Source organism: Humulus lupulus, chromosome 2 (assembly GCF_963169125.1).
Source record: "Humulus lupulus chromosome 2, drHumLupu1.1, whole genome shotgun sequence".
In the NCBI taxonomy this organism is placed as follows: domain Eukaryota; kingdom Viridiplantae; phylum Streptophyta; class Magnoliopsida; order Rosales; family Cannabaceae; genus Humulus; species Humulus lupulus.
The window spans coordinates 136,959,200-137,103,378 of NC_084794.1; the positions used below are offsets into that span (position 1 = coordinate 136,959,200).

A 144,179-nucleotide genomic window follows, 5' to 3' on the forward strand; every position below is an offset into this window, starting at 1 on the left:
TTTCGTCACCATAGGCTAACAAAATCGTTCTATTCATTTCATGTATATAAACATAGTCGAACAAGCTATGATATGCGAACAGGTCACTAAAAGTTATTCCTCAAACTTGCAGGCTACCAGTATTGGAGGTTGTCCTTTAATTGTGATCGATCATGGTTTAAAAGTTGTCCTCTTTCCTAACAATGGTTAGGTTCTGAGGTTATCTTCTAAACTAGTAGAATTTGAAGTTATCCTTGATCAATGTTCAAGGTTATCGTCTTTTTGGAGAATGCTTTCAAGTTAGTGAATCAATCGGTTCGATCCTGGTTCAACTAGGTTTAAATGTTTGCTTAATAGCTACCTGTTAGTATCTAGGCCTTATTCCTGGCTAGGACCAGGATTTTATAACTTTGATTTTTTCATGTTAGTTTATTAATTTTTATTTGGAATCATCTTTGATAATCTGTGTTATTGCTCTAGCTTAGGTTTTTATTTCCAAATTTCACTTTTATACTTACTTGAATTTTTTAGAGCTTGATTGCGTTATTTAAACTTTCAAGTATGTCTACTTGTTTCGTTTATTGTCACAATCACTGTGTATACTTATTTAAACATATAAGTATGATGAGCTTATAGCTGCTCGAAACTCATACTCCTTTATTCATAGAACATGATAGGTTAGAATATTACTCAAAATTTTATTGCAGAAAAAATTTGTAATATTTTTCCTTTTATGCTCGGTTATCTCCATACTTTAACCTTTTTCCAAAAGTTTGAGACAACTTTTTTTTATTTAAAGGATGTATATATTTTTTTCGAGCTCATGGTATGGTTATATCCAACACCCGTATGCCCCCAAGTAACCAAGTTATAAGTCTTGGATTATTTTCTCCTCGGGTTCCGGCTGGTCTTATAGTGCGAAATTTGAAGTTACCCTCTTTTGATAATCAGGATTCGAGGTTATCTTCTTTTTCGATAATGATCGAAATTCAAAGTTGTCCTCTTTCATTATTATAATCAAGATATGAGGTTATCTACTTTTATAATAATGATCAAAATTTGAAGTTTTCCTCTTTCATGATAAATCAGAATTCGAGGTTATCTTCTTTCTTGATCGTGGTTACTTTATAAAGGAATCTTTAACAGTGATCCCCCTAAGAATGGATCTTTGTTCATACCCCGAGCAGGTTTGGTTAGACCGGGTATGCGACCAGAATACCCCCTTAAGGCTTGTATTCAGGATTCAACTTGTAAGTTGATCTCTGAGGAACATCTCCATTTATTCTCCTAACATCTTGAGGCCAACTCTTCTCTTGTCTCCTTAATAAGAGATTATCTCGGTAAACCCCGAGCTAGAGAAAAGTGTCGTATTGGAGATGAAACGATATTGAGATGATGCCAACAGAGTTTTTAAAGTGAGTTTACATGCTTTGCCATTTTTTATCCTTGTTTGTATCCTAGAAGTAATCTAGGGCGAACATATTCCTTATTGCCCTTACTCCATTGGTCTGTTAGTATCTGTTTGTAAAGGTAGACAAACAGAGTTGGACTATCAGTTGGTCCCTTGTTAATGCACACGAGTGAATAGACTTTGTTTGTGGCTGTCGAACATAATATGTCTCCATAGCATAAGCGAGTAGGATTATTCTTTATTCCTATTCATTTTTTATGTATATCATAAAGGAACATAAATGGAATATACATAGGTAGGCGAACAGACTCGTCTTTGGGTTGGTGTGGTTATGACTTTCTTTCTCCTTGCTTTCTGTATGCAGATGTGTAAATAGGTGAAAAAGTGCTCCAACCTACTTGTGTGTGAATAGTTAGTGTTCTGTTCGTGTGTTCTCTATAATCTAGTTATTTTTTTCTTAGTGATAGTAACTTTTCCTCATCCTCGAGTATGGTCTCAAGGTTGCGAGGTTGAAACTATTTTGCAAAAAAATCCAACTGTATCGATTTATGAATATCGTTGGTTAATCTAGAATTCCAACTTTATCCTTATATTGATTTATTTGTGTTGGCTAACCCAAACTCATTACATAGTTAAGCTTGTGCTAACAGGCTCTTTTGATATCTGAGGACTCTGTTCGTTCCACGTGTTAGCATCATGTACAAGTTATTTCAAAGACATCTTGTTCAAGTCAGCTCAGAAGTTATCTTGACAATGCGTGGTGATAAGATCAAAATCTCATCAGCAAAGATCACATGCTTTTCCTTGGATTGCCTTCAATATATCCTATTCACCCCATGTGTGGATGCATGGGCAAACAAGTTTCATTCAAGGATCAAACAAACAGGCAAAACTTCGAGATGTCTCCAACTTTTTTTTGACCTCAAAATTGTTCGAGCATAATCTTCTGAGATGTGCTCCCTTATTCATGAGTGAAAAGGTTTCATTGAAGGGTTAAGTCAACCTTTCCCTTGTGTGTGCGAACAGAGTTTTGTGGCAACCTTGAAATGGTCTTGAGCATAATCCATGTCATCACGTAGCATGAGCTTTTAATGAGCGGATAGGACCTCGAAATCCAAGTCATCTCGAATAGGTGTTCATGTCATCTCAAAAACCACTAAATTGCTTATCTGATAACTGTCTCGAAATAAGTATGGTTGACAACATAAATTTATGTTGCAGTTTCAGCTCGGGTGATTACTGCCTTGAAGATGAACTTTGTCCCCATCTCAAATGTAAACTGTGGTTTAGTTTGGAGATGGACTCTGTTTATGGCTCGAATGAACTTTGTCCCCATCTCAAATGTAAACTGTGATGAATGACTCCCCAGATTTTGCTCGGATAACTTGTACAAAGGGGTGATCAGCTCAGACAACTTATATGAGTTGGCTCAAAGGGTACATATAGGCCAGCTCGAAGATAAATTCCATCTATGGCTCGATTGTCTCCAACCTCAGAATTTTTACTAATGATTTCAAGCTGTTATTTTCATAAGATCCCTTTGTTTTTGAAGCTCCATTCACTAATAGTTTTAAAGGCTTATAAATGAACAAACAGACCCTCTTTTCCATGAGAGCTCGAATTTGATCTCGGGTGTTACGAAGCTTGCAAGTTGATGTCCTTGATAGCTCATACACATCATCTCAGAGTTTCATGTGATATAAGGTGAACATGATTCTTATATATAGGCGTGATAAGAGGATTATCATAGGCGCGAGAACAAGATTCTTTTAGGAGCGAGAACAAGGCTCTCTAAGGCAAGAGAACAGGATTCTCTTAGGCGCAAGAACATGGCACTCTTAGGTGCGAGAACAAGATTCTCTTAGGCGCGAGAACATGGCTCTCTTAGGCGCGAGAACAAGATTCTCTTAGGTGCGAGAATAAGATTCTCTTAAGCGTGAGAACAGGAATCTCCTAAAAGCTTTGAAGAATTGTAAACATATTTTCACTTTCCTGTTCTCCTAGTATAGGATACAATGGGCGAACAGGTTCCCTTTCCGTGTGGAAACATAAAAACGAACAGGTTCTTTAAATGCTTTTGGCATGTTATTCCAGTCCTTCCTTGGTCGCTCTTGCCCCTAATAAAGACATAGAAGCAAGTAACATTCCATACATTAGCTTTGTAGGGTTTCTGAGCCCTCCTAATTTTTTGTTCGCCTAGTATAGGCCATTATGGGAGAACAAGTTTCCTTTTTTGGATAGGTGGGGTTGCCTAGTCCATGTTTGCCATTGGAGTGTATGCATGAGCACACAACTATTTTTTGAGGATTTATAGTTTATACTCATAGGCGAACAAATTGCATCTTCACATAGGCGAACAATTTCTGTTCTCATGTGTTGTATATGAGTGAACAAACATGAGATCTTTTCTAGGTTTACAAGCTTTGTTGTGATATCCCTAGATTCCATAAAAGCATAAATGCAAATTGGGTTCCAAGCAATGGCTTTATCGCTATTAACAACTTGAAAAAGCTGCTGTCATAAGTGGATCTTTCCTTGAACCGTCGTGATTGCTCCACCTTGTAACTCAGAATCGCTGGATTTTTAATTTCAGCACTATGCCCCAATTTGGACACAATTAAATGAAATTATTTTTCACATAGATCTGTGACTTGTTTTGATGAATGTGGTGTTTGCTTACAACTTGCAATTGCTCTGCAGATGGCCTAGATAAAAACGAACAGGTGACTGATCTGGCCCTTGATGACATTGGGAGTCTTTTAAAGATGATTTCATCGAAGTCTTTGTTCATAGACTTCGTTAGAATGAACCTCTTTATCTTGAATATGCTCTCTCAACAAAAGCACCAAACTGTTGACACCATTTTTCGTCAACTTGAGAACATAAGAGCATGGTATCAAGAATAAAGATATAATAAAATAAATAACACCATAATTTATAGTGGTTCGGCCCCAAAAAGATGACCTACATCAACTTAGTAACTTTTATTAATATTTCAGCTTAAAGAACCATAGTTTCTGGCGAACTTGCGTTGCCGATTGTTCTATAGTCTTCCTTCGCTTTTACATTACATAAGGACTTGTTTCTACAATAATAGAGTTTCAACATTATGAATTGCCTCCCCTATTTCTATCCCATCTCCTATTATTTATAGTGAGGAGTTTAGGATTACAATTAGATCATGAGCCTAAGTTATTGGGCTTGACAAGCAAATAATACATCACAACACAAATGCAATTATATTTTGATAAATGACGACTCTGTATTCCTATGCTAATTCTCTGTTAGCGCATATGCTGCGTGTTGAACGAACATGATCCTCTTGTTAGCGTGTAATGGTTTGCCTTGTGCAAACAGAGATTGCAGAATTCGGCTACACGACCTAATCCCTTCTGTTAGCGCTTGGTAGTTTGCTTCGTACTTCGTGAGAACAGGAAGTACTTTGTGCTTTGTGAGAACAGGAAGTACTTTGTACTTTGTGAGAACAAGAACTCCTTTATACTCTGTGAGAATAGGAAGTACTTTGTACTTTGTGAGAATAGGAGCTCCTTTGTACTTTGTGAGAACAAGAAGGTTATAGGTCCTGTTCATAATTCCTTTATAACTACTATTTTTTTTTTTTGAAATGTCATAAATGCCCAAAAATGGGTATAACACAACTCTTACCTTGAATAGTGTTGATAGAGCCATCTCGGGGACCTATGGACCTATAATTTCAAGCTCCCATAAATTTAGATTATTAATTAAAACTCTTTTAATATAATAACCTCATTTTATTAATCTCAGTATTATTCCACTTAAAATATGAGATTGCACTCTTGTAATTATAGAAATTTATTTATTAATTTCTTTTAAATATAAAAAGTGTCCATCGATTTAATCACTACATACAATTCAATCATCTATTAATGATTCATAATTAAAGTAGCAATTAATTACCATTTAACCTCTTTAATTATATATTGTTGCCTTAAGTACCATTAACTTTACTAGTGAAGGTTAATTCATAAACTAATTTATGAATTTGAGCTCAATAATCTTTCAGTTCCAAAAACCAAACCTTAAGAGAACCATTATTCAATTCCTCTTGGAAAGATATAGATTCCATATTTGTATATTATGTCCCCAGCCATTTACATCAATGAGTTCCCAAAATAAAAGTTTTCATCCTGATCATTTTGATAAACCATAACGAGTGAATTAAAGAACTCTTATGACATAAACAGGAGTTCATAATAACTTCAGGATTAAGATCAATTTGTAAATGATTATCTTATTGATATGTTTAATTAATACTTATAAAGTAAATTGTATTATTAAGTATTAATAACATATCAGGTCTTGTTCATGTATAACCACTTTATACAAAGTACCTCCACTAAGATGTCCTGCTACACTAGTAATCCTCATCTAGATTACATGTATTCATAATACTAGTGAATCATAGTTACAGTATTTAATCCAAAGATTCCATATAACTTTGTTTTACTGCAAACTATTTAAATTCATTCCCTACAATCTTAATCATCTTGTACAAATACAAGATTATAGTCACAATAACGAATTTGAGAATTTTCTAATATTCATATAATATTGTTATAATAATAATAATAATAAACAATAAATATATGCAAAAAATTCATTTTAATTATTTATTTCATTAAACATTGTTCAACATATATACTTTAAAGGACACTAATCCCAACAATCTCCCACTTGTCCTAAAGCAAATGAGGCATCTTCCTCAAACCCATATTGCTAGCATGATCTTTAAAAGACTTGGTAGACAAAGTCTTAGTAAAAGGATCGACAAGGTTATGTTCTGAAGTTATCTTCATAACTACTACATCTCCTCTATGACCAATGTCCCTGATCAGGTGGTAATTCCTCTCGATATGCTTTCCTCTCTTGTGAATCCTTGGTTCCTTCAAGTTAGCTACCGCCCCGATGTTATCACAGTATATGACCAGTGATTTATCCATGTCTGAAACAACTTCTAGACCAGAATATAACTTTTTGAGCCACACAGCCTCTTTAGCTACTTCACAAGTCGCTATGTATTTGACTTCCATGGTAGAATTTGCAATACTGGTTTGTTTGATACTTTACCAGACCACAACTCATCCACCAAGTGTGAACACTGATCCAGAAGTTGATTTTGAACTATCTCTGTCTGATTGAAAATTAGAATCGGTGTGACCTGTGCGGTTCAGGTCACAACCTGAATATACAAGCATATATTCTTTAGTTTTCCTAAGATACTTGAGAATATTATTTACTGCAACCCAATGAATCAATCTAGGATTTGATCGATAACGACGGACTATCCCTACTGCATAACAAATGTTAGGTCTTGTACACAACATGGCGTACATCAGACTACCTACCACAGAGGCATAGGGATACTGTCTCATATCTTCTTCTTCTTGAGGTGTCTTAGGATACTGCTCTTTAGAAAGGACAATTCCATGACGAGTTGACATATCACCCTTCATGGAATTTTGCATATCGAATCACTATAGTACCTTATCTATATAAGTAGCTTGAGACAGAGCCAAAACTTTATGTTGTCAATCCCGAAGGATCTGGATGCCCATAACATAGTTTGCATCTCCCAAATCTTTCATTTGGAATTTCTCGACTAGCCATTTCTTTACTTTTGTCAATGTTCCTACGTCATTTCCACTTAGTAGAATATCATCAATGTAAATAATTAGGAATACCACAAGGTCATCTTTGATTTGTTTATAGACACAAGGCTCACCAACGTTTTGTTCAAAACCATAAATTTTGATTGTGTCATCAAATCTCAAATTGCAAGATCTAGAAACTTGTTTGAGTCCATAAATGGACCTAAGAAGCTTGCAAACCTTTTGCTCTTGACCTTTTATTTTGAACCCTTCTGGTTGAGACATATAAATGGTCTCGTCAAGATAGTCATTTAGAAATGTTGTCTTAACTTCCATTTTCCATATCTCATAATCCATGCAAGCAATTATGGACAAAAGTATGCGAATGGATTTAAGCATGGCCACAGGAGAAAAAGTTTCTTCATAATCAACCCCTTCTCGTTGAGTATAACCCTTGGCTACAAGCCTAGCTTTGAAAGTTTCCATTTTCTCATCCGCTTCTATTTTCTTCTTGAATATCCAGTTGCAACCAATAGGTTTAACATTTTCAGAAAGATCTTCAAGAATCCAGACAGAATTGGAATACATCGATTCCATTTCCAGGTTCATGGCACTTGCCATTTTTCTATGTCAGAATATTTCATTGCATCTCTATATGTCAATGGATCATCTTTGTTTCTGTCAGACACAAGCATTTGAATTTCGTGTTCATAGTGAATTGGGTGCCTGACAACCCTCCCACTATGACGAAGCTCTCTATTGTTCTAACTAGAACTTGTGGCTTCTTCTGGTCATTATTCATTGCGAATTTTTGGTGATCTATTTACTTGATTTGAGACCATCTCCTCCTGTACAACCTTGATGTGAGGCTTGTGGTTGTTAATATAGTCATATTCAAGAAAAGTAGCATTTTTCTATATAAATGTTTTAATTTCTTTAGGACTATAGAATATACCACCTCTAGTCTCTTTAAAATATCCCACAAACATGCACCGTTCAGTGCGAGATTTCAGCTTTCCAGTCTTTTCTTTCAACACGTGTGTTGGACACCCCCAAATATGAAAATGGTGTAAACAAGGTTTAGTACCATTCCATAATTCTAACAATGTCTTCTTGATAGACTTGGATGGAACAACATTCAATATGTACATTGCACATTGAATGACATAGCCCCAGAATGACAGTGGCAATGATGAACAGCTCATCATTGTTCTAACCATGTCTAATAACGTCCTGTTCCTTCTTTCTGAAACAGTATTTTGCTGCGGCATTATAGGTGTAGTGAGTTGGTATTGAATTCCATGCTCACGCAAGTGGTCCTCAAATTCATAATCCAAGTATTCTCCTCCTCAATCAGATTGAAGAACTTTCAGTGATTTACTTAATTGCTTTTCACCTTCAACTTGGAATTCTTTAAACTTTCCAAAAGTTTTAGATTTCTTTTGCATCAAATATAGGTAACAATATCTTGAATAAACGTCAATGAAGGTGACAAAATATTCAAACCCTCATCTCGCTTGCACATTAAGTGGTCCACACATATCAGTGTGTACAAGATGGAGTGGTTATATGGCTCTTGAACCTTTTGCAGAGAAAGGTCTTTTGGTCACCTTGCCTTCCAGACAGGATTCACAGACTGGAAGAGAACCAGCAGTTAATTCTCTTAAAGGTCCCTCCTTTACTAGTATGTTAATTCTACCCAAACCAATATGCCCCAATCTCAAATGCCATAGATATGTTTCACTATCAGAATCAGTCTTTTGACGTGTAATAGACTTTGGGTTTGCAACTTTAAACATTTCCGAGTTGTATACAAATCGCTCTTTTGCCTTAAGTTTATACAACCCATCATCAAATTTTGCATTACATATTTCAATACTAGATCTTGAGATACAGTTGGATTATTATTAAAATAAATATCAAAATCTTGTTCATACAACATAGAAACTGAAATTAAGTTTCTAGTAAATCCAGGAATAAAATAAACATTGTCCAACTGCTTTGGCAGAGATGACCTGACCACTGCGAACCCTCATAGTCACCTCCTCATCAGCAAGCTCCCTTGAAGAACTAAGAATCTATAAAGAAAAGAAAACATGGTTAGTGGCACCAGAATCTAAAATCCATGATGATGTATCATCTTTCACTAAGCAATCTTCTAAAATAAGTAAATCATATTTATCTTTCTTCTCCTCTTTTAGTTCTGAGAGATACTTAGGACAACTTCTATTCCAATGACCCTCAACTCCACAATGAAAGCATGTCCATTTGGGTTGCTTTTTCTTGGAAGTTTTGTTATCCTTATTCTCTTTGTTCTTCTTGCCTTTAGATGACTTTTTAGGCTTCTTTTTGTGTTTGTCATTGTCATTTCTATTGGATTTATCTCTCTTCTTATTTTTCCCTTTTGAAGAGGAAGGTTTAGAATTAGCAACATTTGCTTCTTCTACTTTTGAATCACTCTTATTGAGTGATTTGAAAGTCTGCAACTCATTTAACAGCTGAGTCATATTATACACCAACTTGTTCATAACATAGTTGGTAGTAAATGTGGAAAAAGCTAGTGTGAGTGATTCAAGAATCATGCTAACTTGAATCCTCTCATCAATTGTTGCTCCATGAACTTCCGCATCATGCATTGTATTGATCATGTTAAGAACATATTCTCTGACAGAAACTCCTTTCTTCATTTTCATGTTCATATAGGCTCTAGTAGTGTAACGCCCTGCTAATTAGGGTCTGTTACCACATGTGTTTAAATTAGCGCAAGACTCGCTAAACCAGTCATTTCGACTAAAACATGTGACTAAGCCACTAAGAGTTCAGGTATTAAAAATCTTGGTCAAGGAATAAACATTTCCATTAAAAGAAAACTTTAGTCTTTACCTGGGATCCCAAAATACAAGTTTAAAAATTGTTTACAACTCAGGGTTTACAAAATGAGCCGTCCTTAGCGGCAAAACAAGGTCCAACCCTAGTTCCCCTGCGATACCTCGATCGTGGTGGTCAAGTGAACTGCATATGTACACATCGCCTCTAACACTCTCCAACTCATGGCTGGCTAAGCTTCTCCTTACCCTTACCTACACCACAAAGCATCTGCGAGCCAAAAGACTCAGCAAGAAAACATATTAACAAATTTAGATAGTTCAGAGAACATAGCAACATGCTTAACAGTAATAACTGGAACCAAGCATACACACTGTACAAGTAAGTGACCATAGGGTCACACAAGTGCGTGTCCCACTCCCATTTATTCATATGGCATTCGAGCCAGTCAAGTGCATAATGCACTCTCAGGGTGGCCTAGCCATAACGGCCTACGCTCGATGCACATAATGCTGATCATGACTTATAAGCCGAGCCTTGCAGATCCTCGACTTATAAGTCGAGCTTTGTAAACTCTCGACTTATAAGCCGAGCCCTTTTTAAACAAAATAAACCCTCAACTAGCAGGTTGGGCTTTAATCAGATGCAACAGATAGATTCTCGACTTATAAGCTGAGCTACCCAGTCTGATTAAACATCCATATAATACATCATCATACACACAGACACGATGCATTACAATATACTAAGATAGATATACATAGGCATAATTATAATCATGCTCATTAACTGGGCCCGAGCCCTAATTATGTTTATATTTAACAGTTAGGCCAAGCCCCTATCATATTACATTAATAGCGGGGACAAGCCCTAATCATGCATCTCACGCATCAGGTTCAGCTTTCTTACCTCGATCCTTGTGTGAATAATGTAATGACCCCGAGCGCTAATCCTGACCCGAGCCTAGCGGAAACCCTAGTCACAACACAACTATATGTTCATCAGGACTTAACCCTAGAATCTTAGTTCCAAATTGAACTCTAACTCTAAAAATCAAGGTTCCCAGTCAATGGGGTGCTAAAAATGTCCCCCGAATCCCCAAGCAGGCTCCCAATTTAGATTCCCCGAGCCCCCGGACCTAGCCCTAAAAACCAGCATTTCAGCATATCAGCTCCTCTGGCGTGGTCACGCCCACAGAAATATTGGGACTTTTGGGCCATTGGCGCGGTCGTGCCAACCTCTGGCGCGGTCGTGCCAACCTCTGGCGCGGTCACAGCCTACAACTCGATACCTCAAATTGGATTCCCAATTTCCCATTTCTGGGACACTAGCGTGGTCGCGCTAGGTCACCAGAAATAAAAAATCTGTCTAGAACTTAGTTGCTCTTCCCCAAATCACAAACTCTGTGATTTCCCTACAATTTGAGACCCAAAATCAACCAACATAATTTTTCCAGTAGGTTTCTAGCCTCAAATAATTAACACTAAGCCTAGCCAACAAAACCCAATACAAAACTCCTCCCAAAACACAACATATCACTCAAACTAGGAATCAAGTCTTGGAACCCAAAAGCACCATTGGAGAGTAAAAAATTCAGAGGGTTACTTGAATTCCTCTACCCCAATTCGAACCCTTGTTGAACCTCTAGCTTGGAAACTATAAGCCTCCTAGAAAGCTTCAATTCTCCTTTCAATTTTCCCTTCAAACTCCAATTCAGCCTAGCTTGGATATGCCTTGTGTGTTTTCCCAAAGAGAAGTGCTCCCAAGTTCAAAGAAATGCCTTGTATGTGAATGAGCCTAAGCTCAGCTGCTGGCTTAGTTAATTGACTCATGTGGTCAAATGACCACAATGCCCCTTGCCCCTTTTTACCTTAATGGTTACTCCTAAGGGAAAAATTGTCATTTGGCATAATTCTCGCAAACCACAAATTATCTCATACAATACCAAATAATCTAATAAACAAATAATCATCAATTAATTCTCGTTACTCTATAATTCTCAATAATTTGCACAATCATGTATCACACATATTTACAATTATATCCTCAACGGGTCAAAATTACGAAAATATCATTCTAATAAGAAACGAGCCCACATGCATATTTAATACACTTAAACATGCAAGAATAATCATATCATAATATAATTCACATAATAATATAATCATAACACATAATTAATTCAATTATTGCCTCCCAGCCCCCTAATCCAGGCACTAAGCCATATTAGGGAAATTGAGGCGTTACAAGTAGCCTCGTGTCTCCATTGATCGGACTTCTGTCCAAACATGGCTTGAAGAGACTCCCATATTTCATGTGCAGTCTCCCTGTCTTCATGCTTCTTTCTAAGTACATCACTTATACTAGCAAGCTTGTAGCATTTAGCCTTGTTGTTGGATAAAATCCAAGCATCATACTTCTCCCTAGCAGTTTTGGGAGCAGTGGCAGTAGGGACCTCGGGACATTCCTCAGTAAAGTCAAACTTGTGGTTCTCACAAATCAACATAATGTTCATGTTTGATTTCAATTTCATCAAATTATCACCAGTGAGTTTTTCATTTGCAAGTAAAGTAGTAACAAGGTTTGAGTTATTTCTCATTGCTGAAATATATAAATAAAACAGAAAATGAATTCAGCATATATTATGAATATTAGCAAGTTTTTGGAATAGTAAATATGATGCATGAATGCAACAAATTTAAATAACACATAAAAACAATTATTACTAATTCCACGATAAATTAATTTGAAAATTAATAGAGCAGCCTTACGTTAGGTCAGACTAATCCAAATTAATTTTGAGACACTTCTGAAATCTATAAGTGAAAACTTAAAATCAACTATTTTCTCTTTTGACTTACGAACAATCGCTAGTTTGGTCAAGATTAACTAGTCCACTCGAAAGCCTACTTAACCTTTGTGAGTGTAACCCATTATTTTAGATTAATGACTTAACTCAAGAGTGTGCCTTAGGGTCAGTCAAACTTGAAATACCTCATTCATTCCTATTCATTAAAGAAGTTAATCTTGAATAATAACACAGTTAGAAACCTTCCTTAGGGGGATGCAAACAAAGGCGTTTTGAGGCCCATTTAATGAAACATCAGTGTTAACTAATAATGGAGACCATAAGAATTATTGTTATGACTCCTGCTCCCACTCACTATTTTTAGAATATGTGTTTTTCTTAAAACTTGTTATTCTTTTTAATTAATTAAATTAATCAAATTAGTTTACCAAATGATATTCTAATAATTACTAATCTCATTAAGCACGTAAACATTAAACAAGGTTTATTCTAACTACTAAATAGACCCTCAAACTATCTAGTCAATAAAAGCTCTAATTATTAAGAATATCATTTTCCTATCTAATAAAATTAATTATAAAATAGGTCTAGAAATTAACACTTAAAATCAATTTACCGCTTTGTTCTAGATTAATTATATGATTCATTAAATGCGTATAGCAAATAGGACGTTTCTAATCAAAACATGTTTCTACTCAATATGAGATGCATGCTTTAATTAGATATTGTGTAGGTAATATTTATGGCATGTTATAATGCATGAAAATATTATTAAACACATTGCATTCAAACATTTAAGTAAATAAATGTGAGCCAGGTGTTTTGGGTATTTCTAGAAAAATTGCAAAGCTTGCAATAAAGTACAAAATAAAATAAAAATAAAACCAATGCTTTAGGTAGAATCTCTATCTCCATCTTTTGGGCCTTCTATTAATTTTATGTCATCAAGCCCAATTTTGAATTATAAATGACTTCAATAATTTTTAATCAATCTTTTAAAAATACTGAACTTGACTAATTAAAGCCCAATAGGTCATTTAGGTCCATTTTGAACTTGGGCCATTTAATTCAAAATTTAATTAGAATTGTAAAATTCCAATTAACAATATTGGGCCAAGCCCAAAAATTCAAGGAAAACATCAACCACCCTAGGGCTCAGATGAGGAGCAATGTGATTAGGGTTTCCAATTTGGAGTTCAACTTGGTGGGGCAGCTCAAAGAGCCACAAACTCACCAAGTCGCAAAGACAATGTGCGGCTGGTAGGTGTGCGAGGCACGACAGTGGTGTGAGGGGCACAAAAAAGGCGCGCTGGAGCCAGGGTGTAGAGGCATGAGGATCAGGTGCCCAAAGGGCGTGAGGCTAGGTGTGCATGGCGAGGGAGCCAAGCGCGGCAAGGCTCAAGGAGCCAGGTGTGCTGAAGCCAAGGCACTGGGTGAGGCTGGTGTATTGGGCAGTCGCAGGGCTTGGGCGCCTGGTGTGCAGGTGGCAAGTGTTGAGGAGGCACCTAGGGGCTCGGGGCTGGATTTACACTTTTGCAAATAATTTTAAATGCAGAAAATAAAATTATAAAAAATCCTATGCCCCATATGACTTACAATTTTGTAGATCTAGAAAAAATAAGAACAATTCCTAAACACAAAACACCATATAATTAAGGACTCTTAAGAGCACACACTCATCAAAACAAACATCCATCCATTCATCACATATTACAATAATATAAGAATGCATATTATACCCACACAAAAAATAATGTATGTAGAGATTAATGACATCTCTGGTACCAATTGTTGGACACTGGTTTACTATGTGCGCTCCAGAAATCACGGGGTGGTAGGCCCAGAGATTTCAAATATTTTTATTTAAACAATCTTTAAATAACTGGATCCATTAATATGTAAAACATTAATCATAGAGAAAGAAAAGATGAGGATTTACCAGCTGTAGAACAATCAAGAATCCTCGCTATCTTTTAGTACTATAACGAACATCTAATCCAAAGCAACCTTGTGAGTACTCAGACCAAGATCTTCCAAGATGTATCTCTAAACTTCAAGATGTGTGTGGGCACGTAGAGTAATGGTGAGGAAATTTTTGATTCACAAGATGTACTTAACTCATGAGACCTTGGAATATTACGTTTGATATAGTTTTCAAGGATAGGACAAATATTACGTTATATTTTTCTCTCTCTGTAAAGCTTATAATTTTCTCTCTAGAATCTTCTCTCTCTTAAGCGTATTTTAAAACTATTTACAACTGATTGATTTATATAAGAATTAATTAAATTAAAAAATCAAATTATTAAATAAATAAAAGAAATATCAAGATCTATTCTTGGACCTTGTAACACATCCCTGATTTCAGGGATGTGTTCCAACCACTTTTATTTGATTATTATTTATTAATAAATATCTAAACTTGATAACTTATCTTATAAGATTAATTAAAGAATAAATATCATTTCAAATTCAAATCCCATTTGAATTATGAAAAATATCTTTTCAAATTATTTAAATAAATAAAACTAATTAATTTAAAATTAATTATCTCAATTATTTAAATGCCATTTTTGAAATTGCCGATTAATTTAATAATATAATTTCAAAAAATCCTTTTTAATTAAAATACCAATTTACAAAATAACTATATTAATTAAATAATTTGTCTCAATTACATATTTGACAAAGAACAAATTTCTTCCAGATATGTCCTTTCCCTGATTTTTCCCAATTTCAATTCTTACCATGAATAATGTTGATAGAGCCATCTCGGGGACCTATGTTGTTACACCAAAAATTTGAGAATAAATAAATAGCCTCGAAGTGTAGGCTCGAAAAGAGTGAGCTCGAAAATAACAAATGTTAGCAGTACCCTTATACGAATTGTTAAGTGGTTCCAGATCTGTTATTAGCACTCAAGCACGAGTCGCATTGTTCGAGCCTGAGTTGCAAGCTCGAAGATACCAACCTTCTCCGGGGGAAAAGTTCGACAAAATTACTGGATGAGGAGGAGGCTATAACTGGAACGATAAGCTCGAAGCCAGTTCAGTCTCAAAAGCGCATCAGCATAATGATCGAGCTCAGTGATGCGTTTGGCACGCAGAAAGACTGTTAGGAAATCCCTATTTCATAGGGATTCGTTATTATCATATATTAAATCCCTATTGTCACCTGATATTATGTAATTAATGCATTTATTGTATTTATTTCAAATTTATTTGATTGATTGTAACTTCCCTGAATTGGAGGAAGATATTTTCACAACTAGGTCTATAAATAGCCTGAACTAATTCATTTGGGGACACGCATGAATTGTACTAGAGAATACTTTGTCAAATTACTTTCCTTCAAAGCTTTGAGAGAGTAGTGAGAATAATAGTGACTCGTGGATTAGGCATATTTTAACTGTTGAACCATGTAAAAAACCTCTGAATCCTTCTACTTTTTCTATATTCTTGTTTAGTGCTCTTCATATTTAAGTTGACGAAAAACGACGTCAACTTATGGACTTATAATTTTAAGCTCCAATAAATTTATATTATTAATTAAAACTCTTTAATATAATAACCTTAATTTATTAATCTGAATATTATTCCACTAAAAATATGAGATTGCACTCTTGTAATTATAAACATTTATTTATTGAGTACTTTTAAATATAAAAAGTGTCCTTCGATTTAATCACTAGATACAATTCAATCGTCAATTAATAATTCATAATTAAGGTAGGAATTAATTACCGTTTAACATCTTTATTATATCTTGTTTCCTTAAGTACCATTAACATTACTAGTGAAGGTTAATTCATAAATTGATTTATGAATTTGATCTCAATAATCTTTCATTTCAAAAAAAGTCAACCCTTAAGAGAATCATTACTTAATTCCTCTCGGAAAGGTATAGATTCCATATCTGTATATTATGTCCCCTACCATTTACATCAATGAGTTCCCAAAATAAAAGTTTTCAGCTTGATCATATTAACAAACCATAACAAGTGAACCAATGAACTCATATGACATAAACAAGAGTTCATAATAACTTCAGGATTAAGATCAATTTATATATGATCATCTTATTGATATGTTTACTTAATACTTATAAAGTAAAATATATTATTAAGTATTTTTTTTTTGGTAAATAAGATCATTGTATTGCTCAAAAACCAACTCATGTACAATCTCCAATTCATGTACAGCCATGTATGGTATATGACTATATATTCCCAATCTACAATTCCCCAATATGTGTCCCCACTAATACCATCATTAATACATCATTATCTTTGTACATTCTCATTAACTACTTTTGACAAATTGTCTGAAACCAATCTTTATCTAAGGACTTTGTTTTGCTTGTAATTAAAGGATATATCCTCAATCTGATATCCCTTTGTATTGCCTGGATGGTATGATCTATGGTCCACATCTTTTGAGACCACAGAAGGTCATTTCTCACTCTCCAAATATGGTAGATCAGAGAAGCAAGAACTGCTGTGAAAGTGCTTTTCTGAAATCTGCTCCATCTTCTAGTTTTCCCAATCCAATGCAGAAGGCACCCATATTCCTCTGCTTTAACTTTCCAGCCCAGCCATTCTTTCACTTGTATTAGACATGTTCTACTATATTTGCATTGAAAGAAAAGGTGATGAACATCTTCACTAAAATCTCCACAGAATAAGCATGATGAATCAATGGAGGGATCATACTTGTGAATGAACATTCTGGTGCGTAATCTCTGCATCATGGCTAACCAGAAGACAAATCTGTGTTTTGGTACAGAGAACCTCTCCCAAACATACTTTGCCCAGTTTACTTTGATAGGGGAATCAAACAACAAATCATGGCTGACTTTGATACTGAACTTCAGTGCTGCAAAAGATGCCTTATCGATTTTAGCTTTAAACATGTCCTTAACAGCCACCATTTTCCTCCAATACCAGCTGCTATTCAATGGAGCTTTGTAATCCCACCAATCCATTTGCTTCAAATAGATGTTATGTATCCATTTAACCCATAGATTGTCCTTTTTTGAAGCAATAGCCCATATGTATTTTCCTATGGCTGCAATATTCCAATCCACAACTCTCTTAAACCCCAGCCCTCCACCTGTTTTAGCATTGCAGATATGATGCCAAGCTACTAGTCCAGGCCCTGCATTGTCACTCATTCCTCTCCAGAGGAAAGCTCTACAAATGGCATCAATGTCCTTCAACACTTTCTTTGGCAATATCAGAATTTGGGCCCAATATGAATGTATAGACAGTAAAACTGAGTTTATTAGAGTAACTCTGCCCATATAAGATAAGTTTCTTGTGCTCCATTGCCTAATTCGATGAACCATTTTTTCTAAAATAAGGCCACATTCTACTGATGAGAGTCTCTTAGAACAGATTGGAAGACCAAGGTATCTGAACGGCAACTGACTCCTGGAAAATCCTGAAGCGGCTGTGATTCGATTAACCTCAGACTCTGCCATACCACTACAGTAGAATGCAGATGTGTTTTGGTTTGGTACTAGGCCAGAAGTCCCCGAAAAGAGCTTGAGCCCTCTAAGCATCCATAAAATCGAAACAAAGTCTCCATGGCAAAACATTAGTAGATCATCCGCAAAGCATAAATGATTCAATTTCAAAGATTTACACTTAACATGATATTTATAATCTGAGCAAGATCCTACTTTAATCATGATCCGAGAGAGGTATTCCATACCTAAGACAAACAGTAATGGAGACAAAGGATCTCCTTGCCTTATGCCTCTTTTTGCTGCAAAAAAACCACATAAAGATCCATTGATCATTAAGGAAAATTTAGGAGTTCGAACACATATCATGATAAGATTGATAATCTTCTTTGGAAATTTGAAAGCCTCTAGCATTTCCTCTATGAAATCCCACTCTATTGTATCATATGCCTTCTGCAGATCCACTTTAAGTAAACAACTTGGCTGACTGATTTTCCTTCCATAATGTTGTACAAAGTATTAATAACATATCTGGTCCCGTTCATTTATAACCACTTTATACAAAGTACATCCACTAAGATGTCCTACTACACCAGTAATCCGGATCTAGATTACATGTATTCATAATACTAGTGAATCGTAGTTACAGTATTTAATCCAAAGATTCCATATAACTTTGTTTTACTGCGAACTATTTAAATTCGTTCGCTACAATCTTAATCCTCTCGTACCAATACAAGATTGTAGTCACAATAGCGAATTTGAGAATTTATGATATTCATATAATATTATTCTAATAATAATAATAATAAACAATAAATTTATGCAAAAAATTCATTTCAATTATTTATTTTATAAAATATTTTTCGACATATATGCTTTAAAGGGCATTAATCCCAACATGATATTTATGCTTCAACTTGAGGGGTAGTGTAGAAAACTGTAATTTAGAATTAGAAATAGTCTACTGAGTAATTAGATGTACAACTAGATTATTGGTATTAGGTTAGGATAAGTTGTTAGTCAGTTCCTATTTTTTTTGTATTTATTTGTTATTATCTGGACCTATTTAATTAGCCTTTTGGCTATGATTAATAAAATAACGATTAATCAAACTTACAAAATTCATTTTCTTTTTCAACATTTGGAAAATCCCCCAAATTACATGGGAAATAAGTGTTAGGATTGGGTAAAATACAAGCTAGGTGTAAAACCCTAATGATTTCACATAATGAAGACGTGAAATTTGACTTTTTGTTGTAGGCATTTAAAAATTGTATGTTTAGGTCTAAAGTGATACATTAAGGTATCTAAGGATGCCCAAAAAGTTTGGGAGCATTTGGAGGTGTTTAAGGTCATTTTTGAGAAGTTAGACCTGCATATATGTCGTTGCATCACCTCCTTGTAGGCGATGCATTGCCTAAAGTTTGAAATTCTCTATGAGGCGCAGTAGGCGATGCATTGCCTTGCATCACCTGAGGTCTCCGTACAAATACGTATTTCAAGCTCCAAATGATGTGTTCAACAGTTCTAATTCTATTGGTTAGACTTAATGATAGTGCCTACACTATAAAATGGGTCTTTTAGAGTTTTGATAGAATTGATTACACTTTCAAATCTCTCTATAGCTTCCAAGATCATAAGTTTTCTCCAAGAAATTCATAAAGAAAGTGTAAAAGAAAGTAGGGCATATTCTTAAGTTTAACTAGGGCATATTCTTTGAATAAATATTTTAAATGCAAAAGAAAGTAGTCTTTATAAATGATTTGGATCTGAGTTTCATAAAATATAATGCCAAAACATGCAATTACATAAAATATGTCCCAATATAAAATAAATGTATTTCATAAACTAATAATAAACTATGGTGTTCTTAGGATCTCCGTCGTCCATGCAGTCCCCTCATAGAGCACATACACTTTCTTGGAATGATCCCCACTCATCATGCCATTACTGTAATGCCCTGGATAGCCAAGACCGTTACACTGTGTGTTTATAAAGTGCAAGACTTGCTAATCAAGTCATTTAATCAAGAACGTGTTACTGAAACTGTAATGGAACTAGGGTTAAAATGCTTTGGTCTCAAAAGTCACGTTTCTTATAAGTAACATTTTCTGTTTACATGGGATCCCAAAAATATTAAGATTTAAACCATTTACAAAAGATTTACAATTTAAGTACAAGTTAGCCATACTAAGGAAAAATAAACAGTTTAGCGATCCCTGTCCTGATCCACTCCTCGGCCAAAGTGACCGAACAACTGGCTATGTACATTCATCCCCGCAGCTCTCCCTCTCAGGACTGGTCTAACTTGCTTTTGCCTTTACCTGCACCACGTAGCACCCGTGAGCCAAGGCCCAGCAAGAAAACACAACAATAGTGCATAAGCAATCAACAGCCAATTCAACATCTCATATAGCATAAACATGTTCACAACCACATAAATATTAAGAATAACCAAGTATTCAGCATACTAAGCATATCAACACGTATCATATATCGATTTACAAATGATAACTAGGGTTAGCGCCCTCAGGCCGCACCCTCCGTTATCCCACTGACTTCGGCCCGCTTAAACCGAGCTCAGTGAATAATAAGCTGTCCTCAGCTACCAGTTGTCAAGCCGCGCCCTGTGCGCAAATATTGTGTACGGCACCCTTAGGCCGCTATCACATGTCCCATGGCGTGATACCATCATTGACATAATAAAAATATCGGGAGCACTTAGTCCCATCACAAACATATAACCGGGTGCAATTTTCTTACCTTTCGATTCGCTAGCTTTGATCACTTGACTCCTTGAGCACGATCCCTCCCAAGCCCTAGCGCTCACCTAATCACAACCGTAGATCAAAGTCATCACCAAACCTCAAGTCCAAAACCTAGCCTCAGGACCAATCCCGAGCCCCCGGGAAGTCCTAGTTCCACCAAACAAGGTGGTGGAATCGAACCCCGAACCCTTGGTAAAAAACCCTTGAAAATAACCCTAAAATCCCTTTCTGGAAGCAGGGTAGCGCTACATCGCTCATTGGAGGGCGCTACAGCACTACAAATAGAAGAAAAATCCCCTCAGCATGCATGGCCTAGCGCTACAGCGCCCAAAGGCTAGCGCTGTAGCGCTAGTTACAGACAAGCAACACCCTATTCCCTTCCTGCGATTTCCTCGAGCCAAACTTAACCAAAACTTCTCCAAACCTTCACCAAACTAAAAAACAAGCTTATTAACACACTCCACTCATCCCAAGCACCCCAAATACTCAAAACCCAATCACATGCATCCCTAATCTCAAAATTCACCATTGTTGCTCATAGACCTCAGAATTCAGCAGGGCACAGTCAAATATCAAAGTTTAAGGTTCAGAACTTCATACCTTTAATGGGATTTCGATTTCAAAACAACCTCTACACCTCCTTAGCTTGCTCTTCCTCACCTTTTGTCTTGAATTCCCTAAAGTTCCCATCAAACTCAGTTTATACACCATAGTTCAAAAACCAAAACCAGAAACTGAAGAAACTACAAAGCCTTACCTCAAGTGTTAGGATGTTCTTGCTAAACCTTTGCCAATTATCCAAGCCTAGCTTAGGATTCTTGATGCTAAGCCTAACCTAGCTCCTCTATGAGTTTTGCTCCAAAAAATACTCAAGAAACTGATGAAGAAAGCATAAACCGACCCTTGGAAAATGCCCTGTTTTTCTCCCCTTTCTTTTTCTTTCTTTTCCTTATTTTCTTTCTTTCTCAGCCTTCTACCCTTTTCTACAATTCCCACTAAGTATAAAGCCTCAGCATATCTATCCCTTGCAAGCCAAATGACCTTAATGCCTTCCCCTTTAATCTCAAGTACTTTAATCCACTTAAGGGCATTTTGGTCATTTCACCCTATTCCCGCTAGTTCCTCGAGTGTCTCTAATATTTTCCCGCTTACTTCCCTATGCCTAATTAACCACCAATAATATTCCTCGATGTCAACATAGACTCCAATATACTCACTAAATTCCCATTTATACCCCCAACTCACCCAGAGCCGGGTATAAATCCCCGCCATGACTTTTTCAATAAACCACTCACTAGGATCATCTCGAGTCACAGATCACAGATATATCCATATAATAATGTGGTCTCAACAATTATCGCACATATATACAGTTATGCCCGCAACGGCCAAAATTACGATTATGCCCTTCTAACCTAATTAGGGCCTACATGCATACTAATACACATAGTCATGCATCTCAAATATTCAAATAGTCATATAACATGCTTTAAATCATAATCATGCATTTTACTCATTAAAGTCACACACAATTCCCATTATGCCCTCCATGCACACTAATCAAGGCCCTTAAGCCTTATTAGCGAATTTGGGTCATTACAATTACATAATCAAATCTTGCCCGATGAAAAAGGGGGTGAGCTAAAGCCCAGTATGGAAAATCAAACCAAACATCAACATAAAGCAAACCTCATATAGCCAACCATAATCTCATATCATAACAAGACATAGAAACATCATACAGAAAAGTGATGCGCGCACTACGCATGTAAATAGGATAGATACTATGAGGAAGTACTTGTGGTCCTCTATACGACCACTATGGTCAAAATTGTGGCTACCTTTCTCCACCTTTTACCTTCTCAAGTACATACCCTAAAACATTTAGCATACAACATGCATTCCATAATCATTAACATTCAAGCAAACATGTTTAACCTCCTTACCTTGGCGTGTGTGTGGCGTCTTTGAAAAAGGAGAAAGTGATCTCATTTAATGATCAAAGCCTATCCACAAAATAACAATAACCTTATTTGGACCATAACATGCTTAAATAGCTAAGTTATATGCCCAAGAACCCATTTGCATAAGCCATGCAACAAGTAGCCTTATTTCATTAATCATAAATATTCCATTCCCATAAATCAAACTTACCCTAATACCAACACCAAACATCCTTAAAAAATAACCAATAATACCTTAAGTAGATGTGTAGGCCGAACCACTATGAAACACCACCACCTTAGAGATTATGAACCCTAACCAAGAATCATATCTCCCAAATAACCATCAAAAGAACAAGAAGAGAATGAACTTAAAGACTAAACCATAAAGCAATATTTTACCTACAACCTTTATTCCTTTTTTTCACGAAAATTTGATAACTCCATTTTAGTGTCATTATAAGATGTGCTTTTGTGGTAATCTTGAGTGTTTTTGTTTGTTTTGTGCAAGATTACGCTTGTGTTTGTCTTTATTGTAGGTAGGTGCTATGAATCATGAGATAAATGTGAAAAGAAGAGGAAATGGTGAAAAAGGGAGCTTTCAGTGGTTGCTTGACTCAAAGTGGCGCTAAGGATGAGTTATAATAAGTTTTCGATGAAGGAAGGATGTTGAAAGGTTAAAATCTGAAAAAAAAAATAGAATTAGAGTCGCAGCATGGTCTTAAGGGTCGTGACTCTAGCAAAGTCAGAGGTTGAAGGTTTGTTGAAAGGAATTAGAGCCACGACTTGGTCAATAGAGTCGCAACGCTAGAAGAAACAGAGGCAAAACCCAGGAGACGCATCAACACGTGGGCCACGACCTGGGTTTAGAGGGCCGCTGCACCTAGAGGGCCTAACCAGATGCTGAAGGGCTTAAAGAAGACACGGGCCACGACCTAGGAAAGGCCAAGTCGCGGCCCGCCTTTGAAAAAAAGAGGAAATTGATTTTTTTTTTTCAGTATAAATTCATACTTTATGTTTTAATTAGGGTTAGGTCAGATTTTAATTACGAATTTAGAGAGTAAATTTGATTCTGAGTCAATTTTTTCTGCACTTTCATTTTTTTATTTTTTCTTCAAGCTATGGGTGATGCGTCTTATGTCATTGGTATTAAGATCCATCGAGATAGATTCAAAGGTATCTTAGGTCTATCTCAAGAAACCTACATTAACAAAGTTTTAGAGTGATTTCAGATGAAAGATTGTTCACCGAGTGTTGCTCCTATCGTTAAGGGTGATAAATTAAATTTGAGCCAGTGTCTAAAGAATGATTTTGAAAAGGAAGAAATGAAGAACATCCCATATGCTTCTGCTGTTGGAAGCTTAATGTATGCTCAGGTGTGTACAAGACTCGGCATTGCCTTTGCTGTCAGAATGCTAGGAAGATTTCAGAGTAACCCAGGATTAGACCACTGGAAAGCTGCAAAGAAAGTTATGAGGTATCTTCAGGGTACTAAGGATTACAAACTCATGTTCAGACGAACCGATAACCTAGAAGTAGTTGGCTACTCAGATTCAGACTTTGCTGGTTGTTGACTGTGTTTTTAGCCAACGACGTGAGAACGTCAAAAACGATAAACCTTCAAGAGAATTTAAACGACACAGACAGTTTTATCAAAGAAAGTAAATAACACACAAGATTTTTATAGTGGTTCAGCCCCGATCAGTCGGTAATAGCCTAATCCACTTAGAGATTTGATTACTTTATCTACACTCAAGATCAGATGAACCAGTGTCAACTGAGTTTCTTCAGTGTAAATTCTTAGAATACAAAAAGGGGTTCTCTCTCAAGGAAAACACACTTTCTCTCTCTAGAAACTCAGACCAAATTTCAAATTGCCAAAAAATCCTTTTCTGATCCCATCAACCCTCTATTTATAGGCTTGGGATCCTAAACTGATATCCCCCTAGGATCGGGATATTCTATTACTCATATTATATTTAAATTACACAAAATATTCAAAAATGCAACATAGTCCTCAATTTGAGTGAGGAGTGAGAGATTCCCGCGATGCCCAGACCGATTCTTGCTGAAGCCGTTTCTGGGAATTTGACGCAGTCTAGTCTATTTGGTTGATGAATATCGTCTTCTGGTCAAACACGTGCATGTTGGACACACACAAGTGCTGGTCGGACATATGCATGTTGGACACCTGCATACGGACCATACCCCTTAGACTCTCCTCGGACCAAAGTCCGACTAGTCACCTTGGACTGCTCCTCGGACCAAAGTCCGACCAGTCACTTTTTGGGCTCACCTCGGACCACAGCCTTGGGGTCTCCTTGGACCAAGGTCCGACCACACCTCTAGGCTCTCCTCAGACCAAGGTCCGAACACACCTCTTGGCTCTCCTCGGATCAAGGTCCGACCGGACCTCTTGGAGTGCTCCTCGGACCAAAGTCCGACCGGGCATACCCTAGCCCAAGTACTCTCCTCAGGTGCACTTGGCTTGGTCATGACATCTCTCAAGCAGTCCAAACTCTTCACTGATGTATTGGGCTACTGCTAAGCCAGATCACCCAACTATTCCATGCCACTTGTCATTTCTATTGCCACATCATCATTTTCAAATTTTGGGATAACACTGGTTATACTGATTCATGTAAATCAACCTCGGGTTACATGTTTATGTTTGCCGGTGGAGCTATATCATGGAGGAGTAACAAACAGACCTTGACTGCTACTTCTACTATGGAAGCCGAGTTCATTTTGTGTTTTGAGGCTACATCGCATGGTGTATGGCTAAAGAGTTTCATTTCAGGCCTTAGAGTTGTAAATTCCATATCTAGGCCATTGAGAATGTTCTGTGACAATTCAGCTGCTGTATTCATGGCTAAGAACAACAAGAGTGGTAGTCGAAGCAAGCACATCGACATCAAGTACTTAGCCGTGAGAGAATGTGTTAAAGAAAATAAAGTGGTCATTCAACACATTAGCATTGAATTGATGATTGCTGATCCTATGACGAAAGGCTTGCCACCTCATAAATTCAAGGATCATGTAGTGAACAGTGGACTTGGTTTCCTTATGTAAATTTATTGTACAAACTGAAGTTATTATCAATGAAACTCTTATTTTGATGTTTTCTCATATTTATGCGCATTTTAATTTTTTTTGAGAAAATTTTATAGGACCTGAATAAACATATGGTTTATTCGTTTAAGTACATAGTCACATAAAGTACATTGTTATATAATAAATATATTGTAATACATGGAAGATAATGCTCGTCATAAAAAGAGGACCTATCGCCATGATTCATGTGTTTATTATCTAACATGGATGATCGTCAAGCTTAAGTAATACATTAATTTAAATGCTGACCAAGTGAGAGAATGTTAGAATATTTATTTATTTGGTATACAAAATCAATTTGTTACAACTAATTGATTTAATATATTAAAGTCAATATTTAATTTATTGACAAAATATTCTAATTAATGGTCAACATTATTTGTTACCTAATTTTGTTGTTACCCGATTTTTCATATCCCAACTGATTGAGAGAATATCTCAATATGTGGCAGAGACTCTGATGGTATGTCTCACTCTATAAATATAGAGTACCGGTCCCCAAGCTCGCTGCTCGTTCTGACTTTCAGTAACTCCATCTAAATGAGTTAGTGAGAGCTTGGAAGCCTGAGTACTCGTTCTAATTCTTTTCTTTTTCTTTTGTAGATCTAAAGCTAGATCGAGGTTATCAATTGCAATGGCTGGAGGTATATAATATTCGATCCTCTCTTCGTATATGTTCAATATATATATATATCAATTTCGCCTACATGTATATAATTGTTCATATACCTATATTTCATTTTAATCTAACATTCCAACCAAGTGTGGTAAGTTTCAATTCTTATATTTAATGACCTTATTTGTTTTCTGTTTTCTCTCAATGTAAAATCTATCTTTTTTTAATAGATTTATATATTTCTTTATGGAAAGACTTTTGGTAAATAGTCAAGAATGACTTTGTGAGCATTCCCTGAGCATAAGACATATGGAAGTGTTTAAAGACTTAATAGATTTGATCTTTAAAAGAATTCCTTAAGGTTCTTTGTTCATCTCAATTTTTTTTTCTTCATGTTTATTTCTATTCATGTTGATTTGAGGATATTTTTAGGTGGTAATATATTTTTTTTTTCAGAAAGTAGTAGTAACGTTGGTAATATTTTTTCTCTCTCGTCTTCTTTTCATTTTAATTTTATACCCATCTTGATTTTGGTATACTACCTATTGTGATTTCTGGAATCACTTGAATGTTCAAAATGTAAGAATAAAATAAAAGAAAAAAACACTTTGAAGAAGTAATTAGTTTACTATTCACACAGGGAGATATTATATATATATATAAATCAATTGTGGGTGATGTCTCTTCATTTAATTATTTATGATGTTGTGAAATTTTTAATTGTCTTTTTTTAAATTTTAATTTGTAATAGAAAGATGATATTTCCTACAATAGAACTTTCATAATAATAGTTATATAAAAATTTGTAGGACCATGTTTGATCTTGAATGTCATGTTTACAAATTGCCACTTATGATAACTTTACAAGCTAGGCTCTATTTATGTAATGTAGTTTAGAATTATAGATGTTTTCTGTAGGAAAGCCTAAAAGATTGAAGAGTATTCTAGTATTTCTTGAGACTATATGTATAGATAGAGATATCCAAGTAGGTTTGATTCATTTCTTTTAATCTCAAAGTTGTTGCAACCCCAAATTAGTTCAAATTAAATGATGGCTTCTACAAAAGATCAAGTTCTACAAGCTAGCAAATATTGTCAGAAATTGCACTAAATGATTAGGTACTGAGTTTATAATTCAAATGAATTTCCTTTTGTTTTCACATTTTATTTAATAGTATTGAAACTTGAAAGAGCTCAGTTAGATATATATAGTAATTGGAATAGTAATTCATAGTGTTGACTGCGTTTTTAGCCAACGACGTGAGAACGTCAAATACGACGAACCTTCAAGAGAATGTAAACGACAACAGACGGTATAAACAAGAAAAGTAAATAACACAGAATTTTTATAGTGGTTCAGCCCCGATTGTCGGTAATAGCCTAATCCACTTAGAGTTGTGATTTATAAATCTATACTCAAGATCAGATGGACTATGCCAACTGAGTTTCTTCAGTATAAATTGTGAAAATACAAGAATTCTCTCTAATTTCAGCACTTTCTCTCTCTAGAATAGACAGACCCAATTTTATCTCTCTAGAAAGAATAAGCAGAAGGGGTCCTCTCATCTCATAAGCTCTCTATTTATAGAGATGGGATCCTCAACTGATATCCCCTCATAATAGGGATATTTTACTATATTTATTATATTTATATTACAAATAAACATTCAACATTCAAAATGTAACAAACTCCCCATTTGTGGGAAGAATGAGAGATTCCCGCGCATGTTGTTGAAGTTGTATCTGACTTAGTCTCCTCTAGCTAGTTGGTCCACCTCCTACTCGCTACCCATGCAAGGGCTGGTTGAACGTGCATGGTGGTAGGTTGAACGTGCATGGTGGTAGGTTGAACGTGCATGGTGGTAGGTTGAACGTGCATGGTGGTGGGTTGAACGTGCATGGTGGTAGGAGATGCACTTCTCTCCTCTAACATGCACTCTCCTCTAACATGCACTCTCCTCTAGCATGCCATGTTCCTCCTTGAACCAATCTCCTTGGCTTCTCCTCGGACTAAGGTGGTCCGAGGCAACTTCCTTGGCACCTCACCTTGAACAACATTGAGGGAACCTCACCTTGGACAATATTGAGGGAACCTTCTTTAGCATCTCCCAAACATGTCCGATCGAACATTGTATAGACTTTCCTTATGAAAGTCTAAGTCTCCATTCTCTTGCATGAGACTCCTCCTCCTTAGCTATTTACCTTGGACACGTTCGAGCCAACACTTAGAAAATCTTGGGAGGCTTGCCTCCTACACACCCTTGGGGTCTCCTAGGACCACACCCTCCTTGGGGTCTCCTAGGACCACCCTCTTAGCCCTCCTAGGAGGCACTCTCCTAGATGCATTCTCCTTAGCCTCCTAGGGTGCATTCTCCAATTTTTGGGTATAACACATAGTTATACCATTAAGAAAAAATAGAAAAACACAGATTTTGGTGGAGCATGAACCTATACATATAATATAATCTAATTCAAACAAATGAGGTACACACCAACCGTTTGTTAAATGGCCTCTCAAAACCCTGTTATTGTCATTTGTATTAATTCTATTTTGGATGCAATAAGTTAAAATGGTTGGTCCTGCCATTTCTTTCATTTTATTTAGCAGCTATTGCTGTTACATAAAACTTAAATTAGTTATCAGTTGTGTTAGTTCTGAATTTATTATTCAATGCATTTATGAGCTTATATGCCTATGGTTGTGCATTATGCAGGGTGATTATTCTCAATTTAATTGAGTCTATGTATAGTATTAATTTTCTTCATGTCCTAATGCAATTTATGCTATTTGGTAAATGCCTTGTTCTAATTACAATTCATTTATCAACAAATTTATACCTACGGTTCAATATTAGACTATTTAATTATTGAAAAGATTATCTGGTCTAAACTTACTAGACTAAAATAATTTTTTTAGTTTCGTTTGGTTGATATTGTTATAAGGACAATTTTTTTTAGTAATAATTTATGGTAAGATTTATCATTGTATTTATGTGAATGAACATATATTATAGATTTGTTCTCTGTTTTTGTTATGCCTTTAACTTTAACTCTGTTTTTTGTTGAGTTGAAGTGTTTTGATCACAATAATGAATATATCATTATTTTTACCTAAACTAACATTTACTTTTTAATGAATTTTATATCTTACTAATTGCTAAGATGATATATGGTGCCGAGCAATAATTTTTTAAACTATTTGAGTCTAGTTTGTAGAGCAGATTTGATATATATATATATATATATAAAAGAAGAAATAAAACTATATTTATTTTATGAGCAAGTGGTCATTATTCGTTTTCTTTTGAATTAGTGAGGCGAACAAATTACATGAAAATTTGCACATGAAATTATTTATATGGATTTATATGCTATTTGTTGCCATTTCTTTATTAGTGTATATATATATATATATTATTTAGTATTGATTAGACATGATGCATATTATTTTCTCTTTATATAAGGAAAGAAACCACACCTAATGATAAATTAAATAATATATTTTTTGTTTATACTAATCTTGATATTACTATATATGATATTTACATATGTGTATATAATAAGTGGTTCATTTAATCAAGACCACATGTGTATCACGTTAATTGTCATATTATTTAACCCAAACATTAATTTATTTTACTACATTAGAAAAAAAATAGAAGACAATCAAACTTTTAGTGTAGTCTTTTTATTTTTAATCTTTTAAGGTCTTTTAGTAGTCTCATCAAGTCGAATTATTATTATTTTGTCATTATTATATCTTCTATCAATGAATTTGTACTTTGACAAGACCTATACCAAATTTTTGTTACATATTGGAGTGGTCACAAGAGTACAATAATATATATATTCTGAAAAGGGGATAATAATATATTTAATTTTGAGCACTATATATATACATTATATCATGATATGAGTTAGTGTGATTGCCTCTTTTATTTGGAAAAATATATGTTTTTAAATTAAGTATTATTTTGCCTTTTATTTTTGTGTCATTATATTAATAGACTTTTGTATGTGTATCACTGATAACTTGTTTGAATTGGAAGGATATGACATGTGTTAATATAAGTTCAAAATTGGATCTTTGCCAACTAATCTAATGTACATATTTTATGTTTTTAGATGCCTTATTTGACATACACAAATACTACCTCGGAATTTTTTGGCTTGAAAAACTTTGGAGATTTGCACAACTTTCTCACAATGGAAAACCTTGCATGAAGACTAGTCTTCTGGAGTGTAATTATAGGCTTTTATATAGCTGCAAGGCAAAGAAGCAAGCTCATGGACAACACCTCTAGCAGTAGTTTATAGGATAAATCTTCTCAGGCTTTATAAGCGTGGACAACCCAAAAGCAAGTATAGGCTTGGGAGCTGTTTACTCACATTTTATATACATGGATTTGTCTTAAGAATGATTCTTGTTCATTGAAGTATGACTGTATACGAGATTCTACAGCAAGATGCAAAAGAAGAATTGATAGTGTTGAATTGAACGCTTAGTCTTGCTGATAGTTCGTAGATCATAACTTGTGACTTTCACTTTTGAATATTTTAAATGTTTTAAGACTGGGACTCTTTTGTTGTTTGTACATTAAGTTGATTTAAGACAACAAAATAAGTATTATTATTTAATGAATTTGTGCTACGAGCCTAATTACTAGTATGTTTAAATAAATTGTTTTCATTTTAAGTGCTTTATATATTTAATTAAGATTATTTGAAAAAAGTATAATAAAATGAAATAAATGTAAAAATGTGCTAAAAAACTATTACACATAACACAAAGTAGCACATACAAATTCAAATCCAATACAAAAACAATGTTATTGTAAGTTATACTACAATACTTTGTTATAAGCAGTTTAAAGTGTTATGTAAACTATAATTAACGACAAAATGTAACACTTGTCTTTATATTGAAATAATGCTATAAAAGTGTTATGATAGACTATACAATAATATTTCGTTATAACTAGAAAAAAGCATTATGAAAGTCCTCTAACCTATGATAGCACCGCTTTCCTTAAGACATTGAAAAGTATTATGGTAGACATTTGATAATACTTTTTTTGTCTTATTGAAGACACTTTCTCTTGTAGTGATATTTACATATTCTTCATCAGACTCGGTTATACTCAGGGTTGGTAGAAATTCTACTGGGACCACATTGAGTGTATCAACTTTGTTAGTCGTGGCAAGCTTGGCCAATGTGTCTGCATTTGAATTTTGCTCTCGGGGGACTTGTTCTATAGCGTAGAACTCAAACCCTCTGGATGCTGCTTTTACTTTTTCCAGGTAAGCTGCCATTTTTATACCACGAGCCTAATATTCATCCAGGACTTGGTTCACAACCAATTGTGAGTCGCTATAGCAATGAATGGCTTTTTATTTGAGCTTGGTGGCTATCTGAAGTCCTGCTAACTACTCCTCATATCCAGCCTCATTGTTTGCTGCCTCGAAGCCAAACCTTAGTGTCGAGTGGAAGCGATTTTCTGTTGGGGTGATTAGAATGATCCCTGCCCCCGATCCATTTTCATTGGAGGATCCATCGACATAAAGTCTCCACAGCTCGGGGGCTGGGGTTATGACTTCCTCGTTGGAGATCCCTGTGCATTCGATAATGAAATCTGCCAAAGCCTATTCTTTGATCATTATTCTAGGATGATAGATAATCTCGAACTATCCAAGCCGTGGGCCCGGGACCGCGTTCCAGGCCCACTAACTGCCCAATTAAGGTTGGGCCCGGTCCAGGCCCGTTTGGCAAGGAGCAGGATGGATATCGACAGCCTAATTCTGGGCGAGGCTCGAAAGGCGTCCAGGAAGTATTGTCCGGGACGGTCTTCCGGGAGACGGTTCAACTGGCTGGGGGTAACAGTCGGGATCAGTACGAATGGTCCCAAAGCCTGGTAAACGATCCGAGCTCCTGGTGGATGATCCGGGCTTATGGTAAACGGAGAGGGACAAAGGTAAACAGACCCAGGTCGAGTCCCCAAGGTTGGCAGGATTAAGCATCCATGACCCTGACTCCGCCCTATGAAGCGTGGGAGTTGTCCCCACATTTCACCTACGGAAAAGGTCACCTCGGGATTGTACGCCCCTGGTTTAGACCTGTGCCGCCACTGATCTGATCGATCTTGTCCCCTGAATCTGTCTCGTAATTCGAGATGCCCAAACCAAAAGCTCCAATTTGTCGGATGATAGTTACGGTTTGGGCTGGCCCAATGGGCTCAAGTTAGCATTTTTCTTTGATGTTTTAATTCTTCTGTTTTGGGCTTCCGATAGAGAGGCCAACAATATTTATACCCTTATTGGGCCCGGGTCAGCCCGGCCCACGCACAGTGCTCCTGTGAACCTATAAATACATGTAACAGAGCACTGGAGAAAAGGGGGTTGGGAGCATGCATATTGTTACTCTGCTAAAACTAAGAGAAAACTCCATTTTTGTAGACACTCTAAGTTATAATACAACTGTCTCGTGGACTAAGGCTTGTTAGCGCCCCAACCACGTAAAAATCTTGCTTATAACCTCTAAACCCTTTCTCTTAATCTCTATTTTCTTTTATTATTATAGTTTCCGAAAATCTTGGTAAACATTTTGGTGCTTTCATTGAGAGCTTGAGAAAGCTAGTGTTGACATCAAACTTCCACAACAATGGCGAATACAAGACACACCACTTTGGACCCTACTAACCCAGAACAGGGCAATGGAGAGCCACTGCCCACCCAACCTCTTCCTCAAAATCCACCTGAGGACACTCCTCTTCAGACGTCCCACCCTGACGAGTCACAAGACTACGAAGGTGGAACGGAGTACGAGGAGGACTATTACGAGGAAGATGAGGGGAATGAGGGGGAATACCATGACGAGGCTGAGGATCCTGAGATCCCAAGAGTGGACCCCAACCAGGAGGATCTAGAGGTGACTAGACTGAGGCAGCAAGTCCTGGACCAGGAAGCCAGGATTGCTGAGCAGGCGGAGGCATCTCGGCGGATGCAACAGTCCCTCCAAGCCCTATAGGCATTCATAACCGCGCAGGGTCCGGTGACCAATCTCCCAGCTGGCTCGCCTCTGGGAGCGCAACAACTCGCTCCACAGGCCAGAACCGGAACCCCCAAAGATGTGAGGCCGACCCCTCCCCCGGAGCAGTTTCTTGAGCTAGGCCTAGGAAACCCGGACCAGGAGATAAAGAAGGCCGAGGGAAAAACCCAAGGGAAAAATCCCCTCGTCCCGAAAGCCAGGACCCATCCCCGGCCGCTCCCTAGGAAAGAGAAGGTGCGACCCGTCCCAGGACAGGGCCACTCGACTAATTCGCAAAGGACGCGGTCGCGGGATGCTAGGCCCTGATATGCCCCAGGGAAAGTCGGACGAGAAAGGTCTTTGCACCCCAGTGCTTCGGTGAACAAAAATCGCCGGGAACGCCTGCATAGCGGGGAACATCACGCCCTTAGGTCTGGGGACGAATTGTCCCGGATGGACCTGCGCGATGGGCTGAACGCTCGGAAAGAACGGGCCCATAAGGAAAAGATCCGCCCCCAAGGTGGCGACCTTAGGAACAACATCAACGACAGGAGGAACGAGAGAGTTCCCCTAGAGGATGGCGTGGCTAGGCAGCTCATGGAGCAACTGGCCACTTTGAAAAAAGTCGCGGACTGCTTGGTCCGCAAGCAGGAAGGAGCGGACACCGACTCCGATGAGGAGGACAAAGATCCCTGTGCGAGGCACATCCTAGACGTTGTGCTCCCCAAGGGGTTCAAGATGCCGAGTCTCACTGCCTATACCGAGAACACCGACCCCAGGGATCATTTGTCCTGGTACAACCGACTTATGACCGTGGCCCACGTTAGTGATGATGGCAAGTGTCTCTGTTTTCGATCACTCTAGGAGGTCCCGCCGAGGAATGGTGGAAGAGGCTCAAGCCAGGATCCATCCAATCCTGGTCAGGGCTACAATCGGCGTTTCGCAAACAGTTCATAGCCGCCATGAGGATGGACATGTAGATCAGTGCCCTCGCCAATCTTAAACAACTCCTCGCGGAGACACTGAGGGCCTACATCCAATGTTTCACTGAGGAGGCCTCCAAAACCAAGGTGGACGATGGGCAACGCCTGGTGGCATTGCAATCCAGAATCAGGGCCGAGTCCCCCCTCTAGGATGACATGCAGCGTAGTAAGGCTGCTACCTTAGATGAATTCATAAAGAGGGCCCATGGGTTCATCAACTGGGAGGAGGCTCAGATCCAGGCGTTCGGATGGCCGCCGGTGCCTCAGTCCAATGCCCCGGCATTCCCGGGATACGGGGTGCAGTTCCCGGCACAACCCTACATCACTCCCCCGATCGCCCTAGGTTCGGCGGCTACGCCTGGGGTTACTTACACCAAGCCTACAGTGTACGGTCCTGCCTATTCAGGATATACCCCCGTCCAGTCTGCCCCCTTTTTCGAATATGGAGCCGCACCAATGGGTTACAGCGTTGCCCCCGTCGGGGCCCAGTAGTCCCAAGTGGGGGGACCTGAGGCAAGTGCAACCTCCTCCCTGGGGAAGAGGTCCGGCAAGGGCCAAAATCAGTCTGAGCCTGCTAAGAAAGGAAAGAGGGGCTACGAGCCCCAGTATTCGGAATACACCAATTTGGTGGACACTAGGGAGAACATATTCCTGGCCACAGAAAGGGCGGTTTACTACCGGAAGCCTACCCCCATGTTCAAAGGAGGGAGAAATCCGAGAGATACCAACAAACGGTGCGCCTACCATAAGGACGTGGGCCACATGACTGAAGAGTGCCTCCAGCTCAAGGATGAGATCGAGAATCTGATCAACCTGGGGCATCTCCACCAGTGGGTCAGGATGCCCATGGGAGTCACGGGCCTGTCAGCAGGTCCCGGACAACCCGCGGTCCCGGGTGCGCCCAGAGCATATCTGCCTCAGGGAGGATATGCACAGGGCCCGGTGGCGTAGACCCCTCAAGGGATCCCCATCGCACAAACACCCAGCCTTGGAATGCCTTATCCATCGGGACGGCACCCCCTCACGTGGACGGACATGTGGCCACCATTTCGGGCAGGCCTCACCTGGGAGGGCCGTCCAGGAATGATTAGAAACGCTACCTAAGCGAGCTCGACCACGATCAGGAGGAGTGCGCTCTGGTCCAAGCCCTGGCTTAGCACCCAAAACTGATGAACCTCCCTATCACCTTCACGGAGGACGACGCCTGTAACATCCATTTCCCGAACCATGACTCGCTGGTCATAGACTCCCAGATCGCCAACATGCAGGTGTCCCGGCTGCTGGTGGATGACGGAAGCTCCGTCAGCATCTTGTTCAAGCCTGCCTTTGCCGCGATTGGCTTAACCAAAGCGGATCTGGCATCGTGCCTAACCCAGATCTACGGCTTCAATGGAGACACGTTACTCCCCATGGGAAAGATCCAGTTGCCCGTAACATTGGGGAGAGAGTTGCAGCGCTCGTTCAAGTTCTGCACATTCGTGGTGGTGGATTGCCCCACTGCTTACAATGTCATATTCGGTCGGCTCGCACTAGTTGAGTTCGGGGCAATCGCCTCCATCCATCATCTTTGCATGAAGTTCCCTTGCGACAACGGAGGGATGGGGACAGTCCGGGGAGATCAGAAGAGCTCCCAGAAGTGCTACCACGTGTCCGCCCAACCAATCTACATGTTACGGGAGGAACCCTTCGAGGAAGTCATCGACCCGGTTCCTCCTCCCCCCGCTGGAAGAGTGGTCCGGGAGGAAGATGAGCTGGACCCGAGGATAGGAGACAACCGCGTCCTGGAGCCCATGGACGAGATTGAGGAGGTATGCATTAGTGACACCGATCTGACCAGGATAATCCAAGTCGGGAAAAATCTGTCAGCAGAGGTCCGAGCCGCCATAATCACCCAAGTAAAGGAGAACCAGGATATCCTGCCCTGGTCTCATTCATATATGACGAGGATCGACCGTAACATCATCTGCCATGCATTGAATATTGACCCGAACGCGACCTCAATCCGACAAAAATGAAGGCCCTTCGGAACAGAGAGGGCTGAGGCCCTCAAGCTGGAGGTAGAGAAGCTGTCATCGATCAACTCCATCCGCGAGGCTGTGTACCCCGTCTGGCTGGCCAACCCCATTCTGGTGCCAAAGCTGAACAGGACATGGAGGACATGCATTGATTTCACGAATCTCAACAAGGCTTGCCCGAAGGATTGCTTCCCGCTTCCTTGGATCGACCAGATGGTGGATGCGACATCCGGGTACGAGATCTTAAGCTTCATGGATGCCTACTCCGGCTACAATCAGATTTCCATGCATGTAGCAGACCAGGAGCACACCAGTTTCCAAACCGACAAGGGAATATACTGCTACATTGTCATGCCCTTTGAGCTCAAAAACGCCGGTGCCACCATCAGAGGCTCGTCAACCGAATGTTTTGGGCCCAGCTGGGGCGAAACATGGAAGTCTACATCGATGATATGCTGGTCAAGTATAAGACATCCGGGAAACATTCGGACGACCTGGCCGAGGCTTTTGTGGTCATTCAGAAGTATGGGATGAAGCTGAATCCCAAGAAATGCACTTTCGCGCGTGGCCTCCGAGAAGTTCTTGGGGTTCATAGTGAGCTTATGAGGAATAGAAGTTAATCCGGACAAGATCAAGGCATAAAGATGTGCAAAGTCTAACCGGGCAGATAGCCGCCCTAAGCTGTTTCGTCTCTAAGGCCACAGACAAGTTCATCCCATTTTTCAATATTCTTCAGGGAAGCCAACGCTTTGAATGGTCAGCCGAGTACGAAGGGGCTTTTCAAAAGCTGAAAGAGCACCTAGCCCGAGCGCCGATCCTGGCGAAACAGGTTGACGGAGAACCTCTATATCTCTATCTGGCAGTGATCGAGCATGCGATCAGTGCCGCACTAGTGCGGGAGGAAGAAAAAGCCCAGCTCCCGGTCTACTACATGAGTACAAGGTTGTTGGGGGCTGAGTCACGGTATCCGCTGATTGAAAAATTGACATTTTGTCTACTGATGGCATCCCGGAAACTCCGGCCTTACTTCCAGGCCTACACCATAAAAGTTCTGACTAATCACCCTTTGCGGCAAGTGCTGCAGAAGCTCGAGTTGTCAGGGAGACTCTTAAAGTGGGCAATGGAGCTAAGTCAGTTCAATATAGCCTATGTTCCTAGAGTTTCAATGAAGGGGCAAGCCCTAGCCGACTTCATCGTGGAATGTTCCGGGATCACCCAGGCGGACGACCTCGCAGATCCTGCGGCGACCCTGTGGGAGGTGTTCGTGGACGGGGCCTCGAACGAGAATGAATCATGGGCCAGAATCATCCTAGTGTCGCCACAGGGACACCAGTTGGAAAATGCCCTGCGTTTCCATTTCAAAGCGTTGAACAATGAGGCTGAGCACGAGGCATTGCTGGCCGGGTTGCGGTTGGCCCAGGAAGTAGGGGCCACAAACTTGGAGATCTATAGCGATTCCCAGCTGGTTGTTAGGCAGGTCTCGGGAGAATATCAAACCAAAGGGGAGAGAATGGAGGCTTATGTGACTCAGACGAGAGAAATGCTGCAAGCATTCAAGAGACACACCATCCGCCAGATCCCCAGAAAGCAAAACATGTTCACAGACACGCTAGCAAAATTAGCCACCGATGTCGAAGCGGAGCTGTCTCGACTGGTCCCCGTTAACCATCTCCCCATGCCAAGCATTCAAGTCTCCGCGATCAACGCCATTGACCACTCAGCGTCCTGGTTGGGACCCCTTATCCACTATCTGACAACTGGTGGGTTGCCAGCAGACAGGGCCGCAGCCAGGAAGCTTCAGTATCAGGTCCACAGGTATGTCATGATGGACGGGAAACTCTACCGCAGGGGGTTGTCCATTAATTATTTATGATGTTGTGAAATTTTTAATTGTCTTTTTTTATATTTTAATTTGTAATAGAAAGATGATATTTCCTACAATAGAACTTTAATAATAATAGTTATATAAAAATTTGTAGGACCGTGTTTGATGTGTTGCTTATGGACTTCTTGAATGTCATGTTTACAAATTGCCACTTATGATAACTTTACAAGCTTGGCTCTATTTATGTAATGTAGTATAGAATTATAGATGTTTCCTATACGAAAGCCTAAAAGATTGAAGAGTATTCTAGTATTTCTTGAGACTATATATATAGATAGAGGTATCCAAGTAGGTCTGATTAATTTCTTTTAATCTCAAAGTTGTTGCAACCCCAAATTAGTAGAAATTAAATGATGGCTTCTACTAAAGATCAAGTTCTACAAGCTAGCAAATATTGTCGGAAATTGCACTAAATGATTAGGCACTGAGTTTATAATTCAAACGAATTTCCTTTTGTTTTCACATTTTATTTAATAGTATTGAAACTTGAAAGAGCTCGGTTAGATATATATAGTAATTGGAATAGTAATTCATAGTTATACCATTAAGAAAAAATAGAAAAACACAGATTTTGGTGGAGCATGAACCTATACATATAATATAATCTAATCCAAACAAATGAGGTACACAATAACCGTTTGTTAAATGGCCTCTCGAAACTCTCTTATTGTCATTTGTATTAGTTCTATTTTGGATGCAATAAGTTAAAATGGTTGGTCTTGCCATTTCTTTAATTTTATTTAGCAGCTATTGCTGTCACATAAAACTTAAATTAGTTATCAGTTGTGTTAGTGCTGAATTTATTATTCAATGTATTTATGAGCTTATATGCCTATGGTTGTGCATTATGCGGGGTGATCATTCTCAATTTATTTGAGTCTATGTATAGTATTAATTTTCTTCATGTCCTAATGCAATTTATGCTATTTGGTAAATGCCTTGTTCTAATTACAATTCATTTATCAACAAATTTATACCTACGGTTCAAGACTAGACTATTTAATTATTGAAAAGATTATCTGGTCTAAACTTACTAGACTAAAATAATTTTTTTAGTTTCGTTTGGTTGATATTGTTATAAGGACAATTTTTTTATAAATAATTTATGGTAAGATTAATTATTGTATTTATGTGAATGAACATATATTATAGATTTGTTCTTTGTTTTTGTTATGCCTTTAACTTTAACTCTGTTTTTTTGTTGAGTTGAAGTGTTTTGATCACAATAATAAATATATCATTATTTTTACCTAAACCAACATTTACTTATTAATGAATTTTATATCTTTCGAATTGCTAAGATGATATATGAGTGCCGAGCAATAATTTTTTTAACTATTTGAGTCTAGTTTGTAGAGAAGATTTGATATATATATATATATATATATATAAATAAAGGAAGAAATAAAACTATCTCTATTTTATGAGCAAGTGGTCATTATTCGTTTTCTTTTGAATTAGTGAGGTGAACAAATTACATGAAAATTTGCACATGAAATTATTTATATGGATTTATATGCTATTTGTTGCCATTTGTTTATTTGTGTATGTAGATATATTATTTAGTATTGATTAGACATGATGCATATTATTTTCTCTTTATATAAGGAAAGAAACCACACCTAATGATAAATTAAATAATATATTTTTTGTTTATACTAATCTTGATATTACTATATATGATATTTACATATGTGTATATACTAAGTGGTTCATTTAATCAAGACCACATGTGTATCACGTTAATATTAATTTAATTTACTACATTAGAAAAAGAATAGAAGACATTTGTGGAAGTTTTGCTTTTCTAAATCAAACTTTTAGTGTAGTCTTTTATTTTTAATCTTTTAAGGTCTTTTAGTGTAGTCTCATCAAGTCGAATTATTATTATTTTGTCATTATTATTTATTCTATCAATGAATTTGTACTTTAACAAGACCTATACCAAATTTTTGTTACATATTGGAGTGGTCACAAGAGTACAATAATATATATATATGTTGAAAAGGGGATAATAATATATTTAATTTTGAGCACTATATATATACATTATATCATGATATGAGTTAGTGTGATTGCCTCTTTTATTTGGAAAAATATATGTTTTTAAATTAAGTATTATTTTTTCTTTTATTTTTGTGTCATTATATTAATAGACTTTTGTATGTGTGTCACTGATAACTTGTTTGAATTGGAAGGATATGACATGTGTTAATATAAGTTCAAAATTGGATCTTTGCCAACTGATCTAATGTACATATTTTAAGTTTTTAGACGCCTTATTTTACATACACGAATACTACCTCGGAATTTTTTGGCTTGAAAAACTTTGGAGATTTGCACAACTTTCTCACAATGGCAAACCTTGCACGAAGTCTAGTCTTCTGGAGTGTAATTATAGGCTTTTATATAGCTGCAAGGCAAAGAAGCAAGCTCATGGACAACACCTCTAGCAGTAGTTTGTAGGATAAATCTTCTCAGGCTTTATAAGCGTGGTCAAACCAAAAGCAAGTATAGGCTTGGGAGCTGTTTACTCACATTTTATATACATGGATTTGTCTTAAGAATGATTCTTGTTCATTGAAGTATGACTGTATACGAGATTCTACAGCAAGATGCAAAAGAAGAATTGATAGTGTTGAATTGAACGTTTAGTCTTGCTGATAGTTCGTAGATCATAACTTGTGACTTTCACTTTTGAATATTTTAAATGTTTTAAGATTGGGACTCTTTTGTTGTTTGTACATTAAGTTGATTTAAGACAACAAAATAAGTATTATTATTTAATGAATTTGTGCTACGAGCCTAATTACTAGTATGTTTAAATAAATTGTTTTCATTTTAAGTGCTTTATATATTTAATTAAGATTATTTGAAAAAAGTATAATAAAATGAAATAAATGTAAAAATGTGCTAAAAAACTATTACACATAACACAAAGTAGCACATACAAATTCAAATCCAATACAAAAACAATGTTATTGTAAGTTATACTACAATACTTTGTTATAAGCAGTTTAAAGTGTTATGTAAACTATAATTAACGACAAAATGTAACACTTGTCTTTATATTGAAATAATGCTATAAAAGTGTTATGATAGACTATACAATAATATTTCGTTATAACTAGAAAAAAGCATTATGAAAGTCCTCTAACCTATGATAGCACCGCTTTCCTTAACACATTGAAAAGTATTATGGTAGACATTTGATAATACTTTTTTTGTCTTATTGAAGACACTTTCTCTTGTAGTGATATTTACATATTCTTCATCAGACTCGGTTATACTCAGGGTTGGTAGAAATTCTACTGGGACCACATTGAGTGTATCAACTTTGTTAGTCGTGGCAAGCTTGGCCAATGTGTCTGCATTTGAATTTTGCTCTCGGGGGACTTGTTCTATAGCGTAGAACTCAAACCCTCTGGATGCTGCTTTTACTTTTTCCAGGTAAGCTGCCATTTTTATACCACGAGCCTAATATTCACCCAGGACTTGGTTCACAACCAATTGTGAGTCGCTATAGCAATGAATGGCTTTTGCTTTGAGCTTGGTGGCTATCTGAAGTCCTGCAAACAATGCCTCATATCCAGCCTCGCTGTTTGCTGCCTCGAAGCCAAACCTTAGTGTCGAGTGGAAGCGATTTCCCATTGGGGTGATTAGAATGATCCCTGCCCCCGATCCATTTTCATTGGAGGATCCATCGACATAAAGTCTCCACAGCTCGGGGGCTGGGGTTATGACTTCCTCGTTGGAGATCCCTGTGCATTCGATAATGAAATCTGCCAAAGCCTATTCTTTGATCATTATTCTAGGATGATAGATAATCTCGAACTATCCGAGCTCAACAACCCATTTCAACAGTCTTCCGGATGCCTCAGGCTTAGATAACACCTGCCTCAATGACTGGTCAGTTAACACATGAATAAGTCGTGCTTAGAAATAGGGTCGAAGCTTTCGAGATGCGTGCATCAAGCATAATGCCAGTTTCTTCATTAATGGGTATCTCGACTCTGCCCCCAGTAACCTTTTGCTGACTTAGCATACAGGTTTTTGTACTTTCTTATCCTCCCGTACTAGTAGTGCACTAATGGCGTGATCAGTTGTGCCGAGGTGTAAGTACAAAACTTCTCCTATGATAGCTTTATACAAGATTGGTAGTTCGGCGAGGAGTTTTTTAAGATTCTAAAACGCGAGTTCACACTCATCCGACCAGTAAATTTTTCCCCCTCTTAAAAGATTAAAGAATAAAAGGTGTCAATCTGTAGATTTGGAGATAAACCTACTTAAGGCCACCATTTGTCTAGTTATGATCTGGACATCTTTATCTTTTCGAGGTGAGGGCATGTCTATCAAAGCTTTGATCTTGTCGGGATTAGCCTCTATACCCAAGACATTCACTATGAACCCAAGGAACTTACTCGAAAATACTCCGAATAAGCTTTTTTGTGGGTTAAGTTTCATATTGTATTTTCGAAGTACGACAAAACATTCACCGAGATCATCTACATGGTTATTGTTATGTTTGGATTTGACTAACATATCGTCCACATAAACTTCCATTTTATTCCCTATCTGCTCAGCAAACATCCTATTTACCAATCTTTGGTATGTGGCTCCAGCATTTTTGAGCATAAAATGCATGACGTTGTAGTAGTACAATCCCTATTCAGTTACAAAGCTCGTATGTTCTTGGTCAAGTGCATGCATGGAAATATGGTTATATCCAGAATAAGCATCCATGAATGACATGATGTTGTGGCCTGCAGTGGCATCTACGAGTTGGTCGATTTGAGGCAAGGGAAATCAGTCCTTGGGGCATGCCTTGTTGAGGTTAGAATAGTCGATGCAGGTTCGCCATTTGCCATTGGGCTTCAGGACCAGCATAGGATTGGCTATCCAATCAGGATAAAAAGCATCTCAAATAAACTGATTTTCTTTTCACCTTTTGACCTCCTCTTTTAGGGATTTCTTTCTGTCGTTGTCTAGGAGCCTCCATTTTTTTTGCTTCGAGGGGAAGCTTTTATCAATATTGAGTGCATGGCTTATAACATTTAGACTAATCCCTTCCATATCTGAGTGAGACCATGCAAATACATCCTGGTTCTCTTTCAAAAAGCAAGTTAATTGCAGTCTTGCACTTTCAAAAAGATTTTTTCCTATTTTTACCACCCTCGTGGTATCTTTCTCATCGAGCTCTACTTCTTCAAGCTCCTCCAACGGTTTGAGGTCAGCCCTTTCTTCAACTCCAGGGCCGATCTCTTCTTCTATCTCGAAGATGGATCCGTCCATTTCCCTAATAACCACAAGCGTTTGTGCACTTGTTTGGCTTTTTCCTCTAATGGAAATGCTATAGCATTCCCTTGCTGCGAGCTGGTCTCCCTTCAGCATCCCGATGCCACTAGACGTCGGGAACTTGATGGACAAATGCCAAGCAGACGATATTGCTGATAAAAAAGTTTTAGACTCATTTATCTATGTGTTTTCAGGTAAAGTATTAGGTGTTTTGTTTTGTTTTTGTTCTATTTTACGCTTGTTTGTGTATGTTTTTAGGTGTAGAAGGGCTTAGGTGACTTAGGTGTGGAAACATGGTGGAAAAACCAACAAAAGGACAAAAATTGGTGGAAAATAGTTTTTCGGAGCACTTTCTGCGACCGCAGGATTATGATTCTGCGGTCGTAATTCCATAAAAGTTGGGCATTTCGAGGGTATTCCTACGACCGCAGGAACGACATTTTGCGACCATAGGATATGTCTAGAAATGTGGAAAACGCATATTTTTAATGAAGGGTGTTTTGGTCATTTCATGTTTAGGAGAAACGCTAATAAGGTTTAAATCATGATTTTGGAGAGGAAAAGAGGATATATATTTTTTTTTTTTGCAGACCTAGACTAGAAGAAGAGGATTGGGATCACTTTGGAGAGGAGCATGGATCAGCTTAGAGTTCTTTTCTTTTCTTTTTATCTTTACTTTATATTAATTTGTTGTTTATGGATTTCTTAATGATGAACATGAATTAATTTTATTTTTCATGGTTTTTAATGTAATCACTTGGATCTTTGTTATTTTCTATGAGGATTTCATGATTCTTTCTTCACTTCTATTCTAAATTATTTAATCTGTTCTTAATGCTTGTGAATGTTTGATCACCATTTGCATGATTTATAATTTTGATTCGAGATTTGAAATGTGAGAATTGATTATGCTATGATTGAATAATCACAATTTTCATATTGGATGAAAATACCTATATGAATTGTGTAGTTTTAGGATTATTGTGTTCAATGCCTTTTATGTGTTGGAATTTATCACAGGAATGTAGAAAATTCACATGTAAATTGAGTTCTTTGTTTCTTAAAAAAAAGTAAGAATCGTTTTTGTTAATCCACTATTAGTTTAGGAAGAAGAATTGTGAAATCTGATTAGCAAAATAATAAAGTGAAAAGTTGATGTAATTAAAATACCTAGTTCTTTATTTTTGAAGTTTTTACAATTGTTTGCTTTTTTCATAGTGTAATTTTCTGTTTATTTCTTTTGTTATTTTAATATTTTTGAAATCAATTTATTGTAGCCCAAATAAAAATGGAAAATTAATTTACTGGTAATTAGTAATTCAATCTCCGTGGGAACGATCTGTATTTATCATTATATTATTTGTGTTGATTACATATACTTTTGTATCAATTTTACACAACAAGTTTTTGGCGCCGTTGCCGGGGATTGATTTTTATTAATATCAATACAATTAATTTTTATTCTAACTTAGTTTTTCTGTGTTAATTTTCTCTAATTGTTGTGTTTGAGAATCTTAATTTCATGTGCCAATTGGTATATGCGACGTAGAGGGACTGCCAATCTTTTGCCCATTAATACTGAAATTGAGAGGACTTGCAGACAGAATAGAAAGCAGAAAAGGTTAGCAGAGATGGCCCAACATCAGGGCAATGTGTTGAATGCGGACACTGCTGAGCCAGTAATTTGCTCAGAGACTATGTACTTCGCGCTGTTACTGGAGTACAAGCATGCATCCAATCGCAGATAGTTGCAGCCAATAATTTTAAAATTAAGCCCGCGATTCTGCAAATGGTCCAGTCTACTTTCCAGTTTGGTGGACTCCCTACTGAGGATCCCAATACACACATAGCCAATTTCCAGAAGCTGTGTGGAGTTTTTAAATATAATAGGGTCACCGATGATGCTATTAGATTGAGATTGTTCCCGTTCTCACTGAGGGATAGAGATAAAATTTCGTTGAGCTCTCTTCAAGCCAACTCAATCACTTCATGGGAGGCATTAGCTCTGAAATTTCTAACTAAATTTTTTCCTCCATCCAAGGCTGCAAAGTTAAGAGGATAAATTAATAACTTCTCTCAATTTGATTATGATGCATGGGTGAGGGTTTAAGGAGCTTTCAAGGAACTGTCCTCATCATAGGATTGAAAAATGGATGCTAGTCCATAATTTTTACAACGGTTTGTGTGGGACAACTCGAGCCATTATTGACGCTGCAGCAGGTGGTGCTTTCGGGCGGGCCTCACCTAGGAGGGCAGTCCAGGAATGATCAGAAACGCTACCTAAGCGAGCTCGACCACGATCAGGAGGAGTGCACTCTGGTCCAGGCCCCAGCTTAGCACCTGAAATTGATGAACCTCCCTATCACCTTCACGGAGGACGATGCCTGTAACATCCATTTCCCGCACCATGACCCGCTGGTCATAGATGCCCAGATCACCAACAAGCTGGTGTCCTGGGTGCTGGTGGACGACGGAAGCTCCGTCAACATCTTGTTCAAGCCCGCCTTTGCCGCGATTGGCTTGACCGAAGCGGATCTGGCATCGGGCCCAACCCAGATCTACGGCTTCAATGGAGACACGTTACTCCCCATGGGAATGAATTATAGCTCTTTAATATATATTTATATATATTATATTAGAATGAATTATAGCTCTATAATATATATAAATATTTATATCAATAATCTCTACATATATGATATCAAAACACAACATTGACATAAATATATATTTACATAGCTACATGACATATATATATAATACAATAATATTTAAAAAGAAATTAATAATAGAAATAAAATAAGAATAGAAAAAGTCATAGTGTAGACAGTAGTATATATACATAAATTATTTTTAGTTTCTAATATATCTCCCAATGTCCTTTGGTGATTTTGATGAAAAAAAGAGCTTAAACCACTTGATAAAAAAATAAACTATCACACAAATTTATAAGATAAAAGTTGATATGTATATCTTTATTATATTTTAAATAAATATGATTTAATTATTTAAATTATCATAAAATATATTTAAAATGTCATATTTTAATTAATTAATTAATTAATTTTTGTTTAAGTATATGTTTGTTATAGTTTTTGAATTGTGTAGTGACAACAAAAGATTATATATTATAGGGTAAATACTATTTTGGACCATGTGTTTTGCAAAAGTTACCGATCAGATCCCGTGTTTTGTTAAATGACAATTTGGACTCTGCGTTTTGCAATATGGAACAAAAGAGTACCCTGGACCAGATTTTAGTCAATTTTTTTAAATATGACCAAAATGCCCTCATATTTTATTAATTAATAATTTAAATAAATAATAAAAATATATTTTAAAATAAAAAAATAGTTTAGTTATTATTATTTAAAATAGATGTTTTAATTATATTTTATTTAAAAACAATTTAATTTAATTTTTATTTGAAAATATAATTTTCATTATTTATTTAATTCATTAATTAATAAAATATGTGGGCATTTTGGTCATATTTAAAATAAGTTTGACAAAAATTTCTTACAGGGTATTCTATTGCTCCATTTTGTAAAACGAATGGTCTAAATTATCATTTAGCAAAACAAAGGGTGCGGTCAGTAACTTTTACAAAACACATGGTTCAAAATAGTATTTACCATATATATTATATGTTTAATTAAATTTTATTTAAGTTATAAAATGTATGGTTTTATTATTTTATAATAATTATCATTGTAACATATCTCAAAAATATATTATATTAATTTTTTTAATTATTTATTCATTTAATTTTATTTAAGTTTAAGTCAGGCCTAAAATCTACTGTTAAATATAAAAATATTATGTTAAATAAAAGAATATCCTGTTAAAGTTAACGAAAAAAATAAAAAACCATTAAAACTAAGAATTTCTGTTATCTACACATTTTATATATAGAAAAGATATAATGTAGAAAAAAAACTAATCCAATTGAATTAATAAATTAGTATAATGAAAACAAAAGTTGAATAAAATTATTTACACAAAAAAATTAAAAGATATTATAGATGACTTGAAAATATCAAATGAATTTAATATAAGTATTTATGTGTTTCTCAAAAAATTTAAGAGTGAAGTAGAAGCATCGAGGGGTCAGTAGAATTTCCTCTCTACGATTATACGAGAGTTCTACAATAAATTGTAATTGAGAATAAGTTGTAGAAATAATTTTAATTATTTTTTAAATCTTTTTCTTTTTATTTATATTATGAGCGAATATTAATATATATGTTGACGCCGTTTTTCGTCAACTTAAAATGTAGAGCACGCAAACAATAAAACTATAGCAAAGATGAATAATACAATAGAACAACATGGATTTTTTACGTGGTTCAACAGTTAACTCTGCCTAGTCCACGAGTCTTTTTTATTAGGACTTTAGAGTTTTCTGGAAATCCTTCAGGGAAGAAATCTCCAGAGATCCTCTCAAGATTACAAAAATCTGGTCCTTTTCAAAGGTACTTGACATCTCTATTTATAGAGGAGATCTCAGAATCCAATCCCACACGTTTCGGGAAGTTATTATGGAAATTAATAAATTTAATTACTTAAGTTTGTAACTCCTATATACAAGGAAACGTCCCTGAAGACCAGGAGACATATAACAGATTATTTAATATCCCTTTAATATAGGGAAGTTACAACAATAAATATCTTTTGAATGCACGGACTACGTCTCATCAGATGACTCACTATATTGTTCGAGGTCAGCAATTAGCATCATGTCAGTTTAGGCCTTTAAACAAATTACGGGCTGTATAACTTTCCCCAGGACCAGCTTGGAGTAGGCAAATACCACCGAGGTCATTACATTTCGAGCTTACACCCTTGCCAAGCTCGGGCTACTTAATCCAAAGACACCCGACGACAGACATATTCTGATACTATGTCTTTCGAGCTTAGAAATAACTTCGAGGTTACATATCTTCGAGATTACCACCTTGCTTCGAGGTTTGGCACCTGGACCACGACCCATGCAGTTTAGGTATTGCGAGCTCACACCTGACGAATCCAGCTTTCGAGGTCACAACCTCAAGTCTAGAAATCTGGGTGTAACATTTTGCCCCCTCAAAAGTATTAGTTCGAATCCTATGAGAAGGAAACTTTTGAACTACCTTTTTCGGGAACTACACCATCACACATACTCGAGTATGGACACGCGTCAGTTGGGTATTGCTCACTCAATGCATTTGAGTACCTTGGAAACCTGCCCACGATCGTTCGCCTACCACCTTTACAATACCATCATGTCACTTATCCCTGGCCGTCGGATTGGATACGGAATCTGGCCAATGGCCCAGATTAATCCAGCCTTTCATATTCTCATGTGTTTATAAATTGGACCCCGTCGTCTTCTTCCTTAACTCACGTTCGTTTAAAAAAAAAGGATGAAAGGAAAACCAGAACCTTCCTTGCCCATTTTATGCATGTTCTTGAAGCCGAGAAGACAAAGCCACGCTGGAATTTTTGACTCTGTGAGATCGCACTTGCAGCCGCTTATACAATCATCCATTTCTCTGTTTCCGCCGATCGCATTGTGTAAGTTTTCCATTCATGGCTTCTTTGCATTTTTTTTCCATGTGTGTTTATGCTTCTGTTGCACCTTGGGAACTAGAATTTTGTTGGTCCATTCACTAGTTTAATGCACTAGGATGCGTCGGCTGATAGATATTACATTTAGGTTCCAACATTATCGGTTCTAAATCCAGTTCATATGTAGGAAGACCTAAATATGGTATTTTTTCTGGGATTTCAAATTTCAGAAGACGTTTCTTGCACACCAAGATATTGGGTTCAAAATCTGGGTTTTAAAGAATGCACGATTCCCAAAAATACCACTTTTGAATAACCGCCACCTTTTTCCCAGATATTTAGGGATTTTCAAAGATTAAATCCCCTTTCCTCTCCTTTTCGTGAAATACACGTCATGACACTAATCGGGTCCCCTTGGACGAGCTCATTTCGTATCCACATAAATTCGATCTTGAACCATCGAGATCGTTATTCTTGATTCCTTGCATGCATGGCCCTCACCATTTTTTCTTTCTTACTAGATGTCACAGAATCTAGAAAGACGGTGGGGGTCGTTGCTTGCAATCCCGTATTCGCCAAAAACTCTGAGCCTGGAGTCGTTGTTTACCCGGAACCAACGTCTAATTCGCGAACACGAGCTAGCTTGTGAGCAAGAAGAAACCTGAGCTCACTACCGACGCCAAATTATCGAGGTCATAGAGAAGAAAAGAAAAATCCTCCGAGTGGCTCTTTACCCAGACTTGGACTCCGAGCCTAGAACGATTCCACTCGACCCCAGGTTGAAAGTGATAGTTGCGTATAAACTGGGAGATCTTCGATTCTTACTGATGGGAGAACCCTCTACCTCGCAGCCGAGGAGGGAATTCTTCGAGGCCGAACATTACTGGAGTTTGGTTACGTTGCTAGGACAAATATCTGAAATTCTTGCCCTGCACGGATTAGGACTATCAGGCTCGCTTAGGTGCCGAGCCCCGACATCTTACGAGCGAAGCTGCCGCGCTCCAGGAGATGGAAATCCTGGCAGCAAGCTGAGATATGCAGCTTGGAGCCAGGAGCATATGAAGGCAGGGGCGATACTGCCCTTGAAGTCTTTTTTCAAGGACTTCACAGATTTTGTTGGGCTGGCTCCCTTCCAGCTCAACACCAACTCTTACAGGGTTCTGTCTGCCCTGAGGTCGCTGTACCATGAGCTAAAGTGGGAAGGACCACCGCTAAAGGAGATCATGTATCTCTTTTGTTTGAAAAGCAATCCCTCCCGAGCTCGGGGAGGAGATGGCTTTTACTATCTTTCGAGCTATCCCAAGGAGAAGAAGATGTTCGAGGATCTTCCCAATCATCCTCCTGACTTCAAGAAGGCCTTCTTCTGGACAAATGGCCTAGCCCCGTCTCGATACTACTCGTTCAGACAGATTCGTAAGTATCTCAACCTCCTTCTTTTTTGTGCTCGAACTTTGTTTTTAGGCCCGTACTTAGTCGAAATGCGTTTGATTTTCCAGCCAACTATCATCGCCCTGCTCCCACTGATGAGATGAAGGAGCATAGAAAGACTCTGCTCCAACTCCCTTACGGCAGGAGATCCCTTTCCTATCTCCTGCACGAAGACAAGCTCCGGGCATGTGGGCTCTTAGGGGAAGATCAGTCTACATCGGACTGGTCCAATAAGAAATACGCCTGATGGGAGCTCGTTCCTCTGCCAACCGGCAACCTCCCCCCGAGGAGAGATGTGAGGCCCCCATCTCTAGCCCACCATAGGAGTCCACAATTGGGGAATGAGGCCAACGATGAGGCCTCGAGCTCGGGCTCCGACGAGCAAGGTACAGTCATCCTTAGCTCGAATATGTGGTCTCCCTCACTTCTAAAACATAAACTTGATAGGGTAGTATTATGTAAGGATGATAGGAACCATTTTTATGTGTGGTCTTGGGTAGATGATAAGGTACATAGGTTTGATAGCTGGCTTGGGAAATACGACACCATGTATAGCCTGAACGAAGTGTGGGATGGAGTAGTCGTTCAGTATGGAACTAATGACTATAGGGAACTCCCCCAGCCTCCTCTCAAGATAGAGGGATTTCTTGGTCGCCGAGCTTGGTCGCCGAGCACGAGCTCGAGGGAGAGTTCCAGTTAGGTTTTTTCTTTACTTGTCTTTTATTTTTTGGCTATTAGCACCATGCTAAATCTTCATTGTAATTGTGCAGGTGCCATGGATTCCGACCTTGATACCGTGCTCTCTAGTGGCGAGGGGGCTCAAAAAAGTAAGCGCCCGAGAGGCTCGCGGAGGTAAACCCGACCCTCCAAAGTCCTCAAGCGCACTGAGAAAACTCCTCCACCAGCTTCGACTACTGCGAGCACAGCTGAGGACCCGACTGCCCAGGTCGAAGCATCCATCTCGGCCACTTCTTCCATGTTTCCCTCGGTCACAGTCCACCCAGCACTCGGTCCACCCCTGAAGAAGCCCTCAACTTCCAAGTCACACATGCTGTCTATTCGTACTCATGTTGATGAGTTCATGATTGACAATGCTGCGGGGGCCCACGGAGCTATACTTGGCTCAGATATCCTGTCTCGGGTAGGTCAGAGCCTTGGTGGTTTCGACGCTGAGCGTTGGGAGTTTTTGAATAAAGCCCGGGACTGCAATACTCTTTATGATAAGAGTATTGAGCTTACTGCCGTAGTAACTTTTCACAACTTACTTTTAATTGTTTATGTACCTTAGCATATGTTCTAATTCAATCTCTTCGTGTGCCAGGCTCTTGTTGTCTCGGCTCAGCTTAATTATAAGCTGACCAACGAGGTGCACTCGAGCATGTCTTTAGCCCAAGAGTTGAAGGATCTTCAGCTTAAGATGGCTGATGAGCTCAAGGCTGCGAAGACAGAGATCGAGGCTAAGACAACCGAGCTTGAAAAGGCAAATGCTCGGCTTGCTGAGCTGGAGAAGGCCAATGCCAAGCTTGAGGAAGAGAAGGCCACCACTTTCGAGATAATAGAGAATGAAAAGGCTCGTCTCCTCGCCGAGTTTAAAGAGAAGAAGGACAAGGCGGTTGACCTAGCCATGTATAGGATGTGGGCCATCAATGCCGACCTCGACACCAGCTTCCTAGGCTCTTTCGAGGCAGGATTCGTGGCCAAATGGAATGCTCGGCTTGAAGCGGAGGAGGCTGCTCAGGAGGCTCAGAAGGATAGTCATGTTGTTCGTCCTAGTGAGTCTAGCGTTGCTGTTGCTGAGAAGGCTAAGGAGACTGCTGAGAAGGCCAAGGATAATGTTCCTCCTTCTTAATTCTTGCCTCGGGGCTGTGTCCCTTAGAATCTTTTGTAATAAGCCTTTTATGTAGTATTTTTTATACCCATTGGGCTGATACAATTTTTTTTTATTGTATTATTTTTTTACTTCATTTTAATATATATGCTTCACATTTCTTGAGTTGAAATATTTTGCACATTTTATATTAAAGTGTCATATATGCATGTTTAACCATACAAACATAACTTGGATTTAAGCTCGAGGTTCAATGCATTGATGCACAGTTGCCGAATTATTCGCTTCCAACCTTGTTATTTCTCAAGGTCGAATATTACTTTTACCATGCACCCAAAGGTACTTATATGGCGTGTAATGCAGATGGTTTAGTTGAATCTTACTTTTTAGTTACTTTTTTCAGTTAGATTTAACACTTTTTTTTATTGTTTTCTAACACCTTAGTTTTAAAATCATCTAAATAAGATAATTAAATTAAAAATTAAAAAATAATAAATATGTCATAATAATTTATGATCACATATTTTAAATTACGTTTTACATAAAAATAAAAAATAAAAAATATGTCATAATAATTTATGATCCGATAATAGAGTATTTATTTTACTCTATCAATTATATTTTAAAAACTATAACAAACAAATATTTATGTGTTTGAATTTATTTTTTTATTAATTATTTATTTTATCACTTAATATATTTTGCTCATCCAAACATATATGTAACAATGACATAAGACATAAATATACGTATTTCTTATTTTGTCTTTTAGTTTTTTAACGAGAAATTACTTATTTTTTTGTTCACTTAAATTTTTTTTAATTAAATAATTAAAATTTGATCAAATAAACTTTTTAAATTCATATTTTTATTTCTTAATATTTTATTATATTGAATATTTTTTCTAAAAGAAAGTTAGAAAAACAAGTAATTGAATTTAAAATTAAAATTACCATATATAATATATAATTGAAAACATAAAAAATACAAAAATTTAAACTATTATGAACACTATATTCAAAACTAATAAACAACATCAAATAATTTACTTTAAGACTATAATGCATCATATTTTTATATGTAAAAAGTGTGTATCTAACGAATTCTTGGTTATTAACGATAATTTTAAATAAAAATCATGAAATTATTTATTTCTTGTAAGACTATAGACAATGTTTTGGCTTAATTTATTTATATTGTATGTGTTATTCTTTTATAATATTTAAATTTATATTAATATAAGTATTAAATGTCTAATTTTATATTAAATATTATTATAATAATATTTGAATTTATATTAATATAATTAGTAAAAATAATAGGATTATATTATTATAATAATGACATTTTATAACATTATTTGAATGTGAATTTATATTAATGTAACTAATAAATATCTACTTTTAATTAGTTTTAAAGCTATATTGGCTTTAATATTTAGAATATTTTGTTAAATTTAACAAAACAAAAGGTGAAAATCAGCAATTTTCTTTATGTACATATTTTTTATATATAATAAATATATATTTATAGGGGAATTTTCCTATACGGGTTTCATTTTAAGCCCTACCAGTAGGGCTCTCAGTGTTCTCAACCCTTGAATAGTTTTCGGCGCGATTTTTTTTTTATGACCGTGTATATTGTAGCTATTTAGAGCATTCTACAAATTTTCAAAAAATTCTGAATAGTTTACAATACCGAAAACTAGGTTCAAACATGTTGTTGCACGCGTGACTAATTTTTTTTATGTGCGTGCAAAATAACATGTTTAAACCTAGTTTTCGATACCGCAAACTATTCGGAATTTTCTAAAAATTTGCAGGATGCTCTAAACAACTACAATATACACGGCGATAAAAAAAATCGCGCCAAAAACTGTTCACGAGTCCAAAAAAGTGAAGAGCCTCACCGGTAGGGTTTAAAGTGAAGCCCCTGTAGAAAAATTGTCTTAAATATATGACAATTCTTCTATAGGGGCTTCACTTTAAGCCCTACCAGTGAGGCTCTCAGTGTTTCTCGACCCGTGAACAGTTTTCGGCGCGATTTTTTTTATCGCCGTGTATATTGTAGTTGTTTAGAGGATCGTGCAAATTTTTAGAAAATTTCGAATAGTTTGCGGTATCGAAAACTAGGTGTAAACATGTTGTTTTCCATGCCCATAAAAAAGATTAGTCACGCGTGCAACAACATGTTTGAACCTAGTTTTCGGTACTATAAACTATTCAGAATTTTCTAAATATCGCGCCAAAGTTCTAAATGACATAAAATTTAATTTGACATAAAATATTAAAATTTATTAGTATATTAAAATAGTATTTCTTCAATATTAATTTTTATTTAAATATATTGTTGTTTTTTTTAAGTGGGTATAAAATGATAAAACTGGAAATTTGGGAACGATTCACTTTCTTTAAATGACATATACTTTTAATTTTATAAAATAATATATAGAAGCTTTTATAATATATGTCAATAATATATGCTCAAACTATTTTATAAAAGAGTAATGATATGTGCATCCAAAATATGCACCCCAACATTACACACAGTGATGTGTAACTACTTTTTAAAACAGTGGGTCCCAGTTTTAATAAATGTGATTGGCTAAGTTAAACTACCACATCACTGTGTGTAATATTTGTGTGTATATTTTGGGTGCACCTATCATTACTCTTTATAAAAAATCTATCTATTTATATAAGACATATCTATTTATATATGTCAATAATATATGCTCAAACTATTTTATAAAAGAGTAATGATATGTGCACCCAAAATATGCACCCCAACATTACACACAGTGATGTGTAACTATTTTTTAAAACAGTGGGTCCCAGTTTTAATAAATGTGATTGGCTAAGTTAAACTACCACATCACTGTGTGTAATATTTGTGTGTATATTTTGGGTGCACCTATCATTACTCTTTATAAAAAATCTATCTATTTATATAAGACATATCTATTTATATATGTCAATAATATATGCTCAAACTATTTTATAAAAGAGTAATGATATGTGCACCCAAAATATGCACCCCAACATTACACACAGTGATGTGTAACTACTTTTTAAAACAGTGGGTCCCAGTTTTAATAAATATGATTGGCTAAGTTAAACTACCACATCACTGTGTGTAATATTTGTGTGTATATTTTGGGTGCACCTATCATTACTCTTTATAAAAAATCTATCTATTTATATAAGAGATGTGATGGATAGAGAATTACATCGACCCAATTGATTTCTCTGTTTCATTTTTTTAAGATGAAATGTAATATTTTCTATTAAAAATGTAATTTTTTTTTTATTAAATCTCTACTTTTTAAAATTTTAATTGTTATATATATATTATTTTATTATCATATAATTATATAAAAAGAGTAGTAAGAAATAATTAATTAATTAATGAGGTTCAAATTTTGAGGAGATAAATATGAGGAATTAATCAGGGTAAACAAAATTAGTTGGGATAAAAAGAAAAAAGAAACATATGTCAACTATTCATTGGAGGGGCAGGAATGAGATAGGCAAATGGGGACAGGTGATTTTTTTCCCCTTGGGAAGCCTTTAGATTTCCACAATTTTCATGCCCAATACTACCCCAAATATCTCAGATAGAAGTAGTAAGTGTTAAAATTAATGCCCTAATAGTATGTAAAAACATTTTATTGATTTAAATAAAAGTGTAATTTTATTATATTTGAATATTATAATTAATGTTTGAATTAATTATATAATAATATCAAGAAAATTCCTTATTCATTTATGAGAATATTATATTGTGTTAGTACAAGAGAATTTAGATCATATATAATAAATAAAATAGTCAGTAACATATTAAAGTAAGAGAATCTTTAATAAATAATTACTAGTGCGGTTAACTAAGCATACAGGATTCGAGTGACCTAGATTTGAATTACTGTCGTAGATAGACATCTTAGCAAAGGAGTTGTATATAATGGAGATTATATATGACATGACTGGTGAGAATTAATTATCTTTATAAATTTGTCGTTTGACATAAAGATTTAATTCTTATCATAAAAGATGATCATTTGTAGATCAGTCTAAATCATTAGTATTATTGTACTCATGTTTGTGTTTATTGGATCTTTTGATTCACTCGTTAATGTTTCATAGTATAATGAGGATAATGATTTTTGTTTTGGAGATTCAATTTCATGAATGGTTGGTAACATGATTTACAATAATGGAATTCATACTTTCCTAACTGATCGAATATTAGTTCCCTTAAGGGTTAATTTTGGAATTGAATTGTAATGTTATGAATTTGTTATTAAGGCTGAGTGCCTTGATTACAGTGCCTTGAGGGCCTAATTGGGATTATATGAGCGAGTAATGGTTATATGTGTGATTATGTGATATAAATGACTTGCGTGGTAATGTGATTAGACATGCATGTTTATGTGTATTGAATATGCATGTGGGCCCATTTCTGTAAATTGGGGCATGTTTCTAATTTTGGCCCGTTGAGGACATAAATGTAATTATGTATGTGTTATGAGTGATACCCTAGTGTTTATGGGGATATATTTGAGATGTGTGGTTTGAGGCAATCTTAGTGAGCGAATTAGTGGAATAGTCACAACGGGGTCTAACACCTGGCTCGGGGTGAGCCAAGTGGTATTTTGGGAATGTAGTATGCATTCGAGGTTGAACGGGTAACAGGTAATTATTTAGTAATTATTTGGGAATGTCGGGATTAATTGGGAATTTATAGGGCTACTCGAGGTTTAGTGAGAAAATGGTGGCAAAAGACGGTACTGCCCTTGGGGGCGTTAAAGGGTAAGTTTTGGACCTAGGGACATCTTGGTCTTTTGGCCAAGGGATAGACCCAACCTAGGAGTGACTTAGCCACTTAGAGACTTAGGAAACTGGGAGAAGGTGGCAGAACAAAAGGAATACTCAGCAACTATCTTTCTCTTTCTCTGTTCGATTCTTTCTCTCTTCCTTGGTGTGGAAAGAGGTCAAGAGAACTCATGGAGAATCGGTGCAGAAATGGAGGATTTGAAGCTTGGGGACTGGGAAATCAAGCTAGGAATACTTGAGGATCAGCTCAAAGCGGAGTGAAATTGACTTCCTGCTGGGGTGATTCGAATTACACCTGCCCCCGATCCATTTTCATTGGAAGACCTGTCAACATAAAGTTTCCACAGCTCGCGGGCCGGGGTTATAACTTCATCGTTAGTCACTCCAGTGCATTCCACTATGAAGTCTGCCAGGGCCTGTCCTCTTATGGTCGTCCTCGGGTGATAAGTGATCTCGAATTGTCCGAGTTCGACGGCCCATTTTAGCAGCCGACCCAAGGCTTCCGGCTTGGATAAGACTTGTCTTAGTGGGTTATCGGTTAATACATGGATGGGGTGCGCCTGGAAGTAAGGTCGGAGCTTTCGAGATGAGTGGATTAGGCTGAGAGCCAACTTCTCCATTATGGGGTATCTCGATTCTGCCCCCAGCAACCTTTTCCTGACATAGTACACAGGCCTTTGCACTTTCTGTTCTTCTCGGACGAGTACGACGCTGATGGCGTGCTCAGTCGTAGCAAGGTATAGGTATAGAACTTCTCTCGTGATGGGTTTCGACAAGATAGGGGGTTCCACGAGGTGCTTCTTGAGCTACTGAAAAGCTAACTCACATTCTTCTGTCCACTCGAACTTCTTGCCCCCCCTCAGAAGGTTGAAAAATTGAAGACAACGGTCTGTAGATTTTGAGATAAACCTACTCAGTGCCGCCATCCTTCCAGTCAAACTTTGGACATCCTTATGCTTTCAAGGTTAGGGCATATCAATCAAAGCCTGGATCTTGTCTGGATTTGCTTCTATTCCCCGGGCATTTACAATGAAGCCTAGGAATTTTCCCGAAGATACTCCAAAAGAGCACTTCTGAGGGTTGAGCTTCATGTTATACCTTCGTAACACGGCGAAGCATTCTTCGAGGTTGTTGACATGGTTATTGTTATGTTGAGATTTAATTAACATATCGTCAACATAAACTTCCATGTCATTGCCTATTTGTTCGGAGAACATCATGTTTAAAAGTCGCTGGTAAGTGACTCCAGGATTCTTGAATCCGAACGACATGACATTGTAGCAATACAACCCTTTGTCCGTCACGAAACTCGTATGCTCTTGGTCAGGGGCATACATGGAAATCTAATTATATCCAGAATAGGCATCCATGAATGACATAAGTCCATGTCTTGTCGTGGCATCTACGAGCTGGTCGATATGAGGTAAGGGGAAGCAGTCCTTAGGACAGGCCTTATTGAGGTCCGAGTAATTGATACAAGTCCTCCATGTCTCGTTAGGCTTCGAAACTAGCATCGGGTTGGCTACCCAATCAAGGTAGAAAGCATCCCGAATGAATCAGTTTGCTTTCAACCTATCAACTTCCTCTTTTAGGGCCTTCTTCCTGTCGTCATCCAGTAGTCTTCGCTTTTGCTGCTTCGGGGGGAAGCTTTTGTCAATATTCAAAGCGTGGCTCGCTGCATTCGGACTTATCCCTACCATGTCCGAATGCGACCACGCGAAAACATCCTGATTCTTTTTCAAAAAGCAATTTAATTGCTATTTCGTTTCTTCGAGAAGGTTTTTCGCTACCTTTACTGTCTTCGAGGGGTCTGCTTCCTCGAGTCTGACCTCTTCGAGCTCTTCCAGTGGTTCGAGGTCAGCTCTTTCCTCTATTCTTGGATCGATTTCTTTGTCTATTTCGAGGATTGACCCATCCTTATTCTGAATTATGACGAGCGTTTGTGCACTCGTCTGCTTCTTTCCTCTAATGGAAATTCTATAGCATTCCCTCCCTGCTAGCTGGTCTCCATTCAGTGTCCTGATGCCACTAGAAGTCGAGAACTTGATGGCCAATTGCCTCATAGATGAAACTGCCCCAGCCCTACTAGGGCGAGTCTCCCGAGAAGCACGTTGTAGGTTGATGGTAGGTCCACTACTACGAATTCCATCATCTTCGTTGTTGAGACTGAGAAGTCTCCCAAGGTCACAGGGAGCTCGATGGACCCCATGCAGGCAACCCCTTCTCCTGAAAAGCCGTACAACATTGTTCCACAGGCCTTTAGGTCACGAAGTGCGAGTCCCATCTTTTCTAAGGTGGATTTATAGACGATGTTCATCGAGCTCCCGTTATCAATCAGGACTCGATGAACCCTCTTGTTCGCGAGATGAAGGGTGATGACTAGTGGGTCATTGTGAGGAAATTGGACATGGGACGCATCGTCCTCCGTAAAGGTTATAGGTTGAGATTCAGCCTTTTGGTATTTCAGAGCTCTAGGTTCGGGTTCATAAGGGGACCCGTCGCTAGTTTTTAGCTCATTTACGTATCGCTTTTGGGCATTCCTGTCCGATCCTACGAGATGAGGCCTGCCTGAGATGGTTACGATGTCTTCTCCATCAATCGGAGGGGGTCTCTCATCTTCCCTTGCTCGGGAGTTACTGGTTTGGGCAGGCGGTGGTGCAGATGTCTTCTGGCTGGTAGAAGCCTGGTTATTGTTCTGGTTCATTACATACTTCCTGAAGTATCCTCTCGAGATCAGACCTTCAATCTCGTCCTTTAGCTGCCTACATTCATCAGTTGTGTGTCTGGTATCTCTATAAAATCTGCAGTATTTGCTGGAGTCTCTTTTGGATTTCTGGTTTCTCATGGGGTCTGGACGTCTGAAAGGGACCTGGTTTTCATTAGCTAGGTCAATATTCTCCCGAGAGTCATTGATCTCGGTGTACACCTTGTACACGGAGAAATACCTTTCTCCTTTCTTCTTCTTTCCCCCTTCCGCATCGGGGTTACTTCCTTCATTCTTCTTTCTTTTGGAAGGGTTTTCTGCAGGGGGTTTCGAGGCTGATGGGTCCGCGGAGGTCAAGGCAGAGTTCAAGTTTGAAATTAAATGATGGCTTCTACTAAAGATCAAGTTCTACAAGCTAGCAAATATTGTCAGAAATTGCACTAAATGATTAGGTACTGAGTTTATAATTCAAATGAATTTCCTTTTGTTTTCACATTTTATTTAATAGTATTGAAACTTGAAAGAGCTCAGTTAGATATATATATAGTAATTGGAATAGTAATTCATAGTTATACCATTAAGAAAAAATAGAAAAACACAGATTTTGGTGGAGCATGAACCTATACATATAATATAATCTAATTCAAACAAATGAGGTACACACCAACCGTTTGTTAAATGGCCTCTCAAAACCCTGTTATTGTCATTTGTATTAGTTCTATTTTGGATGCAATAAGTTAAAATGGTTGGTCCTGCCATTTCTTTCATTTTATTTAGCAGCTATTGCTGTTACATAAAACTTAAATTAGTTATCAGTTGTGTTAGTTCTGAATTTATTATTCAATGCATTTATGAGCTTATATGCCTATGGTTGTGCATTATGCAGGGTGATCATTCTCAATTTAATTGAGTCTATGTATAGTATTAATTTTCTTCATGTCCTAATGCAATTTATGCTATTTGGTAAATGCCTTGTTCTAATTACAATTCATTTATCAACAAATTTATACTTACGGTTCAATATTAGACTATTTAATTATTGAAAAGATTATCTGGTCTAAACTTACTAGACTAAAATAATTTTTTTAGTTTCGTTTGGTTGATATTGTTGTAAGGATAATTTTTTTAGTAATAATTTATGGTAAGATTTATCATTGTATTTATGTGAATGAACATATATTATAGATTTGTTCTCTGTTTTTGTTATGCCTTTAACTTTAACTCTGTTTTTTGTTGAGTTGAAGTGTTTTGATCACAATAATGAATATATCATTATTTTTACCTAAATCAACGTTTACTTATTAATGAATTTTATATCTTTATAATTGCTAAGATGATATATGGGTGCCAAGCAATAATTTTTTAAACTATTTGAGTCTAGTTTGTAGAGCAGATTTGATATATATATATATATATATATATAGAAAGGAAGAAATAAAACTATCTCTTTTTTATGAGCAAGTGGTCATTATTCGTTTTCTTTTGAATTAGTGAGGCCAATAAATTACATGAAAATTTGCACATGAAATTATTTATATGGATTTATATGCTATTTGTTGCCATTTCTTTATTTGTGTATATATATATATTATTTAGTATTGATTAGACATGATGCATATTATTTTCTCTTTATATAAGGAAAGAAACCACACCTAATGATAAATTAAATAATATATTTTTTCGTTTATACTAATCTTGATATTACTATATATGATATTTACATATGTGTATATAATAAGTGGTTCATTTAATCAAGACCACATGTGTATCACGTTAATATTAATTTATTTTACTACATTAGAAAAAGAATAGAAGACATTTGTGGACGTTTTGCTTTTCTAAATCAAACTTTTAGTGTAGTCTCATCACGTCTAATTATTATTATTTTGTCATTATTATTTCTTCTATCAATGAATTTGTACTTTGACAAGACCTATACCAAATTTTTGTTACCTATTGGAGTGCTCACAAGAGTACAATAATATATATATTTTGAAAAGGGGATAATAATATATTTAATTTTGAGCACTATATATATACATTATATCATGATATGAGTTAGTGTGATTGCCTCTTTTATTTGGAAAAATATATGTTTTTAAATTAAGTATTATTTTGCCTTTTATTTTTGTGTCATTATATTAAAAGACTTTTGTATGTGTATCACTGATAACTTGTTTGAATTGGAAGGATATGACATGTGTTAATATAAGTTCAAAATTGGATCTTTGCCAACTGATCTAATGTACATATTTTATGTTTTTAGATGCCTTATTTTACATACACGAATACTACCTTGGAATTTTTTGGCTTGAAAAACTTTGGAGATTTGCACAACTTTCTCACAATGGCAAACCTTGCACGAAGTTTAGTCTTCTGGAGTGTAATTATTGGCTTTTATATAGCTGCAAGGCAGAGAAGCAAGCTCATGGACAACACCTCTAGCAGTAGTTTGTAGGATAAATCTTCTCAGGCTTTATAAGCGTGGACAAACCAAAAGCAAGTATAGGCTTGGGAGCTGTTTACTGACATTTTATGTACATGGATTTGTCTTAAGCATGATTCTAGTTCATTGAAGTATGACTGTATACCAGATTCTACAGCATGATGCAAAAGAAGAATTGATAATGATGAATTGAACGTTTAGTCTTGCTGATAGTTCGTAGATCATAACTTGTGGCTTTCACTTTTGAATATGTTAAATTTTTTAAGACTAGGACTCTTTTGTTGTTTGTACATTAAGTTGATTTTATACAACAAAATAAGTATTATTATTTAATGAATTTGTGCTACGAGACTAATTACTAGTATGTTTAAATAAATTGTTTTCATTTTAAGTGCTTTATATATTTAATTAAGATTATTTGAATAAAGTATAATAAAAAGAAATAATTGTAAAAATGTGCTACAAAACTATTACACATTACACAAAGTAGCACATACAAATTCAAATCCAATACAAAAACAATGTTATTGTAAGTTATACTATAATACTTTGTTATAAGCAGTTTAAAGTGTTATGTAAACTATAATTAACGACAAAATGTAACACTTGTCTTTATATTGAAATAATGCTATAAAAGTGTTATGATAGACTATACAATAATATTTCGTTATAACTAGAAAAAAGCATTATGAAAGTCCTCTAACCTATGATAGCACCGCTTTCCTTAACACATTGAAAAGTATTATGGTAGACATTTGATAATACTTTTTTTGTCTTATTGAAGACACTTTCTCTTGTAGTGATATTTACATATTCTTCATCAGACTCGGTTATACTCAGGGTTGGTAGAAATTCTACTGGGACCACATTGAGTGTATCAACTTTGTTAGTCGTGGCAAGCTTGGCCAATGTGTCTGCATTTGAATTTTGCTCTCGGGGGACTTGTTCTATAGCGTAGAACTCAAACCCTCTGGATGCTGCTTTTACTTTTTCCAGGTAAGCTGCCATTTTTATACCACGAGCCTAATATTCACCCAGGACTTGGTTCACAACCAATTGTGAGTCGCTATAGCAATGAATGGCTTTTGGTTTGAGCTTGGTGGCTATCTGAAGTCCTGCTAACAACGCCTCATATCCAGCCTCGTTGTTTGCTGCCTCGAAGCCAAACCTTAGTGTCGAGTGGAAGCGATTTCCCGTTGGGGTGATTAAAATGATCCCTGCCCCTGATCCATTTTCATTGTAGGATCCATCGACATAAAGTCTCCACAGCTCGGGGGCTGGGGTTATGACTTCCTCGTTGGAGATCCCTGTGCATTCGATAATGAAATCTGCTAGAGCCTGTTCTTTGATCGTTGTTCTAGGATGATAGACAATCTCGAACTATCCGAGCTCGACAACCCATTTCAATAGTCTTCCGGATGCCTCAGGCTTAGATAACACCTGCCTCAATGACTAGTTAGTTAACACATGAATAAGACATGCTTGGAAATATGGTCGAAGCTTTCGAGATGCGTGCATCAAGCACAATGCCATTTTCTCCATTAATGGGTATCTCGACTCTGCCCCCAGTAACCTTTTGCTGACTTAGCATACATGTTTTTGTACTTTCTTATCCTCCCGTACTAGTAGTGCACTAATGGTGTGATCAGTTGTGCCGAGGTGTAAGTACAAAACTTCTCCTATGATAGCTTTATACAAGATCGGTGGTTCGGCAAGGTGTTTTTTAAGATTCTAAAACGTGAGTTCACACTCATCCGACCAGTCAAACTTTTTCCCCCTCTTAAAAGATTAAAGAATGAAAGACATTGGTTTGTAGATTTGGAGATAAACCTACTTAAGGCCACCATTTGTCCAGTTAAGATCTGGACATCTTTATGTTTTCGAGGTGAGGGCATGTCTATTAAAGCTTTGATCTTGTCGGGATTAGCCTCTATACCCCAGGCATTCACTATGAACCCAAGGAGCTTACCCGAAAATACTTTTAATAAGCTTTTTTGTGGGTTAAGTTTCATATTGTATTTCCGAAGTACGACAAAACATTCACCGAGATCATCTAGATGGTTATTGTTATGTTTGGATTTGACTAACATATCGTCCACATAATCTTCCATTTTATTCCCTATCTGCTCAGCAGACATCCTATTTACCAATCTTTGGTGTGTGGCTCCAGCATTTTTTAGCCTAAAAGGCATGACGTTGTAGTAGTACAATCTCTTTTCAGTTACAAAGCTCGTATGTTCTTGGTCAAGTGCATGCATGGAAATATGGTTATATCCAGAATAAGCATCCATGAATGACATGATGTTGTGACCTGCAGTGGCATCTACGAGTTGGTCAATTCGAGGCAAGGGAAAGCAGTCCTTGGGGCATGCCTTGTTGAGGTTAAAATAGTCGATGCAGGTTCGCCATTTGCCATTGGGCTTCTGTTAGGCTAATTTTAGCCTCCCTTTTTAAGTGTCTTTATCAATGTCTTTTTAATGGTTTTTGTGTTTTTGGAGCGGATTTGTGCTTGTTTTTGCTTGATTTCAGGTTAAGCATATGTTTTGAGCATTTGGAGTGGATTGTGGAGAAAATATGCTAAACTAAAGGGTTATTCAAGTTTTTGCTGAAATTGTATTAGGGCCGCAGCGCCATAATTAGCGCTGCGACGTTAATGCGTATTAGAGCCGCGGTGAGCCCTTTTCCAGAAACCCGATATTTTGCAATTTCCAAGTAGAGCTGCGGCGCAGGAATTGGCGCCACGGTGCTGACGTCCGTACGCCTCAGAATTTTAAGGGCAATTTTGTCATTTTGGGAAAAAAAGAGAATGAGGTCTTCATTTTTAATTGGGGATCGCGATTTTTGAAGGAGAGGCAGAAAGAAGGTCGATTTCGGCAAGGGAAAGTAGTCCTTGGGGCATGCCTTGTTGAGGTTAAAATAGTTGATGCAGGTTCGCCATTTGCCATTGGGCTTCAGGGCCAGCATAAGATTGGCAATCCAATTAGGATAAAAAACATCTCAAATAAACTGATTTTCTTTTCACCTTTTGACCTCCTCTTTTAGGGCTTTCTTTCTGTCGTTGTCTAGGAGCCTCCATTTTTGTTGCTTCGAGGGGAAGCTTTTATCAATATTGAGTGCATGGCTTATAACATTTAGACTAATCCCTACCATATTCGAGTGCGACCATGCAAATACATCCTGATTCTCTTTCAAAAAGCAAGTTAATTGCTGTCTTGCACTTTCAAAAGATTTTTTTTCCTATTTTTACCACCCTCGTGGTATCTTTCTCATCGAGCTCTACTTCTTCAAGCTCCTCCAACGGTTCGAGGTCAGTCCTTTCTTCAATTCTAGGGCCGATCTCTTCTTCTATCTCGAAGATGGATCCATCCATTTCCCTAATAACCACGAGCGTTTGTGCACTTGTTTGGCTTTTTCCTCTCATGGAAATGCTATGGCATTCCCTTGCTGCGAGCTGGTCTCCCTTTAGCATCCCGATGCCACTAGACGTCGGGAACTTGATGGCCAAATGCCTAGCATACGATACTGCTGATAAAAAAGTTTTAGACTCATTTATCTATGTGTTTTCAGGTAAAGTATTAGGTGTTTTGTTTTGTTTTTGTTCTATTTTACGCTTGTTTTTGTATGTTTTTAGGTGTAGAAGGGCTTAGGTGACTTAGGTGTGGAAACATGGTAGAAAAACCGACAAAAGGACAAAAATTGGTGGAAAAATGTTTTTTGGAGCACTTTTTGTGACTGTAGGAATATGATTCTGCAGCCGTAATTCCAGAAAAGTTGGGCATTTCGAGGGTATTCCAACGACCACTGGAATGACATTTTGCGACCGTAGGATATGACTAGAAATGTGAAAAACGCATATTTTTAATGAAGGATGTTTTGGTCATTTCATGTTTAGGAGAAACACTAATAAGGTTTAAATCACGATTTTGGAGAGGAAAAGAGGATTTTTTTTTTGCAGACCTAGACTTGAAGAAGAGGATTGGGATCACTTTGAAGAAGAGCATGGATCGGCATAGAGTTCTTTTATTTTCTTTTTATCTTTACTTTATATTAATTTGTTGTTTATGGATTTCTTAATGATGAACATGAATTAATTTTATTTTTCATGGTTTTTAATGTAATCACTTGGATCTTTGTTATTTTCTATGAGGATTTCATAATTCTTTCTTCACTTCTATTCTAAATTATTTGATCTGTCCTTAATGCTTGTGAATGTTTGATCACCATTTGCATGATTTATGATTTTGATTCGAAATCTAAAAAGTGAGAATTGATTATGCTATGATTGAATAATCACAATTTTCATATTGGATGAAAATACCTATATGAATTGTGTATTTTTAGGATTATTGTGTTCAATGACTTTATGTGTTGGAATTTATCACATGAATGTAGAAAATTCACATGTAAATTGAGTTCTTTGTTTCTTGAAAAAAAGTAAGAATCGTTTTTCTTAATCCGCTATTAGTATGGGAAGAAGAATTGTGAAGTCTCATTAGCAAAATAATAAAGTGAAAAGTTGATGTAATTAAAATACCTAGTTCTTTATTTTTGAAGTTTTTACAATTGTTTGCTTTTTTCATAGTGTAATTTTCTGTTTATTTCTTTTGTTATTTTAATATTTTTGAAATCAAGTTATTGTTGCCCAAATAGAAATAGAAAATTAATTTGTTGGTAATTAGTAATTCAATCTCCGTGGGAACGATCTGTATTTATCATTATATTACTTGTGTTGATTACGTATACTTTTGTATCAATTTTACACAAGTTTTTGGCGCCGTTGTCGGGGATTGATTTTTATTAATATCAATACAATTAATTTTTATTCTAATTTGGTTTTTCTGTGTTAATTTTCTCTAATTGCTGTGTTTGAGAATCTTAATTTCATGTGCCAATTGGTATATGCGACGTAGAGGGACTGACAATCTTTTGCCCATTAATACTGAAATTGAGAGGACTTGCAGACAGAACAGAAAGCAGAAAAGGTTAGCAGAGATGGCCCAACATCAGGGCAATGTGTTGAATGCGGACACTGCTGAGCTAGTAGTTTGCTCAGAGACTATGTACTCCCCGCTGTTACTGGAGTACAATCATGCATCCAACCATAGGTAGTTGCAGCCAATAATTTTAAAATTAAGCCTGCGATTCTGAAAATGGTCCAGTCTACTTTCCAGTTTGGTGGACTCCCTACTGAGGATCCCAATATACAGATAGCCAATTTCCAGGAGCTGTGTGGAGCTTTTAAATATAATAGGGTCACCGATGATGCTATTAGATTGAGATTGTTCCCATTCTCACTGAGGGATGGAGCTAAAATTTTGTTGAGCTCTCTTCAAGCCAACTCAATCACTTCATGGGAGGCATTAGCTCTGAAATTTCTAACTAAATTTTTTCCTCCATCCAAGGCTGCAAAGTTAAGAGGATAAATTAATAACTTCTCTCAATTTGATTACGATGCATGGGAGAGGGTTTAAAGAGCTTTTAAGGAACTATCCTCATCATGGGATTGAAAAACAGATGCTAGTCCATAATTTTTAAAACGGTTTGTGTGGGACAGCTCGAACCATTATTGACACTGCAGCAGGTGGTGCTTTCGGGCGGGCCTCACCTGGGAGGGTCATCCAGGAATGATCTGAAACGCTACCTAAGCGAGCTCGACCACGATCAGGAGGAGTGCGCTCTAGTCCAGGCCCTGGCTCAGCACCCGAAATTGATGAACCTCCCTATCACCTTCACGGAGGACGACGCCTGTAACATCCATTTCACGCACCATGACCCGTTGGTCATAGACGCCCAGATCGCCAGCAAGCTGGTGTCCCGGGTGCTGGTGGACAGGAGAAGCTTCGTCAACATCTTGTTCAAGCCTGCCTTTACCGCGATTGGCTTGACCGAAGGGGATCTGGCATCGTGCCCAACCCAGATCTACGACTTCAATGGAGACACGTTACTCCCATGGGAATGAATTATAGCTCTTTAATATATATATATAATATTAGAATGAATTATTGCTCTATAATATATATAAATATTTATATCAATAATTTCTACATATATGACATCAAAACACAACATTGGCATAAATATATATTTACATGGCCACATGACATATATATATATATAAAATACAATAATATTTAAAAAGAAATTAATAATAGAAATAAAATAAGAATAGAAAAAGTCATAGTATAGACAATAGTATATATGCATCAATTATTTTTAGTTTCTAATATATCTCGCAATGTCCTTTGGTGATTATGATGAAAAAAAAGAGCTTAAACCACTTGATAAAAAACAAACCATCACACAAATTTATAAGATAAAAAAATAATATGTATGTCTTTATTATATTTTAAATAAATATGATTTAATTATTTAAATTATCATAAAATATATTTAAAATATCATATTTTAATTAATTAATTTATTTATTTATTTTTGTTTAAGTTTATGTTTGTTCTAGTTTTTGAATTGTGCAGTGACAACAAAAGATTATATATTATAGGGTAAATACTATTTTATACCATGTATTTTGCAAAAGTTACCGATCAGATCCCGTGTTTTGTTAAATGACAATTTAGACTCTGTGTTTTGCAAAATAGAACAAAAGAGTACCCAGAACCAAATTTTAGTCAATTTTTTTAAATATGACCAAAATACCCTCATATTTTATTAATTAATAATTTAAATAAATAATAAAAATATATTTTAAAATACAAAATAGTTTAATTATTATTATTTAAAATAGATGTTTTAATTATATTTTCTTTAAAAACAATTTAATTTAATTTTGATTAGAAAATATAATTTTCATTATTTATTTAATTCATTAATTAATAAAATATGTGGGAATTTTGGTCATATTTAAAATAAGTTTGACAAAAATTTCTTACAAGGTATTCTTTTGCTCCATTTTCTAAAACGAAGGGTCTAAATTATCATTTAGCAAAACAAATGGTCCGGTCGGTAATTTTTACAAAACACATGGTCCAAAATAGTATTTACCATATATATTATATGTTTAATATAATATTAAGTTTAATTAAATTTTATTTAAGTTATAAAATATATGGTTTTATTATTTTTAAATAATTATCATTGTAAAATATCTCAAAAATATATTATTTTAATTTTTTTAATTATTTATTAATTTAGTTTTATTTAAGTTTAAGTCATGCTTAAAATCTACAGTTAAATATAAAAATATTATGTTAAATAAAAAATTATCCTGTTAAAGTTTATGAAAAAAATAAAAAACCGTTAAAACTAAGAATTTCTGTTATTTACACATTTTATATATAAAAAAGATATAATGTAGAAAAAAAACTAATCCAATTGAATTAACAAATTAGTATAATGAAAACAAAAGTTGAATAAAATTATTTACACAAAAAAATTAAAAGATATTATAGATGACTTGAAAATATCAAATGAATTTAATAGAAGCATCGAGGGGTCAGTAGAATTTCCTCTCTACGAGTATGAGTTCTACAATAAATTGTAATTGAGAATAAGTTGTAGAAATAATTTTAATTATTTTTTAAATCTTTTTATTTTTATTTATATTATGAGCGAAATATTAATATATGAAAATTCTAAATTAATATTATTACTCTCGCGTTTTATTTTCTCATATGTAAGTATTATATACATATTTATATATATTTTGGAATGTTTTATATAGTTTTTTCATATAGACTTTTTTATATATAGTAGTTAATAATAATATGTAATGCGTTTGTTTAGTTTATATGTATATTATATAATAACTACATTCAACTAATAATTAATACAAACAGCTACAAAAAGACAACTTTATATTTATATATTTATATTTCCGTCTTAATTTTTCTAGTTACTTTTGAAAGATAAAAACGTACCAAGCGAATTAAAATGTAACTCTTAATATAATTGAGATGTAAAACTAAAAGTTAATTAACATAAAAAGAAAAACTACTATCACTAATATTATTAAATATTTTTTTAAATAAAACTAACCAAATACTTTTGCTTTGACCTAATATATAAAATATATATATTTCTTTTGTATGCTATATAGAAACAAACTATTTTTTGGCAGCTTTCTCGTTTCATTAATTTTTTATTTCCGAAGCATTTAAACTCACTATATTAAAAAGTCTTGCAGCTCTAGAGTGTGTAACATAGTTTGCAATTATGTGTGTCCATTCCAACTTAGTTATTTGGTGTACGTAATTAGATGATTGTGTCCTCACTTTCTATATATTTCTATTTCTTCTATATAAAAAGTGTGTAGATAAGAGAAATGATTGATTTTAACGGTTTTTTTTAATGTTAGCTTTAACGAAGTATTTTTATATTTAACAAAATATACTTATATTTAACGATTGATTGTAAACATCACTTAAATTTAAATAAAATAAATAATTAAAATAGAATGTTTTTAAGATATTTAATAATGATAATTATTTAAAAATAATAAATAAAATAAATAAATAATTAAACAAATTAAAAAGTGATATTTTTTAGATATTTTACAATGATAATTATTTAAAAATAATAAAATCATTTTTATAACTTAAATAAAATTTAATTAAACTTAAACTCATTTATTAAAATAATATCATATTAAACATATACTATAATTTACTGTCAATTAGCAACAAATTGCTTTTAAAAAAAACTAGCAAGAAATTTAAATTTAAAATCCACATATAATATTTAATATTACATTAAACACATAATATACAATCTTTTGTTGTCCCAAATTAAAAAACTAGAACAAGCATAAACTTAAACAAAAATAAATAAATTATTTAATTAAAATAGGATATTTATTTGAAATTTATATGACATTAATATAAATTTAATAAATATAATTAATAAATTCTATAAATAATACTAAAGAAACGTGTATTGTACGTTAATTGTATCTAGTATTATAAATGTGTGTTTAAAAAAAATGGTTGGTTTCAGTTAGATTTAACACATTTTTTTTATTGTTTTCTAACACCTTAGTTTTAAAATCATCTAAATAAGATAATTAAATTAAAAATTAAAAAATAATAAACTTATCTAAATAATATCTAAATAAGATAAATAAATTAAAAATAATAAATAATAAATATGTCATAATAATTTATGATCACATATTTTAAATTACGTTTTACATAAAAATAAAAAATAATAAATATGTCATAATAATTTATGATATGATAATAGAGTATTTATTTTACTCTATCAATTATGTTTTAAAAACTATAACAAAAAAATATTTATGTGTTTGAATTTATTTTTTTATTAATTATTTATTTTTTCACTTAATATATTTTGCTCATCCAAATATATATGTAATAGTGACATAAGACATAAATATACGTATTTCTTACTTTGTCTTTTAGTTTTTTAATGAGAAACTACTTATTTTTTTGTTCACTTAAATTTTTTTAATTAAATAATTAAAATTTGATCAAATAAACTTTTTAAATTCATAGTTTTATTTCTTAATATTTTATTATATTGAATATTTTTTCTAAAAGAAAGTTAGAAAAACAAGTAATTAAATTTAAAATTAAAATTACCATATATAATATATAATTGAAAACATAAAAAATACAAAAATTTAAATTATTATGAACACTATATTCAAAACTAATAAACAATATCTAATAATTTACTTTAAGACTATAATGCATCATATTTTTAAATGTAAATAAAAGTGTGTATCTAACAAATTCTTGGTTATTAACGATATTTTTAAATAAAAATTATGAAATTATTTATTTCTTGTAAGACTATAGACAATGTTTTGGCTTAATTTATTTATATTGTATGTGTTATTCTTTTATAATATTTAAATTTATATTAATATAAGTATTAAATGTCTAATTTTGTATTAAATATTATCATAATAATAATATTTGAATTTATATTAATATAATTAGTAAAAACAATAGGATTATATTATTATAATAATGGCATTTTATAACATTTTGAATGTGAATTTATATTAATGTAACTGTTATCCCTAAAATCAGAAGTGAATGACATGGCAGGCATTAATTACACGTGGCTGACACCTGGCAGAATCTGTGTTCGACTATCGACCAGGAAGACATTCAGTATCATGCGATCGGTTTCTTCATACGACCAGCCTGGTCGTACGCACATTATACGTGGAGGAAATCTTAGGCAGTTATGATGGAATCCGAAATTATCTCCCATGATTTCCTGAGTATCCGATTATTTAGGAAATAATATATGTAACAAATCAATGTAAATCTTCCCTGAGCTTATAAATAGAAGAAGATGGCTCAGGGAAGAGGGCGGATCCCTTTTCTTTTGAGCAAAAAAGATCATTTGAGATTAGAGAGAGATTACACGAGAATAATTGTATTTTCTTCTTCAGAGGTTAATGAAACTCATTGAACCCCAGTTCTTTGATCACCCCTTTGAATCTCATTTCAATAACAATTCAAGTGGACATAGGTTATTACCAGATCCTGGGGCCGAACCACTATAAAATCTTGTGTTCTTATTATTTTCATCATCACATTCTTTTCAACGTATTCATCCACGTCAAGCGTATTTTGACTCCGTGTCAGTTGGCCAAATTCTGGGTCAACATTCTTGTGCTTTCATTGAGAGCTTGATATAGCATCGTTGAGAAAACCAATGGCGAAAACTACCAGGAAAACTGGACAGGCGGCCGGCGCTGCACCATCTAACCCGCCTCCTCCTCCTCCTCCAAACGTGGTTGAAGATGAGTCACATTTGGAATTTTATGAGGAAGAAATGGACGACGCGACGCTGAAGAGTACCCTAGGGGCACTGCATGAGGAGCTGGCCAATCTGAGGGCCAGCCAGGAAAGTTCTGCCGAACTCATGGCGCGACAACAGCAGGAAATTGAGCGGCAGCGCTTGGAGATGAGTGAAAGGCAGGCGGAGATGGACCGTCGCCAGAGGGAGGCCATGGTAGCCCTCGAGGCAGCCTTGCAATTGGCTAGGAATCATGCGACACCTGCTTCGCAGCCTGATCAACCCGCAGATGGGCCACCCCAAAGGGGTCCCAATCCTAGCCCGCCTATCCAACCCTCGAGCCCACAAAGGCCCGAGCAGCCACCGGCGCCTCAGGACGATGTCCCACTGGGAGACCCTGAAGCACAACCTCCATCCCAAGCTGGTCGCTGCAATCCCCCGCAGCAGAGGCAGAATAGGACCGGGCAGCAGCCTCGTAGTCCTAGACGCCACAGGGGCGATGAGCTAAACCTTCCGAACAGAGGACAGCATCCTCCTGGTAACAGGAGGAACTCAGAGTTAGGTTCTGCGGTCTGAGGCCCCCCACAGCATGAAAATGCACGGGGACCCAACGACCAACGCAGACCACCCTTTAACGCTCGGGAGGTTTCAGCCCGAGAAGGCAACCGAGGGAACAGTCGATCCCACCATAGCCAATCAAGATTCAGAGATGGCCATGGTTATAATGAGGCCGACTCAGACAGATGGAATGCCGGTCGGAGAAATGAAGAAAGGGGTGGAGGCAGAAGCCAGCTACCTCAGGATGACCAACCCGACAGACGGGACGCTGGGGGGCAGCCCAAACAAAATAACGTCTTCAACCAGCTCGGAGCTAGTGAGTAGTGGAGGAGAGATGAGGACTTGAGAGATGTACTCAACGATCACCGCGAGCGGCACGGCGAGTACGTCCCCCCAGCACCAGAGGCCGCAGCGATTCCTGGCGCTGTGCAGGCCCAGATAAATGCCCTCAACCAGGCAGTGTAGCAGCTGGTCGGGGGAAGAACATCTTACATCGACCACGATAGGAGGAAAGGCACTCCTTTCGTCCAAAGGATAACTATGGCAGAAACACCTAGCAAGTTTAAGATGCCTACGCTTCCGAACTTTGACGGGTATGGTGACCCGGTATCTCACGTTAACAAGTTTGAGATACAAATGGACATTCAGAAAGTGTCCAAAGACGCTCAGTGCAGGATCTTCCCTGCAACACTTTCTGATGCTGCACAAGAGAGGTTTTTCAAATTCCCTCCTGCAAGTATAGTTTCCTGGGAAATGTTCGTGAAAGAATTTTACGGACAGTTCTATGCGGGTCGTGTGCACCCGATTGAGGCAAACCAGCTGGTTGAAATACGCCAGCAAGATGGAGAACCACTGAAAGACTACGTCCAGCGCTTCATGCGAGCAGCTGCTGGAGCAAAGACAGTGGGAGACGAAGGCAAAATGATGGCCATAACTGCAGGGGTTAAGCGCCGCATGCCTCTTTGGGAAAGCCTCAGAAAGCATGGGGTTAGAACTACCCAGGAATTCTTAGATCGAGCTGATCGTTACATTAAGCTCGAAGACGCCATCGCCAATGAAGGAAAGCCCCCAGGCAAGGATAAGGGGACTGCCGAGCCCGCAAAAGCCGCCAATGGGTCCAAACCCAATGGCAACGGGAACGGCAACAGCAATGGGAAGAATGGTGAAAACGGCCACACAACGAGCCTTCCACCTCTGACAACAAAAGGACCAAGGGTAATCGTTATGAACCTCGATTCACTAACTATACTGCCCTTATTGAGTCTCGGGGAGAGGTATATCAGGCCACGAGTTCCAGTGTGCCTTACAAGAAGCCTGCCCCCATTCGAAAGGATATTTCGAGAAGAGACACTACAAATTTCTGTCGTTATCACAACGACTATGGACATGACACCAATGAATGCAACCAGTTGAAGGATGAGATCAAGTTCCTTATCAGACAAGGACACTTGAGAAGATATGTATGGGCCTCGGGAAATTCCCAACGAGAAGCTCTAGGTGGCAACGAGCAAGCGCCCACATGCCAACGCTCGCCACCTTTGTAGCCTGATCCCGTAGCCGACACCCTATTAACCATCTGCGGAGGCCCGCACCTCGCGGGAAACAGCGGCAAGGCCAGGGAACGATATGCTCGGATCCTGCGCCACGACCAGGACATCGAGATGATGGCTGTGGAGGACCGCGCGTCGAAAAAGGCTCGATCAGAGGAGGGCGAGATAACCTTCTCTGATAGCGATGCCCAGCATGTCCGGTTCCCACACTCCAATCCGCTGGTCGTGGACATCCAAATGGCCAATATGATGGTGAAGAGAGTGCTAGTTGATACAGGAAGTTCAGTGAACATCCTGTACAAATCTTCTCTGGAACGCATGAAGCTGTCCGTCAAGGACTTGGAGCCTTGCAACCAAACAATATATGGCTTCTCTGGCGAGGGACTCGCCCCCGCAGGGTCAATCAGACTTCCAGTGACAGCAGGTACATCACCTGCTACCAGGACATTACTCGCTACTTTCATAGTGGTCGATTGTCCCTCGGCGTACAATGCCATCATTGGAAGACCCATACTGGTAGACCTACGGGCCGTCACCTCCATATGGCACTTAGCCATGAAATTCCCGATAGACGCAAGGGTAGAACGCGTATTGGGAAACCAGAGGGAGGCCAGGGAGTGCTACAATGCCTCAGTCACAAAGGCGAAGAAGGGAACGTCAAAAAGCACTCCCTCTGAGAGGTTGCAGATGGAAATTGATACACAAGCCCAATCCGGTGAAGGAGTCACCAAATAGGGTGTTGCCCAAAGTGAGGATAGAGATTTAGATCCTCGCTTTGGGGATTTTGAAGATACTGTTGGACCCATTGAGGACCTGGAAGAGGTCAAACTCAACGAAAAAGACCCGACCAGAGTAGTGAAGGTCGGAAAAAACTTAGAACCCACTACGAAACATGCACTGGTGGAATTTTTGCGGAAGAACCAGGAAGTCTTTGCCTGGTCGCACAAAGACATGGTTGGGATAGATCCTGCAGGTATCAGCCATGTCCTGAACATAGACAAAAGTTTTCCACCAGTGCAACAGAAGAGAAGGCTGCTCGATAAGGATAGATCAAAAGCCTTGAAGGAGGAAGTCGAAAACTAAAGGAGAATGGATTCATCCGGGTAGCGTTCTATCCGTTGTGGGTCTCAAATCCAGTGTTGGTTCCCAAGCCTAACGGAAAGTGGCGAACTTGTGTGGATTTTACAGACCTCAATAAAGCCTGCCCAAAGGATTGTTTCCCACTCCCAAGGATCGACCAGTTGGTCGATGCTACTGCAGGACACGAGATCCTCTCTTTCATGGATGCATATTCGGGCTACAATCAGATCAGCATGCATCCCCCTGACGAGGATCACACCAGCTTTCGGACCGATACGGGATTATACTATTATAAAGTGATGCCCTTCGGACTGAAAAACACAGGTGCAACTTACCAGCGACTAGTTAACCACATGTTTAAAGAGTTGATCGGAGTAAACATGGAGGTGTACGTGGACGACATGCTGGTAAAGTCTAAAAAGGCAGAAAGACACGTGAAGGATTTACAAGAGTGTTTCGACGTATTAAACAAGTACCAGATGAAACTAAATCCTCTCAAATGTTCCTTCGGAGTTGGATCAGGGAAGTTTTTGGGGTTTATTGTTAATTCAAGAGGAATCGAAGCCAACCCCGACAAGATAAAAGCCCTGATTGATATGAAATCGCCAGAAAAGATCAAGGATGTACAAAGTTTGACTGGAAGAATTGCGGCCCTAAGTAGATTTATTTCCAAATCGGCAGACAAATGCGTCCCTTTCTTTAATCTACTTAGGGGCAACAAGAAATTTGAATGGACAGGAGACTGTGAGCAAGCTTTTCAGACCTTGAAAGCCCATATGGCACATCCTCCCATTTGATCAAAGCCAATCGAAGGAGAAACTTTGTTCATTTACCTGGCAATCACTGAAGTTGCTGCTAGTGCGGTACTAGTACGAGAGGAAGAAGGCATACAAAAAGCGGTTTACTATGTAAGCAAGAGGCTAATCGGAGCAGAACTGAGGTATCCACCCATCGAGAGGTTAGCATATTGCTTAATCTTGGCCTCTAGCAAATTACGTCCTTATTTCCAAGCCCATCCTATCACAGTTTTAACTGACCAGCCCCTTCGGCAAGTCCTCCAGAAACCAGAAGCGGTTGGGCGTCTATTAAAATGGGCAGTCGAACTAGGGCAGTTCGATATTACGTATTCACCGCAAGCAGCAGTCAAGGGACAAGTCTTGGCCGATCTCATTGCAAAGTTTACCGAACTCCCAGACGACGAACAATGCGAAAAACCTAATGCGCCTGAGCCTCATGATCAAGCTCCCTCATGGAAGTTGTTTATGGATGGGTCGTCAAACGAATCTCACGCGGGAGCAGGAGTGATATTGATAATGCCGGAAGGGCATCGATTTCACTGCGCCATTAGGTTTGACTTCGTAGCCTTGAATAATGAAGCAGAATACGAGGCCCTCCTCGCTGGATTACGATTGGCAAAAGACATGGATATAAAAGTGCTCGATATTTACAGCGATTCACAGCTGGTGGTGAATCAAGTTCTAGGGGAATATCAAGCACGGGGTCTCAAAATGGGAGCCTACCTAAATAAAACTAGAGATCTATTGGCACAGTTCCAGAAGTATACCCTCCAGCAGATACCTTGAGACCAGAATTCGAATGCAGATGCCTTAGCCAAACTCACAAGCGCGAAAGATGCTGACACTTTGAGCATTGTGCCAGTAGAAAGATTGAGCGAACCGAGCATACGAACAGATATGACTAGCATGGAAATCTGGATGGAAGATACATGGATGGCGCCATACTTGGAGTATCTGACTAGCGGTACACTGTCGAAAGATAGGAACAAAGCCATAACTCTTTAAAGGCAGGTCGCGAGATATATACTGGTCGATGGTGTTTAATACCGAAGGGGATATTCCATGCCACTGCTCAGATGTATTACACCCGAGAAAGCTAAGGAACTGATGAAGGAAGTACATGAAGGATTTTGCGGAGATCATGCTGGGGGGAAAAGTTTGGCAAAGAAGATTCTAAGGCAGGGCTATTTCTGGCCAACTATGAATGAAGACTCTGCGGATTATGTGCGGAAGTGCGATAAGTGTCAAAGATTTTCCAAAATTCCACGCGCAGCTCCAAACGAGTTAAAGCAGATGCAGAGTCCATGGGCTTTGGCAGTATGGGGCATAGATTTGATCGGATCATTGCCAACAGGAAAGGGTGGGGTGAAGTACGCAGTCGTAGCAGTTGACTACTTCACCAAATGGGCCGAAGCTGAGCCACTCGCAACCATAACGACCAAGAAAGTTGTTGACTTTGTCATCAAGAACATTGTTTGCCGATATGGTTTGCCTCGAAAAATCGTCTCAGACAATGGCACCCAATTTGACAGTGATCTGATCACCGACTTCTGCGAAAGACACGGGATTATCAAAAGCTTTTCTTTAGTTGCTCATCCACAAGTGAACGAGCAGGTTGAAGCAGTGAATAAAACGCTTAAGGACACCCTGAAGAAAAGACTTGAAGACGCTAAAGGAGTGTGGCCAGATTAGCTGCCTGAAGTCCTATGGTCGTATAGAACGTCTCACCGAACAGTGACAGGTCATACTTCGTTTTCCTTAACATACGGATATGAAGCCATGTTGCCAGTCGAGTTAGATCTGCCCTCGCATCGACGAATTACATACGACCAGGATCAGAACAACCAATTGATGATGGTGTCTCTAGATTCAATAGAAGAAAAATGAGAAAAATCCCAACTCCGAGTAGCTGCGTACCAGCAAAAAGTCGCCCGGTACTTTAATTCAAAAGTAAAAGAAAGAAAATTCAACATTGGAGATCTAGTGCTACGACGAGTTTTCTTGAATACCCGCGACCCCACTGCTGGAGTACTCGGACCAAACTGGGAAGGACCGTACCAGATCGAAGAAGTCCTTCACCCGGGCACCTACAAACTTGCACACTTAAATGGAGATCTCATTCCATGCTACTGGAATGGAGAACACCTGCGCAAGTACTACCAATGAACAGTCCTTCTTAAAGGACTGGCTTGTATTAATTCTTACTTTTCACAAGTTTCGAAAAAGGGTTAGCCACGTTGTATGGCTAATCGCTTATAAGTGTAAGATCTTTTTTAAGATCCCTCATACTGACATGTTTAGTCCATTTTAATACGAGATTATAAGGGACTGTGCGCAGCCAGTCATTCTTGCCAACCTTTGTAAATTTATTTTTACAAGTATTTGTTCATTACATGTGTTGTTTTGCTGTATTACAAGTGTTGAATTTTATAACGAGCAGTAATGTTAGAACAGGTCGTGGTCAGGGCAAGTGACCAAGGACCTAAAGCTCCTCGATCACTTGAGGGGCATATAAGGTACATCGATAGCAAAGCATACCATAAGGTATGTAAACACATGAACAAAATGAGTGAAAGCATGCTACGGTACTTAGAGCATTTTTCAAAATTTATGTTTTGTAAAATCAAACCAAAGTACTATGCTAAGTTCGGTCATGCGAACATGTATTATAATAAAAGAAACATTATAATATCAGTAAGGCAATCGTTTACCCCGCGAGCATTAGTGCTCGGATGTAAATATGTAATTAAAAGGAAAAAACTTTTACACCGCGAGCAGTACTGCTCGGATGTAATCATTCAAGTGTAAGTAAAAAGCTGCCCTTGCAGCAATAAAAAATAAATTGTCTTTACAAGTAGGCTCGTGGGCCATAAAAACTGTGAGATAAAAAGAGAATTACTGGGGAGCAGGAGGGTCTTCTGGATTAGGACCGGTCTTATTAGCCGAAGGATCAGTCTTAGCATCAGCAGCAGGGGTCTTGGCCTTAGCTCTCTCCTCTGCCTCCAACCGAGCAGTGCACTGCGCCATCAGCGTCCTTTGCAACTTCTCGGAGAGGTAGTTAATTTTGGCCCCCTGGTTGTGTTTCCAGAAATCGTAGAAATTGAGGAAGGTGGCTTCCTTGTACTTCTTCAGATTTCTGGCCCCGTCCTCCTCGAGCTCCTGAATGCGCCCTTCAAACTCCTGAACGCGCCCCTCAAGTTCCTGCACCCGTCCCTCGAGCCTCTTTGTCTCCTCCCTGCTGTCAGTCGGGTCAAGTTTGGCCTGCTTACATTCTTGGGTGACGAGTACGACACTCTCCCTCCATGTCTTACGCTCCTCGTTGGCCTTCTTCAATGCCTCTTGGGACTCCTGAAGCTCTTGGGTGAGAGTGGCTTGGTCCTCGCACAGTTGCTTGTTCAGCTTGGACAGATCCTTGTTCTTCACAAGAAGCTTATTGTTATCCTCGAGTAGCTTAGTGTTATCAGCCTCAAGCGCTTGCTTGGCCTGGGCTAGCCTGGAGTCGTAGTTCTTTTCTCGGGAGACCAGCGCCTCAGCACGGCGCCAGCTAGCAGTCAAAGACAGCATCCCCTGAAGAAAAAATGAGAAGGTTAGGGAAAGAAGTATAATATAAACCATGAAGTAGCAAAAGATGACTTACGCTGGCTATCTCATTCAACCCTCTGTTGATGATTTGGTCGACGTCCATAGTGGTAGTGTCATTGATGGCGGTCTGGCTGCGTCTATGCTTCGAGAGCCAATATATTCTCTCCCTGGCCATGCCAACTATGTGGCTGGACAGGGAGCCTTTGGATAAGTGGTCCAAAGTCTCTTTGTCTGCGGCCTTTGAGGAAGGCTGAGGATTGACGGGCGCGGGGGTCGTCTGCTCAGAGGGGGGCGAAGGTGGTAAGTCCTCCTTGGAAGGGGCTGTAGCAGGAGCATCTTCTGTCCGGGCCTTCTTCGAAGGGGTCTTGCTACTTTCCCCTCGAGCTCTTTTGCTGTCCTTCTTCAGGACAGAAGAGTCAGCGGCAGCTTGGTAATTGTCAAAGAAGTCCCCGGAGTCCATACCTGCACAAAGAGAAACAATTCAAACAATGAGATTAAAGGGTCGCGGGAAAACAGAGATTAGAGTAGAAGGATTACAAAAGTAAGGTACCCGAGCTACACCTACCGGTCGTAACATTATCTACTGAACTACCTAGTTCCTGGAAGAAATCTGAATTTAAAGAAGGGGCATTCCTAAAGTTTCCATCCCCATCAAATAAGTGGAGGGGAATTGGCAAATTATTTAAAAACGAGAATGATGTACCGTTTACATCCGACGAGTCGTCAGATGGTTCGGTAGGCTCAGCAGCCTTTTGTTTCCCCTTGCCCTTGGGGACCGATGATTCCGCTGCTTGGTGGGGAACAACAGGTTCCCTGATTGTAACCCCAGTTGGCCTCCTCCGAGGAGGGGGTGACTGAGGTTGCTGCTCGGGTCCCTGCTCAGGTTCCACATCAGCATGGACACCACCCACCGCGGGTTCATTAGTCGCAGGTTGGGAGCCCCAAAGGCCAGCCAACCTAAGGTTAGCCTCATTAACTAAGTTCTTTACACTCTTAGCAGCATTTGACATACTGGCTAAGAGTGCTACCCTCGACTCCATTCCTGGAGTAGGGGTCGGGCGTAACCATGGACCTGGAACACAATGGAACAGTGAAGTATTATGACAAGAAAGGATCAAAGTACAAAAACTACTGGTTCAAGGATTATTATTTTCTTTACCTCCTCGAGTGAAGGCCAGATTATCTGCGACAATGTCAGGCATAAGGAAGTACTCTTAATGATACTTCCCCACGTTGGAGATGTGGGTGGTGTCGGACAGAAAGGTGCGTCCGGTCTTCTGGTGGCAGAAATGAAAGAACCCCGTACCATCCTGGTTGGGGTTGGACTTGAGGTCGAACAGAAAATTGACCTCATGAGGAGAAGGAGCTGGCCATTTCTTGAGCTTGTAGAGGATATAGAGCGCGGCCAGCATCATATACCCATTCGGGGTAATTTGAAAGGGGGCCACCCCAAAGTAGTTTGCCACCCCTTGAAAGAATGAATGAAGAGGCAGAGTGGCACCCGTCTTGATATGGTACCTCGACCAGGCGCTGTAAGCCCCCCCTGGCAGGTTGGCTCGCTGGTCAGTGGAAGGTCTGACCAGGGTCACCCCCGTCAGATTATATTTGTTTAAATAGTTGGTGATCATTCGAAGTGTCACCGAACTTGGGGAAATGACGTGCCACTCGACAGTCGGCTGGTCGGCATGGCGAGGACGGGCACGCCTCTGAACTTCGGTTTCAGGGGGAATTCACCTCGGCCACTGGTCGAGGGGGTATCAGCATGAGGCTGACTTAGAGAGTTAAGGTCGCGTCTTTTTCTAGCTTTGGTTTTTGTTCTGGCCATTTTCTGATTGTGAATTGGTGGAGGATTTTGGTTAGGACGTGAAAATGGGATTACTGGAATCAGTGTGTATGGATTCTCTTCGCCTTCAAGTAGTTGGACCAAGAGTTCGTCTTCAATAGGTCTTTCTCCCCCCCAAGGGTCTTGCATATGAACTGCAAACAGACAATGGAGGAGATAAGACATAATCCGCGAAGTAGTGCGGAAGATTGGGATAACGTTGCTCGTGCCTAAATAACCAGCAGCATCCTAATCCTATGCTAACTTCAACGTGGATAGTTTGAAAGACGGATAAAAACAAAAAGGAAAGTAAACTGTTTTCTGAAAAGAGAACTTTTTCGACTCCTGAGGGGCGGAAAAAAAAATTTCAGTTTTTTTTCACCTGGCTTAAAGGTTGAATCTTTCGTCAACCTAACGTCCCAAACCAGAGATCCTAACTATCAAACTATAGTCTTAACCTATACAAAGCATAAAAACGTACTTTTACCAAACAATAGGCGGTTTATACCAAAAAACCCTTAAAACCCTATTCAGGAACACAGAAGTCGCAGAGCTTAAAAATGGCATGCATGGCGTAATAGAGAGCTTAAAGAACGAAGTTCTTACTTGGGCGAAGATGGAGATTCGGAAGAAGATGAAAACTCGAACCGGAAGACCTTCGGCTAGACGTCAGACTGGTTTTCGAAGCTCTGAACTCTGGTGCAAGTTCTTGAAAATATTGGCAAAGATGGTGGATAAAAATTTCTTAAAGGGGAAGAAAAGCCTACTTATAGGGATCGAAGGGATAGCCAAAAGGCAATAATCATCACTTCCCACTTTCGAAACGTGGGGAAGTGTATAAGCCGTCAAATTGCCTTTTTGGAAACTGAAAAGGCTTGTTTAGACATAATTATGTCACGGTTTTCGAAAATGCACGGGGATTCTGACAGGCATCATGGGAATGTGAACAGTTGTTTCCTTAAGTTTCTTTATTGCTGGTCGCACTAAACAAACTTGGGGGGAAAATGTTATCCCTAAAATCAGAAGTGAATGACATGGCAGACATTAATTACACATGGCTGACACCTAGCAGAATCTGTGTTCGACTATCGACCAGGAAGAAATTCAGTATCATGCGATCAATTTCTTCATACGACCAGCCTGGTCATATGCACATTATACGCGGAGGAAATCTTAGGCAGTTATGATGGAATCCGAAATTATCTCCCATGATTTCCTGAGTATCCAATTATTTAGGAAAGAATATCTGTAACAAATCAATGTGAATCTTCCATGAGCTTATAAATAGAAGAAGAGGGCTCAGGGAAGAGGGCGGATCACTTTTCTTTTGAGCAAAAAAGATCATTTGAGATTAGAGAGAGATTACACGAGAATAATTGTATTTTCTTCTTCAGAGGTTAGTGAAACTCATTGAACCCCAGTTCTTTGATCACCCCTTTGAATCTCATTTCAATAACAATTCAAGTGGACGTATGTTATTACCAGATCCTGAGGCCGAACCACTATAAAATCTTGTGTTCTTATTATTTTCGTCATCACATTCTTTTCAACGTATTCATCCACGTCAAGCGTATTTTGACTCCGTGTCAGTTGGCCAAATTCTAGGTCAACAGTAACTAATAAATATCTACTTTTAATTAGTTTTAAAGCTATATTGGCTTTAATATTTAGAATATTTTGTTAAAATTAACAAAACAAAAGGTGAAAATCAATAATTTTCTTTATGTACATATTTTTTTATATAGAATAAATATATATTTATAGGGGAATTTTCCTATAGGGGCTTCATTTTAATCCCTACTGGTAGGGCTCTCAGTGTTTTCAACCCTTGAACAGTTTTTGGGGCGATTTTTTTTATGACCGTGTATATTGTAGCTATTTAGAGCATTCTACAAATTTTCAGAAAATTCCGAATAGTTTACAATACCAAAAACTAGGTTCAAACATGTTGTTGCACGCGTGACTAATTTTTTTTATGCGCGTGGAAAACAACATGTTTGAACCTAGTTTTCGGTACTGTAAACTATTCGAAATTTTCTGAAAATTTGCAGGATGCTCTAAATAGCTACAATATACACGTTCATAAAAAAAAAGTCGTGCCGAAAACTGTTCACGGGTCGAGAAACACTGAGAGCCCTACCGGTAGGGCTTAAAGTGAAGTCCATATAGAAGAATTGTCATATATTTATATATATAAGACAATTTTCCTATAGGGGCTTCACTTTAAGCCCGACCGGTGAGGCTCTTCACTTTTCTCGACCTGTGAACAGTTTTTGGCGCGATTTTTTTTATCGCCGTGTATATTGTAGTTGTTTAGAGCATCCTGCAAATTTTTAGAAAATTCCGAATAGTTTGCGGTATCGAAAACTAAGTTTAAACATGTTGTTTTCCAGGCGCATAAAAAAGATTAGTCATGCGTGCAACAACATGTTTGAACCTAGTTTTCGCTACGGTAAATTATTCAGAATTTTCTACATATGGCGCCAATGCTCAAAATAGCTATAATATACACGGTCATAAAAAAAATCGTGCCGAAAATTATTCAAAAGTCGAAAACACTGAGAGCCCAACTAGTATGGCTTAAAGTAAAGCCACTTATTTGAGAATTGTTCTATATATATTATAACATGCGGTGCGGTAATGAGAGCTCTATCAATCATTCGACCTTTCTGTAACATAAAAAAAAAAAAAAAAAAGGTGAGATTAGTGTAAATGGAGTTGACACCGAATGATCAAACCGAGGCAGCTCTAAGAGGTGAAGCGAACGTATGGAAAAACATTAATGGAATAGCAGATTTCATGGTCCTGAAATGCGCCTTAGAGTTGAGAATCCCTGATATCGTACACTCGCACTCCGCCCCAATCACTTTGGCCCAAATTGCTTCTTCTGTTCCAGATTCTCCCTCTCTGAACCTCTCCTACCTATCTCGCATCATGCGTCTACTTGTACGTCGTAAGATATTCTCTCAACACAAATCACTAGACGGTGAAGAAGTTCTCTACGGGCCTACTCACTCATCTAGGTTGCTCTTAAGCAAAACTACGTTGCCGGATCAGGTAACTTTGGCTCCGTTTGTTGCATTCATGACCCATCCCTACTTGTCGGCTCCATGGCGCTGCTTGGCCAGGTGTGTCAAAGAAGGCGGCAACGGTTTTGAGATGGTCCACGGAGGCCGCCAATTATGGGACTTGGCTCCAGGGAATCCGGAGTTCAACAAGCTTTTCAACGATGGCATGGAGAGCACGGCCAGAATAACAATGATGGCAATTTTGTCCGAATACAGAGATGTCTTTTGTGGGATCGGTTCTTTGGTCGACGTCGGTGGTGGGTTTGGCGGCTCAATATCTGCGATTGTGAAATCTCATCCGCACATAAAAGGCATCAACTATGATCTACCCCATGTTGTCGCCACCGCTCCAACGTACACCGGACTAGTGTCCCATGTTGGTGGTAACATGTTTGAATGGATCCCCACAGCCGATGCAGTTTTCATGAAGGTAAGCATTTATGCATGCAATTACTCATGACTTCTCAATTTTATTAAGTTTAATTCATAATATTTATTATGTGTATAAATTTGTGTGTAGTGGATACTTCACGATTGGGCCGATGAAGATTGTGTGAAGATCTTGAAAAATTGTAGAAGAGCAATACCTGAGAAGGGTGGAAAAATTATCATAGTTGACATAGTTTTGGAGCCAGAGGCCAATGGGTTATTTGATGATGCAGCTGTGATGCTCGATATTGCACTAATGGCACTAACACGTGGAAAGGAGAGAACCGAAAAGGAGTGGAAGAAGGTGTTGGAAGAAGGAGGTTTCCCTCGCTACCAAATCTTCAAAATTCCAGCTTTAACATCTGTCATTGAAGCCTATCCACAATGATCATCACTGTATACCTACCCTATTATGATGTTCTAGTAGTTCATAGACACTTTCTTAAAGGTGCAATATGGATGAATAAGTTAATTATATTTAAAATAATATGATATCTCCTATATATAATAAATGGCTATGGAATGGAAAATTGATAGTTTAATGGAATATTTTGTTTTTTTTATTTTTTTTGCTGGAACAACGGTTGTTTTATTGATTAAAGAAGGCTAATGGGAACCACAGGAGGGGTCCCTCCCTCTGGTTATATCCAAAATTGATGCTATTCAATCTAGCATTTCTAGCCAGACCATCAGCTATATTCGGTTAATGAAAAGAAAACTACAAACTTCAAATCTATTTACAACAAACAATTTTATAGAACGCAGTCCATGTCTTCCAATCAGGTGGACGGCAGTTCCTATTGATGGTTTGCACTGCTACTTTGGCATCTGATAGGATGGCAATGCGTGTCCATCCTTTTCTGGTTGCCCAATCCAGCGCCAACTCGACTGCTTGTAATTCACTGTTAAGCGCCGAAGTAGCCGAGTACTTGAGAGTTATTGATTTCATGTCACTGGTAGCTTCTATAGAGACTGCCACGACAGCCAAACCTGCAACTTTCTCCTTCCAAGTTGCATCACAGAACAAAACTCTGCTCACTTCCTGGGGGATCTTGTCCTTCCTAACCGCACTTTGCCTTGGCCTTTCCACAGCTTCTGACTCTCCTCTTGCCATGTTCAGCTCCCTGTTCCTATTCAATATGAAAAGAGACATTTCTTGCAGAGGCCTTTGTTTACCCCTGTACATAATGTTGTTGCGTTCATTCCATATTGTCTTAAAAAGGCAGCCAGTGTATGATAAAATGTCCAAATCGATGCCCAAACCACAGCCATGGGCCATGCTTGTCACAAATTCTTCCAACGAGCTGGCTTGTGCTGGTTCTTACTTGAAAAGGGGATGCAAACCAAAGAGCTCTAGCCACCTGACATTCCTTAAAAATGTGAATATGAGTTTCGACTTGTTCTTCGCAGAAGAGACATTGCTTGTCGTCGAGGAAGTCCAGATCGCTTGGGAAGAGCCTCTGACATTGCCCTCCAAAGCATCATACTCAATCTAATATGGATTTAAGGTCTCCATATTGCCTTCCAAATGTTTCTTGGATCTCTAAATTGGCGCTTTTGGTCTTCTTTGTATGCTGATCTCACATAGAACATCCCATTGGATTCACCCTTCCAAACAAGCATAACAGTTCTTCCCTTGGAAGAAAAAAAATCGCATGTCCCGTTTGCCTATCTCATTCATGTTCCTCCAATGAATAGTTAACATATGTTTTCTTTCTTTTTATACCAACTAATTTTGTTTACCCTGATTAATTCCTCTTTTTTATCTCCTCAAAATTTGAACCTCATTAATTAATTACTCAATACCTACCATGTAACATATGGATATATTTAATTTTAAAATGTTTTTCAATTGAAATAACACTTTATATATTATTTTTTTATGATTGTGTTATCTTGTTAATGTAAATTTTTTTTATTTTATTGATAAAATTTATGTAAAAAATAAAGATGCTTAGTAACATTTATAATACAAAAAAATTGGTTTTAAAAAAATAAAAATTAACATAACAAAGTGGAATGAAAACATTTCTAGCTGATTATCAATAATATAGTACTAATTATATATATATGTAACACTTATATAATATTTTATTTTTTTAGCCATAATGATAATGTAGAGATTTTATTCATCCTGTATAATTTAATTTGACATAAAATATTAAAATTTAATAGTATATTAAAATAGTATTTCTTCAATATTAATTTTTATTTAAATATATTGTTGTTTTTTTAAGTGGGTATAAAATGATAAAACTAGAAAGTTGGGAACGATTCACTTTCTTTAAATGCATATACTTTTAATTTTATAAAATAATATATAGAAGTTTTTATAATATATGTCAATAATATATGCTCAAACTATTTTATAAAAGAGTAATGATATGTGCACCCAAAATATGCACACAAGTATTACACACAGTGATATGTAACTATTTTTTAAAACAGTGGGTCCCAGTTTTAATAAATATGATTGGCTAAGTTAAACTACCACATCACTGTGTGTAATGTTTGTGTGTATATTTTGGGTGCACATATTATTACTCTTTATAAAAAAATCTATCTATTTATATAAGAGATGTGATGGATAGAGAATTACATCGACTCAATTGATTTCTCTGTTTCATTTTTTTTAAGATGAAATGTAATATTTTCTATTAAAAATGTAATAATTTTTTATTAAATCTCTACTTTTTAAAATTTTAATTGGTATATATATTATTTTATTATCATATAATTGTATAAAAAGACTAGTAAGAAATAATTAATTAATTAATGAGGTTCAAATTTTGAGGAGATAAATACGAGGAATTAATTAGGGTAAACAAAATTAGTTGGGATAAAAAGAAAAAAACATATGTCAACTATTCATTAGAGGGACAGGAATGAGATAGGAAAATGGGGACAGGTGATTTTTTTTCCCCTTGGGAAGCCTTTAGATTTCCACAATTTTCATGCCCAATACTACCCCAAATATCTCAGATAGAAGTAGTAAGTGTTAATATTAATGCCCTAATAGTATGTAAAAACATTTTATTGATTTAAATAAAAGTGCAATTTTATTATATTTGAATATTATAATTAATGTTTGAATTAATTATATAATAATATCAAGAAAATTCTTTATTCATTTATGAGAATATTATATTGTGTTAGTACAAGAGAATTAAGATCATATATAATAAATAAAATAGTCAGTAACATATTAAAATAAGGGAATCTTTAATAAATAGCTACTAGTGCGGTTAACTAAGCATACGGGATTCGAGTGACCTAGATTCGAATTACTGTCGTGGATAGACATCTTAGTAAATGAGTTGTATATAATAGAGATTATATATGACATGACTGGTGAGAATTAATTATCTTTATAAATTTATCGTTTGACATAAAGATTTAATTCTTATCATAAAAGATGATCATTTGTAGATCAGTCTAAATCATTAGTATTATTGTACTCATGTTTGTGTTTATTGGATCTTTTGATTCACTCGTTAATGTTTCATAGTATAATGAGGATAATGATTTTTGTTTTGGAGATTCAATTTCATGAATGGTTGGTAACATGATTTACAATAATGGAATTCATACTTTCCTAACTGATCGAATATTAGTTCCCTTAAGGGTTAATTTTGGAATTGAATTGTAATGTTATGAATTTGTTATTAAGGCTGAGTGCCTTGATTACAGTGCCTTGAGGGCCTAATTGGGATTATATGAGCGAGTAATGGTTATATGTGTGATTATGTGATATAAATGACTTGCGTGGTAATGTGATTAGACATGCATGTTTATGTGTATTGAATATGCATGTGGGCCCATTTCTGTAAATTGGGGCATGTTTCTAATTTTGGCCCATTGAGGACATAAATGTAATTATGTTTGTGTTATGAGTGATACCCCAGTGTTTATGGGGATATATTTGATATGTGTGGTCTGAGGCAATCCTAGTGAGCGAATTAGCGGAATAGTCACAACGGGGTCTAACACCTGGCTCGGGGTGAGCCAAGTGGTAGTTTGGGAATGTAGTATGCATTCGAGGTTGAACAGGTAACAGTTAATTATTTGGGAATGTTGGGATTTGTACGCCCTAAATATCCACGAGCTATTAGTGAGCTGAGAAAGGGCATAATTATATCAACCACGTGGAAGCCACATACCTAGAGCTGCTGTTGAAAGGTTCTACCTCTTTAGCTCGAGGTAACCAAAGGTTTGTTGCGATTATTGGCATCGGGTCAGCAACGTGGATATCACGGGCTGATACTACATCAAGCTCGGGGTACGAGCTTGAGTTGGCACCTCTGAGTTTTTATAAAGTCAACCACGCAATGTAAACGTGCATATATCAGACATCACGTGTCTGATCCATCCTTGAATTCTCGGACACGCAGTATAAGCGTGCGTGTTCAGGCACCCACGACTGGGTTGGGCCATGCGGCCCATTATCCCCCTTTCCTATTGATTAGACCACACTTCATTGTCGGGTTTTAGGAAGTAATCATGAATGTCACAGAAGTGACATGATGGGTAAGAAGGTCACGGGATGACCTCCTTTGCCAACACCCATGTGCCCTCTCCTTATAAATATGAAAACCCTGGGAGTTGCAAAGGGTTGGATGCTGATTGGTAATGAAATACCCTGTAAGAAATATCAGAGATATATCAATAATATTGGCTGGTGGACTAGAAGGATTTTAACCTTTGAACCACCTAAAAAAAGTATCCGCGTTATCATTTTACTTTGAGATCATTCATCTATTACGGTTCATTATTTAGCACTAATCCCTCTCCTTATTTTTATAATTATCTGTTGCCGAAGAACCGCATCAACAATTTGGTGCTTTCATTGAGAGTTATTAGATTGGTGCTATCGCAAATACCCAACCATGGTAGTCACTCGCTCAAGACATGGTAACGAGGCAGACCAACGTGATGGGCAGGAGGCCCACCATGCCGCCATATCCGATGATCATAACCCTGAGGTTCAGCAGCGGCCGGGTAAGCAGCCAATAGGCCAAGACGACACTGGAAGTTCAGCTCCCCGGCCGCCCAATCCGAACCCAGATTTCTACACGGCGGTAGAAATGGAAAATTCACAGTTGAGGAGTCAGCTGCTGAAAGCAAACCAGCAGATTCAAGAGGTGTTGGCCCGACTACCCCCTCTTACAACTGACGCTAACGTCGGAAAGAGGCAAGGTGAGACTCATAAGTCCCGCCGGGGTAATAGGTCCAGGCCCAGTCGGTCGGCCAGACCCCCAACATCAAATTCTACTACCACCGAGAGACCACGTTTGAGCAACCTCCTAGGGCCGAGCAGCAGTACAGCCGATTGGCCCGGACCTCAACTCCCAGCTCACTTCCACCCTCGAGCGCACCCAGGAGGGCTCGAGGAAGTTCGCGAAGGAGATTCGAGGAGGGCTCGCAACGACAGCCCGCCCCGGCCAGCCGTCCTGCACCCTGCTCAGGCCACCGATCACAGGAACTCCGAGCTTCTCAAATGGAAGCTATTGGACTGGAAGCCGTCGAAGTGATCTATCCGGCGGAGACCTGTGCCAACGCTTGAGCTCGGCACAAAGTCCTCAGGCCACCCCGAGGGGCGACCTCCGAGATCGTCTAAATTCTCAAAGAGGAGACCCAATGGGAAACGGCAGCCGTGCTCGCCAAAGGGAAGACATGTCCGAAGTACGTGACAGCGGGAACGTCCCATATAGGCAATCTTAAGATAGGAGGGACAATAACCCACCAAACGCGTACAATGGAATACTCAGCAACTCTCTTTCTCTTTCTCTGTTCGATTCTTTCTCTCTTCCTTGGTGTGCAAAGAGGTCAAGAGAACTCATGGAGAATCGGTGCAGAAATGGAGGATTTGAAGCTTGGGGACTGGGAAATCAACCTAGGACTACTTGAGGATCAGCTTAAAGCAGAGTGAAATCAACTTCCTACTGGGGTGATTCGAATTACACCTGCCCCCGATCCATTTTCATTGGAAGACCTGTCAACATAAAGTTTCCACAGCTCGCGGGCCGGGGTTATAGCTTCATTGTTAGTCACTCCAGTGCATTCCACTATGAAGTCTGCCAGGGCCTGTCCTCTTATGGTCGTCCTCGGGTGATAAGTAATCTCGAATTGTCCGAGTTCGACGACCCATTTTAGCAGCCGACCCAAGGCTTCCGGCTTGGATAAGACTTGTCTTAGTGGGTTATCGGTCAATACATGGATGGGGTGCGCCTGGAAGTAAGGTCGGAGCTTTCGAGATGAGTGGATTAGACTGAGAGACAACTTCTCCAACATGGGGTATCTCGATTCTGCCCCCAGCAACCTTTTCCTGACATAGTACACAGGCCTTTGCACTTTCTGTTCTTCTCGGACGAGTACAGCGCTGATGGCGTGCTCGGTCGTAGCAAGGTACAGGTACACAACTTCTCTCGTGATGGGTTTCGACAAGATAGGGGGTTCCACGAGGTGCTTCTTGAGCTCCTGAAAAGCTAACTCACATTCTTCTGTCCACTCGAACTTCTTGTCCCCCCTCAGAAGGTTGAAAAATGGAAGACAATGGTTTGTAGATTTCGAGATAAACCTACTCAGTGCCGCCATTCTTCCAGTCAAACTTTGGACATCCTTATGCTTTCGAGGTGAGGGCATATCAATTAGAGCCTGGATCTTGTCTGTATTTGCTTCTATTCCCCCGGGCATTTACAATGAAGCCTAGGAATTTTCCCGAAGATACTCCAAAGGAGTACTTCTGAGGGTTGAGCTTCATGTTATACCTTCGTAACACGGCAAAGCATTCTTCGAGGTTGTCGACATGGTTATTGTTATGTTGAGATTTAATTAAGATACCGTCAACATAAACTTCCATGTCATTGCCTATTTGTTCAGAGAACATCATGTTTACAAGTCACTGGTAAGTGGCTCCAGCATTCTTGAGTCCGAACGGCATGACATTGTAGCAATACAACCCTTTGTCCATCATGAAACTCGTATGCTCTTGGTCAGGGGCATACATGGCAATCTGATTATATCCAGAATAGGCATCCATGAATGACATAAGTCCATGTCCTACCGTGGCATCTACGAGCTGGTCGATATGAGGTAAGGGGAAGCAGTCCTTAGGACATGCCTTATTGAGGTCTGAGTAATTGATACAGGTCCTCCATGTCTCATTAGGCTTCGAAACTAGCATCGGGTTGGCTACCCAATCGGGGTAGAAAGCATCCCGGATGAATCGGTTTGCTTTCAACCTATCAACTTCCTCTTTTAGGGCCTTCTTCCTGTCGTCATCCAGTAGTCTTCACTTTTCCTGCTTCGAGGGGAAGCTTTTGTCAATATTCAAAGCGTGGCTCGCTATATTCGGACTTATCCCTACCATGTCCAAATGCGACCATGCGAAAACATCCTGATTCTTTTTTCAAAAAGAAAATTAATTACTATTTCGTTTCTTCGGGAAGGTTTGTCCCTACCTTTACTGTCTTCGAGGGGTCTGCTTCCTCGAGTCTGACCTCTTCGAGCTCTTCCAGTGGTTCGAGGTCAGCTCTTTCCTTTATTCTTAGATCGATTTCTTTGTCTATTTCGAGGATTGTCCCATCCTTATTCTAAATTATGACAAGCATTTGTGCACTCGTCTGCTTCTTTCCTCTAATGGAAATGCTACAGCATTCCCTCCCTGCCAGCTGGTCTCCCTTCAGTGTCCCGATGCCACTAGAAGTCGAGAACTTGATGGCCAAATGCCTCATAGATAAAACTGCCCCCAGCCCTACTAGGGCGGGTCTCCCGAGCAGCACATTGTAGGCTGATGGTAGGTCCACTACTACGAATTCCATCATCTTGGTTGTTGAGACTGAGAAGTCTCCCAAGGTCACAGGGAGCTCGATGGACCCCATGCAGGCAACCCTTTCTCCTGAAAAGTCGTACAGCATTGTTGCACAGGCCTTTAGGTCACGAAGCGCGAGACCCATATTTTCTAAGGTGGCTTTATAGAGGATGTTCACCGAGCTCCCGTTATAAATCAGGACTCGGTGAACCCTCGTGTTCACGAGCTGAAGGGTGATGACCAGTGGGTCATTGTGAGGAAATTGGATATGGGACGCGTCGTCCTCCTTAAAGGTTATAGGTTGAGATTCAACCTTTTGGTATTTTAGAGCTCTAGGTTCGGGTTCATAAGGGATCCCGCTGCCAGTTTTTAACTCATTTACGTATCGCTTTTGGGCATTCCTGTTCTATCCTGCGAGAGGAGGCCCGCCCGAGATGGTTACGACGCCTTCTCCATCAATCGGAGGGGGTCTCTCGTCTTCCCTTGCTCGGGAGTTATTGTTTTGGGCAGGCGGTGGTGCAGCTGTCTTCTGGCTGGTAGAAGCCTGATTATTGTTTTGGTTCCTTACATACTGCCTGAAGTATCCTCTCAAGATCAGACCTTCAATCTCGTCCTTCAACTGCCTACATTCATCGGTTGTGTGTCTGGTATCTCTATAAAATCTACAGTATTTACTGGAGTCTCTTTTGGATTTCTGGTGTCTCATGGGGTCTGGACGTCTGAAAGGGACCTGGTTTTCATTAGCTAGGTAAATATTCTCCCGAGAGTCGTTGAGCTCGGTGTACACCTTGTACACGGAGAAATACCTTTCTCCTTTCTTCTTCTTTCCCCCTTCCGCCTCGGGGTTACTTCCTTCATTCTTCTTTCTTTTGGAAGGGTTTTCTGCACGGGGTTTCGAGGTTGATGGGTCCGCTAAGGTCGAGGCAGAGTTCAAGTTTTTCGTTGTAGTTATGGGCTGAGAGGCCATAAACAGCGTTGACCTCGCCTCCTCTATATTTTAATTTGTAATAGAAAGATGATATTTCCTACAATAGAACTTTAATAATAATAGTTATATAAAAAATTGTAGGACCATGTTTGATGTGTTGCTTGTGGACTTCTTGAATGTCATGTTTACAAATTGCCACTTATGATAACTTTACAAGCTTGGCTCTATTTATGTAATGTAGTTTAGAATTATAGATGTTTCTGATACTAAAGCCTAAAAGATTGAAGAATATTCTAGTATTTCTTGAGACTATATATATAGATAGAGGTATCCAAGTAGGTCTGATTCATTTCTTTTAATCTCAAAGTTGTTGCAACCCCATATTAGTATAAATTAAATGATGGCTTCTACTAAAGATCAAGTTCTACAAGCTAGCAAATATTGTCGGAAATTGCACTAAAACATTAGGTACTGAGTTTATATTTCAAATGAATTTCCTTTTTTTTTTCACATTTTATTTAATAGTATTAAAACTTGAAAGAGCTCGGTTAGATATATATAGTAATTGGAATCGTAATTCATAGTTATAACATTAAGACAAAATAGAAAAACACAGATTTTAGTGGAGCATGAACCTATACATATAATATAATCTAATTCAAACAAATGAGGTACACACCAACCGTTTGTTAAATGGCCTCTCGAAACTCTGTTATTGTCATTTGTATTAGTTCTATTTTGGATGCAATAACTTAAAATGGTTGGTCTTGCCATTTCTTTAATTTTATTTAGCAGCTATTGCTGTCACATAAAACTTAAATTAGTTATCAGTTGTGTTAGTGCTAGTGCTGAATTTATTATTCAATGTATTTATGAGCTTATATGCCTATGGTTGTGCATTATGCAGGGTGATCATTCTCAATTTATTTGGGTCTATGTATAGTATTAATTTTCTTCATGTCCTAATGCAATTTATGCTATTTGGTAAATGCCTTGTTCTAATTACAATTCATTTATCAACAAATTTAGACCTACGGTTCAAGACTAGACTATTTAATTATTGAAAAGATTATCTGGTCTAAACTTATTAGACTAAAATAATTTTTTTAGTTTCGTTTGGTTGATATTGTTATAAGGACAATTTTTTTAGTAATAATTTATGGTAAGATTTATCATTGTATTTATGTGAATGAACATATATTATAGATTTGTTCTCTGCTTTTGTTATGCCTTTAACTTTAACTCTGTTTTTTGTTGAGTTGATGTATTTTGATCACAATAATGAATATATCATTATTTTTACCTAAACCAACATTTACTTATTAATGAATTTTATATCTTTCTAATTGCTAAGATGATATATGGGTGCCGAGCAATAATTTTTTAAACTATTTGAGTCTAGTTTGTAAAGCAGATTTGATATATATATATATATATATATATATATAGAAAGGAAGAAATAAAACTATCTCATTTTTATGAGCAAGTGATCATTATTCGTTTTCTTTTGAATTAGTGAGGCCAACAAATTACATGAAAATTTGCACATGAAATTATTTATATGGATTTATATGTTATTTGTTGCCATTTCTTTATTTGTGTATATATATATTATTTAGTATTGATTAGACATAATGCATATTATTTTCTCTTTATATAAGGAAAGAAACCACACCTAATGATAAATTAAATAATATATTTTTTGTTTATACTAATCTTGATATTACTATATATGATATTTACATATGTGTATATAATAATTGGTTCATTTAATCAAGACCACATGTGTATCACCTTAATTGTCATATTATTTAACCAAAATATTAATTTATTTTACTACATTCGAAAAAGAATAGAAGACATTTGTGGAAGTTTTGCTTTTCTAAATCAAACTTTTAGTGTAGTCTTTTTATTTTTAATCTTTTAAGGTCTTTTAGTGTAGTCTCATCAAGTCTAATTATTATTATTTTGTCATTATTATTTCTTCTATCAATGAATTTGTACTTTGACAAGACCTATACCAAATTTTTGTTACATATTGGAGTGGTCACTAGAGTATAATAATATATATATATATTTTGAAAAGGGGATAATAATATATTTAATTTTGAGTACTATATTCAAATCAAATTAGATTACTGCTCAAATAAAAAAATAAATACTCAAACCACAATATCAATAGCCTACTCATTTTTATTCTGAAACACACCATATCACATATTATTATTATCATATTTGCAATGATAAAACTAATGAAACGAAATCAATGATTCAGTGATAAACAAAACAGAAAGAGAAATTGAAGGAAAGATGATAAGTAGAGTGAGAATTAGGGTTATAATTGGGAAAAAATATGAGTGGAGATCGCAAAAGTGAAGATTCGAAGTACATACCCATGCCGATGAAAGCTTGAGATTGAGAGAGTGATCGCCAGAAATCGAAGAGAGTGAAAGGAGAAATGGATGAGAGAGACAGAGATGGAGAGAGAGACAAAATGGAATGTTAGTATTATATTTTTTTGACAAATATATCAAGGTTATTACTAAATAATAAATGTATATTAATATGAGTTAGTTACATTTTTTAAAACATGTTATTATTTAATGTAATTAAATGGTAAAATTCTTGTAGTGGCTCTTTCCGCTGTGGTTCCAGGTCTAAAGAAGGTACTTACTGCTAGTTTTATGCCAATTAATTCAGCATGATATGACTATATAATCCTATAAGTTTATTTTTATGGGATCTCAATACTACATTGTATAAATGTAAAGCCATTAATATTTCTCAAATTTGTAAATGATGGTAAACTCTTAATAGATGGACAGGACTTCTGTTCTGGGAGATGCCATCAATTATGTAAAACATTTGGAAGAACGAGTAAAGACACTAGAGGAACAACAAGAAATGAAAACCGAAAACCATAAACCAGTCATTTTGATGAAGAAATCTCTGTTATGTACTGTCGAAGATGATTGAACAAGTATTCAATTCATAATATATACTTGTAAAGAAGAACTCCAAATTACATTTTTACTTTAACTAAAATGTACAGTAATTATTCACTTCCAACCAAGTTTCTCAAAAGAAGCCTTCTTCAATGAATAAAGACAAACATATGGAATCATTACATATTGAAATTTTATTTTATCACTATTAATAGGAAAACCAATTTTGACCATTTTATTTAAATCTAACAGTCATAATAAATTACTTTATCGATAAAGCATCAATGTCAAATAAATAACAAATACCATTTTTCATACAAAAAATTGACCCCTGCCAATAGGGAAAACACCCCTACCGAACTAGCTCCCTATATATATAGATAGATATTTATTCACACACATAGACAAATTAATATTAATATGCATGTTGCACAGGACCTTCTGATTCAAAGAAAAAAGCCAAGTAAATTTTTGGTTTGGCAACTACCTGGTCAGTCCAGCAAGTTTTGTGCGAAACTCATTGAAGTCTTTTGATTGGCCCTCTCAATTAAGGTAAACATGTAGCTCCTTTTCTGCACATTGATGAAGTCTTTCCAACCCAGACCTGCCTCACCTGCACAAAAAGCCAAAGTTAAAACTTAAAAGAGGGCAAAACAAAGATAAGTTTAGAATCAAGCTCAATAATACTACTAACCTTGCAAGTACTCAAAGAACTGTCTCTTGGCATGTTCATGCTCTGGTAAATAATATCCATAAGCATATGTCCATTTCAAAACACGCCTGCACTCAACGATCTGAAAAAGAAAAAATAGTAAGGAAAACATTATTTCATTTTTTCGAGTGAAGAAACTGTACCTTGAAATAAAAGTTAAATTATCTTACTTGAAGCCAGGCCTCTGTTATGAACTTTAGCTGTGACTCAGGTTGGCACTATATGTCACTCAGCTTCTCAAGCTAAAAATTGAATAAATTGTAAAACTTAGATAAGTAACAATAGGAACAGTCTCAGCCAAGTAAATGTAGAACAGGAAAACAAAAAAAAAATCTGCCTCCCTCCAATCACAGGAATAACACACGGTTTATATATTGAAGATGAATATTGCTTGAGCAAAACAAAAGCAGAAATATCTTATAAATTAGGATAGTTACAACTGAAGAGAACTTATTTGTTGGCAGCAAAGTATTTTTTTTTTAAGTGACAAGTAGGCATGAACAGTTAACATACAAAAAGCTAATGTTATAAACAAAATAGGAAAGAGTCGAAATACTGTTCTCTTGGGATATACTTTGCTCAAAAAATAATAAGGTATACTTCTGCAGTGCTATTTCCTTTTCTATTCGAAAAAAAGAACTAAAGATCTAATTCAAGATTGGTGAACCAAAAGAACAACCACTTGAGGGGCATGTCCCACATTTTTATACATTAATACACAACAGCTGAATAAAGCTTTTGATGACAGAATAGGGATGCAAAACTTGAATTGATAAATGGAATATAAGTAAAGGAAAACAATCAAGGCCAGTTAAATGCATACCTAACATAAAGGTCGTTAAAACTAAACCTATTAGCGGAAAGGGAGCTTCTATCTTGAGCTTCCTCATATGCATTGTCAATGTCATCCACCTCATCATCGAGAACACGCATTACAAATGGCCTAGAACATCTATCTACGCTCTTCACATTTGAAAGTTGACTATACAAAATTTACAGCTGAACGCTTAGTTAAACAGAAAAACACATATGCACCAAGCAGTTATCTAAATCACACACGTACATACACGCACCCTTTCCCCACCCGAACCCCACCTAATTAACACAAAATCTTGAGCATTTATAAATACCTGTCCAGTGATGGTGTATAGCCTGTTGATCCAACCATTGGATGCCATTCCAAGCGCTGAGAATAAGTATCTGTGAGTCTCCCCTGGTCTTTACAGGGTGTACTCGATGTAGTAGAAACCTGACATGATTCAGTTCAAATTATACCACATAGTCCATACCAGAGTTTGCTAAAACCAGGACTAGAATGCTGGATTATATAAAGTCTTACCATTGGAAGATTTACTGTTGATAAGTTTGGCTTCCATAGCTGGTGGTGTTGACCCACGATTTAGCCAACTGACACGGAGTCAAAGTATGAATGATATTGACGAGTGTAAAGAGAATAACGTAATGACAAAAGTAAAGAAAACACAGTAATTTATAGTGGTTCGGCCCCAGGATCTGGTAATGACCTACGTCCACTTAGAATGATATTGATATGGAACCAAAAGTGCGATCAGAGAACTTGGGTTCAATGAGTTTCAACACTTCTGACTAACAATACAAGTTTACTAGGAGAAATTCTATATCTCTCTGATTCAGAAGCTAAAAGTCCTTTCCCTTGAGCTATATCTTGCTATTTATAGGCTCATGGAGGGTTACAAAATATTGTTACAGATATTATCCCCTAAATAATGGGATATCCAGAAGATTGCATGAGATAAATTCAGGATTCACAAAGATCTTCCCATAAATGTTGCCTTGCCAGCGGAACCACCGACCAGACTGGTCATGGGAAAGACAGGCCTGTCCTGCTTCTGCTGTGTCTCCTGGTCGATACTCTAGCGGATGCTTTCCAGGTATTAGCCACGTGTCAAGAGATTGTCTACCACATCACAAATACTAATTTATTGGATAACATTTTCCCCCCAAAGTTTATTTACTACGAACAATAAATAAACTTTGAACGAGCGACTCTTCGGTAACCCCTCCTGACGTGTCAGAACCCTTCGTGTGTTCTTGAAAAAAGCAACCCTCTTCTGTCCAATCATGACTTTTCAGTTCCCCAGAAACGATTTCGACGGCCATCACGTTCCCCCATACATCGAAAAAGGAAAAATAATGATTACACCTTTTTAGTATCAAAGACAAACTTATATAAGACTATCAGAACCATCTCTTTTATTTTTCACACACGCCATTATTCTGCCAAAAACCCTAAAAACCAGAGCTTTAACTTCTCCGGCGAACGTTCTCTTGCGCCTTTAACGACTCAGACGGTGGGCTCCTTAATCTCCGAAGATCTCTCTTCCACCTTCACGACCACTATTCTTGGTAAGTTCCTGAAACCCCATTCTCCTAATTTCTCGTGGTGCATGCTTTTTATGGTGTACTGTTTAAGTCTCTCGGCTTCTGGTTTTAGGCGCTTGTAGATAGAATGTTTTGTAGGCAGAGTAGATTTACGAGTTAGTTTGAAACCCAGGATCATGCTTTTAGGACGTAAAACCGAAGTAGCATTTCGATTTTTAAGCTAGTTGAAAAAATAATTTTTCCCGCCCTAAGGGGAGTTGAAAAAAGCTTTTCAGGAAAACTTTTCACTTTCACCCTTTAATCCGTTTTTCGAACTATTCACATAGAAAGATTTAGTTTCTTGTTAGAATGTTGTTGTATAAAGGCTTAACTTTTATACTCGACCAACGTTATTCTAAAAAACCTTCTAAAGTTCTATCACCTCACCTCCCCATTCTTCTGTTTGCAGATTTTAATGCCAGATTTGTGGGGAGGTGAGAGACCCATCGACGACGACCTCCTCGCCCAGCTGCTCGAGGGAGAAGAACAACCAGTTGATCGTATCCATCAGATACCTTTCTCGCGATCCTCTTCCAGACCACATCCTTCCCCTCCAATGGCCCGTTCCAAGTCTTCTGGCAAGAAGAGGCCTGAGTCTGAAAGTAACACTGCTCCCCCTGCCCAGCCTGATTCGCAGGCTAGGGCTCCCTCGGCCAGTGGTCGAGAAAATCTTGTTCCTGACCCTAATATCCAAACTAGGGCTCGCCCTCGTCATCGAAATCCACCTGATGTCGAGTGGTATACTCCCCCAGCCAGTTCAGTGACCATCCGAATGGTTGCTAATTGCTTCAGGAAATTCCCCCTCACGGGGGTAACCATTACACGTCCCACCGCGGACCAGAGGGCTAACCGTCCAGGAGGGGCGAACAGCGCCTGGTCCCGGTATCACATTGAGGCGGGAGCTTATCTCCCTCTTCATCCTTTCTTTGTGGGGGTGGCCAATTATTTCGGCGTTGCTCCCTTTCAAATAACTCCCAACGGATATAGGATGATGGTCGCACTCTATGTTCTGTACAAACTTAACAAATGGCCAGAACCTTCACCCCACGAGGTCAACTATCTTTTTGACCTCAAGTCCAACCCTCAGCACAACGGGACGGGCTTTTTCCACTTCTGCCACCAGGAAACCGACCGGACGTTCTTGAGTGGTACAACCCATATATCAAACGTGGGGCATTACAACAAGGAGTACTTCTTTACTCCGGACATAACCAGTGACAACTTGGCCTTTGCGAGAGGAGGTATAAACTTGTCTTTGTCTTGGTCGTTACTTTAACATAGAGTATTTCCTTTTATTTTCTCTCAAACTTGATCTGTTTTTCAGGCCCTTGGTTACGTCCGACCCCAACACCAAGCATGGTGTCGAGGTCTAACACTCTGGCCAGGATGTCTGATGCAGCAAAATGTGTCAAGACCCTGACACTCGAAAAAAACTTGAGGTCGTCTGGCCTCCTGGCTCCTCGCCATGAAAATAGAGGGCCCGTGGTGGGCGATGCCACTATCGAGGGGGTTCCTGAGCAGCAACCTCCTGTGACTCCTCCTAGGAGGAGGCCAACAGGAGTTACGATCAGGGAACCCACGGGTAGCCCTTCTGCCGAAAGGCCTTCTGCTCCCCAAGGCAAGGGGAAAGAAAAGGCCACAAAGCCTGTTGTTGACTTGGGAGAGTCTTCTGATGACAATGGTAACGTTATTTTGCTTTTAAATGGTTTGCCAATTCCCTGCCATATGTTTGATGGGGATGGTAACTTTACATATGCTCCAAATCTAGGGCCAGACTTCTTCATGCCAGAAAATGAGTATATGATTAATAGAGTCAATAGAGTAGCGACCAGTAGTTGTAGCTCGGGTATTTACTTTATTATCTTCTTTCTGTTGTATTACTTACTTTCACCCTTCTCTTCACTTACTAGCCTCTTGTGTTTACTTTCATGCAGATATGTCGACTCCCAACATCTTCGACATGTATCAGGCCGAGGAAGAAGAAGAAACCCCCCAACTCACACGGAAGCCAAAAAAGAGAACTGGCGAATCCAGTCGGGGCCCTCCAGCCAAGAAAAGTCGACCAGAAGACCCTCCTCAGGGCACGCCAACTGGGCAAAGTCCTGCGCCAACTGGGCGAACTCCTACTCCTCCTCCAGCTCCTTCTGAACAGCAAACTACTCCTGCTCGGCCGAATCCTCCAGCTGCGCCTGCCAGGGAGCATCTTTCTCGTGAAGAGGCTCATGGGGCCAGACTTATGAGCCGTGCCATCCGATCCGCCCGGGACCGCCTCGATCGCATTGGTAAAGGCGAGCGTGTTAGGGCCGCAATGGTTCAAGCTGAAGAGCTGCCAGTCGACCAGATCATGAACAGGGCTTTGAACGAAATCTCCAGCGTAAGTGCTTCTTTATTCTTTGAGTCTTTAGTTTTTTAGTCTTCGTGATAAGTTCTGACTCCTTTTTCTTTGTCCACAGGCCTTACTTTCTGCCATTACTGCCCGTACCCGAGCCCAGGCTTACCTCGAGCAGGTCGAGGCAAAAGCCATCGAGAGGTTCCAGGTGAAAGCGGCCGAGGAGCTCTCGGCTGTCGAGGCCAAGCATGCTAAGGAGTTAGAGGCGGTGATCCGAGAGAGGGATGCAGCGGTGACTAAGCTGTCCGAGGCTGAAGCTGCGAAGGAAGCATCGGTCAAGTTGAGGCAAGAGTACCGGGAGATCAACAAAACCCAGCTCCGCGAAATCAAGCATCTGGGGGAGGTAGTCAAGACCAAGGATAAGGCTATTCTCTCCTTCGAGGGCAAAGTGAAGCAGTTAGAGCTTGACAACTCCAAGAATCTGGAAAAGTATAAGAGGACAACACTCCGATGTTTCTACAATTTCTGGAAACACAATCAGGGTGCTGACTTTAGCTACCTTTCAGAGGAAGTCAGAACTGCGGAGCTGGCCCGATGTGCTGCCCAACTGGCCGAGGAGGAAGCAAGAGCCGCGACCCCTGCCACTCCAAGCGTTGCTGGTTTGGAAGAAGAAGATGCTGTTGAGGACGTGACTAACCAGGATGCTGCTCAGGACCCTCCAGCCCCGAATGCCTCTTGAATTCTTATTTTTTTTTTCTTCTTTTTTGGATATACGATCCAAGGGTCGTGGTGTAAAGACAGTAATTTCTTTTTTAAACTTTACTGCACGGGCAGTAAATCTTTTTTATTTGAACAGTTACATCCAAGCAGCGATGCTTGCGGTGTAAAAGCTTAACTCTTGGTGCTATAATATTTTATTATAACATTTATCCGTATGACCGGACTTAGCATAGTACTTTGGCATGATTTAACAAAACATAAATTTTGAAAAATACTCTAAGTACTGTAGCATGCTTTCACTTATTTTGTTCATGTGCTTACATACCTTGAGAAGTATGCTTGTTTACATACCTTGAGAAGTATGCTTTGCTATCGATGTGCCTTATATGCCCCCCAAGTGATCGAGGAGCTTTAGGTCCTTGGTCACTTTCCTTGACCATAACCTGTTCGAATGTTCCTGTTCGTAGTAAAACTGATACTTGTAATACAGCAAAACAACACATGTAATGAACAAATACTTGTAAATGTAAATTCACAAAGGTTGGCAAGAATGACTGGCTGAGCACAATCCCTTATAATCTCGTATTAAAAATGGACTAAACATGTCTTTACAAGTGATTCTGAAATAGAATCTTACATATACGAGCAGTTAGCCATACATCGTGGCTAACCCTCTTTGCAAAACTTGTAAAAATTAAAAAGAGAAATTTAAACAAGCCAGTCCTTTAAGAAGGGCTATTCATTGATAATACTTGCGCAGGTGTTCTCCATTCCAATAGCGCGAAACGAGATCTCCGTTTAAGCGTGCAATTTTGTAGGTGCCTGGGTGAAGGATTTCTTCAATCTGGTAAGGCCCTTCCTTCCCAGTTAGGTCCGAGCACTCCAGCAGTGGGGTCGCGGGTATTTAAGAAAACTCGTCGTAGCACCAAATCTCCGACGTTGAATTTTCTTTCTTTAACTTTGGAGTTAAAGTACCGGGCGACTTTTTGCTGGTAAGCAGCAACTCGGAGTTGAGATTTTTCTCTTATCTCATCGATTGAGTCTAGGGACTCCATCATCAACTGGCTGTTCACGTCCTGGTCGTAAGTCAAACGCCGATGTGAGGGGGGATCTAACTCGACAGGTAACATTGCCTCATATCCGTAGGCTAGAGAAAATGGGGTATGCCCTGTCGTTGTTCGATGAGATGTTCTATACGACCAGAGGACTTCAGGCAGCTGTTCTGGCCACGCTCCTTTAGCTTCTTCAAGTCTTTTCTTCAGGGTGTCCTTGAGAGTTTTGTTTACAGCTTCGACTTGCCCATTCGCTTGGGGGTGTGCGACTGAAGAAAAGCTCTTAATAACTCCATGCCTCTCGCAGAAATCGGTGAACAGGTCGCTGTCAAATTGGGTCCCGTTGTCTGAAACTATCTTCCTGGGAAATCCATACCGGCATACAATGTTCTTGATGACAAAGTCAATAACTTTTTTGGTTGTGATGGTTGCGAGTGGTTCAGCTTTGGCCCATTTTGTGAAGTATTCGACTGCCACAACCGCGTACTTTACTCCTCCTTTTCCTGTTGGCAGTGATCCAATCAAGTCTATTCCCCATATTGCGAAAGGCCATGGGCTCTGCATCTGCTTTAACTCGTTTGGAGCTGCTCGTGGGATCTTGGAGAACCTTTGACATTTATCGCACCTTCGTACGTACTCCATTGAATCCTCGTTCATTGTTGGCCAGAAGTAGCCTTGTCTTAGAACTTTTTTCGCCAAACTCTGCCCCCCAGCGTGATCTCCGCAAAAGCCTTCATGCACCTCTTTCATGAGCTCTTTAGCTTTTTCTGATGTAATGCACCTGAGTAGTGGCATTGAATATCCTCTTCGGTACATAACACCGTCGAGCAGTATGTACCTAGCAGCTCGCCTTTGCAGAGTTCTGGCCTTGTTTCTATCTGCTGGCAATGTCCCATTTGTCAGATACTCCAGGTAAGGCGTCATCCATGTATCTTCTGCACGAATCTCCATGTTGGCTTCGGCCACTGCAATGCTTGGCTTACTCAATCTTTCTACCGGGACTATGTTCAAGGTGTCAGCATCATTTGCACTTGCGAGCTTAGCTAAGGCGTCTGCATTCGAATTTTGGTCTCGCGGAATTTGCTGGAGGGTGTACTTTGTAAACTGGGCTAGCAAATCTTTCGTTTTATTAAGGTAGGCCATCATCTTTAATCCTCGCGCTTGATATTCTCCCAGGACTTGATTCACGACCAGCTGAGAGTCGCTGTAAATATTGAGCACTTTTATACTCATATCCTTGGCCATTCTCAGTCCAGCGAGGAGCGCTTCATATTCTACTTCATTGTTTGATGCTGCGAAGTCAAACCTGATTGCACAGTGAAATCGATGCCCTTCGGGCGTTATCAATATCACTCCCGCTCCAGCGTGGGATTCATTGGATGAACCATCCGTGAATAGTTTCCACGAAGGAGTCTCGTCTTGAGGCATGGGCGCTTCAGGCTGTTTGCACAGCTCACTGTTGGGGAGTTCGGTGAACTCCGCAATAAAATCGGCCAAGACTTGCCCTTTTATTTCTGCTCGCGGTGAATAAGTTACATCGAACTGTCCTAATTCGACCGCCCATTTTAACAGCCGTCCAGCCGCCTCAGGTTTTTGGAGGACTTGCCGAAGGGGCTGGTCGGTCAGAATTGTGATAGGATGGGCTTGGAAGTACGGACGCAACTTTCTGGAGGCTAGAATTAAGCAATATGCTAACCTCTCGATTGGTGGATATTTCAATTATGCTCCGATAAGCCTTTTGCTGACATAGTAAACAGCTTTCTGTACGCCTTCTTCCTCCCGTATTAGTACCGCACTAGCAGCAACTTCGGTAATCGCCAGATAAATATACAAAGTCTCTCTTTTGATTGGTTTTGATAGGATGGGGGGTTGCGACATATGAGCCTTTAAGGCCTGGAATGCTTGCTCGTAGTCTTCCATCCATTCAAACTTCTTATTCCCCCTGAGTAGATTGAAGAATGGAACGCACTTGTCAGTTGATTTTGAGATGAATCTACTCAGGGCAGCGATCCTTCCGGTCAGGCTTTGTACATCCTTGATTCTCTCCGGCGACTTCATGTCGATCAGGGCTTTTATCTTGTCAGGGTTGGCCTCGATTCCTCTTGAATTTACTATGAACCCCAAAAACTTCCCTGATCCGACTCCAAAGGAACATTTGAGGGGGTTCAATTTCATCTGATACTTGTTCAACACATCAAAGCATCCTTGCAAATCCCTCACATGTCCTTCTGCCTTCTCGGACTTTACAAGAATGTCATCCACATATACCTCCATGCTTACCCCGAAGGGCATTACTTTGTAACAATATAAGCCCGTATCGGTCCGAAAGCTGGTATGATCCTCGTCAGGGGGATGCATGCTGATCTGGTTGTAACCTGAATACGCGTCCATGATCGAGAGGATCTCATGTCCTGCAATAGCATCGACCAACTGGTCGATCCTTGGGAGTGGGAAACAATCTTTTGGGCAGGCTTTATTGAGATCTGTAAAATCCACGCAGGTCCGCCATTTGCCGTTAGGCTTGGGGACCAGCACCGGATTGGAGACCCATGATGGATAAAATGCCACCCTGATGAACCCATTCTCTTTAAGTCTTTCGACTTCTTCTTTCAAGGCTTTTGATCTGTCTTTATCGAGCAGCCTTCTTTTTTGTTGCACAGGTGGAAAGGCTTTGTTTATGTTCAGGACATGGCTGATCACTGATGGATCTATCCCAACCATGTCTTTATGCGACCAGGCGAACACTTCCTGGTTTTCTTGTAAGAATTCCACCAGTGCCTGCTTTGCGGTAGGCTCTAAATTCTTCCCGACCCTCACGACTCTGGTCGGGTCTTTTTCATCGAGTTGGACCTCCTCCAAGTCCTCAACGGGTCCAACATTTTCTTCAAAATCCCCAAAGCAAGGATCCAAATCTATATCCTCACTTTGGGCAACACCCTATTTGGTGACGTTACCACCTGATTGGGCTTGTCTGTCTTCTATCATCTACAATCGGTCTGGGGTAGCGCTCTTCGATGTTCCACTTTTTGCCTTTGTGATCGAGGCGTTATAGCACTCCCTGGCTTCCCTTTGGTTTCCTAAGACGCATCCTACCCCTGCGTCCGTTGGGAACTTCATGGCTAGGTGCCACATGGAGATGATGGCCCTTAGATCAACCAGTATGGGCCTTCCAATAACGGCGTTATATGCTGAAGGACAATCGACCACTAAAAAAGTGGTGAGTAATGTCCTTGAGGCGGGCGTGTACCCGTGGTTACTGGGAGTTTGATCATTCCGGCTGGGGCGAGTCCTTCTCCAGAGAAGCCGTATATGGTTTGATTGCAGGGCTCCAGGTCTTTTACGGAAAACTTCATGCGTTCTAGTGTTGACTTATACATGATGTTCACTGAACTTCCTGTATCGACCAGTACTCTTTTTACCATCATATTAGCCATCTGGATGTCCACGACCAGCGGATCGGAATGTGGGAACCGGACGTGCTGGGCATCGGCATCGGAGAAGGTTATCCCATATTCCTCTGAGCGAGCCTTTTTTGGAGCATGGTCCTCCACAGTCATCATCTCGATGTCCTGGTCGTGACGTAGAGTCCGAGCATATCTTTCTCTAGCCTTTCCGCTATTTCCCGCGAGGTGCGGGCCTCCACAGATGGTTAAGAGTGTTCCGGCTACGGGGGCAGGCTGTAATGGTGGCGAGCGTTGGCGTGTGGACGTCTGCTCGTTGCCACCTGGAGTTTCTCGTTGGGATGTTCCCGAGGCCCGTATGTACCTTCTCAAGTGTCCTTGTCTAATAAGGAACTCGATTTCGTCTTTTAACTGGTTGCATTCATTAGTGTCATGTCCGTAGTCGTTATGGTAACGACAGAACTTGGTAGTGTCTCTTTTCGAAATGTCTTTTCGAATGGGCCTAGGTTTCTTGTAAGGTACATTAGAGCTTGTGGCCTGGTAAACCTCTCCCCGAGACTCGATGAGGGCAGTGTAGTTAGTGAACCTAGGTTCATAACGATTACCCTTGGCTCGTTTATTGTCAGAGGTGGAAGGCTCACTATACGGCCGTTTCCCACCATTTTTGCCATTACCGTTGCCGTTTTTATGGCCTTTGTCGTTTCCATCAGGTTTGGAACCATTGGCGGCTTTGGCAGGCTCGGCGGCCTTTTTACCCTTGTTCGAGGGTTTCCCATCATCAGCAATGGCTTCCTCAAGTTTAATGTAACGATCGGCTCGATCCAAGAACTCTTGGGTCGTTTTGACTCCTTCCTTTCGGAGACTCTTCCAGAGGGGAGAGCAACGCTTTACCCCTGCGGTAATGGCCATCATCTTGCCTTCGTCTCCTACTGTTTTTGCTCCAGCCGCCGCCCGCATAAAGCGTTGGACGTAATCCTTCACTGACTCGTACAATGGAATACTCAGCAACTCTCTTTCTCTTTCTCTGTTCGATTCTTTCTCTCTTCCTTGGTGTGCAAAGAGGTCAAGAGAACTCATGGAGAATCGGTGCAGAAATGGAGGATTTGAAGCTTGGGGACTGGGAAATCAACCTAGGACTACTTGAGGATCAGCTTAAAGCAGAGTGAAATCAACTTCCTACTGGGGTGATTCGAATTACACCTGCCCCCGATCCATTTTCATTGGAAGACCTGTCAACATAAAGTTTCCACAGCTCGCGGGCCGGGGTTATAGCTTCATTGTTAGTCACTCCAGTGCATTCCACTATGAAGTCTGCCAGGGCCTGTCCTCTTATGGTCGTCCTCGGGTGATAAGTGATCTCGAATTGTCCGAGTTCGACGACCCATTTTAGCAGCCGACCCGAGGCTTCTGGCTTGGATAAGACTTGTCTTAGTGGGTTATCGGTCAATACTTGGATGGGGTGCGCCTGGAAGTAAGGTCAGAGCTTTCGAGATGAGTGGATTAGGCTGAGAGCCAACTTCTCCATCATGGGGTATCTCGATTCTGCTCCCAGCAACCTTTTCCTGACATAGTACACCGGCCTTTGCACTTTCTGTTCTTCTCGGACGAGTACGACGCTGATGGCGTGCTCGGTCGTAGCAAGGTACAGGTACACAACTTCTCTCGTGATGGGTTTCGACAAGATAGGGGGTTCCACGAGGTGCTTCTTGAGCTCCTGAAAAGCTAACTCACATTCTTCTGTCCACTCGAACTTCTTGCCCCCCCCCCTCAGAAGGTTGAAAAATGGAAGACAACGGTCTGTAGATTTCGAGATAAACCTACTCAGTGCCGCCATCCTTTCAGTCAAAATTTGGACATCCTTATGCTTTCAAGGTGAGGGCATATCAATCAAAGCTTGGATCTTGTCTGGATTTGCTTTTATTCCTCGGGCATTTACAATGAAGCCTAGGAATTTTCCCGAAGATACTCCAAAAGAGCACTTCTGAGGGTTGAGCTTCATGTTATACCTCCGTAACACGGCGAAGCATTCTTCAAGGTTGTTGACATGGTTATTATTATGTTGAGATTTAATTAACATATCGTCAACATAAACTTCCATGTCATTGCCTATTTTTTCGGAGAACATCATGTTTAAAAGTCGCTGGTAAGTGACTCTATTATTCTTGAGTCCGAACGGCATGACATTGTAGCAATACAACCCTTTGTCTGTCACGAAACTCGTATGCTCTTGGTCAGGGGCATACATGGAAATCTGATTATATCCAGAATAGGCATCCATGAATGACATAAGTCCATGTCCTGCCGTGGCATCTACGAGCTAGTCGATATGAGGTAAGGGGAAGCAGTCCTTAGGACAGGCCTTATTGAGGTCCGAGTAATTGATACAGGTCCTCCATGTCTTGTTAGGCTTCGAAACTAGCATCGGGTTGGATACCCAATCAGGGTAGAAAGCATCCCGGATGAATTAGTTTGCTTTCAACCTATCAACTTCCTCTTTTAGGGCCTTCTTCCTGTCGTCATCCAGTAGTCTTCGCTTTTGCTGCTTCGGGGGGAAGCTTTTGTCAATATTCAAAGCGTGGCTCGCTACTTTCATACTTATCCCTACCATGTACGAATGCGACCCCACGAAAACATCCTGATTCTTTTTCAAAAAGCAAATTAATTGCTATTTTGTTTCTTCGGGAAGGTTTTTCCCTACCTTTACTGTCTTCGAGGGGTCTGCTTCCTCGAGTCTGACCTCTTCGAGCTCTTCCAGTGGTTCGAGGTCAGCTTTTTCCTCTATTCTTGGATCGATTTCTTTGTCTATGTCGAGGATTGTCCCATCCTTATTCTGAATTATGACGAGCGTTTATGCACTCATCTGCTTCTTTCCTCTAATGGAAATGCTACAGCATTCCCTCCCTGCCAGCTGGTCTCCATTCAGTGTCCCGATGCCACTAGAAGTCGAGAACTTGATGGCTAAATGCCTCATAGATGAAACTGCCCCCAGCCCTACTAGGGCGGGTCTCCCGAGCAGCACGTTGTAGGCTGATGGTAGGTCCACTACTACGAATTCCGCCATCTTGGTTGTTGGGACTGAGAAGTCTCACAAGGTCACAGGGAGCTCGATGGACCCCATGCAGGCAACCCCTTCTCTTGAAAAGCCGTACAACATTGTTGCACAGGCCTTTAGGTCACGAAGCACGAGTCCCATCTTTTCTAAGGTGGCTTTATAGAGGATGTTCACCGAGCTCCCGTTATCAATCAGGACTCGGTGAACCCTCTTGTTCGCGAGCTGAAGGGTGATGACCAGTGGGTCGTTGTGAGGAAATTGGACATGGGACGCGTCGTCCTCCGTAAAGGTTATAGGTTGAGTTTCAACCTTTTGGTATTTCAGAGCTCTAGGTTCGGGTTCATAAGGGGACCCGTCGCCATTTTTAGCTCATTTACGTATCGCTTTTGGGCATTCCTGTTCGATCCTGCGAGATGAGGCCCGCCTGAGATGGTTACGACATCTTCTCCATCAATTGGAGGGGGTCTCTCGTCTTCCCTTGCTCGGGAGTTACTGTTTTGGGCAGGCGGTGGTGTAGCTGTCTTCTGGCGGGTAGAAGCCTGGTTATTGTTCTGGTTCCTTACATATTGCCTGAAGTGTCCTCTCAAGATCAGACCTTCAATCTCGTCCTTCAGCTGCCTACATTCATCAGTTGTGTGTCTGGTATCTCTATAAAATCTGTAGTATTTGCTGGAGTCTCTTTTGGATTTCTGGTATCTCATGGGGTCTAGACGTCTAAAAGGGACCTGGTTTTCATTAGCTAGGTAAATATTCTCCCGAGAGTCGTTAGCTCGGTGTACACCTTGTACACGGAGAAATACCTTTCTCCTTTCTTCTTCTTTCCCCCTTCCGCCTCGGGGTTACTTCCTTCATTCTTCTTTCTTTTGGAATTGTTTTCTGCGGGGGGTTTCGAGGTTGATGGGTCCGCTGAGGTCGAGGCAGAGTTCAAGTTTGAAATTAAATGATGGCTTCTACTAAAGATCAAGTTCTACAAGCTAGCAAATATTGTCGAAAATTGCACTAAATGATTAGGGACTGAGTTTATAATTCAAATGAATTTCCTTTTGTTTTCACATTTTATTTAATAGTATTGAAACTTGAAAGAGCTCGGTTAGATAAATATAGTAATTGGAATAGTAATTCATAATTATACCATTAAGACAAAATAAAAAGACACAGATTTTGGTGGAGCATGAACCTATACATATAATATAATCTAACTCAAACAAATGAGGTACACACCAACCATTTGTTAAATAGCCTCTCAAAACTCTGTTATTGTCATTTGTATTAGTTCTATTTTGGATGCAATAAGTTAAAATGGTTGGTCTTGCCATTTCTTTCATTTTATTTAGCAGCTATTTCTGTCACATAAAACTTAAATTAGTTATCAGTTGTGTTAGTTCTGAATTTATTATTTAATGTATTTATGAGCTTATATGCCTATGGTTGTGCATTATGCAGGGTGATCATTCTCAATTTATTTGAATCTATGTATAGTATTAATTTTCTTCATATCCTAATGCAATTTATGCTATTTGGTAAATGCCTTGTTCTAATTACAATTCATTTATCAACAATTTATACCTATGGTTCAATACTAGACTATTTAATTATTGAAAAGATTATCTGGTCTAAACTTACTAGACTAAAATAATCTTTTTAGTTTCGTTTGGTTGATATTGTTATAAGGACAATTTTTTAGTAATAATTTATGGTAAGATTTATCATTGTATTTATGTGAATGAACATATATTATAGATTTGTTCTCTGTTTTTGTTATGCCTTTAACTTTAACTCTGTTTTTTGTTGAGTTGAAGTGTTTTGATCACAATAATGAATATATCATTATTTTTACCTAAACCAACATTTACTTATTAATGAATTTTATATCTTACTAATTGCTAAGATGATATATGGGTGATGACCAATAATTTTTTAAACTATTTGAATCTAGTTTGTAGAGCATATTTGATATATATATATATATAGAAAGGAAGAAATAAAACTATCTCTTTTTTATGAGCAAGAGGTCATTATTCGTTTTCTTTTGAATTAGGGAGGCGAGCAAATTACATGAAAATTTGCACATTAAATTATTTATATGTTATTTGTTGTCATTTCTTTATTTGTGTATATATATGTATATTATTTAGTATTGATTAGATATGATGCATATTATTTTCTCGTTATATAAGGAAAGAAACCACACCTAATGATAAATTAAATAATATATTTTTTGTTTATACTAATCTTGATATTACTATATATGATATTTACATGTGTATATAATAAGTGGTTCATTTAATCAAGACCACATGTGTATCACGTTAAAATTAATTTATTTTACTACATTAGAAAAAGAATAGAAGACATTTGTGGAAGTTTTGCTTTTCTAAATCAAACTTTTAGTGTAGTCCTTTTATTTTTAATCTTTTAAGGTCTTTTAGTGTAGTCTCATCAAATCTAATTATTATTATTTTGGTCATTATTATTTCTTCTATCAATGAATTTGTACTTTGACAAGACCTATACCAAATTTTTGTTACATATTGGAGTGGTCACAAGAGTACAATAATATATATTTTGAAAAGGGGATAATAATATATTTAATTTTGAGCACTATATATATACATTATATCATGATATGAGTTAGTGTGATTGCCTCTTTTATTTGGAAAAATATATGTTTTTAAATTAAGTATTATTTTGCCTTTTATTTTTGTGTCATTATTAATAGACTTTTGTATGTGTATCACTGATAACTTGTTTGAATTGGAAGGATATGACATGTGTTAATATAAGTTCAAAATTGGATCTTTGCCAACTAATTTAATGTACATATTTTATGTTTTTAGATGTCTTATTTTACATACACGAATACTACACTTTGGAGATTTGCACAACTTTCTCACAATGGCAAACCTTCCACGAAGTCTAGTCTACTGGAGTGTAATTATAGGCTTTTATATAGCTGCAAGGCAGAGAAGCAAGCTCATGGACAACACCTCGAGTAGTAGTTTGTAGGATAAATCTTCTCAGGATTTATAAGCGTGGACAAACCAAAAGCAAGTATAGGCTTGGGAGCTATTTACTGACATTTTATATACATGGATTTGTCTTAAGCATGATTCTTGTTCATTGAAGTATGACTGTATACGAGATTCTACAGCAAGATGCAAAAGAAGAATTGATAGTGATGAATTGAACGTTTAGTCTTGCTAATAGTTCGTAGATCATAACTTGTGGCTTTCACTTTTGAATATGTTAAATGTTTAAGACTGAGACTCTTTTGTTGTTTGTACATTAAGTTGATTTTATACAACAAAATAATGAATTTGTGCTACGAGACTAATTACTAGTATGTTTAAATAAATTGTGTTTCATTTTAAGTGCTTTATATATTTAATTAAGATTATTTGAATAATGTATAATAAAAAGAAATAAATGTAAAAATGTGCTACAAAACTATTACACATAACACAAAGTAGCACATACAAATTCAAATCCAATACAAAAACAATGTTATTGTAAGTTATACTATAATACTTTGTTATAAGCAATTTAAAGTGTTATGTAAACTATAATTAATGACAAAATGTAACACTTATCTTTATATTAAAATAATGCTATAAAAGTGTTATGATAGACTATACAATAATATTTCGTTATAACTAGAAAAAAGTATTATGAAAGTGCTCTAACCTATAATAGCACCGCTTTCCTTAACACATTGAAAAGTATTATGGTAGACATTTGATAATACTTTTTTCGTCTTATTGAAGACACTTTCTCTTGTAGTGATATTTACATATTCTTCATCAGACTCGGTTATATTCAGGGTTGGTAGAAATTCTACTGGGACCACATTGAGTGTATCAACTTCGTTAGTCGTGGCGAGCTTGGCCAATGTGTCTACATTTGAATTTTGCTCTCGGGGGACTTGTTCTATAGTGTAGAACTCAAACCCTCTGGATGCTGCTTTTACTTTTTCCAGGTAAGCTGCCATTTTTATACCACGAGCCTAATATTCACCCAGGACTTGGTTCACAACCAATTGTGAGTCGCTATAGTAATGAATGGCTTTTGCTTTGTGCTTGGTGGCTTTCACGGTCATTCGGAAGTATGGGATGAAGCTGAATCCCAAGAAATGCACTTTCGGCGTGGCCTCCAGGAAGTTCTTGGGGTTCATAGTGAGCTTCCGGTGAATAGAAGCCAATCCAAACAAGATCAAGGCATTGATTGATATGCCCTCTCCCTGGAAGCATAAAGACGTGCAAAGTCTGACCGGGCGGATAGCCGCCCTAAGCCGTTTCGTCTCTAAGGCCACGGACAAGTGCATCCCGTTTTTCAATATTCTTCGGGGAAGCCAACGCTTTGAATGGTCAGCCGAGTGCGAAGAGGCTTTTCAAAAGCTGAAAGAGCACCTGGCCTGAGCACCGATCCTGGCGAAACCGGTGGACGGAGAGCCTCTATATCTCTATCTGGCAGTGACCGAGCATGCGATCAGCACCGCACTAGTGCGGGAGGAAGAAAAAGCCCAGTTCCCGGTCTACTACTTGAGTAAAAGGTTGTTGGGGACTCATTCACGGTATCCGCTAATTGAAAAATTGACATTTTGTCTACTTATGGCGTCCCGGAAACTCCGGCCTTACTTCCAGGCCCACACCATAACAATTCTGGCCAATCACCCCTTGTGGCAAGTGTTGCAGAAGCCTGAGTCGTCAGGGAGACACTTAAAGTGGGCAATGGAGCTAAGTCAGTTCGATATAGCCTACGTTCCTAGAGTTTCAATCAAGGGGCAAGCCCTAGCCGACTTCATCGTGGAATGTTCCGGGATCACCCAGGCGGACGACCCCGCGGATCCTGCGGCGCCCATGTGGAAGGTGTTCATGGATGGGGCCTCGAACGAGAATGGATCACGGGCTGGAATCATCCTAGTGTCGCCACAGGGACACCAGTTGGAAAACGCCCTTCATTTCCATTTCAAAGCATCGAACAACGAGGCCGAGCACGAGGCATTGCTGGCCGGGTTGCGTTTGGCCCGAGAAGTAGGGGCCACGAACTAGGAGAACTACCGTGATTCCCAGCTGGTTCTTAGGCAGGTCTCGGGAGAATATCAAACCAAAGGGGAGATAATAGAGGCTTATGTGACTCAGACGAGAGAAATGCTACAAGCATTCAAGAGACACACCATTCGCCAGATCCTTAGCGAGCAAAACATGTTCCCGGACACGCTAGCAAAATTAGCCACCGATGTCAAAGCGGAGCTGTCTGGACTGGTCCCCGTTAACCATCTCCCCATGCCAAGCATTCAAGCCTCCGCGATCAACGCCATTGATCGCTCTACGTCCTGGATGGGACCCCTTATCCACTATCTGACAACTGGTGGGTTGCCAGCAGACAGGGCCGCAGCCAGGAAGCTTCAGTACTAGGTCCACAGGTATGTCATGATGGACGGGAAACTCTACCGCAGGGGGTTGTCCATTAATTATTTATGATGTTGTGAAATTTTTAATTGTCTTTTTTTATATTTTAATTTGTAATAGAAAGATGATATTTCCTACAATAGAACTTTAATAATAATAGTTATATAAAAATTTGTAGGACCATGTTTGATGTGTTGCTTGTGGACTTCTTGAATGTCATGTTTACAAATTCCCACTTATGATAACTTTACAAGCTTGGCTCTATTTATGCAATGTAGTTTAGAATTATAGATGTTTCCTATACGAAAGCCTAAAAGATTGAAGAGTATTCTAGTATTTCTTGAGACTATATATATAGATAGAGGTATCCAAGTAGGTCTGATTCATTTCTTTTAATCTCAATGTTGTTGCAACCCCAAATTAGTAGAAATTAAATGATGGCTTCTTCTAAAGATCAAGTTCTACAAGCTAGCAAATATTGTCGAAAATTGCACTAAATGATTAGGGACTGAGTTTATAATTCAAATGAATTTCCTTTTGTTTTCACATTTTATTTAATAGTATTGAAACTTGAAAGAGCTCGGTTAGATAAATATAGTAATTGGAATAGTAATTCATAGTTATACCATTAAGACAAAATAGAAAGACACAGATTTTGGTGGAGCATGAACCTATACATATAATATAATCTAACTCAAACAAATGAGGTACACACCAACCATTTGTTAAATGGCCTCTCAAAACTCTGTTATTGTCATTTGTATTAGTTCTATTTTGGATGCAATAAGTTAGAATGGTTGGTCTTGCCATTTCTTTCATTTTATTTAGCAGCTATTTCTGTCACATAAAACTTAAATTAGTTATCAGTTGTGTTAGTTCTGAATTTATTATTCAATGTATTTATGAGCTTATATGCCTATGGTTATGCATTATGCAGGGTGATCATTCTCAATTTATTTGAATCTATGTATAGTATTAATTTTCTTCATATCCTAATGCAATTTATGCTATTTGGTAAATGCCTTGTTCTAATTACAATTCATTTATCAACAAATTTATACCTACGGTTCAATACTAGGCTATTTAATTATTGAAAAGATTATCTAGTCTAAACTTACTAGATTAAAATAATTTTTTTAGTTTCGTTTGGTTGATATTGTTATAAGGACAATTTTTTAGTAATAATTTATGGTAAGATTTATCATTGTATTTATGTGAATGAACATATATTATAGATTTGTTCTCTGTTTTTGTTATGCCTTTAACTTTAACTCTATTTTTTGTTGAGTGGAAGTGTTTTGATCACAATAATGAATATATCATTATTTTTACATAAACCAACATTTACTTATTAATGAATTTTATATCTTACTAATTGCTAAGATGATATATGGGTGCCGAGCAATAATTTTTTAAACTATTTGAGTCTAGTTTGTAGAGTAGATTTGATATATATATATATATATATATATATAGAAAGGAAGAAATAAAACTATCTCTTTTTTATGAGCAAGTGGCCATTATTCGTTTTCTTTTGAATTAGTGAGGTGAACAAATTACATGAAAATTTGCACACGAAATTATTTATGTGGATTTATATGCTATTTGTTGCCATTCCTTTATTTGTGTGTATATATATATATATTATTTAATATTGATTAGACATGATCCATATTATTTTCTCTTTATATAAGGAAAGAAACCACACCTAATGCTAAATTAAATAATATATTTTTTGTTTATACTATTCTTGATATTACTATGATATTTACATATGTGTATATAATAAGTGGTTCATTTAATCAAGACCACATGTGTATCACGTTAAAATTATTTTATTTTACTACATTAGAAAAAGAATAGAAGACATTTGTGGAAGTTGTCCTTTTCTAAATCAAACTTTTAGTGTAGTATTTTTAATCTTTTAAGGTCTTTTAGTGTAGTCTCATCAAGTCTAATTATTATTATTTTGTCATTATTATTTCTTATATCAATGAATTTGTACTTTGACAAGACCTATACCAAATTTTTGTTGCATATTAGAGTGGTCACAAGAGTACAATAATATATTTAATTTTGAGCTCTATATATATACATTATATCATGATATGAGTTAGTGTGATTGCCTCTTTCATTTGGAAAAATATATATTTTTAAATTAAGTATTATCTTGCCTTTTATTTTTGTGTCATTATATTAATAGACTTTTGTATGTGTATCACTGATAACTTGTTTGAATTTGAATAATATGACATGTGTTAATATAAGTTTAAAATTGGATCTTTGCCAACTGATCTAATGTACATATTTTATGTTTTTAGATGCCTTATTTTACATACACGAATTCTACCTCGAAATTTTTTGGCTTGAAAAACTTTGGAGATTTGCACAACTTTCTCACAATGGCAAACCTTCCACGAAGTCTAGTCTTCTGGAGTGTAATTATAGGCTTTTATATAGCTGCAAGGCAGAGAAGCAAGCTCATGGACAACACCTCTAGCAGTAGTTTGTAGGATAAATCTTCTCAGGATTTATAAGTGTGGACAAACCAAAAGCAAGTATAGGCTTGGGAGCTATTTACTGACATTTTATATACATGGATTTGTCTTAAGCATGATTCTTGTTCATTGAAGTATGACTGTATACTAGATTCTACAGCAAGATGCAAAAGAAGAATTGATAGTGATGAATTGAACGTTTAGTCTTGCTGATAGTTCGTAGATCATAACTTGTGGCTTTCACTTTTGAATATGTTAAATGTTTTAAGACTGGGACTCTTTTGTTGTTTGTACATTAAGTTGATTTTATACAACAAAATAAGTATTATTATTTAATGAATTTGTGCTACGAGACTAATTACTAGTATGTTAAATAAATTGTGTTTCATTTTAAGTGCTTTATATATTTAATTAAGATTATTTGAATAAAGTATAATAAAAAGAAATAAATGTAAAAATGTGCTACAAAACTATTACACATAACACAAAGTAGCACATACAAATTCAAATCCAATACAAAAACAATGTTATTGTAAGTTATACTATAATACTTTGTTATAAGCAATTTAAAGTGTTATGTAAACTATAATTAATGACAAAATGTAACACTTATCTTTATATTGAAATAATGCTATAAAAGTGTTATGATAGACTATACAATAATATTTCGTTATAACTAGAAAAAAGTATTATGAAAGTGCTCTAACCTATGATAGCACCGCTTTCCTTAACACATTGAAAAGTATTATGGTAGACATTTGATAATACTTTTTTCGCTTATTGAAGACACTTTCTCTTGTAGTGATATTTACATATTCTTCATCAGACTCGGTTATACTCGGGGTTGGTAGAAATTCTACTGGGACCACATTGAGTGTATCAACTTCGTTAGTCGTGGCGAGCTTGGCCAATGTGTCTGCATTTGAATTTTTCTCTCGGGGTACTTGTTCTATAGCGTAGAACTCAAACCCTCTGGATGCTACTTTTACTTTTTCCAGGTAAGCTGCCATTTTTATACCACGAGCCTAATATTCACCCAGGACTTGGTTCACAACCAATTGTGAGTTGCTATAGCAATGAATGGCTTTTGCTTTGAGCTTGGTGGCTTTCACGGTCATTCGGAAGTATGGGATGAAGCTGAATCCCAAGAAATGCACTTTCGGCGCGGCCTCCGGGAAGTTCTTGGGGTTCATAGTGAGCTTCCGGGGAATAGAAGCCAATCCAGACAAGATCAAGGCACTGATTGATATGCCCTCTCCCTGGAAGCATAAAGACGTGCAAAGTCTGACCGGGCGAATAGCCGCCCTAAGCCGTTTCGTCTCTAAGGGCACGAACAAGTGCATCCCGTTTTTCAATATTCTTCGGGGAAGCCAATGCTTTGAATGGTCAGCCGAGTGCGAAGAGGCTTTTCAAAAGCTGAAAGAGCACCTGGCCCGAGCACCGATCCTGGCGAAACCGGTGGACGGAGAGCCTCTATATCTCTATCTGGCAGTGACCGAGCATGTGATCAGCGCCGCACTAGTGCGGGAGGAAGAAAAAGCCCAGCTCCCGGTCTACTACGTGAGTAAAAGGTTGTTGGGGACTGAGTCACGGTATCCGCTGATTGATAAATTGACATTTTGTCTACTGATGGCGTCCCGGAAACTCCGGCCTTACTTCCAGGTCCACACCATAAAAATTCTGACCAATCACCCCTTGTGGAAAGTGTTGCAGAAGCCTGAGTCGTCAGGGAGACTCTTAAAGTGGGCAATGGAGCTAAGTCAGTTCGATATAGCCTACGTTCCTAGAGTTTCAATCAAGGGGCAAGCCCTAGCCGACTTCATCGTGGAATGTTCCGGGATCACCCAGGCGGACGACCCCGCGGATCCTGCGGCGCCCGTGTGGAAGGTTTTCATGGATGGGGCCTCGAACGAGAATGGAGCACGGGCTGGAATCATCCTAGTGTCGCCACAGGGACACCAGTTGGAAAACGTCCTGCGTTTCCATTTCAAAGCATCGAACAACGAGGCCGAGCACGAGGCATTGCTGGCCGGGTTGCGTTTGGCCCGAGAAGTAGGGGCCACGAACTAGGAGATCTACAGTGATTCCCAGCTGGTTCTTAGGCAGGTCTCGGGAGAATATCAAACCAAAGGGGAGAGAATAGAGGCTTATGTGACTCAGACGAGAGAAATGCTGCAAGCATTCAAGAGACACACCATTTGCCAGATCCTCAGAGAGCAAAACATGTTCCCGGACATGCTAGCAAAATTAGCCACCGATGTCAAAGCGGAGCTGTCTGGACTGGTCCCCGTTAACCATCTCCCCAAGCCAAGCATTCAAGTCTCCGCGATCAACGCCATTGATCGCTCTACGTCCTGGATGGGACCCCTTATCCACTATCTGACAACTGGTGGGTTGCCAGCAGACAGGGCCGCAGCCAGGAAGCTTCAGTACCAGGTCCACAGGTATGTCATGATGGACGGGAAACTCTACCGCAGGGGGTTGTCCATTAATTATTTATGATGTTGTGAAATTTTTAATTGTCTTTTTTTATATTTTAATTTGTAATAGAAAGATGATATTTCCTACAATAGAACTTTAATAATAATAGTTATATAAAAATTTGTAGGACCATGTTTGATGTGTTGCTTGTGGACTTCTTGAATGTCATGTTTACAAATTCCCACTTATGATAACTTTACAAGCTTGGCTCTATTTATGTAATGTAGTTTAGAATTATAGATGTTTCCTATACGAAAGCCTAAAAGATTGAAGAGTATTCTAGTATTTCTTGAGACTATATATATAGATAGAGGTATCCAAGTAGGTCTGATTCATTTTTTTTAATCTCAATATTGTTGCAACCCCAAATTAGTAGAAATTAAATGATGGCTTCTTCTAAAGATCAAGTTCTACAAGCTAGCAAATATTGTCGAAAATTGCACTAAATGATTAGGGACTGAGTTTATAATTCAAATGAATTTCCTTTTGTTTTCACATTTTATTTAATAGTATTGAAACTTGAAAGAGCTCGGTTAGATAAATATAGTAATTGGAATAGTAATTCATAGTTATACCATTAAGACAAAATAGAAAGACACAGATTTTGGTGGAGCATGAACCTATACATATAATATAATCTAACTCAAACAAATGAGGTACACACCAACCATTTGTTAAATGGCCTCTCAAAACTCTGTTATTGTCATTTGTATTAGTTCTATTTTGGATGCAATAAGTTAAAATGGTTGGTCTTGCCATTTCTTTCATTTTATTTAGCAGCTATTTCTGTCACATAAAACTTAAATTAGTTATCAGTTGTGTTAGTTATGAATTTATTATTCAATGTATTTATGAGCTTATATGCCTATGGTTGTGCATTATGCAGGGTGATCATTCTCAATTTAATTGAGTCTATGTATAGTATTAATTTTCTTCATGTCCTAATGCAATTTATGCTATTTGGTAAATGCCTTGTTCTAATTACAATTCATTTATCAACAAATTTATACCTACGGTTCAATATTAGACTATTTAATTATTGAAAAGATTATCTGGTCTAAACTTACTAGACTAAAATAATTTTTTTAGTTTCGTTTGGTTGATATTGTTATAAGGACAATTTTTTTAGTAATAATTTATGGTAAGATTTATCATTGTATTTATGTGAATGAACATATATTATAGATTTGTTCTCTGTTTTTGTTATGCCTTTAACTTTAACTCTATTTTTTGTTGAGTGGAAGTGTTTTGATCACAATAATGAATATATCATTATTTTTACATAAACCAACATTTACTTATTAATGAATTTTATATCTTACTAATTGCTAAGATGATATATGGGTGCCGAGCAATAATTTTTTAAACTATTTGAGTCTAGTTTGTAGAGCAGATTTGATATATATATATATATATATAAAGAAAGGAAGAAATAAAACTATCTCTTTTTTATGAGCAAGTGGCCATTATTCGTTTTCTTTTGAATTAGTGAGGTGAACAAATTACATGAAAATTTGCACACGAAATTATTTATATGCTATTTGTTGCCATTCCTATATTTGTGTGTATATATATATTATTTAATATTGATTAGACATGATGCATATTATTTTCTCTTTATATAAGGAAAGAAACCACACCTAATGCTAAATTAAATAATATATTTTTTGTTTATACTATTCTTGATATTACTATGATATTTACATATGTGTATATAATAAGTGGTTCATTTAATCAAGACCACATGTGTATCACGTTAAAATTAATTTATTTTACTACATTAGAAAAAGAATAGAAGACATTTGTGGAAGTTGTCCTTTTCTAAATCAAACTTTTAGTGTAGTATTTTTATTTTTAATCTTTTAAGGTCTTTTAGTGTAGTCTCATCAAGTCTAATTATTATTATTTTGTCATTATTATTTCTTATATCAATGAATTTGTACTTTGACAAGACCTATACCAAATTTTTGTTGCATATTAGAGTGGTCACAAGAGTACAATAATATATTTAATTTTGAGCACTATATATATACATTATATCATAATATGAGTTAGTGTGATTGCCTCTTTTATTTGGAAAAATATATGTTTTTAAATTAAGTATTATTTTGCCTTTTATTTTTGTGTCATTATTAATAGACTTTTGTATGTGTATCACTGATAACTTGTTTGAATTGGAAGGATATGACATGTGTTAATATAAGTTCAAAATTGGATCTTTGCCAACTAATCTAATGTACATGTTTTATGTTTTTAGATGTCTTATTTTACATACACGAATACTACAAGATTTGCACAACTTTCTCACAATGGCAAACCTTCCACGAAGTCTAGTCTTCTGGAGTGAAATTATAGGCTTTTATATAGCTGCAAGGCAGAGAAGCAAGTTCATGGACAACACCTCTAGTAGTAGTTTGTAGGATAAATCTTCTCAGGATTTATAAGCGTGGACAAACCAAAAGCAAGTATAGGCTTGGGAGCTATTTACTGACATTTTATATACATGGATTTGTCTTAAGCATGATTCTTGTTCATTGAAGTATGACTGTATACCAGATTCTACAGCAAGATGCAAAAGAAGAATTGATAGTGATGAATTGAACGTTTAGTCTTGCTGATAGTTCGTAGATCATAACTTGTGGCTTTCACTTTTGAATATGTTAAATTTTTTAAGACTGGGACTCTTTTGTTGTTTGTACATTAAGTTGATTTTATACAACAAAATAAGTATTATTATTTAATGAATTTGTGCTACGTGCCTAATTACTAGTATGTTTAAATAAATTGTTTTCATTTTAAGTGCTTTATATATTTAATTAAGATTATTTGAATAAAGTATAATAAAAAGAAATAAATGTAAAAATGTGCTACAAAACTATTACATATAACACAAAGTAGCACATACAAATTCAAATCCAATACAAAAACAATGTTATTGTAAGTTATACTATAATACTTTGTTATAAGCAGTTTAAAGTGATATGTAAACTATAATTAACGACAAAATGTAACACTTATCTTTATATTGAAATAATGCTATAAAAGTGTTATGATAGACTATACAATAATATTTCGTTATAACTAGAAAAAAGTATTATGAAAGTGCTCTAACCTATGATAGCACCGCTTTCCTTAACACATTGAAAAGTATTATGGTAGACATTTGATAATACTTTTTTCGTCTTATTGAAGACACTTTCTCTTGTAGTGATATTTACATATTCTTCATCAGACTCGGTTATACTCAGGGTTGGTAGAAATTCTACTGGGACCACATTGAGTGTATCAACTTCGTTAGTCGTGGCAAGCTTGGCCAATGTGTCTGCATTTGAATTTTGCTCTCGGGGACTTGTTCTATAGCGTAGAACTCAAACCCTCTGGATGCTACTTTTACTTTTTCCAGGTAAGCTACCATTTTTATACCACGAGCCTAATATTCACCCAGGACTTGGTTCACAACCAATTGTGAGTTGCTATAGCAATGAATGGCTTTTTCTTTGAGCTTGGTGGCTATCTGAAGTCCTTCTAACAACGCCTCATATCCAGACTCGTTGTTTGTTGCCTCGAAGCCAAACCTTAGTGTCGAGTGGAAGCGATTTCCCGTTGGGGTTATTAGAATGATCCCTGCCCTCGATCCATTTTCATTGGAGGATTCATCGATATAAATTCTCCACAGCTCGGGGGCTGGGGTTATGACTTCCTCGTTGGAGGTCCCAGTGCATTCGATAATGAAATCTGCCAGAGCCTGTTCTTTGATCATTGTTCTAGGATGATAGATAATCTCTAACTATCCGAGCTCGACAACCCATTTCAAAAGTCTTCTGGATGCCTCAGGCTTAGATAACACCTGCCTCAATGACTGGTCAGTTAACACATGAATAAGACGTGCTTGGAAATAGGGGTCGAAGCTTTCGAGATGCGTGCATCAAGCACAATGCCAGTTTCTCCATTAATGGGTATCTCGACTCTGCCCCCAGTAACCTTTTGTTGACTTAGCATACAGGTTTTTGTACTTTCTTATCCTCCCGTACTAGTAGTGCACTAATGGTGTGATCAGTTGTGCCGAGGTGTAAGTACAAAACTTCTCCTATGATAGGTTTAGACAAGATCGGTGGTTCGACGAGGTGTTTTTTAAGATTCTAAAACACGAGTTCACACTCATCCGACCAGTCAAACTTTTTCCCCTCTTAAAAGATTAAAGAATGAAAGGCATCGGTTTGTAGATTTGGAGATAAACCTACTTAAGGCCACCATTTGTCCAGTTAAGATCTGGACATCTTTATGTTTTCGAGGTGAGGGCATGTCTATTAAAGCTTTGATCTTGTCGGGATTAGCCTCTTACCTGAAAATACTTCGAATAAGCTATTTTGTGGGTTAAGTTTCATATGGTATTTTCAAAGTACGACAAAACATTCACCGAGATCATCTACATGGTTATTGTTATGTTTGGATTTGACTAACATATCGTCCACATAAACTTCAATTTTATTCCCTATCTGCTCAGCAAACATCCTATTTACCAATCTTTGGTATGTGGCTCCAGCATTTTTTATCCTAAAAGGCATGACGTTGTAGTAGTACAATCCCTTTTCAGTTACAAAGTTCGTATGTTCTTGGTCAAGTGCATGCATGGAAATATGGTTATATCCAGAATAAGCGTCCATGAATGACATGATGTTGTGGCCTGCAGTGGCATCTACGAGTTGGTCGATTCGAGAGAAGGGAAAGCAGTCCTTGGGGCATGCCTTGTTGTGGTTCAAATAGTCGATGCAGGTTCGCCATTTGCCATTGGGCTTCAGGACCAGCATAGGATTGGCTATCCAATTAGGATAAAAAGCATCTCAAATAAACTGATTTTCTTTTCACCTTTTGACCTCCTCTTTTAGGGCTTTCTTTCCGTCGTTGTCTAGGAGCCTCCATTTTTGTTGCTTCGAGGGGAAGCTTTTATCAATATTGAGTGCATGGCTTATAACATTTAGACTAATCCCTACCATATCCAAGTGCGACCATGCAAATACATCCTGGTTCTCTTTCAAAAAGCAAGTTAATTGCTATCTTGCACTTTCAAAAGATTTTTTCCTATTTTTACCACCCTCGTGGTATCTTTCTCATCGAGCTCTACTTCTTCAAGCTCCTCCAACGATTTGAGGTCAGCCCTTTTCATCAACTCTAGGGCCGATCTCTTCTTCTATCTCGAAGATGGATCCGTCCATTTCCCTAATAACCACAAGCGTTTGTGCACTTGTTTGGCTTTTTCCTCTCATGGAAATGATATAGCATTCCCTTGCTACGAGCTGGTCTCCCTTCAGCACCCCGATGCCACTAGACGTCAGGAACTTGATGGCCAAATGCCTAGCAGACGATACTGCTGATAAAAAAGTTTTAGACTCATTTATCTATGTGTTTTCAGGTAAAGTATTAGGTGTTTTGTTTTGTTTTTGTTCTATTTTACGCTTGTTTTTGTATGTTTTAGGAGTAGAAGGGCTTAGGTGACTTTGGTGTGGAAACATGGTAGAAAAACTGACAAAAGGACAAAAATTGGTGGAAAACAGTTTTTCGGAGCACTTTCTGCGACCGCAGGAATATGATTCTGCGGCCGTAATTCTAGAGAAGTTGGGCAGTTCGAGGGTATTCCTACGACCGCAGGAATGACATTTTGCGACCGTAGGATATGTCTAGAAATGTGAAAAGCACATATTTTTAATGACGGGTGTTTTGGTCATTTCATGTTTAGGAGAAATGCTAATAAGGTTTAAATCACGATTTTGGAGAGGAAAAGAGGATTTTTTTTTTTGCAGACCTAGACTTGAAGAAGTGGATTGGGATCACTTTGGAGAAGAGCATGGATCGGCATAGAGTTCTTTTCTTTTCTTTTTATCTTTCCTTTATATTAATTTGTTATTTATGGATTTCTTAATGATGAACATGAATTAATTTTATTTTTCATGGTTTTTAATGTAATCACTTGGATCTTTGTTATTTTCTATGAGGATTTCATGATTCTTTCTTCACTTCTATTCTAAATTATTTGATCTGTTCTTAATGCTTGTGAATGTTTGATCACCATTTGCATGATTTATGATTTTGATTTGAAATCTGAAAAGTGAGAATTGATTATGCTATGATTGAATAATCACAATTTTCATATTGGATGAAAATACCTATATGAATTGTGTAGTTTTAGGATTATTGTGTTCAATGCCTTTTATGTGTTGGAATTTATCACAGGAATGTAGAAAATTCACATGTAAATTGAGTTCTTTGTTTCTTGAGAAAAAGTAAGAATCATTTTTGTTAATCCGCTATTAGTTTGGGAAGAAGAATTGTGAAGTCTGATTAGCAAAATAATAAAGTGAAAAGTTGATGTAATTAAAATACCTAGTTCTTTATTTTTGAAGTTTTTACAATTGTTTGATTTTTTTCATAGTGTAATTTTCTGTTTATTTCTTTTGTTATTTTAATATTTTTGAAATCAATTTATTGTTGCCCAAATAGAAATAGAAAATTAATTTGTTGGTAATTAGTAATTCAATCTTCGTGGGAACGATCTGGATTTATCATTATATTACTTGTGTTGATTACGTATACTTTTGTATCAATTTTACACAACAAGTTTTTGGCGCCGTTGCCGGGGATTGATTTTTATTAATATCAATACAATTAATTTTTATTCTAATTTGATTTTTCTGTGTTAATTTTCTCTAATTTTTGTGTTTGAGAATCTTAATTTCATGTGGCAATTGTTATATGCGACGTATAGGGACTGACAATCTTTTGCCCATTAATACTGAAATTGAGAGGACTTGCAGACAGAACAGAAAGCAAAAAAGGTTAGCAGAGATGGCCCAACATCAGGGCAATGTGTTGAATGCAGACACTGCTGAGCCAGTAGTTTGCTTAGAGACTATGTACTCCTCGCTGTTACTGGAGTACAATCATGCATCCAACCGCAGGTAGTTGCAGCCAATAATTTTGAAATTAAGCCCGCGATTCTGCAAATGGTCCAGTCTACTTTCCAGTTTGGTGGACTCCCTACTGAGGATCCCAATACACACATAGCCAATTTCCAAGAGCTATGTGGAGCTTTTAAATATAATAGGGTCACCGACGATGCTATTAGATTGAGATTGTTCTCGTTCTCACTGAGGGATTGAGCTAAAATTTGGTTGAGCTCTCTTCAAGCCAACTCAATCACTTCATGGGAGGCATTAGCTCTGAAATTTCTAACTAAATTTTTTCCTCCATCCAAGGCTGCAAAGTTAAGAGGATAAATTAATAGCTTCTCTCAATTTGATTATGATGCATGGGAGAGGGTTTAAGGAGCTTTTAAGGAACTGTCCTCATCATGGGATTGAAAAATGGATGCTAGTCCATAATTTTTACAACAGTTTGTGTGGGACAACTCGAACCATTATTGACGCTGCAGCAGGTGGTGCTTTCGGTCGGGCCTCACATGGGAGGGCCGTCCAGGAATGATTAGAAACGCTACCTAAGCGAGCTCGACAACGATCAGGAGGAGTGCGCTCTGGTCCAGGCGCCGACTCAGCACCCGAAATTGATGAACCTCCCTATCACCTTCATGGAGGACGACCCCTGTAACATCCATTTCCCGCACCATGACCCGCTGGTCATAGACGCCCAGATCGCCAACAAGTTGGTGTCCCAGGTGCTGGTTGATGACGGAAGCTCCGTCAACATCTTGTTCAAGCTCGCCTTTGCCGCGATTGGCTTGACCGAAGCGGATCTGGCATCGTGCCCAACCCAGATCTACGGCTTCAATGGAGACACGTTACTCCCCATGGGAATGAATTATAGCTCTTTAATATATATATAATATTAGAATGAATTATATCTCTATAATATATATAAATATTTATATCAATAATCTCTACATATATGACATCAAAACACAACATTGACATAAATATATATTTACATGGCTACATGACATATATATATAATACAATAATATTTAAAAAGAAATAAATAATAGAAATAAAATAAGAATAGAAAAAGTCATAGTGTAGACAGTAGTATATATGCATCAATTATTTTTAGTTTATAATATATCTTGCAATGTCCTTTGGTGAATTTGATGAAAAAAATAGCTTAAACCACTTGATAAAAAACAAACTATCACACAAATTTATAAGATAAAAAAATGATATGCATATCTTTATTATATTTTAAATAAATATGATTTAATTATTTAAATTATCATAAAATATATTTAAAATATCATATTTTAATTAATTAATTAATTAATTTTATTTTGTTTAAGTTTATGTTTGTTCTAGTTTTTGAATTGTGCAGTGACAACAAAAGATTATATATTATAGGGTAAATACTATTTTGGACCATGTGTTTTGCAAAAGTTACCGATGAGATCTCGTATTTTGTTAAATGACAATTTGGACTCTGCGTTTTGCAAAATGGAACAAAAGAGTACCCTGGACCAGATTTTAGTCATATTTTTTAAATATGACCAAAATGCCCTCATATTTTATTAATTAATAATTTAAATAAATAATAAAAATATATTTTAAAATAAAAAATAGTTTAATTATTATTATTTAAAATAGATGTTTTAATTATATTTTATTTAAAAACAATTTTATTTAATTTTTATTTGAAATTATAATTTTCATTATTTATTTAATTCATTAATTAATAAAATATGTGGGCATTTTGGTCATATTTAAAATAAGTTTGACAAAAATTTCTTACAGGGTATTCTTTTGCTCCATTTTGTAAAACGAAGGGTTTAAATTATCATTTAGCAAAACAAAGGGTGCGGTCGGTAACTTTCACAAAACACATGGTTCAAAATAGTATTTACCATATATATTATATGTTTAATATAATATTAAGTTTGATTAAATTTTATTTAAGTTATAAAATGTATGGTTTTATTATTTTTAAATAATTATCATTGTAACATATCTCAAAAAATATATTATTTTAATTTTTTTAATTATTTATTCATTTAATTTATTTAAGTTTAAGTCAAGCTTAAAATCTACTGTTAAATATAAATATATTATGTTAAATAAAAGAATATTCTGTTAAAGTTAACGAAAAAAATAAAAAACTGTTAAAATTAAGAATTTCCGTTATCTACACATTTTATATATAGAAAAGATATAATGTAGAAAAAAAAACTAATCCAATTGAATTAACAAATTAGTATAATGAAAACAAAAGTTGAATAAAATTATTTATACAAAAAAATTAAAAGATATTATAGAAGACTTGAAAATATCAAATGAATTTAATATAAGTATTTATGTGTTTCTCAAAAAATTTAAGAGTGAAGTAGAAGCATCGAGGGGTCAGTAGAATTTCCTCTCTACGAGTATACGAGAGTTCTACAATAAATTGTAATTGAGAATAAGTTGTAGAAATAATTTTAATCATTTTTTTAATTTTTTTCTTTTTATTTATATTATGAGCGAAATATTAATATATAAAAATTATAAATTAATATTATTACTCTCACGTTTTATTTTCTTATATGTTATCATTATATACATATTTATATATATTTTGGAATGTTTTATATAGTTTTTTCATATAGACTTTTTTATATATAGTAGTTAATAATAATATGTAATGCGTTTGTTTAGTTTATATGTATATTATATAATAACTACATTCAACTAATAATTAATACAAACAGCTACAAAAAGACAACTTTATATTTATATATTTATATTTCCGTCTTAATTTTTCTAGTTACTTTTGAAAGATAAAAATGTACCAAGCGAATTAAAATGTAACTCTTAATATAATTGTTGACGCCATTTTTCGTCAACAGTGAATAAAGAGTACGAAAACAATAAATGGTTATGGCCAGAAAAATATAATAAGACAAACATGATTTTTTACGTGGTTCAACAGTTAACTCTGCCTAGTCCACGAGTCTTTGTTATTAGAACTTTAAGATGATTTCTGGATATTCTTCAAGAATGAATTCTCCAGAGTTTCTCTCAAGATTCCCAAAATTCGTTCATTTACAATGGTGCATGACTTCTCTATTTATAGAGGAGATTACAGAATACTATCCCACACATTTCGGGAAATTATTCTGTATATGTAAATAAATTTAATGGCATTAAAAGCCTGTAACTCCTATATACAAGGAAACGTCCTCTGAAGATCAGGGGGTGTATAACTGAATAATAAATACCCCTTGATTATAGGGGATTTATAACAATGAATGTAGACCGCGTCTCTTCAAAATGACTCGCTAGGGTATTCAAAGTTATCAATCTATATCGCCAGTGCTGTGTTCACCCAGGTCTCTTAATGACTTTCGAGTTGTAGCATTTTCCCCGAGATCATGTGGCTTCGAGCCCGCACTTATGTCAGGCTTGGAACCCCTGATCCAAGGTCATTCGAGAATAGACGTACTTCGATGTCTGTCTTTCGAGCTTGTGAGGATTTCGAGGCTACCATCTTCGAGGTTGCCCCTGCTTTATAGGTTCGGTGCCTAGGTTGCGGACACGTGTTTCAGACATTACGAGGACCGAAAAGACACCTCCTCCCCCGGCTCCGCCTGCCACGAGTTCCACTGTGGTGCCGACTTCACAAGTCGGTGCCTCCGTTATGGCCGAGCCTCAACCTCCTGTAGTGGTTCACCCGACACTCGGTCCACCTCCCAAAAAGCCTTCTACTTCTCTAGCTCACAAGCTGTCGGTTTCTACTCACGTTGAGGAGTATGTGATTGACAATGCCGCTAGATCCCATGGGGCTACGCTGGCTTCGGACGTCTTGTCCCGAGTGGGCCAGACTTTTAGCAGTTTCGACGCTCCCCAATGGCAATTTTTGAGCAATGCCCGAGACTGCATCGCCCTCTACGAGAAGAGTATCGAGCTTGCCACCGCGGTAACTTTTCTTCCCCCCTTTTTCTTAGTTATATTTATAGACGGTCTGAGGGTTAATGATGATTTTTTTTTTGTGTCAGACTCTTGCTGTTTCTGCCCAGCTCAACTATAAGTCGAACAACGAGATCCATTTGAGCAAGTCCTATGCTCAGGAGGCGAAGGATCTTAAACTCAAAGTGAGTCATGACCTGAAGGTAGCAAATGCAAAGCTCGAGGCAGGAGCCGAGGAGCTTAAGGCCAAGGCATCCGAGCTTGAGAAGCTGAATGCTAGGCTCGCGGAGCTTGAGAAGGAGAATGCCAGGCTCGCGGAGCTTGAGAAGGAGAACACTCAGCTCCAAGAGGCTAACAAAACGCTCGAAGAAGACCAGGTCGCCACTTTTGATATAATTGAGGGTGAAAAGGCTCGCCTCCTTGCCGAGTATAAAGAGAAGAAGGACCAGGCGGTTGATTTGGCCATGTACAGAATGTGGGCCAATAATGAAGACTTCGATACCAGCTTCCTAGGTCCTCTTGAGGCAAAGCTCCTTGATAAGTGGAATGCTCGGCTTGAGGCGGAGGAGGCTGCCACCGAGGCTGCTCAGAAGGATAGTCATGCTATTCGTCCTGAGGGGTCTAATGCCACTGATGCTGAGAAGGCTTAGGAGACTGCTCCTTCTTGAATCTTATCTTGGGGCTGCGTCCCTTTATTTTTGTAATTGTTTTATTTTATGCCCGTAGGGCTGATACAATTTCTTTTTCTTTTAATACTCATGCTTTTTATTTCTTGTTTTGAAATATTTTGCACATTTTATATTAAAGAATCGTATATGTTTATTTATTCGTACAAACATAGTTTGGGTTTAGGCTCGAGACTCAATGCATTCATGCACCGTTTTCTCGAATTATCCGCTTCCGATCTCGTTATTCATCAAGGTCGGATATTACTTTAACCATGAACCCGAAAGTACTTGTATGGTATGTAATGCAAACGGTTTAGTTATATCTTATTGTTTAGTTACTTTTTCTCGTCCTTGGTTATTTCTCCAAGGTAAGGAATTCGAAACTATTTTTTTTATAAGATACTCCAGCCTCGATCTCGACTTATCTCGAAGTAGGTTTAATTTCCAACTCATCGTCGATTAGTTTTAGCTGGTTTGCTCCAAACCTTTTAAGGTTGTGATTGGTTTGTAATCCATACACTTATATGTTTTTGATAATTTGGTTTTATCCAAACTACCTTAGCTCGCGCATTTGGTTACATCCAAACACTTATGTTTTTGATAATTTGGTTTTATCCAAACTACCTTAGCTCACACATTTGGTTACATCCAAACACTTATGTTTTTAATAATTTGGTTTTATCCAAACTACCTTAGCTCACGTATTTGGTTATATCCAAGCACTTATGTTTTTCGTATATCTTAATTTATTTTTCAAGCTGGTGGAATTTATATATATACCAATGATGCCCCCTTAATATCCTATGAATGTGACCATAGGTTATTAGATTAAGAGAGATTGCAAAAATAAATTATATCAGACGAAAAAACTCTTTATTTAACAAAATCCAAAAGTAGGCAAAACAGTACAGATAAACAAGCATGGTTACAGGCAACATCCTTCCTACACTATTGAAAGTAAGGTCTTAGGTGTTCACCATTTCATGCTCGCGGTACCAGGCTCCCATCCAATATACCAATGATGCCCCCTTAATATCCATTCCATGCTCGCGGTACCAGGCTCCCATCCAATCTCGCTAGCTTGTAGACAGTGGGGCGGATGACTGACTCAATCTGGTAGGGTCCTTCCCAATTTGGTCCGAGCACGCCAGCTGCTGGATCTCGCGTTGCCAAAAATACACGCCTTAGTACCAAATTTCCCACACCGAACTTTCGATCTCGAACCCTTTTGTTGAAGTACCTGGTAGCTCGTTGCTGGTAGGCAGCATTCCTCAGCTGAGCTTCGTTTCTTCTTTCTTCGATTAAGTCTAAGGTTTCTTCAAGCTGAGTGTGGTTCGAGATTTGGTCATAAATGTGAGTTTGAATTGTAGGAATTTCGACCTCGATAGGCAACATAGCTTCGCAACCGTATGCTAGAGAGAACGGGGTATGTCCCGTTGATGTTCGAGCTGTAGTCTTATATCCCCATAGGACTTGGGGCAATTCTTTAGGCCATCGTCCCTTTGCTTCCTCCAACTTTTTCTTTAGCTTCGACCTGGCCATTCGCCTGAGGATGAGCTACTGACGAAAAACTCTTTATTATTCCATTTTTCTCACAAAAGTTGGTGAACAAGTCGCTATCGAACTGGGTTCCGTTATCGGATACAATTTTCCTCGGCACCCCATATCGGCACACGATGTTTTATACCACGAAGTCAAGGACCTTTTTGGAAGTTATTGTTGCTAATGGTTCAGCCTCTGTCCACTTTGTGAAGTAATCTACGGCGACAACAACATACTTCACACCGCCCTTGCCAGTTGGGAGAGAGCCTATGAGGTCGATTCCCCATACCGCAAAGGGCCATGGGGAAGTCATCATGGTCAGCTCGGATGGTGGAGCTCGAGGAATCGTGGCGAACCTCTGGCATTTATCGCACTTCTTTACGTACTCGAAAGAATCTGATTTAATGGTAGGCCAGAAATGTCCTTGGCGTATGATTTTCTTGGACAGGCTATGTCCCCCAGTATGGTCTCCACAGAACCCTTCATGAATTTCTTCAATGATCTTTTTGGCTTCGGGGGGAGTAACGCACCGAAGTAATGGCATGGAATATCCCCTTCTATACAACTTTCCGTCCAAAATGGTGTAACGGGGAAATTGATACATTAACTTTCGAGCCTGGTTCCGATCTTTTGGAAGGACTCCGGTCTCGAGATATTCGACTATCGGGGTCATCCAGGTAGGCTCGGACTCAATCATACACACGTCTTCCTCCTCTGACTCGTTAATGTTTGGTGCTGAGAGGTGTTCTATGGGCACAACGTTTAGCTCATCATTCTCGGTAGAAGTAGCGAGTTTAGCTAAGGCATCTGCATTTGAGTTTTTCTCTCGGGGAACCTATTTGATCGCATAAAACTTGAAAAGTTCCAATGCGGATTTTGCCTTCTCTAAGTAAGCTTCCATTATTGTGCCACGAGCCTGGTATTCTCCCAAGATTTGATTAACCACAAGCTGGGAGTCGCTGTAGCAATGTATTGCTTTAGCTTTGAGTTCTTTGGCTATACGAAGCCCCGCCAGTAGAGCCTTGTATTCAGCCTCGTTATTCGATGCCTTGAAGTCGAATCTTAAGGCAGAATGAAATCTTCTCCCTGCGGGGGTAATCAAAATGACCCCTGCCCCCGATCCATTTTCATTAGATGAACCATCGACGTAAAGTTTCCACAGCTCGTGGGCCGGGGTTATAACTTCATCGTTGGTCATGCCAGTACATTCCACTATAAAGTCTGCCAGTGCATGTGCCCTAATGATCGTCCTCGGGTGGTAGGTGATCTCGAATTGTCCGAGTTCAACCGCCCATTTAAGAAGTCGACCTGAAGCCTCCAGTTTAGACAAAACTAGGAATTTATCCTCAGTTCTACCAATAGCAGCATTGTCTTTCACATCTCTTGCCCCATAACACTCATGCTCTTTACCTCATTCCACAAATCTTAAATAACATAGCTCTCACTGCTACTCAAACACCATCGAAGGTCTAGTACACTGGAGCGGCCCTGTCACCCAGAACCATTCCAGAATTCAATCCCCACACGGGTCATTATCCTTATCATTTCAAATCAAGCTCATTAGTCTCCTCATTCCCATAACTTCTTTTATCAACTCCCGACTTGAGTTCTTTCCAATCCACCATGCCAATATCTTAACCTGAACACCACCTCTTAGTGTCCCCCTGTCACAAATACTTAGTACAAACCTTTAGTTATAACCTTTCACCTCCATATAACCAAAAATGAAATTAGCTTTGTCCATTCACTAAACAATTCCCAGCCACCCAAAATTTCCTCTCTTACCAGAGGTCATAAAATTTAGGCACTTCCTACGCCTTCCAGTTACTGTTCTTAATCTGTCTGTATCCTTATACTGTACCAATACCATTCACCCATAAGCTAACGGAAATCTCCGGATTTTCAGGGTAAATGGAGATTCCAACCCCAATTATTATCTGCAACTTTCCTGTGTTACGATACCAGGTCTACTTAACCGTCTCGGATGCAAACAATCTGAGCTCATCCGCCACTGCTGTCTAAACTTCTCTACCTTGAGGTTCACACTCCGAACCAACCCTCATTCAAATCCAAGATCACAATATTCATACACACAATAAGCATATTAAGCCAAATCCACAATATCGAACATTTAGCAATCCAATTATATCACAACTATATATACTCATGCTTCACTATGCCTCCCACAGGCCAATAAACAGATATTACATATGGATTCTCAATTTAGGCAGTTAACCACACACACTCAGTATGCAAACCATTATCCCAACATTCATCCACATGCATTAGCAACACCATTCAACATACCCCTATCTCATCATGCAATAAGCAATAGTCAAGGGCCAGGCCCTGTCAGTATCTCATGCATATGTTAACTCATTTACCATGCTCTATATATAAAATAAGCAAGCAAACAGGGCATTCAAATACATATCCCGACATATTAACCAATCTTACCAACCAACCCTGAGTTAAGCCTGTCACTGACTGCGTGTGTACATGTTCGGCCAATCTCCAGAACCAATAACCTTGGCTCGCTCTGATACCAAGTTGTAACGCCCTACTTCCTTAGAGTCGTTACTAAGTGAGTTTAAAACGTGCTTTCATCTCGCTAATCGAGGCTTTAGATCAAACAGTGTAATTAAGCTATAAACAGAGGGAAAACCTTAGAAATATTAACTCAATTTAGAAAATCATAAAAGGTTTACACTTGGGGTCCCCAAAATACGGTTTAGAAATATTTACAACATATTAATTAAACCAAGTCGACTAGACGACAAATTCAGAGTTTATCTACAAGCATCTCCCAAAATCCTCTGGCCGTGGCGGCCAGGCTGGCCAAACATGTACACGCCGCCTCACGCCTGCTGTACTCATGGTTGGTTGATCACCTCTGTACCTTTTACCTGCACCACAGAGCATCTGTGAGCCGAAGCCCAGCAAGAGAACCCACAAGCAAATAACATATGCAACACATATATCAAACATATAAACATGCCACCAATGGCTTAATACGTACGACCTAGCCGTCCCAGGCATTTGTCGTGCCCTGGGTTTGCAGACCATGCCGTGAGGATATCCCAGGTATCCATCTAGGGACCCGCCCTAGCAACTCGCACTCCACGTGCTCAGCGCTGCTCCCGGCCTCTTGCCGTTCTCGGTCTACACCGTTCCCGGCCTAAGCTGACCATTCACATCATAATTCACAAAGCATAACAGGCATACATAGAATTCTAGCATAATCAGATAAAGGGCTACGCCCCGCAGTTCTAACATATTGGGCTCGGCCCTGCATACTAATCCATTCAATCACACTGGGCTCAGCCCTGCATATCAATTCATTCAAACACATTGGGCTCAGCCCTGCACACAAGCTCTATGGGAACAAGGTTCTCTTACCTGAGTTCCGAGCTTTCTGAGCACCGATGTCCCGAGCACAGTCCTCAAACTGGAGCCTCATCGAAATCCCTAGTCACAACACATCACCAACATTCAGTCATCAAATTATAATCCAATGAATAACCTCAAATCATAACCCTAACCTCCGGGACCTTGAATTCCATCAATCCGAATGATAAAATCCATCCTGAGCCTTACCCTTTAGGTTTCCAAGTCAAAAACATCATTAAAATCCTCATTGACACTAAGGGTCGCGGCTCCCACCTTCTAGAGCCGCGGCTAGCCTCAAAACAGAGGCTAGCTCTCCACTGTCCACCACGCGGGCTGCGGCATGCTCTGCAAGGGCCACGGCGCACTCGAGTTCCCTCAGCCTCCCATGGCTGCGCGCGCATGCGGGCCGCGGCGCACCCCTCCTAGGGCCGCGGCACCACACGACGAACCCAGAATTTCCATTAGCTTTTCATCCCTTCTTCAAGACAATTCCCTCCAAAGCTAAGCCAATAATCCTAGACAGTAATACCTTCATTTCAGCTCAATACTAACACCAAAACTCAACAGAATTCTACTCCAAATTCCAACTAGAACACTAAAAACAGCCTAAATTCTATCCACATGCAAAGCTTAAAAACTTGGCTAAAACTTGAACATAACTTCCATGGAAACTTACCTCTTGCTGAATTCACACCCCTGACGTTGAGCCTTAATCCACAAGCTTTAATCTTCTGAGTTAACACAACTGAATCCCCTTGTTTATGCTAGCTTGCATCAAGAATTTCCTATGAGTTCCTCTTGTGTTTTACCTTGGAGAGTGTAAGAGAAAGGGAAGAAAAGAAACTAACTTCAGTTCTAGGAAAGCTTAAGTCGGTTTCTCAAGGTTTATACACTGTTCCTTTCTTTTATTTGTTTTATATAACTTAAGTCTAAAGGTTACCTCAAGGCTCGGGGTACCGAAACGTCCCCGAGGGCAAAAATGGTAGATTCCCCAAATATTCCCACCTAGACATTCTATCCTCAAATATATCTCAAAATATTTATTTCTATGTCCCGATAATCCCATAACTCAACCAATTCCCGAATTACCCCTCGACTCGCCTCGAGTCCGAATCTCAACCCCGTTGTGACCCTCTGGCTAACCGCTCCCCAGGACTGTCTCGGGTCGTGCTGTACAGACATATCACACATATACTACATATATTTCATTTATCACATTTATGCCCCCAACAACCAGACGGGGCCACATGCACATCTAACTCAATTAAACATGCATCATAATCATATAAACACATAAATTCACATATAAGCAAATTAAACCACTTATTGCCCTCCAGGCACACTAATCAAGACCCTAAGCCCGATTAGCGAATTCGGGTCGTTACACGAGTGCTTGTGTGCTCGTCTGTTTCTTTCCTCTTAAGGAAATGCTGTAGCATTCCCTTCCAGCTAACTGATCTCCCTGCAACGTCCCGACGCCACTAGGGGTTGGGAACTTAATGGCCAGATGCCTTACGGACGAGACCCCCTTCAGCCCAACTAGGGCGGGTCTCCCGAGCAGCACATTGTAGGCTGAAGGTAGATCTACTACTACGAACTCCATCATCTTGGTTGTTGAGACTGGGTAGTCTCCCAAGGTCACGGGGAGTTCGATGGATCCCATGCAGGCGGTTCCTTCTCCTGAAAAGTCGTATAGCGTAGTCGCACATGCTTTCAGGTCGCGAAGGGAGAGTCCCATCTTTTCAAGGGTTGCCTTATAGAGAATGTTAACTGAGCTCCCATTGTTTATGAGAACTCGGTGGACCCTTTTATTTGCCAGTTGGAGGGTGATGACCAGTGGATCATGGTGAGGAAACTGAACATGGGACGCGTCGTCCTCAGTGAAGGTTATTGGTTGGGATTCAATCTTTTGACTTTTAGGAGCTCTAGGTTCGGGTTCATAAGGAGACCCGTCCCCAGTTTTTAGCTCGTTCACATATCTCTTTTGGGCATTTCTGCCTACTCTCGCGAGATGGGGCCCTCCCGAGATGGTTATCACGTGTTCTTCATCAATTGGAGGGGGCCTATCTTCTTCCCTAGCTCCGAAATTGTTGTTTTGTGTGGGTTGTGGCGCAGCTGCTCTCTGGCTCGCGGACGCCTGATTAATACTCTGGTTCTTGACATATTTTCTGAAATAAACTCTCGAGATCAATCCTTCGATCTCGTCTTTCAGCTGTCGACATTCATCAGTAGTATGCCCGGTGTCTCTGTGAAATCGGCAATATTTGCTGGAGTCCCTCTTGGACTTCTGATTTCTCATTGGGTCTGGACGCCTGAAGGGGACCTGGTTTTCATTAGCCAGGTATATGTTCTCCCGAGACTCGTTGAGCTTGGTGTACACTCTGTACACAGAGAAATATCTCTCCCCCTTCTTTTTCTTTCCTCCCTCGGCCTCGTGGTTACTCCCTTCATTCTTTTTTCTCTTGGAAGGGTTTTCCGCAGCAGGCTTCGAAGTTGGTGGGTCCGTCGAAGTTGAGGCAGAGTTTACGTTTATCGTTGTAGTTACGGGCTGGGAAGTCACATTAAGTGTAGACCTTGCCTCCTCTACATTGACAAACCTCTGTGCTCGTTTATTAAACTCGGTTAGGGACCTCACCGGTTTTCTCTGCGTGTCATCCCAGAGAGCACTTCCTAGCATTACTCCAGCTTGGACAACCATTAGGTGACCGCTGTCGTCCACATTCCGAGCTCAGGCAACTTCCAAGTTAAACCTTGTAAGGTAACTTTTCAATGTCTCACCTGGCTGCTGCCGAACGTTAGTCAGAGTTGACGCCTCAGGTCTAACCCCCATCATGGCTTTGAACTGCTTCTTGAAGTCTTTAGACAGCTGATCCCAAGAAGTTATTGAGTGTCTTCTATATTTTTCGAACCAGCTTTTGGCTGGTCCTGTCAGTGATGCTGGAAATAACATGCATCTGAGCACGTAACCCACGTTACTTGCTCTCATTATGGTATTGAATGTACTCAAATGGCTGTACGGGTCAGATTTTCCCTCAAACGTTGGGACGTGAGGGATCCGAAATCCCTAGGGAAATGGAGTGTTGGAAATATGAGGAGCAAACAGTTCAAACTCCTCATCAGAATCTTCATATCAATCCTGGCCTTGCTCATTTTTTAAAAGCTTGAAGGCCCTTTCTAACTGATCGATTATTTCCTGGACCGGGTCTGCGAGGGGTCTTGTCTGGAATTGGTTGTCGTCGATCAGAATTCTAGGTTCGCGCCTCCGCAAGGGGTCTTTACGTCTATTTAAGCGATCCCTCAAGTCCTGGTTTGTCGGGTTAACATTACCCCAATTCTGATTCAAATGTTCCCGCAGGTCGGAGCGATTCCTGTGGCTCCCAGTATTCTTTCGACCTCGATCATGCATACTGGTATCTCCAGAGTCGTCACTAGTAAGACTTGTCGCATGATTGTTTCGAGATGGGCCTTTTTCGTGCCGCCTCGTTTATGCCGTGCAAGACCGGGAAGTTTGACTTTTTTCAGATAGGGCGCCTCTCCGCTCTCGGAAAACTTCCCTATTCCCTTGTCTTCTCCCCGCGCGTCTTTGGTCCTCATCTCGAACTGGTTGAGCATTCCTGGGAGGAGGTGAGGGATATCTTATAGGCGATGGAGGGAACCGTATGGGCGACGGTGGCTGCCACCCATTTCGTGGCCTGGACGGTCCGGAGTTTGCCCGAGATGGGTTGGTTGCATTCTGTGTGTTCCCAGGGACTTGAGTCCGACCCTCTGCAGGGGCTCGGTTGTTCTCAGTTCCCGCTGGTACCTCCGCAGGTGGATTAACTGGGGCCCTAGCTCGGGTACTTCTCCGGGGTCTCGAGGGAGCGGATGGCTTTGCTGGTGCCGGAGGTTGTTCTGGCCTTCTCGTGGCAGCATTCTTTCGTGGGCGCCCACGAGGCCTGCGGGGAGGAACATGCACGTCCCTTGGAGGAGGAGCTTGGTTTTTGCGTGGAGGCAGGGGCTGAGCCGCCTGCGCCTCCGCAACTATCCTTGCTAACTTCTCATTCCGCTTGTTGGCTTCTGCCAACTGCTGTTTCAGCTGTCGGTTTTCAAGTTCCACAATGGGAACGTACCGCTCAGGATTGTAATACATATCCTCATCCTTTGGAGGTGCGGGTGGTCCCCGAGAATCAGAGGACTCGCTTCTCTCTTCAGCATCCGGGTTTACCATTGGCTGTTTCCCAGGGTGTCTCAGATAATTTTCTTCAGGAACATTCTGATCGTTAGTGGCCATAACTCGTTCAGGGACTGAATGCTTAAAGCTCTCAATGAAAGCACCAAACTGTTGATGCCGTTTTTCATCAACATTGAATAAAGAGCACGAAAACAATAAATGGTTATGGCCAGAAAAATATAATAAGACAAACATGATTTTTTATGTGGTTCAGCAGTTAACTCTGCCTAGTCCACAAGTCTTTGTTATTAGAACTTTAAGATGATTTCTGGAAATTCTTCAAGAATGAATTCTCCAGAGTTTCTCTCAAGCTTCCCAAAATTCGGTCCTTTACAATGGTGCATGACTTCTCTATTTATAGAGGAGATTACAGAATACTATCCCACACATTTCGGGAAGTTATTCTGTATATGTAAATACATTTAATGGCATTAAAAGCCTGTAACTCCTATATACAAGGAAACGTCCCCTGAAGATCAGGGGGTGTATAACTGAATAATAAATACCCTTTGATTATAAGGGATTTATAACAATGAATGTAGACCGCGTCTCTTCAAAATTAACATAAAAAGAAAAACTACTATCACTAATATTATTAAATATTTTTTTAAATAAAACTAACCAAATACTTTTGCATTCACCTAATATATAAAAAATATATATTTCTTTTGTATGCTATTTGAATATAGAAACAAACAATTTTTTGGCAGCTTTCTCGTTTCATTAATTTTTTATTTCCGAAGCATTTAAACTCACTATATTAAAAAGTCTTGCAGCTCTAGAGTGAGTAACATAGTTTGCAATTATGTGTGTCCATTCCAACTTAGTTCTTTGGTGTACGTAATTAGATGATTGTGTCCTCACTTTCTATATATTTCTATCTCTTCAATATAAAAAGTAGATAACAGAAATGATTTATTTTATAGGTTTTTTTTAATGTTATTTTTAATGGAATATTTTTATAACGGAATATTTTTATATTTAATAAAATATTCTTATATTTAACAGTCGATTTTAAACATCACTTAAACTTAAATAAAATAAATAATTAAAATATAATATTTTAAAGATATTTTACAATAATAAATATTTAAAAATAATAAACAAAATAAATAAATAATTAAACAAATTAAAAAGTGATATTTTTGAGATATTTTACAATAATAATTATTTAAAAATAATAAAATCATTTTTATAACTTAAATAAAATTTAATTAAACTTAAACTCACTTATTAAAATAATATCATATTAAACATATACTATAATTTACTGTCAATTAGCAACAAATTTCTTTTAAAAAAAAACTAGCAAGAAACTTAAATTTAAAATCCACATATAATATTTAATATTACATTAAACACATAATATACAATCTCTTGTTGTCCCAAATTAAAAAACTAGAACAAACATAAACTTAAAGAAAAATAAATAAATTATTTAATTAAAATATGATATTTATTTGAAATTTATATGACATTAATATAAATTTAATAAATATAATTAATAAATTCTATAAATAATACTAAAGAAACGTGTATTGTACGTTAATTGTATCTAGTATTATAAATGTGTGTTTAACAAAA

The 144,179-nt window shown here is 38.1% G+C and overlaps 2 protein-coding genes across 2 annotated transcripts; one reads left to right on the forward strand and one right to left on the reverse strand.

Annotated features, from left to right (window-relative positions):
• Positions 1–16,960: 16,960 nt before the first annotated feature.
• Positions 16,961–81,313, reverse strand: LOC133814771 (uncharacterized). The gene is made up of 3 exons (XM_062247690.1): positions 81,116–81,313; positions 80,541–80,838; positions 16,961–18,423 (listed from the first exon to the last, which is right to left on the reverse strand). Exons 1-3 carry the CDS (start codon positions 81,311–81,313, stop codon positions 16,961–16,963), a joined length of 1,959 nt encoding a protein of 652 aa, XP_062103674.1.
• A 4,042-nt stretch (positions 81,314–85,355) lies between these two features.
• On the forward strand, positions 85,356–86,735 carry LOC133818553 (xanthohumol 4-O-methyltransferase). Its single transcript, XM_062251482.1, has 2 exons — positions 85,356–86,173; positions 86,264–86,735. Exons 1-2 carry the CDS (start codon positions 85,388–85,390, stop codon positions 86,558–86,560), a joined length of 1,083 nt encoding a protein of 360 aa, XP_062107466.1. The 5' UTR covers positions 85,356–85,387; the 3' UTR covers positions 86,561–86,735.
• Positions 86,736–144,179: the final 57,444 nt, after the last annotated feature.

What these genes read in the sequence shown, in the direction of transcription:
- LOC133814771 (XM_062247690.1), bottom strand. Translation starts at nt 81,313, where the DNA reads ATGGACTCCGGGGACTTCTTTGACAATTACCAAGCTGCCGCTGACTCT. An exon ending in AGCAGACGACCCCCGCGCCC is followed by an intron (nt 80,839 to 81,115) that starts GTCAATCCTCAG and finishes TTTTTTCTTCAG; the next exon opens with GGGATGCTGTCTTTGACTGC. An exon ending in CGTACTCGTCACCCAAGAAT is followed by an intron (nt 18,424 to 80,540) that starts GTAAGCAGGCCA and finishes GTTTTTTTGCAG; the next exon opens with CAAAAAGAGGCATAAGGCAA.
- LOC133818553 (XM_062251482.1), top strand. Translation starts at nt 85,388, where the DNA reads ATGGAGTTGACACCGAATGATCAAACCGAGGCAGCTCTAAGAGGTGAA. An exon ending in CCGATGCAGTTTTCATGAAG is followed by an intron (nt 86,174 to 86,263) that starts GTAAGCATTTAT and finishes ATTTGTGTGTAG; the next exon opens with TGGATACTTCACGATTGGGC.